Raw genomic sequence first — 137,541 nt, forward strand, 5'->3', positions numbered from 1 at the left:
GCAACCAGTCGGTGCTGCTGCGGAAGTCAGGGCTGCACTATGGTGAAGGCGGCACGTCACACAGCTCCTTCTGGAACACGGGGCGCCAGGTAGGAAGCAAGTCTCCTGCCAACGCTACATCTAGGCCCACGTCCATGCCCACGTCCACACGGGGGCCACCGGTCAGGGAAGTGGGGCGCCAAGGATGGAGGGAGCTGGGCTCAGGCGTGGCTGCAGCGGCCACCCAGGGCTGGGAGCCCACAAGGGAAGCCACAGTGGGCAGCCCTGGGGGTGGAGCGAGCGGCCCTGCGCTCGAGGGCTGTGTGGTGAGCGCACGCACAGAGACAGAGACCACATGACTGGGGCTCTCCCGGGGGCGGCCTTCTGTGCGGGCCCCGGATCTGCAGAGAGGGCCACTCGGTCCCTGGAAAAGGCTCTTCCGAGAGGAGAAGGCTGGAGGCCGGGAGCAGAGCCGCCCTGGGTGTGCGTGGGCAGGTGGTGGGACCACAGATGGCCCTTCTCCACCTCAGTACCTTCAGAAAGGCCAAGGATGACTCCTCACCCCCAGGGCCACCGACCATGACCACTCCCACTGTCCCGATTTCAGGCTGCGGGGCTGACTCCACGCCCATCAGAACCAAGTGAAATGGGCTGCATGTCGGGCCACGTGGGCCCAGCCCTGCAGCAGGAGCCTGGACAGAACTGGGGTCGTGATGAAGACGGAAGGGGCTCGGAAGCTCACGAGACGGGAAGCCTAGGCACTGTCCGGTGGGACATGTGCCACGTAAAGTCTGGGGCAAGCTCAAGGTGGCACGAGGCCCCTGGGTAGCAGAGGCCTGTCCTGTGCTGAGCCCACCTGCTGTCCCCACATGTGAGAGGTGGTGGGCGCCCCACACACTCTGACCGCACAGAAAACACCTGCTGGCGGGCAGCCCAGGGGCGAGGACCCCTCATACAGGGGAAGGGGTTAGCGCCTGGGCCACACCCTCAGAGGCACATTGAAGTGACAGACCCCAGGTCTGCCCCATGTCAACGACACTGCCCGGTGAAAGGGGCCCCACCTCGCCACCACCGAGACCCTCAGCTGGGCGAAAGCGCACGGGCCGTTGTGTTGCACAGAGCAACGGGGTTCGGGCTGACTCGTTTTCATTACCCAACACGGTCACGCCCATGGGCACGCCAGCGGCCCTACAGTGGGCATGAAACTGCAGAGCAGTGACGGCCATGGCCACACAGCCTAGAACGCCCCCACACTTAGCGCCCCGGGGCGCCCAACACCAGCACAGAAGGCGCTCGTAGTCCTGGGTGCAGCAGACTCCTGGCCCGGGACGGCGTCCTCGTCTGCTGGCCAGACAATAAGCCAAAGTGGGCAAGGAAAGGCCAGCACGGCCACCCAGGGACACTCGGGTGAGGCTCATCCTTCAATAAACGAGGGCCCAAGGAGGGCCATGCTGGGGCGGAGGACCTCCCCCACCCCTGACACCAGGGGCCGGGGGTGGGGGCCAGGGGCCACGCTAGCCAGGCCATCACTGCTGAGAAAAGCCTTGGGGTCCAGTTAAAAGGGCCAGGCCGTGGCACTCCCGGTCCCACAAGGAGACACCAGTGACTCCGGTGTGACCCCAGGTGGCAGGCCCACACAGTCCTGGGCTGGGGCTCAGGCTGGGTGGCGGGGCCTTGGGGGTGGCTCGGCTGGGGGCAGGAACACCGCCTGTTGTTCCCGTCTCCCTGACAGCGGGCCCAGCGCTGGGCCATAATGCACAAAACATCCCTAACAACAGGGGCGTTTACTCAGAACCAAGGAAACGGCCCAGCCAGGCACACACCGAATGCCGCGGATGGCTCCCCAGTTAGCGCTGAGGGCGGCACGTGCTGGGCCCGTGTTCAGGTGGCGGGGGCTGAGGCGGGGCCAGGGCCAGCCCGCTGCTTCCTGGCCGCAGGCCTGCGACAGCGTTCCAGCCTCTGAGGGTCAGGTTTCTCACACACCAGAGGGACAGCAGTACCACTCCCCTCAGTCGGTTGTCAGAGAGCCCAACCAGCCAGAGAGAAAGTTCCAGCATGGCCCCTCCGAGGCTCCCTGCAGCTCGGGGTGGGGCACACGCGCTCCTTTTCAAACCATGGAAACTGAGGCTCCAGAAGTCGAGCGACCACACACGCAATCTCCTGAGCGGGAAACCGGGTCTCATCCACACCCGTCGGGTGCTCGCAGGTCCTCCTGGCTATTTTGAAAAATAAGAACCTGTCCTGATTGGCTCTGCACCCCGTGGGCACCTGGCGCACATCTGCTGCCAGGCTGCAAGGGGACAGAGATCGGAGGGCACTGGGGCTGCTGGTGACAACACTCTGCGCCCCCTGGGTGGGTCCGAGGCCAAGGAGCATGCCCCCCGAGCCCAGAGGGAAACGCAGACCGGCCCAGAGTGAGAACCACCACCGAGGGCGCGGACCGTGGGGCGGAGCAGCCCCAGGACCGATGGGCCGTGCGAACACAGCCTGGGGACCAGGACGTTAAACGGACCAGACGTTCAAATCATCATAAATTCTTTGTCTTTAGAAACATTTCCTCGATGGAAACTTCCAGTTCTATCCAAGAAAGTAATAAACCTGATTTTCTTTTCTGTAAAAATCTGAAACAATGCCACTCAGGTGGCCCACAGCGCCCAACAGGACAGCTCTGGGAGAACGGATGCCGTGGTGAAGTCACACAGGTAGAGTCAGACGGCCGCACCAGCACTGGGCAAGGCCAGAATCGCTCAGCACCCCCCGCGACTGCTGGCCAGAAGCCCCGAGTCCCATCCGTGTGCGGAAACAGAAAGCGCCAGGTTCTGGCTGTCGAGCACGGACGCTCCCTCCGGAAGGCAGCTTCGAGCAGCCTTTCTGCGCACACAGCGGAGCACCCTGAACCCCGGGGCTGCCTGGCCGCCAGCCGGTTAGGTGGCGTGCGTGCAGAGATGAGCTCCTGACAGGAAAGCTGGCAGCTGCGAGGATCTGCGGAACTGGAATTTGAGGTTCGTGTCCTCACTGGCTTCACCAGACTGAGCGGAATGTGGGCCGGGCGGCTACAGCTGCGACCTCAGCCTCCCCAGGACAGGCTTGCGGGTGAACTCCGGCCACCACGAGGCCCGCTCCAGCACGTCGCTCCCCTGAAGGACGGCGGCCCAGAGGTTTTTGCAGAGCTGCGGAAGATAGCACAGCCCAGTAACAGGCACGGCGCTTTCAACGGCCAAGGGCACACGGGCAGAGCCCCTTACGAGCTTTTGTTACAACACGGGGAATTCTCTCCTGCCACTTTCTATAAAATGTTAAGGTGACTGACATTTAACTGACATAAACCACTGACATAAACCTTCCCTTTTTTCCCAGTAGACAACAGGGACAATGCAATGATAAAGTACCGTAAAGTACGTTTAGGAAGAAAACACCCCACATGTCCTTTTCGGTGGAGACGCTGCGTCCTAGTCATGTGTGGCCGTGACAGGGTTCGGGGGGTGCTGAAGTCTGTCCCCTGGCACCCATGGCTGGCAAAACAGAAGTGCAGCCGAGCCGTTGGTCTGGCCTTGCTGGGTGCCCACCGTCCCCCCACCTGCACTGGCCACCGCCTCCAGGACTTGCGGTTCAGCCGTCATGAGTTCCAGGCAGCTGGCGGCGGCTAAGCCCCCCGGCTCCCAGTGCAGCGAGCGCCCAGGCCATGGGCCCGGGGGGCAGATGAGCCCCCACCATCCAGGGCAGAGGGAAGGGGCCTACTCAGTACCTGGCTGGTGCCAACCCATTTTACTTTGAAGAAGCCAGTCTCCCTGCACCTGCTGAACGTGCTTAGTGAAGCCCGCTGCTACTCGCGGCTCCCGGAGAGGCCCCGACTCGGGCTTCTCCCACGTGCTGGAGCCCGGAGCCACGAGCCACGGTTTCCAGTGAGGGGGGCGCTGTGTTTCAGTTACCGATGGCCCCCAACCACCTCCCACAGCTGGTTTGCTCTTTTCAAATGAGCGTCTCACACAGCAGCACCTGGTTAAACCAGCCGTCCTTAAAATGGGGAGAGAGGCACGCAGTACAAGCTGTCCTGTCGGGCGAGGCCCCCACCGTGGGGACGACCCTCCGCCGCCCACCTGTGTCTGCTCAGCGGCCAGGTGTAGGCCGCAGTGCTCAGCTGCTCCGGGCCCCCCTCCTGGGCAGACACTCCCGTGGGCTCAGAGCCCCTCAGAAGACACCATTCCTAGGCCCTTCCGGACAGGTCACTGCTGCCTCTTCCAAGCTGGTAGCCTGCTAAGCCCCCTTGCCCGAGGCCATCCCCTCTAGCCCAGCCTCCTCTGCAGCCCTGGCCACACCAGGGGACCAAGGGCCGCTCTCCGGCCTCTTCTCTGGACAGCTCTCCACCCAGACCCTGGCTCTGCTGTTCACTGGCTGGGCTTCCCCCCACCTCAGCATTGGCGTGGAACGTGCACCAATTCAAGGGGGACTCTTCTGTCCTTCCCACACAGCCCCCAGCACTCACATCTCAGCCCCAAGTGTGGCCTGGGGCATGCAGAGGTCAGGGCACCCACCCTGCCCCGGGCATGGCTGTCACGGCTGCTCAAGTGACCATTAAAGGACGTGTCAGGGCCCCTGGGGGCGGGCAGAGGGGCCTTCCCCCCAGTCACCCCCATGCAGCGCCTGGGCTGGCACAGGTGTCTCAGCAGAGAGGGCATGGCCTTGGGGGTCGGGATGGAGGGGGTCACTCCTGCCCCACCGCTGGCAGCTGCAAGGCCTCAGGTGTGTCCCCTGAGGGAAATTGGGGATGACCCCTGCAGGCAATGCCGTGATGGAAGGTGCCAAGTGGACCCACCAGCATTGGCATCTCCAGGTGGCAGAGAAAGTCAGTAGGGATATGAGGGCTCAGCAACGAGCACTTCGAGGGTCCCACAGCAAGGCAGAGGGGGTGCGAGCCTGAGGCACGTCCCTGGAGGCCAGAGAAGACCCCCTCAGAGAGGCAGCCTTTGCCTGGAACTGAATGAACGCAGGTGCTCCCAGAAGCAGTGGCGGGGGCGGGGGGGGGGGGGAGGGGAGGGCAGCAGGTGCAAAGGTCTGTGGGTGGAGGCCGGAGGGCAGAGGAGCACCGTGACCCTGGAGAGCCGGCGCACAGGCTGGGGCAGTTTCAGGTCCAGGGGACACTAGTAGAGGGCTTGGTCACAGGACTGGCCTGATGCCATCTGCTTAGTAAGAAATCACTCTTGAGGGCGGGCAAGAGAAGGGATCAAGGGGCCACACGGGGGCCACCAGGGAGTGTAGGCTCGAGGGCAGGGTGAGTGGCCGGCAGACAAGGGGCAGGAGCCAGCCTGGTGTGGCAGCCAGAAGACCAGGCTGGGAAGGGCCATGGGTGGGTGCGCAGGGAGTGGCAGGCCATGGGCCCGGGCTCTGCATCACAGCCACAGCACCCCCACTTCTCAGAGGAAGGCTCTGGGGGTGGAGGCCACCCCGACATCTCCTGCCACCCCCTCCACTGCTGCCTCAGGAGGTGACTTCCCTGAAGGCCACCCCTCAGGCTCTGCAATAACCAACCAACCTCGAGAGGCCCCGCTGGGCAATGGGGTGGGGGGAGCCTTTACCTCGCCGTCGGCTCTGCCTATCGGGGAGTCCAGGATGAAGTCAGGAGGTGCAATCACGTCCACCAGGGCCACTGCATCATCTTTCAGCTGTCGGAAAACAAAGCCCACACGCTTAGCAATGCCCCACATCTCCACGGCGACCACAGAGCCGCAGAGCCCTGGAGTTCATTGCTCCACCCACTAGCAACGGGAACCCTGGCCCGAGGCTGGATGCCCAGGGCAGTGTCCCCGCACGGCCTGGCTCTCGGGCCCTCGGCGCGCCTGAGTGGTTTCACCACATTGCTACCCACTCGAGACTCCCACCGTTTGCTCTTGTCAACAAGGTGGGGGCTGCCGGTAGAGTGGCACCCCGCACGCAGCGCGGTAGCTGGCCAGGGCCTGGCGCTGACTCACGCGCAGGGGCTGTTCCGGCGCAGGACAGCGAGCCCAGAGAGTCACGCAGACGGCGCCTGCGGGCACCCGGAGGGGTCCTGGTGGCATGCCCCCACCCACGGCTGTGTGTTACCCTTCCCATCCGCTGGGCAAGTGAGTCTTCAGTACAGAATCTATGAAGACTCCCAAGAACTTTCTTGAAATGCAGAAACTTTTTTTTCTTACAATATTCGTGAAACGCCATGGCTAAGCTGAGCGGAGCGCTGGGACAGGGGCGACTTCAGTGATGGGGACGGAGAGCAAGCGGTCAGCACAGAGCAACAGAACCCACAACAAACAGGGCCAGCACATCCCACGGCCCAGACGCTCACTTGTCCCACCGTCCACCCTCTCCCCCACCCCTGCCAGTCGCCGATGAACCTGGGCCGGCCTGGGGCGAGCTGTGCCATTGTACCTGCGACCACATGCTGGCCTCTGCCAGGGCAGGTGTGGCATGCTGCAGAGCCTGGGGATGGCTGCTGTGACCCAGAACAGCAGCTCACCGCCCTGGCCACAAGGGAAGATGCCGCTGTCACTGGCTCGACGGGGGGAGGGCAAGGTGGCTGCTCGAGCAGCATCCTCACCAAGAGCGGGGACACAGCGCTGGTTCTTACACCGGCCAAGGGGTCCCCGAGCTCACCAACCCCGAGAGAACTGATGGGGGACCTGAGACGCAGGGCCCCACCCTGGGCTGGCATGGCGAGGACTCGGCTCCGCCAGCTGCGCAGCCCACGTGGCGGCCACAGCACGGGTGGCTCGCTCGCTTAAAAGTCACTAAAATGAGAGAAAATCAAGCTCCGCGGCCTCCTGGCTACACGGCTGCTGCCAGCACCCCCGTCAGTGGTGGCCGGCGGCCTAGAATGTGCCCATCCCTGTGGAACATGCTACTGGACACGGGGCCACTAGGATGCTGTGGGGGCTGGGCCACTAGAGTTCTCAGGGGGACAAAGGTGAAAAAAGTAAGTTAAAAGTGAAGAACCGTGGAATGAAGCTCCCGCAGAGGCTGAGCGACTTGGAATGCTCGGGGGAAGAGTGGCCGGCGAGTTGTGAATGGGCACTGGAGACGGACGGGCACGGACTCCGGGGCGTCCCCAGGGCTGCCCTGGTCCTGAGGTCTCTGGCCCCGGCGTGTCTCCATGGGCCTTGTCTGCTGTGCTAACGGCGTGTGCACAGGACAGCCGTGGCGCGGCTCGGGGAGGACGGCCCACCTGCGCACACAGCTCCAGGACGGCGCTCTCCAGCAGCTTGCCGGCTCGCTCCCCAGAACAGTAGCCGCCTGCAAGCACAGTGTCGGTCACCCCAGGCTCTGTCACCCCAAGTCCGAACCCTCCCACGGGTACCAATCACCCCGAAGCCGCTCTTCAAATCAGCCGCCCACGCCCAACTGAGCTGCGACCCCACGGCAGGAACACGGGGCTCTGCTGAGCGAACAAGGAGGCCACGGTTGGGGGTTGGAGCCACGGGAGGCAGGTGATCTGCATGGCCCAAGGCAGAGGGGCTCAGGGGAGGCCAGTGGGCTGGGTTCCTTCCGGAGGAGGCGTGGGTAGTGTTGGGACATCCAGATGGGTGTGAGGGGAGCAAGGGGCTGGGGGTAGGAGGGGCCACTGGGAGCCAGCAGCAGACAGCAAGTGCACCCACCTCAGCCACCCCACCCCACCTCCCGGAGACCGCATGAGCTGCAGGAGCTGCTCTGCTCTGACTTTTGCTATAAAAACCTGGGTGTGGTCACTTGAGCCGGCATTTCTCAGAAAGCAGAGTGCTCTGCCCTACACCCTCAGCCTCTGTGGGGCCACAGCGAGGGCTCTTGGCGAGGGGGCGAGGGGGAGGGGCAAAGCCGCCCTGTTCACCAGCCCAGGCACACACACAGGACGAGAGCAGGTACGCAGGCTATAGGCACCATTAACGTACTGGGGGCGGTCAGAGAGAAATGTCTGAAATGACTCTGCAGGGGGACGATAACAGGAAAGAGCTGAGAAACTCAGGCCCACCCCATTCCTACTGGACTCCCCAGGCATCACCTCCTCCAGGAAGCCCTCCCGGTCCCCATGTATTCATGGGGCGCCTTCCCTGCCACCTGGGCTCCAATCTGAGCCTTGTGGGCGCCATCCTGATGCTGCTCTGCCCTCTTGCCCCCTCACTATGGCACCTGGGCCCTCGTCTGCCACAGCCCCCGGCGCAGGACAAGTCATGCCATGCCAGGGACACTAGCCTCTGGGGCCAGGTGGGGGTGGCAGGTGCCCGCGGCAGGGGCCTCACCTCGGTAGAGCAGGGCCGTGTGCTGGCTCAGGGACCACAGGCCGTAGAGGGCGCTGAGCCGCCGGAGTGGGGCCCGGAGCGAGGGCGGCACGCTGGGCTGGTGAGTGTGCTCATGGAACCTGCGCACCACGGTGAGCTCCAGGAACACCAGGGCCAAGGAGCGGCAGCAGTAGACCTGGGGACACACAATGGGGACACACAGTGGGGACACATGATGGGGCCACCGCCCCGCCAGTGAACGGCTGCTGGGGACTTCCGGATGTGCCAGCTACGCTGGCACTTCACAGCAGCCCCCTTGGAGCTGGTATATAGAGGGAGCATGCACCCACAGTGAGGGCCCCACCCACGTCTAAAGTGGGGGGAACCCGGTCCCCTGCCAGCTCCCCCCACTCGTGAAGCCCCGCCCACAAAGGCATCCAGCCTCAGGAAGACAGGTGATGACCTCGCAGGACCCAGGTGTTCATTTCTGCTGCACCCTGACTTCCGAGGGGATTTTCCCAAGGGAGGGACACCTGAAGCAATAAATTCCGAATGTCCAAGTTCAGGGGTCAGCTGCACAGTGCGGGGAAAAGGGCCCAGATCCGTGGGTTCGGGGTCCCTTTCGGGGTCCCTGAAGTGCCCTCAGGTGAGCGGGGGACCTGGGGCACTTCTCTTGGCCCGGGTCTCCTTGCCCACCAGAGACGATAGTGTCACGTGGATGCAGGGTGGGCCGGCGCTGGGCAGGAGTGGTGAGGCTGGAATTCAAGGTGGGGACATCCCACTGCCCCCTTTTCCTGTTTCTCACTTTGAACATGTGACCCAGCCAAAAATGCTATGGACGCACTCTCTGTAAAGAGCCTGGGCGCGTCTGGCTCGCCTGCTGCTAGACGGTCCATCGACCTGCACAGCCCTGGCCAGGGCCCACGGTCAGACACCGTGGCTACGCCCTCGGGGCGGGCACAGGCCGTCTCCCCGCAGGGGACACTCTGTGGCTTCCACGGTGAGCGTGCACGCCCGTCCACGGTCTGCCCTGTTCACAGTGCCCGGTGGGCGTCTGTGCAGTCAGGGATGACCGTTCTGATCTTTCACAGCTCCCGAGTCTCTGGTCTTCCTCCCGAAGGCTCGCCCCATGCAGAGGTCACACAAACACCGTGGGTGGCGTTCCCTCTGTGGGCCGCTCCTGCTCGGCCACCGAGTAGGAAGGGACTCCATCTCAGGATCCTCAACACCCCGCCCAGGGCTCCCAGCGGCCTGGGCCACCAGAAACGACCCAGTGCACACTCTTAGAATGCTCCACGGTCACATCAGGTGTGCAGTCCTCACCTCCCCTTCCAGGCCTCACATCCCCACCCACAACCCTGGCTGCTCCGTGGGGCAGCACCTCCCCTTGTGCGGGCTGGTTGGCTCCGCAGCCTCTGCAGGCCCCTCTGTCCTCTGCCACGTGCCCCACTGGAACGCTGCCACAACGTTCCCTAACGCAGGTCTAAAGGCGGCCGCAGCTCAAAGGCAGAGTCTGGGTTCTGTCACCAGGATGAGTGTGCCAGGTGCCGCACAACCTCCCAGGCCCTCTCCGGGATACGGTGTGGGGGACGCCCTGCACCTTCCATCTGCGTGGTGTTCTGGTTTGGAACCCAGGGTCTTCGTTTCAAGAAAGACGAGCTGACAGAGAAAGGAATGACGTGGGACAAGCTAACCCACAGCCATCGGTGTCCAAGTGACGAAGCCCATGGTGACCCTGGCCCATGCCAGGAGGACCGTCTCTTGCCTCTTGTCTCGGCCCCCATGGCACTGACCTGGAGCATCACGGAGCCTGGCCACCGCTGAGCTCACTCCTTCTAAGCCACAGGTTCGACCTCAGTTTAGCTGCCCTTGGCCAGGCCCTTCTAGTCAAGACCCCGTCCTGACATCCCATCTCTTCCCCCACCCAAGGCAGGTGTGCCCAGCAGGTCCCTACAGATGCCACCAGCTCTTCAGCAGCCCAAGGATGAGGCTGTCCTTCACTGCGCAGGGGGAGGGGCCAGGAGTAGACAGCAGGGCCTCACTAAGTGACACCAAGGAGAGAGAATGACACCATCAGTGCAGACATGTGGGGCGCATGGGTCACAGAGGACCAGACCCGGTGCCACGGGCCAGGTGGGCTGGGGCCGAGGCGGGCATGCCTGCCCCTCTGTGTGTCTAAGGTTCCTGCAGCCAAGGGCCCACCCCCATAACTCCAGCTCAGGCCAGTGGGCGGGGTTCTGCTGGGCACTTTAAATATGGTGCCCATAATCTCTTCCACAGCAGGGGCAGGGGTGCTGCTGTCCCCACAGCAAACCAAGGCACAGAGGTCAGGCAATGGTCCGAGGTCACAGGGGTGGGAAGGCTGGGGCCACCTCTGTCCAGACGGGCAGTGCAGTAATTAGGGACAAATAACACAGAGCAATTCTGAAAAGAAAGGCACACCTGAGAGTTGTTTCTTGCTTCAAAGTCGCTGCTTCCTGATTTCTTTTCCTGGTTTAGTTTTTGGTGACTCTCTCGGAGCAGGTAACAAACCAACCACTCATACGCTGCCAGAGGGACTGCAGGTGGGAAACAGAGGAGAAAGTGACAATAGAGAATCCTAAGGTGCAGAGCACTTGAGTAACAGAGAGAGCACCCAGCCGGTGCCGAGCACTGGAGTGACATGGAGCACCCGACGGGTGCCGAGCGCTGGAGTACTTGCTCGGGACAGATGGCACTGTGAGCAGCAGTGTGTGTGGACGGGTGTGTGAGGTGGGTCCAGTTTACAGACAGGGAAACTGAGGCACAGGGCGGGGCTGCACCAGGGCCCCACCAAGCACAGGCTGGGCGGGGCCGGGCACCAGTGAGGGTGTTTCCTGGCTCTGCTGAGAGGCCCCACACTGTTCTGGCAACCAGAGGCCGCGGGGTTGCGACACCACTTTCTGTGTGACCACCTCCCTTAGGACGGCGCGCTCTGGCTGGTGCTCACGAGCTGAGCGTGGACGGAAAGGGGTGCGTCCCCTCAGCTTTGCCGAGGACTGGCATGGACATCAGGAGAACTTCCCAGCAGGTGATGGCGAGAGAAAGGGGCCCCACCCCATCTGCATGGCAGCCCAGCCCTGGACCTTGGTGCTGCAGGGTGCAGCCCAAGGCCTCACCCCACGCGTGTTCCCCAAACCAGCCTTTGGGGGGAGCAAAGGGGGATGCATGGTGACAGGGTGCAGACAGGCAAGGACAGGCCGGAGGCAGACCCAGGGGAGAGACTGGGGGCGAGGAGAGACTGCTGGGGGGAGGCAGGCGGGGGTGGGGGCGGGATCCCCTGTGGGTCCTGCTCCCTGTCCCGTCTCAGCTAGGTTGGACAGTCAGCACGGCGCTGCCTACAAACTGGGTGTGTCCCAGAACCTGGGGACCCTCAGAGCACCTGCCCACTCACACTGCCACTGCCCCTTCCGGTGAGGCCCTGGAACAGCGAGGCCCCAGGCACTGGAGGGCAAGCGGGCGTGGGGGGGTCTGATGGGCCCCGGAGCTCCGAGCCTTTGCAGTTAAGGGGAGGCTCTCGAGATGAGGACCCCCGGACTGGAGCAGGCCCTGGAGCCCATGAGGGTGCCCTTCCACAGGTGACGGGGACACGGGCACAGGGAGGTAGTCAGGGGACTACGGAGGGACTGGACAGAGGCTGCCCAAGCCCGGGGACGCCAGCAGCTGCCAGGAGAGACAAGGAGGGCCCCGCCCCATGTGCTGAGGGCATACAGCCAGCCCCCACCTTGACTCTGGACTCGTTTTCCGCACCTGGTCTCCGGGGCTGGGTCCCGGCCGCCCAGGACACAGACACCCTGGGGCCCAGTGCACTCCCGAGCCTCCAGCGCTGCCTAAACGGTGCACACCGGACACCTGTGCTGACGTGACAGCGCCTGAGGGGCACACGCCTGCTCTGGGGTCTCACAGACCATGCCGAGTAGGCTGCCACCAGCAGCAGCCCCATTTCCATGGCTTATTGACCCAGCAGCCAGGCCGAGGGCCTCGCCACCACCAGGGCCAGAAACCGCCAGCACTGGTGCCATAACCAGGCCTGAGGGGCGGCACAGCACCCAGCTGTGGGCACACCGACGTGCCCACCGTGCCCGAGGTCAGTGGCCAGTGTGGAGTTTGTGGTGCGAATGTCAGGCGAGCTTGATCACAAGCTGCTGGAACAGGCGTTTCCTGGAACTCCACTTCCCGCTGTCAGTCTTCAGGGGCCAGTACAGCACGTGGCGTCGCCCCGCCCTGTCCGTGTGGAAGGGAGGGGCCCCGGCGAGCTCGGCACAGCACGAGAGTCCCTGCAGCTCTTTGGAAGTGAGGAGCCACCACTGAAGAAACCGGGTGGGGAGATGGCCCTGCCCACAGCGAGGCTCTTGCCTGGGGGCGCTTGTCACTGGCCGCAAATGGCCGCCTCAGGGACCCCCATGTCCACTCTGCACCCTTCAACTGCTCCTCACCATGCTGGCCCCACCCACGTGTGGCCACTTCCTCCCACGCATACTCTACCCCTACCCGCGCACCCCCCCCCCCCCGCCCCCCGGCCTGCTGTGCAGGGGCTCCTGAACACACCCACCGGGCAACTCAACTCAAAGTGTGGCACAATTCCCAGCATTACCACCAGGGGGCATCACCCTCATGGGCCACTCCCAGCCACGCCGTCCACCCTGGGCCCTGGCCCCTGCCATCCCCACCTGCTCCCTGTGCTTCAGTTTCCTGGCGGACCTCCCAAGTCAGGCTTGCCCTGAGCACACCTCCTAAAGCGGGGCCCTGACCCAGAGGCACCTCCAACAGCGCAGCTGGGACGCCTGGCCTCGGCTCCTTGGTGGACACGCAGGTCTGGGTGTCACCTGCTCCCCTGTCCGCGCCCACACGCCCGGCGCCACGCTGTGTGTCTGCTACCCAAACGCGCTCCTCTGACCCTCCGGGACCAGTGCGTGGGCCGGCTCCCTGAGGATGGCGGGTTCACTGCCAAGCTCACACTGCCCCAGGGAGCCCTCCGAAATGTGCCCCCCTACGGCAGCCCCCCACGGAGAGCCCCCCTCTGGCGTGGGGTAGTGCAGCAGGGGCCAGGTCCACAAGGGACACTGAGGCACAGAGAAGTACCCAGGCCACGCGTGTCTCACCGCGGGGCAGCACGGAGCTCCCAGCCCTGCAGCTCTTTGCCGTGTCCACAGAGGAGCTGGCTACGGAAGTGGGCCCTCGGGCCACAGGGCCATTGAGGAAGCCCGTCCTCTGTGCACACGTGTGTGCACAGACCACACGTGTGTACCTGGATGGAGCCCCTCCCCCTCCAAAGAACGGTTTCGTGTCCTGGAGGAAAAATCTCCAGCCCCACCAAACAGGCTTCGCTCGACACTGGAACAGTCCTGTGGCTCTGGTCCTTCCACGCTCGAGGGTCATAAATCTCTTACGCAATTGTTACCAAGATCCAGCTGAGTCGAAGGCCAGCCCGGAGATGTGGGGCTGGACGATCCGATGCCCCGGGGACCGAGGTGGGTGGGGGTGCGGGGGACACTGGCTGTGGGCTGTGCTCCCTTCTCTGTGCTCCAAGGAGAAGGCAGGCCGGGGTGTGGTGCCAAGCCACTTTCGCCAAGTAAACTTTAGCTGCATTTTTTTCCCTTCCAGAAAATGTTTTCACTTTGTTGGATCTTGCAAAAATTAGGGCACACAGAGGAAAAACAGATGACGCCGCCCTGGCGCTCTTCCTGAGACTGGTCCACAGAGATGGCCTCTGGCGTGGGGTGGTGCGGACGGGCACGAGCGGGCCTGGCGGACACACTGACAGGCCGGCGGCCCCTGTTCACTTTTCGTTTTACGAAGGGTGGTGGTTTTAGGTAGAACACTCAGGCTTCTCGTGCACCGCCCCCCGCCTTTTCTCCACGGCAGCACTTTAACTCGAGTCGTCACCGCGGACAACAAAAACCCTCACCAGCTAACTGCTCTCTACCCAGACCCACCTCGCTGTTCCCACCCCCCAGAAGGACACCTGTCCCTTGGGTCCCCCACCACTTGCCTGGTCTTTCCACTGAGACCTTGGCTGCAAGGCCACTTCCTCAGGAGCCTGTCCCGGCCAGCCCAGCACATGTGGGGCCGCAGCCTTGCAGACCAGGCCCGTGACATGCTTGTGTGTGGCTGTTCCCAAGCCAGGGAGATGCCGGATGAATGCAGAGGGGGCGTGGTTACCTGCGGAGTCTAGGCAGTCCTGGAGGCTGGCAACCTCAAACCTCTGGTGGAGGATGGAGGGATAGGCTTCCAGAAAGTTCACACTCTTCAGCGGGCTCTCGAAGCAAGTGCCACCTAGGAGCACACCAGTCACTCTGGGGAAAGCCAGGGGACTCTAAGCACTGGGCGGGTCCGGGGAACGGGGGGTAGGGGAGGAGAGGGGACCATACCCTCACCCTCCCACTCCCTCAGCAATGACTGGGGAAATCGGTCGGTCACTATGTAATAACACCTCCCTTCCCACAATCAGTGTCCACCTTGAGAGCTGGGCTAACCCTGGGGGTCTGAGAACCCATGCCCTGTGTGAGCTCAGGGGCCGCCCAGAGTTCAGTGGAGTCTTGCCTGGGTCCTGTCACCAGCAGGCCCAGCAGGGGGTTCTCACCTGGGTCCCCGCGTGCCAGCAGGCCCAGCAGGGGGTTCTCACCTGGGCCCCCACGTGCCAGCAGGCCCAGCAGGGGGTTCTCACCTGGGTCCCCGCGTGCCAGCAGGCCCAGCAGGGGGTTCTCACCTGGGCCCCCGCGTGCCAGCAGGCCGAGCATGTAGTTGCTGGTCTGCTGTAGCAGAACGTTGTTGTCCCCTTCATACGTGCAGTTGGGGTCGTTGTCATCTCTGAGGTCACCCAGACGGTTCACTGCAACGAAGCCACAAAGTTTCATCATTACAGGAGCCCAAGGAGGATGACCGTCACTACCTGCAAACGTCAGTCCTGGGCCCAGTGTGGCCGGAGACAGAGTGCTTCCCACCCTGCTCCACCTCCCACCTGCCCTCCTGCCGAGCTGGGGGCCCCTCACCACAAGGCTCTCCCGGGACCACCCAGGGAGGGTGTCAGCAGGGACACGGCAGGTGTGTCCCCAAGACACTCCACGCAGCTGGTCAGCAGGGAGCGCTCAGAAGCGCGTGGTCTCAGCACCCCGACCTGGCGAGGTCACCTGGAAGACCTGCCTGCAGCGTGGGCATCGGGGACAGACGCTCCGGGGAGCTGGCTACCCCCTTCTGTAACTGAACCAGGCCTTTCCTTTGCACAGGAAAGGCCGCCGTCTGGGGAACCTCTCACTTCCCTCTGCCCTCTCTTCTGCCCGTTAAGTCCCGCAGTTCCTTTGCGGGTTGTATAAGGTGCGCCTTCCAGACCTCCCTCTGGTGGGGGTGCTCTCGAGCGGGAGGCTGGGAGGGAGGGGCTGGCAGGGAAGGGGCACTCGAGGGCCTCCGGCTCACACTGCGACACCCTGGTGGGTTTCCTGGCTCCCTGCGCCCTGCCAGAGTTAGACCGCCAAGCGCGAGGCGCTGGGAGTGCCGTTACAGAAACAACACAAGGCTGACACTGAGCCCAGGTAAAGGGCCTGGCGCTCCTCCCTGAGGGGGGCCCCCTGGTGTGGGCCTGGCGGTTGTACACTGTACACGTAGGGACAGTGGACCGGGGGCTCTGCTGTCTGCAGGGCGGCAGGATTCAGTCTCCTCATTCCAGACTACTTACAGCGTCTCCGTGAGCTTTAACGACAAACGAATGAGAGAGAGCCCTCGGTGGAGGACAAAGCTCGGAGCCGTGGTTACCCACACGTCAGCAAGTGACGGGGGAGGCAGAGCGTGGGGGAGCCGAGGGCTGCCCTGCCGGCCACCCTGCTCAAGAAGTAGCCAGGACGGACCCTCCCTGGAAGGAGGCGACTGTCCACAGGCCATCGCCGAGACACTCGAACTCGGCAAGGGCCGGCCATGCTCCTGGGCGCAGAGCCTGCCGGGGAGGGTTCTGCCAGCTCTGGCATTTGGCGTGTGCATGGCCTTCTGAGAGTAGCCAATGTTTTACCTATCGGTTACTGAAGGTCAGGACTCAGGACGTCTAGGAGGTAAGCTGCGAATAGTAACGACAACGCCAATAATAACTCAAGTAACAGCAGCAAATAAAAGCAGCAGAGCACGTCCCACGTGCCCAGCACTGTGCTCGGGGCTCCCTGTGCATTCACTGCCCTCCTCACTGCGAGGACCCGTGTGGGCCGCTGTCCCCTGCATCGTACAGGTAAGAACACCAAGGCTCGGCGGGGCCAGGGGGCAGAGCCAGCTGCCCCAAAACAGCCAATGCCTCTAAAACTGAAGCTCTTTTTCCTATCGAGAATGTATCAAAACAAAACTTGGTGCCAGTAAACTGCCGAGTCATTAGCCAGTAAGTTACAACTCAAGTGAAGGGCTACTCTCTCTCCGCCCTGGCTTTCGTGGCCCCTCGGATCCTCCACGCTCAGCTCTGTCCCGATCGATCCCCATGTTTCCAGGGACACCAGGCATGGGAAGGGGGCCTGGCCGGGGCAGGGGGCGGCAGACGTGTTGCGGGAAGGGCCAGGCCGAAACTACTGACCCTACAGACGCAGTGTGAGCAAGCGGACATGGCTTCGTCCCAGTGAAATTTTGTCCCTGAGAACCGGTGGCAGCTGCTGTGCCCGCCGGCATTCATTTGCTGACCCCTGCTCTGGGGTCAAGTGGCGGGGTAAGGATAGAAAACCGTCACACACGTCTCCAAAACCTACTGGCCAGGTAGCCGTGTCCTCCGCAGGCCTCCCGGCATTCCTGAATCCCCCGCTGGGCGGTCCACGAGGCCAGGGGCTTCCCGGCGGACGCCAAGGCGTGGATCTCGCGTCCGAGCTCTGCCTGGGGACAGGAAAGCCGAGGAGAAAGGTGAAAAGAGGCCCCGGGTGCAGAGGGAGAGGCCAGTCCCACACCCACAGCAAAGGCACACGTGCCCTGAAGTCTGACCCCACACAGCCGGCGACTCCAGGAGAAAGCAAGGGGTCCAACTAAGAACGGGCCCGCTGCGGCCCACGCAGGCCACTCCACAGACGCGAGGGTGCAGGGGCCATGCTCTGCCCAGCAGACGGGTCCCAGGGGGGAAGGCGGGTGGCAGAAGCTACCTGCGGAGACTTGATGACTCACTCATAGGGGGTGTACAAACGTGACGCGGGGACACGCTGGTGAAAAGCGGGGGTCAGTCAGACACACCGCCTACACCCCGCTCCCCAGAGGAGGGGGGCCGGGCCTGATGTGGCCGAGGCGGTGGCCCTCTGTCAGCTCTGCAGGGGACCCCAGCCAGCGCCCTGGGCCTTCCACGTCCTATAAAGATCCTTTGCTTCTACGGGGTGTTTAATAAAAACAATTCGGAGAAAGAGAGGCACATAGCCCTGCTAAGTAAGTGTTTTCCACTTCAAACACAGGCAACGTCGAGGTCCCGCGGAGCTGGGTTAAACCAGTTTCAGAAGGAATAAAGTGTGATTACACTTTATAACATTATTAACAGTTCCTGTGTCAGCTGGCAGGAGCTGCGGTGACTCATGCTAAGGGAAAAACACGCTTAACCCCTGCCTTCTGGGGGGGGGGGGGGCCTTGCAGACCTGGGCTTGGCCTGGCCGCGCCCCCTGCTGGCCAACTGGCACCATCACGGCCTGGGAACAGCAGGTTTGTGCAGGGCATCCCGGCAAGGTCTCTCTGGGTGTTGCCCAGATCGCGGCATTCCTGATCCGTCTGCACACACGCTGTTTGTGGTTCACCTTTTACACCTGCCCGGGAGGCAGTGGGGTGGCCACGGAGTCACTTCGTACCATCTGTGCCGGAATTGGGGAGGCTGATCTGGGCGGGTGAGCACACCCATGTCCGGCCCAGGCCCCGGGGCTGCCAGCTCCAGGCGCGTCAGCTGGATTCGGACCCGGCGGGGCTGTCTGCGAGAGGGCCAGAGCCATGAAATCTGCTGCGGGGCTGGTCACGGGGCTGCAAAACCGCCGTGCTCTTCGAGGACCACAGCAGCGGCGCTCGGCCCTCGGGGAATGGAGGTGTGTGCGCACACCGCCGCGCAGGCAGACGCCGCTCCAGGGGTGGACACGCGGCCGGCACGCGTGGGAGCCTTTGCCCGTTGGTTTAAATAGCCACAGACATTCGGAGACAATGGGCGTGTCCTCACCTGCCTGGCACTGCGGTCGTCCCCCAGGAGGCCTTGCTGCAGCTGCATCAGGTCCAGGAAAAGCGACTTGGAGAAATGGTCCAGGGCGTAGGCGGCGGCCAGGTACGGCAGCAGGCGCCATTGCTGAAGTGAACAGGACACCCGCATAAATACTCCACCAAGCTCGCGGGGGGGCCCACCGCTGCATGTGGGCCTCAGCACTGGGAGGGGACGCACGCAGGGCACGAACCTGGGTCAGGTGCGACGGGACATCACCGCCCACAGCCCCACTTAGCGTGGGAGGTCCTCCCAGGGCATCCCTGACACTTGGCCAGTCCCTCTCCCATCCCTGCCAACCCCACTCAAGGCACGGCTACGGGCAGCCCGCACGCCCGGCTCTCGCTGCTGCTTCCCCAAAGTGAAGACTGGCAGTGAGAGCCAGTCCACCTGGGAACTAGGAAAACCAGCTGCTGTGCTGCCTGGGGATGCTTGCTGCTTCCTGAGCTGAGAAGGGAAATGGGGAAATGGGGAAACGGGAAGCGGAGGGTCATGGAGAGCAGTGAGCAGGTTCGCTCAGCTCCCAGGAGCCAGAGGGCAGCTGCCTGGGGGGAAGCGAGCCTGTGTGCGCATTGGGAAAATGGAATCCCGCCAGGGAGCCTGACCTGTAGCTGGTACTCGAGGACGGGAATCTCCTCCCCATCGGTGGGTCCAAACTGGCGCCGGGTGGCAGAGAAGCGAAGGGCTATGCACACAGCCAGCTTCAGGGTAGTGACGGACATGCTCACGATGGAGACCCGGCCAGCAGACAAGCTGCCCAGGGACGCTCCAAAGCGCTGCCTGTCATCCTTCAGGGAAAGCAGTGAGGAGTATCAGGGGACCTCCACTGCCACCGAGGCCATGTCAGGGGGAGAGGGACGAAGATGGGGCACTTGTCCACCATTTCAGCACAGGCCCTGCCCCCAGGGGCCCCGACACAGACCTCCAGGTACAGGAGGGCCTGGCGGCAGGGGTACAGGTGCTGTGAGTGAGCCATCGTGAGACAGGTGGGTGGCACTGGGGGACACTGAGCTCTACAAGGGGGCCCCAGGCAGAGGGAGGGCTGCCCACCAGGGTCCGGGCCACTGGTGCCAACCTGCCTGAGGCCAGATGCACCTGTGGGTGGGGGCGCCCCAGATGGACAGCCCACTGCGAGTTCATATGACGTCTCCCTTTGACCCCTGCCCCCCTGGATCCCTCTCCCCAAATGACACCGTTTTAAGGGGTGTGACACTCACCCGTGTCCTGTCTGTTCTTTTGAAGCAGATAATTGCCTTGTGGGCACCCGGTTTTAACCCTCGCCTACAAGCTCGGAGCACTAGCGGCGTGTCCCTAAGTGGCCGTGGGCACGCCTCGCCCAGACCCTCCCCGCAGATCCAGTCGCCCGCCCTCCCCTGGGCTCACTTCCTTCTTATTGGGCTTTTCTTTCAAAACTGTGGCACCTGCGGTGTTTGTGTGGCAACCTATGTGAACTCGGCCAGCTGGCAAACACTGAGTTCTCGCACACAGAGGATGGCCCAGTTGGATTTGAAAATGTGCATTGAAACGGTGCTTCCCCAAGTTCTTGCCCTCAGTGTCCAGCTGTGGAGTCTCGCCCCCTCAACCCCGCTGGGGGTTCCAGGACTCTTGGAAGTGCTTACGTCTGTCCGTCTGCCCCCCCACATCAGTCGGGTGCAGGTACGCACCCCCAACTGCTCCCCTTCATGGATCCCTTTAGCCGGTCGCCCTCTTTTCCCGAGTTTAGACATTCACTGTCCCTGGTTCCCCAAACTTTCTCTTCTCTACTTCCTGCCGTCCCCTCCGGCTGCCTCTGGCTTTCCCAGCCTCCAACACATTCCCCACTCCATCCCCCACTCGGTTTCGATGGATTATCTCTCTGAGAACATGCAACCGATTAACCTCTAACCTCCAGCTGGCTGTCTCTGTTCTCGGACTCCCCGCCTCACGTTGCCATTTCTCATTTCTCTCATCTCTGGCATCCGGGGCCAGAGCGAGGCCTGCAGTCTGCACGGGGTCCCAGAGGGGTGGGTGCTGCGCCGCACTATCTGTGCCCTGTGTCCGTAGAGGGCCCGAGGCCACACTGCTGTGTGTCTGCCACTCCATGTGCTTGGGGGCACTGGACTACTCTGTCACCCTCATCTGTGGACCAACCAACCTTTCACCTTTGGGGGGCTCCCTAACTAACCCTGAGGGCTGGTGGGTGTGGTGCAGGAGGAGAGCAGAAGCCGGCAGGCAGCTGTCAGCAAGCGTCAGTGGGCACACTGGGGGCCACAATGGGGACCCTGGAAGCGTGGCTGACCCAAGCACCCACTTCCTTGGTGCTAGCGCCGGAACCCAGACCTAGTGAGGCCTGCCACCAGCAGCCCATCTGCAGGCTCAGGGGGCTTCCCCACCTGGAGACACCTTACCTTAAAGCGGGTGACGTAGGTGCCCTCAGGGGTGACGTCTCCGGTCCGGTTCAGGAGGTTCTGGCGGGGAATCCTGACCTTGTGGAACATGGCAAACCTGTGGGGACACGCAGGTTCTTGGGTCAAACAGCGCCCGCCCGGCTCCCCGCCGCCCCTCCTGACAGCACATCAAAGGACGTGAAGGACAGCTGGCAAGGTGACAGAAGCCCCAAAGGCAGAGGAGACAGGTGAGAGAACACCAGGAGACAAGAAGTTTCAACACACTTTTCTGTCCTAAACAGCAGGTTAAAAGACCGGTGGGGCAGTGTGTGGCAGGTCCCCGTCTGAAACAGAACGGCTGTACTGTTTCGGGCGGAGCAGAACACTCATGCGCTGGCGTTTACGGGGCCTGGTCTTGGGGTCACTGAGTGAGCCCCTGCAACAGAGCCCACTGCGCAGGGGCCAAGGCCACTCCCCAGGGAGACAGGCCGCCCAGCGGGCTCCTGCAGCAGCAGCTGTTCAACAGAGAAGGGGCTGTGCTCTTGAAGACGGGAGTCTCCGCTCTCCCCCTCGAGGCTCCGCCAGAACCCACACCAGGAGGCCAAGTCAGCAGAGCGCGCTCTGAACCCTGGCCGGACCCGAGCGGTCGGCCTCCTGGGCAGTGAATAGCTGTCAGGCCAGGAGGTGCGGCCCCACAAGTCTAGGGACACGGCAGGCCAGTCACTGCCGTTCCCTGAGCGCTGCAGAGAAACCTGCCCCACCCCGACGACACCCAGAGTGCCCGCTGTCCCCCGGCTGGCACAAGGAGCACCTCCCTCACAGGGACTGTCCCTTCAACCCACGGATGGAACTCTGAGCGCCAGCAGCCCCTCCCCTGCATCTGCTCTGCCAGACCCCTCCTCACCTCCACCCCACCGAGGGCCCCGGCGGGAGCGCAGTGTCCCCTTGGGTCTCTGCAGACCCTGGCCCCCCGGCCTGTCCTGTGCACAGGGACCTTGCCAAACTGCCCACCAGGATGTCCTGCCCTGCAGGAGACCTTCGAGCCTACAACCCGGGACTCCAACCCCCACAAAACAAGCTGTGGGCCCTCGGAGGGCCCCAGCCCACTGCCGCCCCACAGTAGGCCGCGTCTGCGTGAGACCGAGACCGGCCAGGCGCCCTCCTGCAGGCCTGCGGTGGGCCGGTAGGCTCCACACCACTGGGCTGCTCCCGTTCCGTGGGGGCAGCCCACCGTCCTTGGTCCTTGCTGAGCCACCACTTCCTGTTGGAAGTTTCTAGGGTCTTAATGGGGACACGGTGCCTGGAACCTGCCGGACTTATGAAGTGTCATGGGATGAACCAACCAATTGGGGCGGAGACACAAGATCTGGGTCTGGGGACGGCCCCGGGGGCGAGATGCACTGCTCCTTCCAGCACCCCCAGGGAAGAGCTGAGACCCGGGCTGGCACAGGGTGGGCTGCAGGAGCCCCCGCCCCAATTCCTCAGGAAGCGACAAGGGACTGCAGGTGGGGAACTCCGGGGGCTGCCAGGTGCCTGCTGGGGTCCAGGCGAGGGGCCCACCTCTGCAGGCCGCCAACCACCCCCAAGGGAGACATGAAGGTCCTCGGCAGACCCAGCCGACACATCGGGGCCCTGTCTGGGGGCGAGCCGTGGCATCAGGGCCTTTGTGGGGTACTCTGACTGGCTGCGTGGAGGCTGCTGGGAGGCCCCCCGGGTCACAGAACACCCAGACGCGGTGCCAGCTTCCACGGCGCTTCCAGTACGACTGTGTACATGTCAAGTGCCCCAGGTTAGGGGAGGAAACCTGTCCCCTTTCTAGCCACACAGCGACGGGACGAGACTGGATGTGCCCACACGTGCAAAAGTACTCGTGCGAGCACTCGTGTGAGCGTTCTGAAGGCAGCTTCACACCTTCCCTTTGCACACTGGACACCACGGACTCTGTCCTCGAGGCAGTCAGCGGGGGCCAGCCCGGGGGCCCCAGCCCCGTGTCCCCGGGGCACAGGGGATGTGGGTGTGACATGGGGGATGTGACATGGGGGATGTGACATGGGGGTGGCACGAGGAGGGTGTCTGTGCTGGGAGCTCAAGGGGTGGCAGTCCTGCTCCCAGGCACTGACACCTCCCCTCCCCTGGGAGCCAGCACACCCAGCCCCTGGGGACCCCCTCCGGCCACTTTCTGGAGGGAGTCCCCAGGCCTAGGCCCCGCCTCCCCTCAGAGCCCTGGGCACAAGCGTCCGCAGCCTCCGCAGGGTCACGGGCCAGAGTCTCACTTGAGAGCGACTTTCTTTCACTTTTAGAGCCACTGGCCTAAGTGTGTCCACAAAACTCACGCTTGCCTCTGATTTCTACAGTCAGCCCACACCCTCGGAACCACGCCCTCGGGATTGTTGTGAAATGACAGAATCTCCCGTGTACTTTCAAGACAAGTGACCTCAGACAAAAGGAAAAGAGAAAAACCTACTCGGCTGTAACACTGATGGTAGAGAAGAAGACAGCAGGCCCCACCCCCCACCAGGTCCCTGTCCTTACAGCAAAGGCGCCCTCTGCTGGGCGTGGCGCCCACAGGAGGGAGGAGGGAGTGAGCCAGGGACCCTGGAGTCACTGAACCTTCAAAGGTTCAGGGACCTGGCCCAGCCACTTCCACTGTCTCATCAGCCTGACACTGAACAGCTCCATGGGCTTGATGTCACTGTGGTTTGGTGGCCCTGCCCTCAAAGCCCCCGGGGTGGTCACTGTGTGGCCCTCAGCGGGGCCAGTCTCAGGTGTGATGCAGCGTGCTCCCTGAGGGCGCCCTGGGGCACCCACCGCCTCCGGAGAGATGGTCCTCAGTCTCTAGAAATATAGGTCTACTGGCGGAAACCAAGAGCAGGGTTTTCCAGTGAACGGGGACGCGTCCCACGGGATGCGACCGCCCGTTCCTGTGCAGCTGGAGGGGAAGGCGCCGCCAGAGGAGCCTGAGGCCACCACTGACCCAGCCTTACTTGTACTCGCAGACCCTCCCAACAACAGGGGTCCTGGCACACGGGAGCTGAGGAAGGGTTCTGCTTCTCAAAGTCCAGGACAAGGCGGTGCTGCCACCCCCACTTCCTGCACGGTCCCCCTGACGCCTCCTGCCCACGACCAGAGCGACCTCCTCAGTCACACCGAGCTGCACCACCACCTGGCTGAGAGCTGAGAGCGAAGGCCCACAGCCCTGGCCGTGCCAGGCCGCCCCCACAAAGCGGCGGTCTAAGGGAACCACCGGCCAACCAGGCTCCAACATCAACCGACAGGCTCTTTGCACGGGCCGGCCGGAGAGGCGCGGGAGGCCAAGTGAGCACGAACCAGACGCATTCTGTGCTTGCTCTTCAAACTAGCTAGTGAAGTCAGGGGCTCCCAGCCCTCTTGGCACAACCTGGGGGTCCAAGCAGAGACCCGAGACGCACCCCTGCGCCCAGCACCCCTACCCCATGGGAAGGATAGGGGAAAGGAGGTTCCTCCGTGCTCAGCATCCGTGGGAACCGCCCAGTCTGGCTTCTCTCTCCGGAGCTGGCCTGCCTCCTGCTTTATGCTCAAAATGACCGTGGTTGGGACAATGAGTGGGGCCAAACCACCTACAGCAGGCTTCCTCTACCCTCTGCTCAGCTCCCGAGCAGCAGGTGAACGAACACTCTCAACACGCTTGGCCGAGGGACACCCCGGCTTTACTCCCCGTCAGTCACAGACCAGCTCACAGGCCCAGAGGGGCAAGCCCCTCAGCCAGGCTTTCGGGGAGACAGTGTGCAGCGCCCACACGCCCGTGGGGAAAGCTGGCACACAGCAGCCAGCCAGAAACATCACCACGTGCGTGCAGGGCCAACAGGGGTGTGGTACGGGGACTGCCACTATGCCCACGTCACCCATGAGGAAACAGGCCAAGGAAGAGCTTGAGGTGGGCCCAAGATTTGAACCCAGATTCTTCTAGTCCCAAAGTTCATCCTGGGTGCTAACATCAGCTCAGGAAGGTGTCCAGGCCCTCAGGACAGGCTCTCCCACACGTGTATCACCTGCTGGGCCTCTCACCCTCCCCAACCCCGGAGTCTACACCGCCCCGCCCCCGCCATCAGTATGGGCGCCTGCTGGATGCTGCACCTCCAGGAGGTTGCTGACGGGGACCTCATGGCGGGGTTGGGGGCTTGGGGGAGCGGCAGCAGTGATACAGGCCCCGGTTAACTCCCCGCCAAGCCACAGCTGTCTGGCCAGGGCCCAAGGACAAGCTCACATGTTCATACTCAGGCCCCTCATACCTCCTGGCGTTGGGCAGACGCAGGAGGTGGCCCTTTATGCCATGGCTCTCAGGTGTGGAGAGGACTGTGGCCCCTCCATGTGTCTCCAGCCCCACAGGAGGCCCCACAGGAGCGTAGGAAGGCGTGGGGACAGCACCAGGCACCCCTGTGAGGTCACAGGAGCGAGGGGCTGTGTGGCCTTGGGCCTGGGATGAAGCTGAGCCTGAGCCCATGGCCCGAGGTCTGAGCGAGCCCGCGAAGGGGGGCGCTTACCCATTGTCCAGGCCGTTCTGCCCAAGCTTCCTCCCCATGTCGCCCACCATCACCCCGGGCATGGGGAGGAGGGTCTTTGGGTCCCGGATCTGCACAGAGCACAGCACACGGAGACCTTGCTGAGCACACAGAGGTCCAGACAGATTTGTTCAAACCCCGAGGGCCATCAGCCCCAGGTGCCGCCCCCTGGGGCAGTACCCTTCCTGTTTGTGACCCAGGAGTGGGCTCCTTCTCTGCCCCCCAGCCGGACTCCACGTCAGAGCCCCAGGAATAGCCCCAGACCTGGCCGGGCGGTCCAGACCTGTGCTGAATGTCTGAGACGATGCCCATGTGGCTGCTAGGATGGAGAGTCCTCCCTCCGCCCAGTGACCCTGGGCCCAGGGCTCAGGGCTTCCCAACAGTGGCACCCAATACCAGGGCGGACAGTCCTTTCCTGGGTCGGTGGGGCTGCCCTGGGTGCCGTGGGGTGTTTAGCTGTATCCCTGTCTACTCACTAGATGCCGGAAGTACCCCCCACCCCTGGGGGATGGCCATGCCTCCGCACACGGTCCCCAGGGACACAGCCCACCTGCACGACAAAGGAGTGTAGGCCATGGCACTGGCCCCCCGGCGTGTACAGCTGCGCGAACACCACCGCGTGGGTTGCGGTCTTGCCCATGTTGCCGACCCAAAATTTGGCAGCTTCAAAATCGGGGGAATGGAGGACGAATTCCTGCACAAGGAGAGAAGCTCTGATCAGCAGCTCACACCCATGGAAGCCTCCTTTTCCTCTGGTGGGCTCTCTGCTCCAACCCCTCAGGTGAGGGGGGAAGCCCCCTTTTCCTCTGGTGGGCTCTGTGCTCCAACCTGTCAGGTGAGGGTGGGGACCGACTGAGGGTTTCCCTCCCAGAGGCATCATAGCCCTGCCTGTACCCGGAGCGTGTTCCTGGGCCGTGGGACTGGAAAAGAACCTTCCCATGGAAACAGTGCCCAGTGTGTCAGACAATAACAATATACGCAAAACCTCGGGGTGGGGAGCCAAGCCCCACGTCGTGCATGTTCTCGGTGAGACCTTCCCGCCCACCTTCCTCACAGCCGCGGGACCGCTTGCTGACCGCCAATCCACGCGGTTTCCAGGCGGGGCAGGTGCAGATCGCTACAGATCTCGTGCGCCCCGTGCAGGCTCACGTGTGTGCTGACACATCTCGGGTCTGATGACTTTTTCACTGGCGACCGCATGTGGTTTGTGGGCTCAAAGCCCAGGCAGCACAGGGACAGGGACACCTACCTCGGTGGCGGGGTCGTAGTGAGCGGTCGTGCGGATGGCCTTGGTGTTACTCCCGTGACTGACTTCGGTGAGAGCCAGGCAGCCGAAGATCTAACGTGGAAGCAAACTCGGAGTCGGGCAGCAGAGGCCCTTTCCGCGGTCCTGGAAGGCCCCCACCCCTGCCTTTCCTTTGAGGTCCAAGCGCCCTTTAGCCACACCCCAAAGCCCCGTTTCCTATCTAACCGACTAGTGGTCTCGCAGCGTCCGCCCAGCTGTGCGGGACACCACACTGCCCACGGCCCCGCTAGGCTGGCCCGGCGGCCAGAGCGGCTCCTGGGCAGTAGAAGGGAACGGGCGCTTTTGCTTTGATGAGGAAAAGCCACATCTAGTCAGTGCTGGGACTCGGCAGTCCCTTGTCTGTTAAAGCGTGGTGTGAACTACCTGGGGGCAGCGTGCGAACACTGTTCCATACGGTGAGACCCCTGGGCTCCCCACCTGCAGCTGCCCTTCCCACAAACCTCAAGAGGACAGTGAGAGATTGCAGGCTCACGGCCTGCCACCGACTGAAACTCACCTCCATGCTGAAGACCTTTGGGATATATTTGAAATGTCTTTCCAAACCAGAGTTGTAAATCGCTGACGTGAAGACCTGAAAAACGTAATGTCATCCCATAAATGGGTGGAAGTTAATAGGGCTGCCGTGCTGCGATGTCACTAGTGACAGCCTGAGAACCCCGCCAACCCCTCCGCGGACCCCCACGGCCACACAGGGCCAGACACCCTGAGAGGCTAGACACAGGCACGAGAGGCTGCCGGGGCTGGGAGGCCTGGGTCCCCTCCCAAGTAGTTTAAGCAAATCCAGCAGAATCACCCAGCACACCCTGAGGCTCTGTGAGGAACTAGGGACAGGACGGGCGGGAAGGGGGGCACATGAGGGCCAGGGGCCCACTTTCCGTCAGACAAGTGGGCAGACCATGTGCTTTGCCATAGGTTTTTGTTTTCAGGGTTTGGGGTTTTTTTGGGGGGGGTCAGAGGAGTAAAGCAAAAAAGTCCCAAAGCTCCTCCTTACAGGGCTGACTTCCGTAGCACTGTTTTCTCAAGGACCAGTGTGCGCAGGTTCACATACATAGGTGAAAACGTTGGACTTCTCACTAAAACCCCCAAGACCTACCTACACATGAAAATCTCTGCTCGTTTCCTACGTTATTCTTATTTTTTAGAGATTTTATTTATTTATTTTTAGAGAGAGGAGAAAGGAAGAAGAGGGAGAGAAACATCAGTGTGTGGTTGCCTCTCGCACACCCCTAACTGGGGACCTGGCCTGCAACCCAGGCATGTGCCCTGACCGGGAATTGAACCCACGACCTTTTCAGTTCACAGGCCAGTGCCCAATCCACTGAGCCACACCTGCCAGGGCTCCTACGTTGTTATTATTAGAAATCTCTTTAAACAAGCATTTCCCCAAACACACAAATCCCCAGAAAACGTTAAAAGCAAGTAAACACGAACCACCCCCAAACCACGGAGGCAAGGGTCTAAATCCCACAGGCTGTGTGTATTTTCTGCACACAAGTTCCTGCAGCAGCGATGGCAGCCTGGACTGTCCTCTCCTGACTCCTACTCACAAACGCGTGCAGGATGACCTTGGTGGCCAGGGACCAGTCGTACATGCCCAGACAGTTCACCAGTGCCAGGAGTTTGAGTGCGCTCTGCAGCAGGTCACTGGGGAGGAGGAAGTCGTACTCGAAGAGCCGCTTGCAGCGCCGGAAGGTCAGCTCACGGTACTGCTCCAGGGAGAGATCGCGCCCCCTGGGATGGGCGAAGAGGGGGTCGTTCTCCAACGCGGAGAAGATGGTTTTCTGGAAATGCAGGAAACAGGAGAATGGCAGTTTGGAGGCAAAGGATGGACTCTCACCACGCCCTTACTTATCCACATTTTCTCGAGGCTGCTGGCTACATGGCACACACAGTCCAACCCAGAAACACTGGGAAGGAGATGACAGTACTTCCCGGCTGAGGCTTAGGAAGCTCCACCAGGCTGGGCACCTGGATGATTCCCTGAGGCTCCACCATCCCGGGGTGCAAAGAGGGGCCCGGCCTGCGCTGCGCCCAGGAACAGCCGCACCTTACAGAGGTGGGCCCGAGGCCCAGGGAAGCCGCATCTTTGCCAGTGAACTGAGGCGCCTACCAGACCCTCTGTGGGCCAGCACGGCCTCACCTTAAAGCGCAGAACGTCCTCGCCTTCCAAGAACAGCGCCATCTCCTTCCAGCTGAAGGACGCGCGTACGCGGTAGGCGTGCAGGGGCCCCTTGGGGAAATCGGGGAGCAGAGCGTCCTTGCTTCCTTCTGGAGTGGGTGCCATCGCTTAACGTCAACCTGGGTAAAATATACAGCCTGAGTCGGGGTGCTCCAGTCATTCTGTTCACACCATCCACGACCAACTGTGTTAAGTGTCATGTGTTACAAAAGAAAAACTAACTCGAAGGGGGCAGCAAAAGAGAATGACCACATTTGGAGCTAACGTTCATTTTCCCCAAACCAAAAGGGAGGGGAGAGCTCCTTGTTTTCACTTCAGAACAAAGGTGACAAGGAGACCCACGGATGAAAGCAAAGGGCAGCGCCAAGGTAAACCAGCTGGTTGTGGTCTCCCTGGGTCAGCTCACGGTACTGCTCCAGGGAGAGATCGCGCCCCAGAACTGCGCGCTCATTTGGCAGAGGGTGCCCCCGGGCCTTTGCACGTGCCGCCTTCCCCTCGCCCCCGGGCAGACATGGGCTGGACCTTCGGATCTCACCAGTCACTCCTGGTCGCCGGGTCAGCACCGCTCGGCGCACACAGCAGACGCTCAATAGGCGTCCTTGGGGCGCTGTGGCCCTGCTAGCGAGAGCCGACCGCGCTCAGCTGCGGACGTCCGCCCCGCCCCTCGGCCACCGTTCGACCCTGACGTCATCGCTCCGCGCCGCCCGCCCTCGTCGCCCAGGAGTCGCAGAATGCGTTCCGAGCGTACTGTCCGCTGGAAGGCCGCGAGAGTGCGCGGGGCGGAGAACCTAGCCGGACGCTCCCGGTCGCGCTTCCCCTGCGCAGAATCCCTGGGACGTTTGTCTAACTTGTGAATTCCAGAGCTACGGAATCAGAACCCCTCGGCTGGGCATTCTCAAATTAGTACGCACGCCCAAGTGCTCGCAACGTCAGAGAACCATGGAGGGTGCTCCCCAGGCCGTGAGAGCGTCCCCAGTGGAACCGAGCCCCGCTGCCCACAGCAGTAACCAACTCGATAGCCCATCTTTCCCTAGTGCTTCCTTCTTCCTCTGTCACACTTCCCACCTCATTCCCGAGTTTGGGGTCGGCTCCATATATAAAACGCATGCACCCAAAGCCTTGCCTCAGTCTCTGCTTGGAAGTAAGTTAAGACAGGCACATCCAAGATAGAATCAGCTGGACCCGGCAATTTGCCATATAAAGAAGGAGGGGCGGGCAAAAGATTTCCATTTAAGGGGACCGGAAGACGGGCAGTGCAGTCATGGGGAAGCGAAAGATAAGTTCAAGTTTAGAGACCGTCAAGTTGCAGATGTTCGTGGGACATCCGGATGGAGAGGTTCAGCTGATATTTAAAAGTTTTCTACTGCTATTCTACTTTGAAATACGTTCTCTTTCATTACATGACAACGTTTTTCTTCGCAGTTGCGACTCTTACTCCAAACAGACTTCTTATTACGGGTATCAGCCGGGCTTCCTGTTGCAAAGCAGAAGCGACAGGTGGACGAACTAGGACGCTGCCTGCGCGCTCCTGAGCTGTGAGAACTGATCCTCCATCTAGGTGGGTTTTCCGGCCCGCGGTCCTTCTCACACAAAGGTGACCAGCCCCAGCGACGTCTGCACTTCCTGGCTGAGAGGGGGTGTTGAATGGTGTGCCGTGAAGGGGCACGTGCAAGGTCGTGGCCGCTTAATTTGGAGGTTCGGATTCATAAACAATAAAAACCCCAAGTCAGAGGTGAATATCTAAGCACTTTATTAAGCGAGAGCAAAGAGAAAGCAAGAATCGAGGGCATGCATCACCGGACGGAGTTCACCAACACCGAACACAGACGCTGCGGAACCCTGGAGGCAGCAGCATTCGGGGTTCATCTGGGAAAAGTTCCGAGTGAAACGTCCTTCCCTCGGGTGAGATTCCCAAGTCTCACTGTGGGGGCCATGGTTAAATGTGTTTTAGACAAACGTGGCTATGGTGCGTCACAGCCATGACACAGGGAGGCCTCCCAGCCCGGAAAAGGCCTAGAGCATAGGAGCGCAGAGCCCAAGAAACCAGATGTTTGAGGAGAAATTAGAGCGGACACCTTGCCTTGCTGCTGATTTGGTTAGGGACGTTACATGCCAAGCCAAATGAAAAAACAAAAGCATTTTGCATCCTGAGATCCACTAACACGGGCAAGAATGCCTGGTTTCATGCCAGTGTCCTGAACCGATGAGCCTTTCCTATGAGTTGCTAACTCCCTGTTGAAACGCCCCTCTTGGCTGTGCTTACCACAGCCGAGAGATTAGCCAAAGAGCAAACTGGGGTGGCCACAAAGTCTGTAAAATGAGAGACACATTTTTCATGTTCGCCAACAATGGTATCGACTTGGATATTTCGAGTACGTCAGCTCTCTCCCGCGTGGTATGACATTGAGTGTTCTCAATGAATGTCTCGATTTGATCGCCATCAGCTTCAGTGGTCTACCCGATGGTGGAGCACCCTCCAGTGAGAAATCTCCAGCACGAAACTTTGCAAACCACTTTTGACACGTTCGACCACTCACAGTGCCTTCCCCACACGTTGCACAAATCTTTTTTTGCATTTCAATTGTGTTTTTACCTCTTGGAATAATAAAGTATAATATGCCGAAAATGTGTATTTTCTTCCATCTTCCGAATTAAGATGGCTACCCGAAAATTCACCAATTTTGATGTTTTTTAAATGCATGCTGATAGGACAGCTGTCACAATAGTCTAGCAAAGTTGTTTCAAATGGAGTTAAAGACAACCAAGTGCTACTAGAGCCGTTGTATGGAAAAAAACAAGTGAATTTTTTGGCCGTCCCAAATGTATGCATAGCCCATGGGCACAGACAGCAGCCAGCAAGATGGGTAAATAACTATTAACCCTTTCAGCCGCCCAACTAGATTAAACCTATTTGGACAGCACAGGGGGTTGAATCATGCCCCTGACCCCCAGCAAGATATGTCAAAGTCCTCACGCACTGTACTTAGGACCGTGTCTGGAAGTAGGGTTTTTGCAGAAGAGACAAACTGGAGGAAAAGGCCACGTGACCACAGGGCAGCGATTGGAGGTGTGGGGCCACAAGCCAAGGAAAGCTACTGATTGATGGCCAGCCCCAGAAGCTGAGAGGCAGGGAGTAGATTCTCCCTCAGAGCCTGCAGAACTATAAGAGAATAGCTTCCTGTTGTTTCAAGCCACCAGTTTGTGGTAACTTATGCCCGCCCTAGAAAACTCAGGGACAGCGGAACAGTCCACCGCGTGATCAAGGGCTGAAAGGGACAGAGTGAGCAGGTGTCTCTGAGGCTCTGTCACTCATTTATCATCAATTCCAGACATTCGGCCCGCTCTTCTCTTTGATAAATCGCATGATTTGAGTTCGTTTTGACGTATCTGGTTCTCACAGATACCTTCTAGGGAACGAAAAACCCCAACTGAGGGACCAATGTACAAAAAGGGTGACGAGTCTCTGATGTTTGTGTTTCATCACTAGCTTCCGCAGACTGTGCCTGTGAAGTTGGCTTCAACCAGCCACTCTTCCCTGTCGCAGGTGGCAGCTGACGTAAGACCCAGCCAGCGTTGTGCTGGGGCGCAGGAGCGCACGCTGTGGCTCTCCCAAATAAGAATGAGGGGACCGAGCTTCCATAAGAGGTGTCATCTTGAACTTTCACAAACTCGGGCTCCTTGATCTTGAGTCATCAATACTGGAGACAATCTGACGTCGGATGCCGGGTTGATCCTTAGGATTTCATAAATGCATCCGCTCCGGACTCCCCAAAGCTCAGCTCTGATCCTGTTTCTGTGAGGCACCAACACTCCTGGAATGGATCCATGGCCGCAGGAGGAAGCAAAGGTTAAATTCCTCAGCCGAGAATTTCACAGTGCAATCCAGCCAGGGAATCAAAGCAGCGGATTGCTTGGGTTTGGGCCCCGCCCCTGTCACGGCCTGCAACGGCGCCCCGCCCCTATGACGCCACGCGCCGCGCCGTCTTCCGTCATCGCGGCGCGCCGCTGCCTGTCCTCTTGGCGCAGCTTGACCATGGCGGAGGTGGGCCGCGCCGCGGTGCGCGACCCCGGTACGCTGCTCCCGGGAGGCTTCTGGGCGGCGGTGGCCGTGTGGCTGGAGAGGCCGCAGGTGGCCAACCGGCGGCTGTGTGGCGTCCGCCTGGAGGCCCGGCGGAACGCTACCCTACCCCGGACCAAGGAGGAGGCGCGGGCTGCGGCGGGCTGCGGGTCCGAGAGATCGGGACTCGGTCCGTGTTCCCTCAAGGACGGCCCGGGCCCCAGGTCGAGCGCGGACCCTGAGGAGTCCCAGGGCCGGTACCACCAAAGCGAGGACAGGAGGGAAGCAGCCGCAGCGCCTCTGCTCGCAGGGGCCCCGGGACAGCCCAACGAGGCTGGAGGCGGGGAGAGCGACTTCTCCGCCTCGGAGCTGGATTCTCTCTGGGACGATTTTTCCCGAGGCCTCGTCGGCAACCATCGGGAGCTGCTGGCCTTCCTCACGGGCTCAGGGGCAGGACTGCGGCCAGAGGCTCAGCGCGAACTCCACGTGGTTCTCAGAACCGTCATCCCGAAAAGGAGCCCGCATTGCCCCCTGGCTGCTCCGAGAAGGGAAATCGTCGTGCAAGGTATGGGTATTTCTGATACCCGGAGATGTGCAGATAAGCAAAACCGGACGGAAGTTAACGCGGCAAGGATAGAGTGTAAAATACATTTGCAACAGGAAGACGAGTCCAGATCGCTCCAAACGCTTGGACTTGTGTGACCAGGCGTTTTAAAGGAAGAATGAGCGGATGGAGGTTGATGCACGCGAAACCCACCTGGGTTTGTTAACTGGTGCGTCTAGAAACCAGGTTTACCCTCCCACAGAGGGGAGGAGATGGGCCTCAACTTCAGGTGTGGGCTGGAAGAGTCCTTTCTTTTGTCTTGAATTTTTTCTGGAAGGCATTTAAGGAGGGCCTCGGGTCATCCTAGGGATGCAGCTTTCAGCTGTTTAAGTGTTTAATGAGCCAACGTTGAGGCTGAATGGAGAAAGGGCCCAGAGGAGCCCGGCTCGAGTTTGGTCACGGGAATCTTTGTGATAGGACGCAGTTGCGTTAAAAAGTGTTCGTGGAACCTCAAGTCAGTGAGAAGGCACAGAAGGGACCCTGTGCCTGTTCCTTTGCGATGTCCTAGGGACGTTGTAGCTTTTTCGCTGTTTCAGGGGCACATAGTAATGTATTTCCATACACAGAGGATGGTCATTGGTTGGGGTGATGCCTGGAAGGCTGGGGGGACACGGGGAACAGCAGACAGGAGTCTGGCAGGTAAAGAGGTGAGTGAAAAGGCCCTTCCTGGGGGATCCCACAGCAGGGCCTTCTGGCTCTCAGGCTAGCTCCCTGCATCGCAGAGCTGTCTGGTGTCGACCCTTCTCACGCTTGGAGCCTCTCCGACTTCCCCTTCTGCACCACTTCTGCCTCCACCTGCAGGAGGTTCTCAGCGTCCAGGGCTCCCGTGACTTGATGGGGCCCACCTGCACGCTCCCTCTCCTGAGGTCTGTAACGTGAACCACAGCTGCAAAGTGTCTTTCTGCCATGTGAGGAGGTAGTCACAGTTTCTGGGTGTTGGGGTGGAGACACCTGCAGGAGGCTGTGCTGTGCACCCCATTAGCAATGCTACATCCTGGTAGGCGCGTACCTCCCCCTCTCAGCACCGTCTGTGTCAGTGGACCTGTAAGACTCTTCCAGGTGTCCCCTGCCCCAGGGGGCCCTCTCCGACCCCTTGCCCAGGCTAGTTCAGGAGGCCTTCCGCTTTCACCAACTGCGCTCTCACATTGGCTCCCCTGAGAAGAGGCAAAGCTAAACCTTCTCTTAGTGAGTGGACCCTAAGGAAGAAGATACTCACCAAGAAGGGCTCCTACAGGCTAAATGGGCTCAAATTAAACAAACAAAACACCAGAGCCTGGCACCCACTTGTGCCCAGGGGCCCCTCACCCAAGCTGCATGTCAGGAGCCGCCTGCACCGGCTCCTGCCACATGCACAGCCCTGATATAGGAGCCCCTGTGATCCTATTTCGGGGGTAGGATGAGGCTTTCCCCAATCATATGCTGTTCTGACCAATTAGAGTGGATGTATTCTGACCATTCAGGACAGTGCACAGTGCTTTGTGGACCAATCAAACTATGGAGATTTGGAGTCCATATTTGCATGAGGACAGACCAATCAGGTTCCAGGGGTGGGGACTTCTACCCATATAAGCCAGCTCCCCTGCCTGTGAGCGCGCTTTTTCTTCCAGAGAAGGTGAGGCTCTTGTGTTTCCTGGCCAAGCTGAAGCCCCAGAGCTGTCTTGCCGGAGGGGCAGACGAGCGGATGCAGCCTATTGGCAGGCCGCAGAGCAGAGCCGTCTCATCCCAGCCACGCTGTTTTCACAGCTGCGCTGCATCACACTGGCGCTTCTTTGCACTGAGTGAAGTTTTCTTTACTTCATTACACACTGGAGGTTCCCGTGGTGACGAATTGGCGGCCGTGGACTGCCATGGAGTTAGTGCCCGCTGACCGAGAGTGCCGTTTTTAGGGCCGCTGCTGCTGAGCATGGCTGCTGCATGCCCGGCGTGGTGTAAGCTCAGGGCCGCAGGGAGTAGGGGCCTGTCTGTCCCGGCCCCTGTTGTAAGCAGGGTGGGGAAGCGCTGGGAGGCTGAAGGTACGGTACACCATCGGTTCGCTACTGTTCTTAGTACTTTTAAGGTGCTCCTGTTAAGACACTGAACTAAGCTTCAATCTGTCATCTGTCTTTTTCCCCTCAGATGTCCTCAGTGGGACTGTAACGTTTTTACCTCTGGAAGAAGATGATGAAGGGAAGCTAAAGGTTAAGATGAGCAACGCGTATCAGATTCAGCTCAGCCGCAGCGAAGAAGAATGGTAAGAGCAGGGTAATCGGTTCCTCTCGGTGGTTCAGTTACTTTTCAGGGAGCGGCCGGGTTCTGGGCCATTGAGGAGCTCGAGGGTCGGCCCCTTAGGCAGTTAGGTTTGTGGGAACGTGTCTCCTAGCTGTTTCCGCTGGTGCCTGGCCTGCGTGGTGTGGTCACTGCCCGGTGGGGGTCTTCAGTCTCCATGCTGTCCGTGGTGCTTCGTTTTAGTAACGAATTTGAGTAAAACTCAAATCCTTCGCTTTGCTACTTACAACTTGGTCGTAGGGACTGTGAGCTTTTCCATTTCCTGCGAGGCCCCGTGATTTTTAGATGCAGTGGGTGTTTGAAAACAATTTAACAGGCTCCCTCAGTTCTGTGTGGTAGTCGGGCCTTTTCAGAAAGTTGAAACGTGGTTTACTTCCACTTGGTATCTTCTAAGTGAAAAAGTCAGAGAAAGGGTAAACTCGTTGGTTGCTTATGGTTTCCTGAGAGCCACAGCCAGTCTGTACTTTCTAGAACATTCTTGGGGAACTTGTCTGTTTACCAGAAAATGCGTTGCACCTGGTTCTGTAGGAAGCAGAGGTGCACTGGGAGGAGTTTGGTCTGGGGTCAGATTGACTTGGTTTTCCCCATTGGCAGTATGACCTTGGGGACATAGCAGCCTCGGTGGCCCTCAGTCTTCCCACTCAGGAGTGGGTTTCATAACGAAGTCGCTAAGGAGGGCCTGAACTTCATGTTGCAAGCTGAGGTGTTTGAAGGGAATACTTGTGGGCTGCCCAGGGGACCTTGTCCTGTGGCCCTTTTTCTCCGCATGCTCGTGTGGGCGAGCGGGCAGTGCTGGGCCCTGGGCGATAGGGGACGGGGTGAGCAAGGCTCCATAACCAGCTAGTGCTGAGGACTGTAAAGAGGAACAAGGGATGCAGCGGGTCTCTGCTCCCATGTTCCCTCATTAGCAAGGGTGGTGCTGTGCCTGTGTGTGGAGGGAGGGTGCAGAAGGCCCCTGAGGCACGGACCCCCAAAGGGAGGCCTGAGTGGACGAGGGAGCAGTGTTGGGACCTCAGGGGGCCCCTGGGGAAAGCATGAGGCCCAGCGAGGTGCACCAGCCGGAGCAGGAGAGCTCTTGAGGTGAAGGGACGGGAGAGCTGAGCATCCGGCGTCCTCGTCCTTTCCGTCAGGACCCTCCTGCATTGTGGACACCCGGAGTGTGTCTTAGTGGGGACTCTACCTCTTGTGGGAGTGAGTTGTGTTCCTCTGATGCACATGGTGACAGGAAGCCTGATGGTCATCACTCTTGCCAGACCGACCAGCTAGTTGTCCCTATGCCCGCCTCCAGCTCTGCCCCTTTTCTCCAGCCACATGGGCTTCTGCCAGACCCAAGGGCCCCGTGGGACGCCTCAGCCTCTGGGGAAGCCCAGCAGACTTCACGCCCGCTCTCCGCTCCGGCCTGCCCAAGTTGCAGCCTCGAGAGAGTGGTGGTCTGGCCTACTGATTGTGGGCACCTGCCGTGGATCAGGTGTTCCATGAGCTGGGGCGGAGCAGTGGCAGCCCCGGTGGGAGCCACAGCTGCACCTTGTTCTCGTGCCAGCGAAAGGGACCTGGGTACTGCAGGGGGGACGGCGTGTCCCCAGCTCTGCGGCTGGGCTCTTGGCTTTCTGGCCAGCAGATACTGGGTGAGCCGATAAGCTCACATCTGTTGGGCGTGTGAGAGTGAATGAAGAACAGAAGTGTCGGGAAGACCTGTGGGTGTTCAGAAGCGGGTCAGTGAGTGGGCGGAGCAGAAGGTGAGGGTCTGGGTGGTTTGTGGTCTGTCCACCTGGCGAGCCCGCAGGGCGCGCGATGCACTTGAACAGTGTCCACAGGAGGAGGTGTCTCTCTGCCTCTGAGACGTTTTTCTCCGAGGTAGAAACTGGCACGCTTCAGTCTTAAGTGTTGGGTAAAATAACTACAGCTGTCTTCTCTCTCCTTTTGGTAGATAAATGTGTAATTTAAAAACAGAAATTGAGACCAGCTCTGCTTACTCATGTTTCTCTTATTTTTAAAGGTTCATATCTGTTTTGATTTTCTGTCCAGAAAGATGGCATTCAGACGGAATTGTTTACCCCAAACCCAGCTGGCTGGGGCGCGAGCTGCTGGCCAGGCTGGCCCGCTGGTCTGTGGAGAGCAAGGGGAGCGGGTTTAAGAGCACCCTGTCCCTCATCCCTGTCCTGGAGTACAGCCAGGCTTACCAGGTGCTCAAGGACAAGTATAAGGACATGGTCAAGGTAAGTCTGGGATGCTGTCTGTCAATCCTCTTGCTTAAATGAGGCGCAGGTGGGTCTGCTGTCTCGTGCACCTGCAGCTCCCACAGGTGCAGGCATTGAGTCAGCACAGCCATCCCTCGTGCAGCCACGCCCCAACGTGCTGAGGGGTACAGGCCACGGCATGTCCTCACCTGTGTGTGGGGAAGAGTTTATCTGCACATCACTAAAATTTTCCCTGAAGGGGGAACAAAAGGGAAAACATTAAATTAGTTAGTAAATTACTATAACTTTGGTATGAACTTCAAGGTGTTTTGAGAAAAATACATGAACGGTTAAAACACACAAGTATGTACTTACAAAAAGGTAAACAATAATACATCCTTCATGTCCAAGACGTAGACGTAACTTAATGTCTCAGATGTAGAAAGTGACCCTAGTTCACACCCCCCGCCTTCTCCTAGCAGCAGCTGCGATTCCTCCCTGCCATGCATTCTACCTGTCACCTGTTGCTGTGTGACAAGGCGCCCCAGAGTCAAAGGTTTGGGATGAGAGCGCTCCTTCTTGCTAAAACCTCCGCAGGTGCTGGGCTCAGCCGACCTGGGCTCTGCTCTCCCCCGGGCCCTAGCCAGGTAGTCCTTTACGAGCTCAGTAACTGCCCAGGGCCTTCCAATGGGGACTTGCACATTTGTCCAGCTTTTACAGTCGCCCTGAGTGAGGTGGCCATCTGAGCTGTCCAATCCACTCCAACTGGAGCGGACAGGAACACTCGGGATCGCCATGGCTCGCCCATGCTGCCACATACCCGCTCTGCGTGGTGTTGGTGTTGACGGTGAGACCCCTGCTTGTACACCTGAAGGTCATCTTGGTTGCCAGTCCAGGCTTTATCCTGCTTTGCAGACAGGGAGATGGGGACAGACAGCTCGGGGATACCCTGGGGAGTGACAGCCAGTCACCAAAGTCCGGGGGGCCGGCGCAGGGGCCTCTGCACCCTGTTGCCCTGCTCCCTGTCTGCCCTCATTTCTTCTGTGTCACCATCCCCCCACCCCGGTGGGTGAGCAGGCCGTGTAGCTGGGTGTCCTGTGATGACCAGTCACGTCGTCTCTGTGCCGCACGCGCTGTCCTGGCCACAGGGTCTGGCCTCGGGCACCGTTGCTCAGGACGAGTGCTGCCACACACGGATGAGGCCAGAGTTCCGTGTGTCTGCAGGTGGCCTGTTGAAGGAGGCTGACTGCGGACTTCTGTCTCTGGAACGAGTGGGTCTTTTTAAACTGAATTCTAGTGATCCGGTCTGACTTGCGCCTTATGGCGGTACTCACGTGTTCGGAGGTGGGAGAAAAACAACGCGTGCTCTTGAAAATTCCCTAGGTGTGGCCTGAAGTGACGGATCCTGAGAAGTTTGTGTATGAAGATGTGGCGATTGCCACCTACCTGCTGGTAAGAACGTTTTTCATCCAAGCTCACGTGGAGGTGGCGGGGGTGGGGGGGGGCATGGCTGCTGGCAGATGCCCCAGAGTGAGCAGCGCCTGTCACACCCACAGCTCAGGGCGCCCAGTTTGCTTCTGGGCGCCCAGGCTGGCTGCACACGTCGTCGTCTCAACCTCGCATGGGTGCGAACAGGCAGCCTGACTAGGCATCGAAGGCCAACCAGTGCTGCCATTGTTAACAGTTGGCGTAGGGGTGCGGGCTGGCGTGGGCGGGGAGGGGGGCCTGCTGGGAGCAGCCTGCTGGGGCCACGCTTTCCCAGCACTCTGGGGAGGGGGGGGCATAGGGAGCTGGCGCTCCTGCTGTGTTTGGACACGCCCTTAACTCGCTAGTCTTGACTTTCCTATCAGATGTTTAGATCGGGCGTTTTCCAATCTCCTTTCGAATGCAGTTCTTAGTCGCTTTAGAAATAGTGTGATTTTGTCTTGATCGTTAACGTGTATGAGACGTGAAGGGTACAACGAACGAATGCACGAAGCAGCTAATCGTCTCTAAAGCTGTCACCAAGAGGTGACCCCCTTGACGCAGCCCCCCTCCCCCCGCAGTGTCCCCATCCCATCTGCACGTCACCTGTGCAGAAGCCCAGGGCCTCAGAGCGGCCTCCCCGCCCGTCCTGAGCACGAGGTACAGCCTCCGTGGGGCTCGTGTCTGAGTCGCGCTAGGGGGGCGAGGGGTCCACGCTGACTCTCTTCTGCTTCGTCCTACCAGGTCCTGTGGGGAGAGGAGAGAGCCGCGCGGGGAGACACGGAGAAGCAGTCCTTCGTGGACTTGGGCTGCGGCAACGGGCTCCTGGTGCACATCCTGAGCAGTGAGGGGGTGAGGCCTGGCTTGGGGCCCTTTCCAGAATTTTCTCTCGAGGGTCTTTGCATCAGCGTGAGGGCCGCAGAGTTCTCTGTGGGAGCGAGCGGGGCTCGGACTCCGTCAGAGTGGCGGCTGCGGCAGCTTCTGCTGCTGCGTGGCAGGCGGCCGCCACCCAGGGCCGGGGGGGGGGCAGCGTGTCGTTGGCCTAGGATGGGTGGTCTCAGCAACGTGCGTGGGCGCCTCAGGAACGATGGGCCTCAGTGGCCCCCGCGGCCCCCGCGTTTGTTGTTGGGTGTTTCCTTTGGCAATCGCACCGTTTCAGGGCATGGGCAGGGAAGAACAGGAAGGCGGCGGGCTCTGCCCTGGACGAGCTTCAGTTCTAGGTCAGAGTTCAGCCAAGTGCCCACACATGGCCGTGGGCAGTGACCATTAGCTGGTCAGGGGCGGGAAGGCAGGGAGTTCTCAGAGCAGTGCTGGGCGTGGTTACCGGAACACCTGGTGCAGCCAACGGGGACTCAGCGGCTTCTGACTCGAGGGGGGATGGCTGGGATTTGAAGCCCAGTGGTGACCCCAAAGCTGATTTCCCCCCCCCCCCCCCCGACTGCAGCCTCTGCCCTGGTGGTCAGACACGTTGGCCCTCACTGTGGGGACGTGTGAGGCTGTCCGTGGGTGTGAGCTCGTTAGGCAGTGACTCAGGTGGGGAGGTATGCACGACAGGGAGGGGCTGGGGTCGGGAAATAAACACAGTCGCCCTGGGAGGGCTCGAGTGTGGTCCCGTGGGCTGGGTGGGACACCCCCCAGGAGAACGTGGCTCAGCTGCCGAGCAGGAAGGGGGGGCTGGCTCCCTTTGCGGGCTGTGTCCTGGGGCTCCGGCCCACAGACGTCCGTCTACTTGCCTGCGTCCTCGTGGTGAGAACTCATGGCGGTGAGCAGAGTGCGGGGTTCCGCCCGGGCCCGGCTGGCAAGTCCGGGGTGCGCGGCGGAGAGGCAGAGCTGTCGCACCCGGGGCTGCTGCTCACTGGGGGCGGTGCCTGCGACTTCAGTTTGCCCTCGCTGGTTTAGTGGGATACGTCGAATGTAACCTCTGTTCTCTGGAATTGTTCCAGCATCCGGGCAGAGGGATTGACGTCCGGAGAAGGAAGATCTGGGACATGTACGGGCCACAGACTCACTTAGAGGTACTGGCTCTGCTCACTTGCTTTTTCCTCACCGTTTTTCCCTTGTGGTAGCCGTTTTACTGTGTGTGTGTGTGTGTGTGTGTGTGGTGTACACACACGCACAGGTAGGCCAGTGAGCTGCTCACCAGAACTCTTTCCGTCAGTCTGAGTAGTCTGAAGTTTAGGAAGGGGATGAACTGCTGGACTCCCAGAGCCTCTCATTAGATTGGAGAGAGCGTGCTGGCCCCCAGGACGGGCAGCAGTCTTCCCCAGCGGGCCGGCTGCGGGTGCTGCCCGGGAGGAGTCAGGTGCGGGAGGGCGAGGTGCATCTGGACTGGGACACCATGTGCTCTGAGCCTTCTGGCAGCCTGGTCTCAGCCTGTGACCGTGGGCTCAGGTGTCCCCAGGTCTACTGGTGAAAAGCAAAACCGTGTCTTTGGGCAAGAGGGTCAGACCGCTGTTGAACGGGCCCTTTGTTTGCATCATGGCCCCAGAGAGGGAGCAGCGTGTGTGTGTCCCGAGTCCCCAGCAGCCCGCCTCAGCCATCTCTGTGGCCGGAGGCCCTCCCCGGCGCCTGGCCGGGGCCTGCTAGGCATTCTGCACTGTAGGCGGGTGTTTTTCCTCTCACGCCTGGACTTCTGTCCTGGTTGCCGGGTGAGTCCTGCGTGTTAAGTGTGGAGAGTAGAAGCCGTGTGCATTCCTGTGGCGCCTTGTGCTCTGGAAGACCGCTCCCGGAAGCAAGTGCTGCTGTTGGTGCGAGCCCAGGGCTCGGTGGCGCCCAGCAGGTGGGGCCCTTCTGGGGCAGGCACAGTCCGGGTGTGTCCACAGGCCAAGCTGGGATGCAGCTTCGCTTAGTCTTGCCAGACCTCACTGATTATAAGTGAGAAGCTGAAGAGAGCACACCTGTTTTAGCAGCAGCACCATGAGGGTCGGTCTCGGTCAGGGAAGCCAAGTGTGAAGCAGGCGCAGGGCAGCCCGCTGCACTCACGCCAGTGCGACTTTGTAACGCAGGTGGGCCTCGTTGTCGAGCGCGCTGTGGGCCAGATAGCTGTTTGTTAGGTGATTGCTGATTGTAAATGATCTTATCGCAGGCTGTTTAGAGACAGATTAGGCAAATTTAAATATAGAAGGAAGAAAAAAGAAGAAAATAATTAGCATATATGAAAACATGGTAAATGACAGCAAAGGTTTGTTTATCCTGCTTTTGAACTACATGCTGTATCTTGCCGTGTATAATGCACACTGTCTCCCAAATTTCTGAGGGAAAATAAGGGTGCGCCTGTGCGTGAGAATCAGCCCTAAAACACGGGTGCATGCTGTACACGGCTCAATACGGGCGAGCAGGCTGGGCGGCGCTGTCCCCGCGTTTGGGTGCCCGTGAGAGTAGAAACTCTGGCAGCGGGGCTTTGCTTGTGTCTGGGGCTCCTGCCGGGAGCGGCCCGGCCCTGAGAGCCAGCGAGTATCGTCACGTGTCCCCTTGCCGGCTCCCGCCAGGGACCTGCTTCGCTGCTCGCTTCTCTGGGTTCATTCTTCAGCCTCAAAATTAGGGACTTTCAAGTAGTTATGTAGCGTCTTTTTGTCTTCAGTTTTGAAGGACAGGTTCACGTTTGAGACAGTTGATTTTAGTAATTAATGACGGTTTGTTCTTCAGTTAGGCCAGCGTTTGAAGTCTTTAAATCATAAAAGCACACTTGGAAGCTTAACTTCAGAAGTGATCAGCCTGGGGGACCTGCCTGTGCGTTGCGCGTCACAGGAGACAATGGGGTCGCAGCCGACAGGTGGGGCACGTGCATCGCACACTTAGGTCAGCTTGGCCTCCTGCGCTGCACTCCCCCTCACAGCCGTTTCTGCCAAAGCAGCCCGTCCCGTGGCCCCGCTCTCCTTCGTGCCTTTTTCTACTCTTGTAAAGCAGCTCATCTGTAACTACCAGCAGGCGATTAGCTCTTACGGAAGTGTTGTTCGATTCTTTAGTGATGGCGCCAGGAGTAGCCGGTACTCTGTGCCCGCCTCCCACACGGATGGAGCCCATTTCCCCTTCCTCCTGGGACCCTCCCTGTTTCTTTACGAAAGCTCTGTTTCGTCCTTGGTGTCTTGCTTTTAGGAAGCTGCGATCACACCAAGTGATGAGACCCTCTTCCCTGACGTTGACTGGGTCATCGGGAACCATTCGGATGAACTCACTCCCTGGATACCTGTCATCGCGGCCAGGTGAGTGGGGGCGGTGGCGGCAGGGCGAGCAGCGGGCGTGTGTGGGTGCCTCCACCTGGCTGTGCAGAACAGTGGCCACTGGTGGTGTGTGGCGACGGAGCCCTGGAAATGCAGCCCGGAGCGACAGTGTGTTGACTCCTGGGTTACATTTGAAATCCCACCCGTTTTACAAGTTAAATTACGGGCACGGGGAAATCCGAGTCACGTACACGGTCACGTTACGTCTCTGCCGGACAGTGCCCGTCGGAAACAGCTCGCTCCTGGGGTATTTACAGCCGGTGATGAAGGACGCGTCGTTTTGGTTGGAAGGGGTTTCTTTTTTTTCTTTCTTTTAAAGAGGAGGGTTTGTCCTCAAAGGAAAACCCTGTCACGGTGAAGGCACTTGGGGCGGGGTGCGTTCTCAGACAGCTTCATGCCCCTGTGTCAGGGCCACCGCGCTGAGGTGCTTGTCGCGTGGCCGCCCTGAGTCGTTTTCCTGCCGAGCCTCCTCTCCACAGGCCCCTTGTGACCAGCTCCAGCTCCGGAGGAGCCACGTGGGCCGGGGAGCGGATCTGATCTCCTCTGCGCCCGCCTCAGGTTCGGCCCCCAGCCGGGAGTCGGCAGGAGTGAACTGTGATGGGAAAGGGTTTCACATGGGAGTCGTTGGCTGCCTGTTCAGTTGGAAACACGGACTGTGCTCTGTTGTTTCTAGGCCTGGAGAGGGGGGAGGCTGGGATTCACTTCATTTGTATGTTCTTCAGATCCGCCATCACTGCATGGCTGGCTGCTGAGTTTTCTGTAAAGGGACCTGCTTTCTGACTCTGGCCTCTGCGCTCATTGGTATTTTCAAAGGTCTTCCTACCGCTGCCGCTTCTTTGTCCTTCCCTGCTGCTTCTTTGACTTCGCTGGGAGGTACCGCCGGAGGCAGAGCACACAGACTCAGTACCGCGGTTACCTGGATTTCATCCGGGAGGTGGGGGCGACCTGCGGCTTCCACGTGGAGGAGGACTGCCTCAGGATCCCATCCACCAAGAGGGTGCGTCCTAACCCCTGGCGTTCTCCTGGGCGGCGTGCTGGCGTTGGGTGCAAAGCTCAGGGCCGGGTCACAGAAGCAGGAATGATACTGAGGAGGGAGAGCGTGCGTCCCGAAGGCATCTGTGCCGGTTTCACTGTCTCAGTCATTGCTGGGGTCCGGGCGCTTCTTGCCGTGCAGTCCCCTCCTTAGGGGACCGTTCTGGCGCTTTCTTCTCCAGGCAGCTCCTCAGGAACCCTCCCCAAGCCCTCATTCATTCCCTCTCCAGAATCTGAGGCTGAGCATGCTAAATCCCAACTCCCCCGGTTCAGGAATAATTGGCTGAAGTTAAAGGCTGTTTGGAAGTTCAGAACAATTTTAAGTTTCCCATTGAAAGCCTGACTAATCCAGACTTCCCTGAAATGTAATTGGCTGTGGCCCCTCCCTGTGACCACCAGGCCTCCTGGTGCCGGGAGGGGCCCACAGTCGGCTTCGGGTACCTCACTGCTGAGGGTGCCTGCACTGTGCTCAGGGCCACGTGGAGGTTTCCTGTAGGGCTTGGAGTCTGAGGGAGGGGATGTCCGCACACAGCGGACCGATCGCGGGGAACTAGTGTGCCTGGTGCGCACACAGTGAAGTCAACTGCGGACATCATGCGGTGTAGTGCAGGGACGGAGCTGGGGCATCCTGAGGGGCGGCCCTGACATAGTCATATTCTTCCCTGGCCTTGTAGTTAGTGCGTGAGGAGGAAGTGCAGAGACGCTGCTCGGGCCATGCACCTGGACTCTGGACAGCCGAGGCTCCAGGGCCTCCTGCAAGGTGGCCTTCCGGGAGGGAAGGGTGTGTGGATTCAGTGTCCACGTGGTACCTAGCTCTCTGTGGGAATCGCACACCGTCCCTTGTTCTGGCAAGGCTGGGGGAGAGAGGGCTCGTTCTGTCTCCGTCTCTCCCCCCACCCTCCCATGGTGACCATCAGGGTCTACATGGGGTGGAGGGGGCAGAGGCCGGGCACGTGCAGGCTGACCTGAGCCAAGTGGCTGGAACCAGGCGGCTGCAGGATCAGTGACACAGACGTCGTTAGGGCACGTTTGTTAGACCTCGGCACAGGTCACGCCATTTACTGTTGTTGCACCATCAGTGCGGGTGTCAAGTTTTTAAAGTTTGGGTTTCTTTCGTGACCGTAGCCGAGGCTTTTCTGGAACCCGTGCTCCAGAGCAGAATTCCACGGAAAACGCTGGACACTTGCTATAGGGGTCTGACTGCGCTTTCAAATGCAGGTCTGTCTCATCGGGAAGTCCAGAACATACCCGCCCACCGCTGAAGTTGCCATGGACGCGCAGAGAACCCAGTATATCAACAGCCGGCGGGGCTGCCCCGCAAACCCACCTGTGGGGGGGCCTCTCCCTGCCCCACCCCCAGCTGCTGCCAGCAGTGTGGGCCCTGGTGGTCGTCCGGTTGGCTATGGAGCCCTGGACGCCGGCGCAGAAGGCTGCTGGCTGCCTGGGTTTCACCCTAGAGAGAAAGCTGAGCGTGTGCGGAACTGTGCCTCCCTCCCTCGTGAGTTTATTGACCAGGTGGTTTTGCAAGTGGCGAACCTGCTGTTGGGCAGAAAGCAGCCAAACCCGGGGGACCCTCGCCGCGAGAGTGGGGACACCTGGCGCAGAGGAGGTAACCAGCCATAAGGCCCTGGGTGCTTGTGGGCTTCCATGTGCCTGAGAGCCGATTCAGATGCGGGAGGGGGCATTCTCAGCTGAACGCGTGGTGAAGAGGTGGTGATAACGAGTGTGCCGCCAACTAGTGCGGACGCGCCCTGCACAGGCTCCCCCCTAGGTTCCCTGGAGTTCCTGTGGGCCAGCGGAGCTCGGGCTCCCTCCCAGCGGGGACAAGGGCAGGGGGGTAACACTCGGGTCCACCGCGAACATGAATTGAACAGGCGGTGGGCTCTCCGGGTCTGCAGCGGCTCGTTTTCAAGTCTGTAGAACTCACCCAAGTGAACGCAGGTACTGGGCATCGGAAGGGTGCCCCTCCCCCCACAGCACGTGGTGAGATCTCATAACTCTCCAAAGGGCCTCCAGAGGTCAGATGTGAGAAGAGGGAGGACAGTGCCCCTGCTTGTTCTCATTGGGGTTGGGGGGCAGGCGCTGTGCTGAAATGTGGCATCCAAGAGCACAGAGTCCCAATGCTCTTTCTGAAGCTGTTCCCAGGTGGGACTGGGTCCCTCCTGCGGCTCCTCTGCCTGCAGGGACCTCAGCCAGCCACCAGGTGGCGCTGTGGGACCACTGGTCCTGGCCTAGCTGGAGCCCTGCCTTTGAGGTTTGGGGTCACTGGTTGAAATCCAAGACCCATCCCTCTGTGCTTGGCTGGCCCTGTGGGTGGGACGGGCCAGTGAGGAGGGAGCGCTGGGCCCTTCTCTGCCCAAGCCTGGTCTTCCTCAGCCACGATTGTTCTGCTCAAGTATTGTCTCCATTCCCTCCCATCTCGTGTCCTTGTGAGGTGGCAGTGCCATCCAGCGTGTCCCTTTCTCCAGGAATCACTTGGCCCTCAGAGTCTGGTAGGGACCTTCCAGGGACCCCATAGCAGCCCTGGCCAGCAAGGCCCTGGCCCAGGGGCTGGCCCCCTGTAATTGCAGGCAGCCCTAGGTACCACAGGGTGTTCTGTGGGCTGACACCCCACCTCCTACATGAACCCCACTGAGGCGGGGCCAGAGTTAGGAAGGCAGACTGGGTGGTGGCTCCTTGTGGGCCCAGAGTCCAGACCTCCTGGTGCATCTGGAAACACAGGGACTGGCCTTCCGCCCCCAGGAGGCCCTCTCCCCGGCTGGACCCCTTGGGATGTCAGCCGGAGGCGGAATGCCCTCCTTGTGAGCAAAGGTGGGCTCTTTTCCAGGCGCCAGGGGTAGGAGAGCGGGGGCTCTGGGTATCATTTCTTGTCCCCCACCCATGGCAGACATCTGAGAGCTGGGGTGGTTTCCCTCGTTCAGTCTGGGGCTGGTCGGAGGCTTCCAGCTGCCCCACCGGTGGGGGGAGCATGCCCTGGAGAGGCGCAGGTGTGTCCTTGATCTCTTGGCCTCTGGTTCCAACCCACAGGTGGTCTTCTCCTGTTCGGATGTGGGAATGAGGGACCGTTTCCTCTGCTGTGGCCCTAGGCATGGGGGCCCTTCGTGGTTCTGAGCCCCACATGACATAAGAGTGGGTCTGTCCCTAGGCCTGGGGTCTCCCCTCGGCACGGCATGGCTGAGGGGCATGCAGGGCGGGAGCTGTGTCCCCTGCTGACAGTTGGGTAAAGACAAGTGAAAGGGCGTGTAGCTGAGGTGGTGGTGTGGGATGGTGGTGTGGGGTGGCAGGGCGGGCCCGCGGGGGCAGCGTTCCATTCCGCCCTTAGACTTCTGTGTCCTCACAGACCAGCTTTGGGGCAGCTGAGCAGTGGGCCCTGAGGTCGGCCAGGTTGAATTGCATCAGCTGCTGGCCCTTTGTGTCTGGAGGCGTGGTGGTCCCTGCTCAGCTTCAACGTGGGGGCCGGCCTGGGCAAGGCCATGCCCGCCTGGCTGGCAGCCAGCTCCCGTCAGCTCGGGTGGGGCCTGCACGCAGCTCGGCTGTGCGGTGCAGACTGAAGCACGTTCGGTTTCAGTGTCTGTGCCCCTGCCACTGGCTGACGTACGGGAGGGACTCGGTCTCACAGAACTGGGAGGGTTTCGTGTCTGTGTGACTGGTTTGTGACGGTCTCTGCTTGGGGGAAACCCGGTTTCAACAGACAGCCTTCCCTTGGTAGAGGTGGCCCACGAGCTGGACGCGGCCACCCTGCACAGGCTGAAGCGGGAGTGCGGCGGTCTGCAGACGCTGCTCAGGAACAGCCATCAGGTGTTCGAAGGTGAGCGGGCTTGCCCTTAAAACACACCTGCTCCTCAAGCAGGTGAAAACCACCCTGCCCCGCCCCGCCTGCCTCCCCCCTCAGCTCCTTGAGCGTGGCGAGTGGCCTGCCGAGCGGCCTGTTGCCTGTCCCCTCTCCATCGCTGTCATGTCCCCCAGGACACCTCCCTGCCTACCCCATGCCCTGGCCTCGCCAATGGTAGCCCCACTGTGTCTCTTTCACGAAAGCACCCGTCCTACACAGCTCTCCATCCCATCACCCGGTCCCGCAGGTGCTCCTGTCCCGTGTCCTCCTGCCCCTATCAGTCCCCACCCCACCAGACTGTGAGCCCCGGGTGGGCGGGGCTGGGGTGCAGGCAGGAGGGACACTAGTGAGACTCGGAGGGAGGTGCCGTCTGTGGGTAGGGCTCTCGCCATGTGTGCTCTGTGCTGAGGGACACATGCCAAGGTGACGGCCTCTGTCCCTGTTCTCAGGATATGGCCAGGGACACTACACACCACGTGGTAGGGTCCTACACTGCTGGATAGGTGCCTCGGTCGGGCTCCATGTGGGGAAGGAGGTGGCTGAGGGCCTTTCTGGAGGTGGCGGAGCCAGTCTGGAAAGACACAGAGTTGAAGTTTGCCCTGAGGATGCTGGCTCGTGCCAGGGCAGCCCCAGGCGGTGTGCCCTTGCTGGGCCCAAAGGTCTGCTCGAGGGTGTGAGCAGTTGCCCAAGCCCCCACACTTGGGCTGGTCCCCACCCTCTCACCCCAACCTTCCTGCTCCTCCTCAGCAGGCTGGTGTGGAAGGAGACCTGGCCAGTGGAGGCGAGTTTGTCCGCCCCTCGGTCTGAACATTCCCCAAGGGAGTTGTGTCCTGCCTGTGTGTGTGCACGCCAGCACTCCCCCCGTCCCCCGTGTGCACGTGAGATCGGGGTGTGCAGGCCTGCAGGGCCTGTCGGTGGCCCCGTGGCGCTGAACGTGGTGCTCGTTTCACCTTGACGTCAGTGAGATAAATGCTGCTGTTAACTGTGGCAACAAGCCTTAGTCTCCACCTTTGGGGTGCTTGCAGGCAGGGTCCCCCCTGGCGTGGAGAGGCTGGAAGGAGGGCGGCCCTGCCGCACTGCACTGGCCTGGCTGCCCGGGAGCTTGTAACGAGCCTGCGTCCACGGAGACTCCCTGCTGCAGGGGCCTGCTCCTGTTTTTCCCGCCGCCTTTTCCTGTTTGGCTCTGAGAACGGGTGTGTTTTCCATTGCAAACACACATGCATCTGACTGTTCTTCTGTGCGGTTCACATGGGGCGGGGGGGGAAGGGCACGTTCATTATCAGAAATGCGTCCAGGAGACGGGGGATGCAGCTCTAAGCAAGCTGCCCGCTTGGTCACGCGGAAGCGACGCACTGAGCCTGGCTCATCTGCACAAGCGGGCTGCTTCTAAAGCACCGTGTCGGCCCCAAGCACTCAGACCTGGGTGACGAAGGGCACTCGGGTGCCTGGCACCGCCGGGCTGCGACCCAGAGGCCTGCAGTGAGTGGTATGAGGGCAGCGCCTGCCCCACCCCAGGCGGCAGTGGTGCGTAGTGCCTTTCCCGGAGGGTCAGCTAGCTCTCCGCACGCGCTCAGGGGAAGGTGATGTCTGGTCAGAAACGGGGAGACGGCGTGGCAGGTTCCGTGGTCTCCCCAGGCCTGGGCACCGTGGGGTGGGCGTGAGCTCTGTAGTGTGCTCGCTGTTCCTGTGACCCAACTTGAAGTCAGGGCCTGGTCTGCGCACGGGGACAGCGTGTGGTCTGACTCAAGAACTGGCTTGGGGGGTGCCAGGCACATGCTGGCCCAGGAATGGGCAGGGTGTTAAGAGGGGGTGGCAGAGCGCAAGCCTGTGCTAAGGGTGTGGGTGGCGTGTCAGTGTCCCACTGGCATCAGTGTCTGTCCCCAGGCCTCAGGGGTCCTGGCCGGGCCCTCTCCCCAGACTCCGCAGGTGCTGCTGCGGAGCTGGCTGGGTTTCATCCTAACTGCTGTGCCAGCCTGATCTCTGGAGAGCAGGGTCCACGCTCAGCTTCGGTCCTTGGGACCCCCTGCTCATATTTCTTGCGTGCCTGTCCGGGCTGTTAGGGGCTCCTTGTCTTTTTGAGGTGCACACCCCTGGAATTGGTGGGAGTCTTGCCTTCCACACACTGTTGAGGGGGGTCTGGGCTCCCCATGAGCCCGCCCAGAGGGGCCCGGGGGAGAGCAGGGCAGCAGTAGGCTCGGTGGGCCAGGGCCCTGTCGGGCGGGTGTCTGCATGCCACACCTCCCTCTGTGGCCCCTTGCTCTGGTTCCAGGGGACAGGATTTCATAAACGTCAGCCAGCAGGGACAAGCTGAGAGCAGAGTCAGCTCTCATTCTCACGCCAGTGCTCAGGCCGGGGAGCCAGGTTTGTTCAATAAGCCCCCTTCACTACTCCGCGCCATCTGGGCTCCAGGCGGTTTTACAGCTTCCAGGGAAAACCGGGACACACTTGGTTGCTTTGGCCTCGTTTCATGTGGTGGTGTTGGCTCTCGGGAGGAAACGGCCAAGTGCACAGCTCACGGGGCGTCTCAGCTCTGAGGGGTCCTGGTCCACTGCTGGGGCCACAGCTGTTCTCCCTCCACTTCCCCTCCACCTGGGGCCCTCCGGCTGCCCAGCTCTGAGGTCACACAGGCCAGGCCACCCAGGTCCGTCCCACCGCCGCCCTCACCCCTATTGGCAGGCTGAGATCCTCACTCTTGTTCACCTTTGGGGGCTCTGGCCATGCGGCCCCCACAGCCAGCCCTTCCTTTGCCTACCTTGCTTGTTTTCTCTCATGTGGAGATGTGGTGGAAGGACCAGGACCTCTCTGCAGGGGGGGTCCGGCCGTCTGTTCCCATCAGGGCCACGTTGGTACTGGGCCTCCCACGTCCTTGTGCGGGCCCGGGCACTGGGCCTTCACGTTCCCCCTCCCATCACTGCGGGCCAGCTCAGCCCCTCACGCTGGGCTGGTGCCTCCTCCCCTCCCCCGGTGCTGACAAATTCAGGCCACGCAGGCTAACTCCCTGCTGTCTTGCTCTGTTCCGAACCGCAGTTGTGAACGGCACAGTTCGTCTCCGCGACTGGAGGGAGGAGACGCGGCGAGAGGAGAGGCAGCCGGAAGCCAAGCGCAGACTGTTCTCCGAGGCTTTCAAAACCCGCCTCTGCTGGTTCTTCACGCACCACCCCGATGGCTGTGCTCTGCTGTCAGCCTGCTGCCCCTTCGCCCATGGGCCGGGGGAGCTGCGGCCACCCCCCACCACCAAGAAGAAGAAGCAGGTTCTGTGAGCCGCAGGGAAACCTGTCCCGGCTCCGGAGCTCTCGGCTTCCATGCTACCTGTGCCCCAGCTGTTTCCTCCTGCCCCCCTTCAGCACTTCCGGGGCAGAACATGTTCCCTGGGACCACGAGTTCCCCAGCCAGGAGGAGCCCGAGGGGCGGAAGTCCCTCACGCCCCCCCCCCCCCCCCAAACCCAGGTCGGGGTGCAGCCTCTTGCAGAGAACACAAGGCTCTCGGGTCCTGTGGCTCAGGAGATGTGGGGACATGCTGGCTGGGTCGTGTGTGCAGAGGCTGGGGCCGAGCCTGTGTCCCCCGTCCCACAAGCACCGCTCTTCTTTAGATTCTGGGGAAAATGTCCTGATGTGTTTTCACTTGAGTATTTTTACAGCTTTACACACAAGTACCACCGGTAAACACTGTCGTGCCCCATTCTCCGGGGAATGCGGCCTGGCGGCCCCTCTGTGGTGCGGGTGTCGTGGGCGGGGCATGGCTTGCTCTCGAGTAAGGAGGGTCCGCTCTTCACGCTGCGAGGTCTCGGCTCAGGGCCGGCTGTCCCAGCCCCTAAGCCACCCATCCCAGGCTTCTCCCTCACAGCAGCAGCGCACCTCATGTGCAGTGGTTCCGCCATACGTGGCTGCTGCCCTCCTGCCTCCGCTGTCCCCGGGGCTCGCCGGGCGCAGCTCGTGGGGGCCCCATGAGCCCCTGGCAGGCAGCTGTGTGGAGCTGAGAGCCCGGCAGACTTTCCGTTCTGAAGTTCCCGGTCCTCTGCCTTCTGCCTCCGCTGGTTCTGTTGAGAAGGCGATCTCGGTTTTGTCCTCGTGCCCTCTGGAGCGCTTGCTTTTCTCTGGCCGGGTCTAACCGGTTGCTCCCATGGTCACGTTCGGCAGCCTTGTGTGACGCACGTGAACTCGCTTGGGGTTTGCTGCTGAACCTTGCAAATCCCTGGGTTACTGTTTTCCATCCAATTTAGAAAAATAGCCAGGATTCTGTAAATACTATTTTCTGCTCCATTTTCTCTCCTCTACAACCCCAGTTACACGAGTGTCAGGTCACTCGGCCCCGTCCCACTGGTCATCAGCTGTGTGTGTCTCCCCTCGTTTCCCTGTGGACCTCGGTTTAGGTGGTTTCTGTCTTGACTTGCCTGTGAGGTCATCGGTCCTTCTATTGCATCTAATCCGTTACTCAACGTTTTTCTTACTTGTAGATTTTGTAGTTTTCATTTCTACGGTTTCCAGTTGGTTTTTAGTGTTACTTTTACAAATAACTTCTGGGGAGTTTTCTATCTGTCCAGCCGTCACCCGTCAGGTTTGATGTCCTTTTGTGCCGGGCCCAGCGTTTGGGCCGTCTTGGGGCCTGTTTTCTCCCGACTGGGAGCCCCCTCTGGCTGGCCCTTCACCTGCCCAGGTGGTGTGGTTGCTGCAGACTGGTGACGGTGGGTGCTGGGAGTTGTGGGCGGTGCACGGAGACTTAAGTCCTCTGTGTCCCTGTGGGGAGAGCCACATGTCACTTCCTCCTCGCTCGCGTGCTTGTCAGTGAATCGCTGTGTGTGGTGGGGGCTTGGCGTGAGGCACTGAGGAGGCAGGTCTGTTTCTGTTTTCCCTGGTTCTGAGTCCTCGTCCCATGCCCCTGCAGCCCTGGGACAGGTCCTCCTGAGGTGGGCCTTTCTGGGGCTCATGGGAGACAGGTTCTGCCCAGCCCCCTGCCATGCTGGGACACGAGCTCTGAACTCTGTCTGCCCAGCCGACCCTGCCCGTCTGCACTCTGAACCCGGTCCTGGGCCCTTGGGCTCCGCCTCCCGGTGCACTTCAGGTGTCCAGATTCTGGAGGGTCCCCCAGACCCTCCAGAATCTGCACGTAAACTCCGCAGATCCTCAGCTGCCATCGTCCCAGGTCCAAGCTGGACACTAGCCACTTGAAATGGGGCTGTTGCCACTGAGGATCTGTTTTTTTTTTTTCTTTCCCTTTCTGTTGTAATTTAAGCAGCCACACGTGGCTGGTGGCTGACACACTGGACAGAGCGCTGCGGACCTTTGCTGCCCAGAACGCAGCCTGCCGGGCCACCCCGGAGGACCACTCACCGTCCCTGGGCAGAGTCAGCAGGCTGGGCTTCACCAACCCCGAGCTCAGCAGGTGGTGGGTGTGGATGCTGACCTTGAGCGCAGCCTGCTCCCACGCCCTTCGCAGCCCCAGCCTTTTTAGAGGCTGCTTCCTCTCTGGAAAACCCTTCTCCCTCTTTGCTTCCTGTACTTCAAAGCCCACACAAACCCAGCTCTGGGAAGCCTCTTGCCCCACGCACCTTGGCTGAGCCTTTAGGATAGCCTGACACCAGGCCCAAGGGTCTGACCCTAGGGAGCCAGGCCGAAGCAGCAGACTCACTCAAGGTTGAACCCAGGCAGGAGTTGAGGGGGTTACGGAGGTCCTATGTGGAGAGGCGGTGCCAGGGCCATGTGCCCACCTGAAGGGGTGGGGGGAGCAGGAAGCTCAGCTGCAGCCATGCCCACCTCATCCTCAGCTCTTGGATGCCAGGGTCCTGTCACTCCAGGCATGTGAGGTCCGAAGGTGGACAGAGGTGGAAGCTCATGCCCCAGGCCACACAGTGGAGGGGAGCCCCAGAGCTGGAACCAGGGCTGTGTGGCTCAGGTGTGCTCTCCCTGTGAGGTCACGTGCTTTACAAGGAGACCTGAGGGAGCAGGTGACCTCAGGGGTCTCAGAAACCTGGGGCTGCAGGGCTACCCCCTGCTGGACACTGGAGAGGACCCAGGTTGCAGAAATGTTTCCAGGGGTCAGGAGGAAGCAAAAGGAATTTCCCCGAAGCCCTCAGTGCCCCAGAAAAAGACACTGACGGAGCTTCTCAGCCCTTAGGCAGTCTGGGGTCATTGGGCTGACGCTGCCGGAGCTGAGCCCTGCCCCGCGAGTGGGAGCCAGGACTGCAGAGCCAGCGGCGTCTCAGCCAGGGCAGTGCTCCACACCCCTTCGGCACGTGGCGCCAGCTTCGCCTGACTTCACCCCTGGTCCTAGCTTGTGCGCAGTAATGGGGTTCCTTTGTCAACCTGGGGGTACCCCCTGCCCAGGGCTGTGTGCACCTTCCAGAGCCACCACCTGCTGGGCTCCTGAGCCCTGGAGCAGGTTCTTGGCAGGAGCAAAACCACAGCTCAGCTCCCTCTTTTCCAAGGGAGAGCGCTGCTGGTCTGCCATGCTTGCGGAGGGCCCGCTGCAGCGGTCCGGGATCTGTCAGCCTCTGTCGGACTGGCTGGTGGGGCTGCGTTCTCAGAGCCCACCTGGCACACAGCTTGCGGGACTGGGAGGCCTCCTTCTCCCTGCCCACCCCCAGCACTGAGCCCTGCCTCCCGTGAGGCCTGTGTGGAGCCTGCTTTCCCACAGCACCGCCAGCAGGGAACAGCACAGGTCTCCCCGCCCCCACCCACATGGCCGCAGCAGACAGTCCTGCTGGTGTGCTGTGGGCCACTGACCTGGGCCGGGCCGCACAGCTCACCTCGGGAGCTTGTGCTCTGAAAGGCACATCTCTGCTAGGGCTGGGCTGGTCATGGTCCCCAGGTCATGAGGCAGCAATTGGCTCTGTGTGCAGCACCCTCCAGAGAACGGGACACCGACGGGGTGGGGGGGTGCTGTCTGGTTCTGGGAGGATCTGAGCTCCTGACATGTGGCTGTGGGCTCCGCCCCCGCCCCCCCCCCCCGCCCCGCCCTCTCTGCTTCTGTGACTTGTGTCCAAACACGGCTCTATTCTCAGGGCATGTTGGGCCCTGCCTACTCGTCCTGCACCCTGGAGCCTGGGCTCCGAGAGCCGGGACTGATTCCTGAGCCAAGTATCCACAGGGTGCAGTCTTCTTCCCCCACCCCCACAGGGATGCCCTAGAAATGCCCCCACCCCAGTGCCCTTTGGGGGCTGGAGGTGTGGACTCGAACCCGGTCTCTAGCTCCAGATCTGCTGTGTTTTCGTGGGACTGAGCAGCCCCTGGGGCTCAGAGGGGAGGGGTGGGTTGGGGGTGACTTTCCAGCTGTGCCGCTGTCAGCCCATGGCCTGGGGCTGCTGGGTAGGCAGGGTCTTAGGCCCTGCCTAGCTGTGGGTGGCTGTGGGGTGGGGGTAGGGGGGCCCCTCCCAAGGGCCTCTGAATGCAGAGTGAGGTCTCTGATGAACCTGAAGGCCAGTCAGTGACCTGGGGTGGGCTGGCACTTGGAGCCCCGGTGGGAATGGGGAAAGGGAAGCCTGGCAGTCGCTGGGTCTTGCCATTGTGGGGCATGACTGACTGGGGCCCTGGGGGTGAGGACAGCAGCTGTGACATGCCCACAGCACAGCCCCAGGAGGTCCTCGCACTCAGCTCTGTCTGGCACAGGGCTGGTGCCTTCCCCTCACGAGCCTGTTTGCTCACCTGTGAAGTGGGACAACAGTCCCCTTCCAGGCCACTGACTTTCCTGACTCCATGAGCTGATAGTCTCTGTTGGCATCTGGCTGCTAGAGGGACCCAGCAGACCACCCCTGAGCAAGTGACAGAGCAGTTGGGGTTTCCATGGAAACTAGAAAACCACACAGATCAAACAGACCTTGTCATCAAAACTTGAAATAAATCTGCCCTGGCCGGTGCAGCACAGTGGATTGGGCACCAGCCTGCGAGTCACAGGGTGGGCGGTTTGATTCCCAGTCAGGACACTTGCCTGGGTTGTGGGCCAAGGTCCCAGTACGGGGTGTGTGTGAAGCAACCACACGTTGTTTCTCTTCCTGTCTCCCTCCCATCCCCTCTCCCTACAAATAAAGATCTTTAAAACAAACCCTGAAGTAAATCCAATTCCAGTCCTTAGCACTTAGGTTTCCCCCTCCCCAGTCCTCAGAAGCACCCTGCCAGTGGAGCTGGGGAAGGTGGGGGGCGCTGCCTGGTGCCCCAGGCATCTCTGCAGACAGGACAGCTGAGGGGCTGGGCTGCCCCGGACAAGGGACACCCTGGCAGTGTCAGTTATTTTCTGCCCCCAGCCTATACAAGGCAGGCGGTCTAGCCCTCCCTGTGAGCAGGGCCTGAGATGGGGGTTCCAGCCACGTGATTTCCTGAAGCTGAGTGGACATATGCTGCCAGGTGGGCTGTTCGTGCTTCGCTGGGCTCTGGTTAGGGCCTGAGCACCCCCACTGGGCAGCATGACTGAGGGCAGTTTTTCTCTGTGGAGTTGGCCTGTGCCCAGTGGCTGGGGAAGGGTGTGCTGGCCACCGGGGTTAGCCTGGGCAGCACACCAGGAGTTTCCTGTTAGCAGCGGATCTGACCCTTCAGACGAAGACACCGAGGCTCAGCGGTCCGGGGGCCAGCAGAGGCCCGAGAGCCTGTGTGATGGGGTGGGGGCAGAGCCAGGTCTGCGTTGCTAGGCGAGCACCCACCACCCCCACGATTCAAGTTTGGATGCTGTTTGGGGGCCCTGACCCTCATTCCCACCCACGGACCTTGCAGGCCCGGTTGGGGGCTTTGGGCAACTGGAATTGCTCATCCCCATGGAACTTGGTGTGGTGCCATTAGCTGCAGCTCCGTCGTGGGGACTGGCTCTCCTCAGCGGGGCGTTCTTTGGCCTGTGTGATGCCTGCGGGTGGTGGAACACCAGGTCTTTCCGAAGACGACTTACAGCATCATCTTCCTGACTTCGGGTGGCTCCACTGGGGCGCGCAAGCTCGAGTCCTGGAGGGTGATGCTGTAAATCAGATGGCTGCAGAAGTGAGTGTCCATAAAAAGCCACCGCTAAGGGAACGAGCCAGCAGGTCACAGAGACGTTGGCAGTGCGTGTGGCTGGCTCCCTGCACCGGGAACAGCTCTTGCCTGGAGTGGGTTTGTGGGTAAATACTGGGAACCATTGAGTGACCAGATGCATCTGTGGTCCCAGCAGGGGTCCCTCGTGACATCTGCAGCAGCGTCGTCGTGATGGTCGACGGCACTCTCGACAGCTGTGTCTTGGGAAGTCTTGCATCCCTCCTAGCTGATGCGCAATGCTGAGCGAGGGGTGGGACCCCTTGCTGAGCTCGTCACCCCTGCCGGGAGGAGGCACCCAGCTGCGTAGGTGCGGGCGCTGGGTGCCTGGTGGCCACAGGGACTAGGCAGCCCTCCTTGCACCTCCGGCTGGCAGCCAGCTTGGCCTGGGGTGAGGGCAGGCACTGCGGTTTTGCCTGACGGGCTGCGAGCCGGGGAGTAGCTCACCAGTGTCAAAAAAGGAGACGGGGACAGGCCTCCAGCAGACCAGGCTGTTGGCCGGGTTTCCTGGTGCAGTGGGTCATCCATCTCACTAAATAAATGAAGTTTACTGACAAATTCACTCACAGCCCTGCCTGCACAGGTGGGTGCTGGGGCAGCACCTCCGGGCTTTGCAGGGAAGGATGAGGAGTGTGGTGGGACTGCTAGGGGGCCCCGAGGTGGAGGCCCTGCACGGCCAGTGTACCCCTGCAGACAGATGGCTGTGAAGGGCAGCCCCTGCCCAGGGGGTCCTCTCTGTTCCATCTAGAGAGAGCCCCCAAATTCACGCTTGCTGGAGGCAGTCCTTCTGACAACCCAGCACCCTTGGCTTGTTCCCTGCACAGATCCCTAAGAAGGCCCCACGCCCCCCATGGCAGCCCAAGCCCAAGGCCACATCAGCAGCAGGCCTTTGGCTGGGAGGCAGCCTGGTCCTTCCAGCTTCCACGAGGCACACACTTCTGGCCAGATGGGAGGGAGGGTGGAGGCCTAGGGAGTTGCTCTCTTCTTTTTGGGCAGAGAAGGGAAAGTGACTTCCAAGAACTGAGTTGGATTCAGGAATCTTCCTGCCTTGAAAATGCCTTCTGGACACTGCCCACAGGAGCCGCTGGTTCTGCCCGTGGCTTCAGCCAGGAGGGGCCATGGGGGCAGAAAGCCCTCCTGCCTGCCCAGGGCTGCCCTGTCTGCCTGAGGGAGTGAGCGGGTCTGCTTGGGCCTCTGTTCCGCTTCCCGCTGTATGCAGCCCACTCTGCTTTCCCAGGGGACTGGGGTGCGGGGAAGGGGCGGGAGGAGGAAAGGTTAGGGGTTCCAGGGAGGACGTGAAGTCCCTGCTGGAAAGGCCGGCCCAGCACGTGTGGTTGGAGGGTTTGACTTTCTTAAGAGACCCTGGTGGGCACAGCCTGCCGGCGTCGCCCGCATCAGGAGTGGGGAACGTCGCTGCCGAGTCCACAATGTTAAGGGACACGGGGGATAGTGTGGGCAGCTTCATGCCAACGAAGCCGTAACTTTGCCATCACATCACGGGCGGATTCCTGGAGTGACAGGGCCAGCTGGAGAGGAGGAGGGACCTGAACAGCCCCGTATCTGTCAGGGAGATGGAAACGGTGACTGGAAACCTCCCCGTGAAGGAAATTCAGGCCCCGTGGTTTCCCTGGAAAATTTTACCAAAAACGCTACCAATTGTACCCAAACTCTAGTGGGAAGTAGAAGAAGGAGAAGAATTTCTCAACCCATTCTAGAAGGCAGCATCACCCTACTGGAATTGGACAACGGCGTGGCGAGAAAGCGAACCCCAGACAAGTCCCTCGCCGGAACGTAAGCCCAAGACGTTCAGCACGGCGTCGGCTCACCGGTCCAGTGGTGGAGAAAAGTGGCGATGCGTCATGTCCGAGGCGGGTTCATCCCGGGGGGCAAGGCCGGCTTCACATTTAAGGAGCAACCGGTGTAATTTGCCACATTAAGAAGCTAAAAATGACAAGAACCACGCGATCATCTCAGAAGACGCAGCAGCAACAACAACAACAAAAGCTTTGTTAAAACCCAGTGTCCATTTTTGATAAAACTCACAGCACAGCACTGGGGGTTGGGGGGGGGGGGTTGCTTCTCCAGTGGACAAAGAACAACTACCTACCAGCCCGCTGTCACTTCGGACTCGGTGGACAGAGACGAGTGCGCAAAGAGCCGGGCTGGGCCGGGGCAGGGGCCCAGCCTCGTGCCAGGGCAGCAGCTGGCGGTGACCGGGCGGAGTTGTGCTTGCTCACACCCTGCAGGGCGGGCGCTGCCACGAGCCGGCGGGGCACGTGCACTGGTGCTACGTAGCTCAGCCCTGTTTGGCGGAACAAGGCAGGATGTGCCTTCTCCCTCACCTCTGTCCTCAGAGAGGGGGTCTCCCTACCCCTCCCCGGGCCGGCCTCACACCTCCAGGGGCCCCTGCACAGCGGCCTCCTTCCCTGCGGGGGGCGTGCCCCCTGCCCTGGGTCCGTGGCGGGTGCGCGGCATGGTCAGCTTCTCCCTGGGAGGAGGCCTTCCGGGGCCGTGGTGGCCCGTGCCTGGGTGGTGGCCTGACCCGGTGCAGCCTCAGGAAACCATTACTGCCGCGCGTCTGAGCCACGCCCCTTCTGAGTGCAGCCTGTCCCCTAGTTCTAAGTGATAAAGCAGAGATTTTGTTCCTCTGCCCTGTGCCCGATCCGTTGGCTGGCTCCAGTGTCGGGCAGGCCGAGAATGTGGTGGACGGAGGGAGACTTCCTCCCAGGGTCCCTGTGGGTGGGCCCCGCTGTGACCCTCACTCCGCAGGCAAGGAAGTTGGGGGACAGACGTGAGCAAATGAAGGAATGGAGGGGTGGATGGAAGGGCCTTCAACCACCAGGTCCTGGGCCCTGGCCCACCTGTGACGTGAACAGCGGGGTTGGCCCACAGGGCGGCGCTCGGGGCAGCGCCTGGCCGCGTCCTGGGTGTGCTGCAGGGGGAGGACAGACCCTCTTAGTGATGGGGACTTGGGTGGCACCTCCGTGTGGAGGGCAGGGGCCAGGCGTCTGTCCCCTCCCGCCCTACTCCCACCCCAGGGCTGGGCACAGAAAGGCGAGGAAGTCTCGCTGAAGGTTCTGGTGGGCTGGGAGCACTTCAGCTTTCCCGTTTTGACCGGTAGTCAGGCGAGGAAGTCGGGGATCTGGAGCCGTGTCCTGAACCTGTCCCCCGTGTCCTTGGGGCGTGAGAGGCCTCTCGCCCCCAGTCCCCCACACCGCACAGTCCCCACCCCTGGCTGGCTTGGGCTAGAGAGCAGTCCCAGCAGAGTGCAGCTGAGGGGCTGTGGGCCATCTGGAGAAGCGCTCTGCAGAGCTGGCCAGCGCTGGCGCCTCGGTGGGGAGGCGGCCAGGGCTGACTTTCCACTGCGAGGAGAAGCGCTCTGGAAGGGCTGGGCGGCCACGTCCAGGCTTCTGGGCTCTTCCGTGTCACGTTATCCTCCCCTGCACCCAGGCCAGGGGCATGTGCTCTGACTGCCCCAGCTGTGAGGCTCCATTCCGCTCAGCAGGCGCACCGCCCACCACGGGGCAGTGTTTTCTGCCCCAGGGGGTGCTAAGCCCATGGGGAGCAGACAGGAAAGAGGGGTCGTAACAACCTGCGCTGGGGGATCCTATGACCACTCGCGGGTCCTTCTGAGCCGTAGGAAGCTCACACGGGTCACCCTCATTAACCCTGGTTTTACAGACGAGGAAACTGAACCCGGAGAAGGCAAGGAAATGGCCCGAGGGTGAGAGAGGAGCAGGACCCTGACCTGGGATGACCGACCCCAATGCAGTGGCATTCACGTCCACGTGTTTCCACGGTGACGGGAGCCTGGAGGAGCCACCCCTCCAGGGCCCGGCGTCAGAGCAGCCTGTCCGGGAACCGTGAGCACACAGCCGGGTGTCGAGGGATGAACAGGAGTTGGCCGTGGGACGTCCCACGTCAGACAGCTGGCCCGGGCTCCCCCGTGTCACTCAGTGAGGCAAGGGCGGGAGCTCTGGCAGTGGGGCTGGACCGCGTGCCGGTCTGCACAGCGGGGGAGGACGCCAGAGCCCTACATTACACCACACACAAACCCAAACCCTGGGTGGGTTAGAGACCTGAGCAGGACGAACAGCCCTCCAGCGCAGCGGTCCTTCTGCTCTTGGTTCGAGAGTGGCTCCCCGACCGGGACACAGGGTGTCCGAGCCATATAGGAAAACGCTTACCACACCCTGGGGCACCTGGGGCCGCAAGCACGCTCGGGGGGAGGCTTGCAGCTGGCACCCGGCACCCAGAGGGAGGACCAGCGCCCGGGACACACCAGCGCCTCCAGGGCTCCATGAGCAGGACGTCCTGCTCTCGGCCGGCCACTCGCTCGCTTGCCTGGCTACTTACCTTTTGCTCCTTTGTTTTATCCACTCTGACCTTGGGGCCTCTTGTGGGGTGCCAGGACACAGGCTGCCCCCGGACTCAGCTGCCCCCAGGCCCAGCTAAAGGCTCCTGCGGGGCCCTGGGTGCTCCAGAGCGGAGATGCCCACATCGGGGCTATTCGGTGCCATTTATACCTTAAGGGGCTGTCCTTGAAATGTCAGTCACAGGCCCACGGCAAGCACAGAAATCAAGAGCAAGTGTTTGGAGAGTTTTATAGTGTCTCCCAAGCACCTAGACACACCAGCTCACATGGTGAATCCCACGTGATGCAGGCCACACACCGTCACCCACAGTAGGACCACTTTTTGGCCTGGGGTGGAGGGTTCTTCCCCACAGTTTGACAAGTGCTGACCGAAGTAACCCTGTGCCAGGGAGCAGGGGTAGTCAGGAGGGCTTCCTGGGGGAGGTGTCCCCCAAGGTGCCGTGAGTTTCAGACCCATCCTCTTGAGGCCCTGGGATGGAGGGAGCCTGTCACTGTAGCCTCCGCGGGCCCGCCTGTGAGCCAGAGCAATTGCCAGGCCCCTGGAGAGGCCAAGGGCAGCGGAGACAGCAGCACGGAAGGGAGGTGCGTTTCCAGGCAGGCTCAAGAATGTGCTGATTAGGACACAGTTCTGGGAGAGTTCAGCGGGGCATCTTGTGGAATCTCAAGTATGGCCCGTATGAGGGGAAGGAAGGTTCGAGTTCCCACCCGCAAGGCCTGGGAGGCCTGAGGTCAGCCTGTCCAGGCTAGGATTCCACAGGCCTGGAGGCACTGGCTCCAGGGCGGGAGGGAGGTCGGCAGTAGAGGGGGTGGGCTCAGGCGGGGGCGGGAGGCGCAGGAGGCACAGGAGGCGGGGTGCACCCAGGCTCCCAGCAGGACACGGGACATCCCGGCTCTCCCCTCACTCCTAGGGTGGGGCTGCAGTGGTGACCCCGGTGACCCCCCCAGTTGGCCTGCAGGAGCCTGGGGCCCGGATGCGGGGTCCACAGCCCATGGCCTCTAAGCGGCTCCTCAAGACACCTGGTCCTTTACCTACCAGGAGGGGCACAGGGTCGCGCCTGCATCTCAGTGCCATACTGCGTCCTGAGACATGTCCCCACCGAGAAGCTCTGCTCCTGCGTGCTTGGCAACAGGCAGGCTTCCCGGAGCACGGGGGGTGGGGGGGTGGTGGGGGGTGGGGTAGGTTCCGGTTCGTGCACCCGGTCCAGTGGGGACCGGCGCAGAGTGTGACCATCCCATTCCTGGGCCGGGATCCTGGCACCTCCTGTGTCCTTGTCTTCGAATTTGTTTCTGGTTGTGACACCAAGGAAACCGAGGCACGGGGAGGGCCTGCGGCTTGTGCGGGACAGCCGGGGCTGACCCTCCCACGCGCCCTGAGCTCCCTCCTGGTGCCTCCGTCCTACCTGGGCTCAGGTCAGGGCAGCCATCCCCGCAGACGAGCCGAGCCTGGGAGGGTGGGGGGGGGCAGCGTGGGCTCTGTCCGCTCACCTGCCACGTGGAGGGAATACGTATTGTTGCTTCAGTTATCCTACAGGCCGGCTGCCTTTCCGGCGTCTCCTGTTTGTGGGTGCTCACAGGTGGGTGGGTCTGTGTAAGGGCCTCACACTCGGTGCAGAGCAGCCCGGCCACCTTGACCCTGACCCCGACCCAGACCCCAACCACCAGCAACCTGCTCTCTATCCACAAGGTCTGTCTTTTCCAGACCACCATGGAAACGGAGTGACACATCAGTGTGGCTGCCAGAGACCTGGCCGGAACGGCTGGAAAGGTGGCCAGGAAGGGCGGGCTCTGGCGAAGGGCTTCCCTCCTCAGTGCCGGCCATCAGCCACCACCCCTCCTCGTCCCTGGGGGGCAGACATTCTGCTGCGTGGTCACAGGGGTGGAGCCCCGTCTGTCCCTGTATCTGTTTGCCCCACAGAGCACGTTTGGGTCTTTTCACGTTTCTGTCTTCCGCCAAACTCAGGGAGTGTTCAGCCATTATTTCTTCAGATTTTCTTCCCTGCACCACCCTCTTCCGCCTCGCCTCCTGGGAACTGGTACAACCATTAACCCCGGTATGGTTTCCTCGCTGGTCTGTGAAACATGGTCCACTTGTCATTATTCCCTAAGTTGCACTTTTGAGATGCAATTCGCAGAACATACAGTTACCATTAAACCTACAACTCCGTGGTTTTTAGTATATTCGGTGTCGCGCAGCCGCCGCGGTGTTGCGATTCCAGGGCACTCCTGTCACCCCGAAAAGCCACCCCACCCCTGCTAGCAGTCACCCCCACCATGCCGCAGCCCACCAAACCGCCCAGAGCCACCCGTCTGCTCCGGCCTCTATCGACCTCCTGTCGTGACAGTTCTCGTAAGTGAGGTCACAGAGCGCGCTCCTTAGTGACCCGCTCCCTTCACTCAGCTTCGTGTGCTCGGGGCTCATCCAGGGGGCGGCGGGCCTTCGGTGGCCGTGCCCCACTTAGAAGGACCCCTACACTCATTGGTGGATATCAGGGTTGATTCCACTTTGTCTTTATTAACGCTGCTGTGGACACTGCGCACAAGTTTTTGTGCGGCTGTGCGCTTTCAAGTCTCTTCAACTAGACAATGTGCCTAGGAGTGAAATTTCTGGGTCCCAGAGTTTTCAAGGGGCCGCCACGCTGTTTCCCACGGGGCTGCATGGGTCAGCACTCCCACCAGTAGTGCCCCAGGGCACCCTGTTCCCGCAGCCTGGCCAGCACCTGGGGTTTGGGTTCTGACCACAGCTCCCCGGGGGCAGGGGGGGAGGACTGGTGTCGCGCGTGGTTTCGGTGTGCGTCTCCCTGATGGTGAGTGACCTTGAGCATCTCTGCCTGTGCCTGTGGACCTTCTTTGGAGAAGTGTCTGTTCAGACCCTCTGCGCATTTTTGATTACATTATTTATATTTTTACTGTTCTATTCTGGACACTGTACCCTCGCCACCTGTGACTTGCAAATATTCCGTGTCTGTTGTCTCTTCACTTTCTTGGGTGTGTTCGCTGCAGCCAAGGCGTTTACTTTGGAAGAAGCCCCATTTATCTATTTTTTCTTCGATTGTGCATGCTTTGGCTTTCGTATCTAGGAAACTGTCGCCACCTCTGAGTTCACAGAATCTTACACCCTCGTTCCCTTCTCAGAGTGTTATGGCTTTGGCGCTCACATTGAGGTAGGTGTTTGAGTTCATGTTGGCGTTGATGGTTGCATATGGTGTGAGGTAGGGGTCCAGATGAATTGCTGTCTTGCCCGTGGACAGCCGAGCGTTCCTGCGCCATCTGTTAGAGACTATTCTGTCCCTGTGCACGGCCTTGGTCCTCGTTGAAAGTCAATTGGCCACAATCACGTGGGCTTTTTCTGGGTTCTCAGTCCTTCTCTTCAGACCGCACCATCCTCGGGGCTCTAGCTTCGTAGTAAGTTTAAAATCAGGAAGTGTTCGTCCTCCGACTTTGTTCTCCTTTCTCAAGGCTGTTTCTGCTCTCTGCGCTCCCTTTCAGCTTCCCGTGAATTTTAGGATCAGGGCGTCCGTTTCTGCCAAACAGGCCACTGGGACGTCCTTCGGGACTGTGCTGGCGCCGCAGACCGGTCAGGGAAGTGTGACCGTCCCGACAACACGCCGAGTCTCACAATCTGTGAACATAAGATGTCTTTTCCTTCATTTAGGTCTTCAGTTTCTTCCAACACCGTTGTGTAGTTTTTGATGCACAAGTCTTGCATCTCTTTGGTTAAATGTATTCTTCAGCATTTGTTTTTGTTTTAACATTACTGAGGAATATGCTTAATTCCACCTTGGGATCGTCCGTGGCTAGTGTGGGAGATCATGTTTGTATGTGGATTATGTAACCTACAACTTTACTCAGCTGCGTATCAGCTCTAGTAGGATTCGGGGGGATTCTTTCTTTTTAGATTTTGTTTATTTATTTTATAGAGAGAGGGGAAGGGAGGGAGAAAGAGAGGAAGAGAAACATCAATGTGTGGTTGCCTCTTGCACGCCCCCTACTGGGGACCCGGCCCACAACCTGGGCATGTGTCCTGACTGGGAATCAACTGGCAACTTTTTGTTTCGTAGGCCGGTGCTCAATTCACTGAGCCACACCAGCCAGGGTTTGGGGGGATCTCTAGGGCCTTCTGTATATAGATCACGTCATATGACAATTGAGGTCACTTTGTGTCTCTCTTTCCCACTGGTCTTTTCTTTCTTTTTTGCCTGGCTGAACCAGCTAGACCCTCCAGGAGAGGAAGGCGGGGGAACCTGTGGGCCCCCGCTGCCCTGCCGTTAGCGCCACGTCCCCTGCGGTCTGAGGCATGCTGGGAACACATGGCACCCAGGCATCCTGGCTCCATCCCCTGGTACAGCTCCCACCTTGTCCCTTAGCCATCCTCAGTCAGGTGCCCACCTGGAAAGCTGCTCCCTTCCCTGCTGAGCGCGCCCCCTGTGTGTGGGCCCTGCCTTGCTCACCAGGCAGCCGGAGGATGCGTCTGCACCACTGCAGGGCCTGTGCGGCTGCCTCTTTCCAGAGGGAGAGATCCCCGCGCCCCCACTCCTTCCCTCCTCCTTCCTCTCCTGCTCCCACTCCCTCTGCTCCCCGCCCTCCCCCAGTCACGTCTGAGTGCACCCTGCATGCACAGCCTGGCGTTTCTTCGTGCCTGTCTCCTCTTAGAGCTGGAGATCCTGAAGGGGAGAAGCCTCAGAAAACCAAGGCTCAGAGAGGCTGAGGAAGTTGCCCACAATTGCACAGCGCACCCCGGCCAGTCTGTCTGAGTCTGCGCACCTTGCTCGCTGGACCACAGGTGGCTGGCGCAGCCACTGCCTTCCCCGCATGCCACCCTCCGCCTCCCTCCTGTTGGGCCAGGCAGCCTTCCCTCCCTCCCTCCCTTCCTCCCTCAGCGTTTCTGTCTGCCCCTCCTCCCTGCTTACCTGCTTCTCCTTGTGGGATGTGATGTGGAGCCTCTGGGCACCCTCGTCACGGTGAAACGCCTGTCATCAGACCTTCGAGGTCCTCAGTGGCCCCCGTAGCCCTGTGCCCTTCGGTGCCATTTGCTTTGTGTGGGGTGCGCCCCTGCCATGTTCTCACCCTGCAGAGTCCCAATCACCCCTCCATGGAGAGGCACCCCAGCCCCCAGCCCCCAGCCCAGGCTGAGCCTTGAAGGTCTCCAGCCATGTGGGCTGAATTATGAATTTGTAATCAGTTCCTCACGCACCCATGGCCCACACTTCCTCTCCCCATCTCATCAGCGGGCACAGCCATGCAGAATCTGCCAGTGACACCTCTCCCCACTTCCATCCCCAGGGCTTGGGGAGGGAGGGGCACCCACACTTAGTAAGCACCTGCTGTACGCTTGGTGTTGACTGTTTCCAATTTGCTTTACGTCATGTTCCCTCCCAACAACCCTGAGACGATGGTGGATAAGGAAACTGGGGCTCACCGAGCACGGTGCAGGGGCCAGGTGTCCGAGCCCCGCCCCGCCCCACGCTGGCAGTGAACACTGAGGCCGTGCCTCCCACCGGCGGCCCCTGCACCGTGCAAAGGACTCTGCGGGGTCTAATGGCCGTGGGATTGCAAGATGACCACGGTGGCCCAGGAGGTGGGGGCTCCTGGGAGGGGAGGCTCCGGGCTGTAGAACAGAACCTCGGAACCTCGGCGCTGCCTCCAGGACCTCCTGAGACCCTCTGGCCCCCGGCCCCCTTCCCCATCCTGGGCTGCAGCCCTGCACAGAGCTGGCCTTATCTGCTCAGGGCTCTTAGCAGTAGAAGCCCACACTGCCCAGAGGAGCCCCCGCAGGCCCCCAGGTCTTCCAGACGGGCCCCACGCAGAGCCCTGCCAGGCCCTGCCAGAGCCCTCCGACACTCAGAAGTTTATAAAGTCAAAACGTTGCAGTAAGCTAAGCTGCTCTGTGACGTTCACGCAATAACAGAATCGCCTAAGAACACGTTTCTCAGGACGTATTCCCACCCTTCCGTGACGAGTGACTGTACTTTAAAAAACAAAGGTGTGCCCCTCACCGGGCCACCTAGCTCCCTCCCGCTCAGGCTCGTGTCTCAATCACAAAGCTCAGCGCTGGCTCCCGGCATCCCCGCCCCTGCCCAGGAATATTCAGTGGTTACACGCTGCCTGGAAAATTCCTTCAAGTCCCCCAGAGGCCCCAGATCTGCTGGCTCTTGTTGCTGCTGTGGTCCCCTGTCGGGTCACACCTCTGAGGCCCACGATCTGACTTCAGTGTGAGGTCAGACCTGGGATGCCCCGCGCCCACTCTCCCCACAAGCCTCTCCCATCCGTAGTCTGCCAGCAGAGGCAGCTCCGGTTTCCCGGAACCAGGGCTCTCCCGGGTGCCTTTTCTTCACCCTTGTCCTGCCAGCTGAAGATCCCGCAGGGTGGCTGGGTTCAGAAGCCCAGCCGGGTCAGCGGAGGAGAGAGAGATCCTCCGCCTGCCCTGCCCCTCCGACTGGGTGCGGGGCTGGGAGGGGGAAGGCTCCCAGCCCGCGCGCTTTCTCTCTCTAGCCCCTCCTTGTCGCTCCCTCTGCCCTCCTTGCATGGCTCCCCTCCCACCCCCCTGCACCCTCTGGAGTCACTGCAGTTTGGTGCTAGCTAGTGCGGAAGAGGGACAGGCGCAAGGTGAGGGACGACGACCCCGAGTGGCAGACCGGTTCGATGGCGTCCCGACCGCTCCTGAGTCACCGCCGGACGCCCCAGCGGAGGTGTGACCATCGCAAGCACCGACCTGGTTCGGAGCGGTCCAGCCTGGATTCAGCCAAGGGGCAGCTCGGCGGCGGGCGCGGGCACGGCGAGCGCGTTCAGCACTCCGGACAGCGCCGCGGGCGGTGAGGTAGTGCGGCCGCCCGGGGCCGCTCCCAGCGCCGCAGCGCAGAGCGCTGGGCCAGGGCACCGGGGCCCCGCGCTTGGCTCCGCTCCGGACCCTGCCCGCCAGCGCTGCCTCTCCGAGACTCTGTGGGCGCTTCCCCGGCCCGCTCCCGGAGCCCAGCCACGAGCGCGGGGCCCCGGCTGCCGCTGGCCCGCAGGGCGCCTGGTGCGCCGCTAGCGCCACGGGCCCGGGCGAGGCGCTGCTGGCGTGGGCGCTCGCCGTGTCGCTGCTGTCCAACGCGCTGGTGCTGCTCTGCTGCGCGGACAGCGCCGAGCGGCGCGCGCGCGTTTTGGGCGTCTTCCTGATGAATCTGTCGCAAGGCCACCTGCTCTTGGCGGCGCTCGACACGCTCCTCAGGCTGCTCCGCGTGGGGCGCAGGAGGCGGCTTCCAGGGCCCCTTCTTGGCATCCTACGCAAGGCCGAGCCAGTGGTGGATTTCCCATTACGATACGCCCAGTCCCTGTGACTGCGCGACATCCGCCTGCTGCTGGCCTACGCGTGGGGACAGTCGCTGGCCTTCACGTTTGTCGCCCTTGCCTGCTCAAGTCTCAGCGACAACGCGCCTTCGCGGCCTGCTCGCTGCGCTTGCGGCGCGCCTGCATTTTGCTGCCTTCCCTACAGCTCCCCACACGGGCTCAGTTTCACGTGGTTCAAGGCGCTGCGGGTGGTGTCCTGCCACTGCTGGCGCATCCACGACGTCTCCTTGCAGGCGCTGGTGCCGCTCGAGGACCCACACCCCAGGTCCCGCCCCACAGCCCCACCCAGCGCCAGGGCCGCACTGACCAGAGCTCCAGTGGGCACCGCTGCCTGCCCAGGTGTGGGCAGGCTTGTGGGGCTCCCCCTGCGTGCTGCTCGCAGGGTTCCACAGTGGCCTGTCTGTGTGCTCCGTGGGCCTGCCATCTGGAGGGCGTTTGCCGTGTGGGTTAAGTGCCCACAGCAGGCAGGGAGGCTTTGCCCAGCTGTGCAGGTGGGCAGCCCCTCCTCTCCTGGGGCAGGTGGGCGTGGATCTAAGCTCCTTGCCATTTCTGCCCTGCTGACTGGGTGCCCTTGCCTGACCCTGGGTCTCAAGTCTTGGAGAGGGGGTGTCTCAGGTTCTGTCTGCTCACTGTTTGGTGGGCCTTTGCCCACTGAGTCTCCAGCTGGTGTCATTGGTCTCTGTGGGAGAGGCTTACAGAGGGGAAAGGCAAAGAACTGCCCCCTCTTTCTTGCCCCCATGCCTCATTATTCCACTTTTGCAAAAGAACTCCCCCTCCCCTCCCCGCGTTGTTCTTTCTCTCTTGTCCTGTCCCTACATAGCTCTCGGGCTCTCCAGCCTGGATCCCCCAGCCTGGACCCTGCCTGGTCCAGCTCTGTGTTCTGGACTCGGGCTCTGGCCCCTGTCCCCTGAGGCCCCTGCCTGCTGCCCTGTCCCCTCTCTCGCTGTCCCAAGGGCCTTGGGGGAGTGGGCTCCGCCTCAGTCGGGCAGGCCTCCGAGGTCTCCTGGTTCCAGGTGGGCCCCGCCCCATGGGCTCCTGGATCTGACAGCAGAAGACGCAGGCCTTGGAGGACAGTCTCCGTGGAGGGAGCATCGAGGGGCCGAGTGGGGGCAGCACCGGACTCTGCATCCCTCACCCCTCCCTTTCCCAGACTGCCTACTCGTGGAGGCAAACGCTGTGTCCCAGCCCCTGGTCTGCCTGCCCCACACCCTGGGCCTCAGTCCACACCGTTGGCTGAGTAAATGAAACCCAAGAGTGAGAGGCAGGAAACAGGGAGAAGTCACCGGCCCCCAGCCCCTTGCCCTTCGTCACGCACGCCAGGGGCTCGAGGTGGCTTTGCGATACTTCTACCCAGGACGAGTGTGCCTTCACCATGTCTGCGGGAGGGTCTAAGGACACGCCACATCCCAGGTCTGGAATGGTTTCCGGGAGAAGACCCCTGAAATATCTAGCAAAGCTGCGCACAGCCTTCTGGGGGCGGGGACCTTTGAGAGGCACAGCTTGTCCTGGGTGTGTGGGTGCGGGGGGCTAATCGGCAGCCGCTCAGAACCTCATCCACACGTGTGGCCGTGAGGGTCCCATACGGTCCACACTCACGGTGTGGGAGGCGGCTCCTCCCGAGCCCGGACCAGCTGTGCTGCCCAGATGGGACCCCGCAGTGCCCCTCACTGGACCTGAGGCCCAGAGAAGCTACACAGAGCCGCTCCGCCAGGAAGAGCCAAGGCTGCCATATGCACTTGTCTGTGGTTCTAGAACCTTCCAGACCTCTAGGGCACGGATGTGTGTATGTCGGGGGGTCACTGCCACTGAGCCCTTGCTCAACTCCCCTGCAGGCTGGTGGGGCTTGTGCCCTTTGTCACTGTCAAAGCCACTGGGACGTCCTGAGCAAGGGCAGAGCTATGGCAAGGTGGCGGCCGGCCCGCACGTCCAATTCCTGCTCGATGGCAGTTCCACCAGGTCCCGGCCGGGACCGACCCGCTGCTGAGGCTGCACACGCACCAGCATCCTCCACGGCAGCTCTCAGGACTCGGAGTGTGACTTCTGCCGGCGGCAACACGCTGAGGGCCTCGCTGGGCCCCGCTGGAGCCCAGAGCACTCCCTGGGCCGTGGTGCGGCCACAGAGGTGTCACCTGGGCCCCCATGTGCCAGCGTGGGTGTGGGCAGAGGTAGGGGCCGCTGGGGCGGAGGAGGTGGCAGCTTGGTTTGGTGCCGGGTTCAGCTGCGTGGCTGCTGGGTGGCCCTAGGACGGTGTCTTTCCGTCTCTGAGCCTGTTTCCCCACTTCCTTTCTGCGGGTAAGGTGACCTTGTTTGCTCCAGGTCTGCTGGGGTGACCCAGGCTGTTCCAGCCCCATTCCTGGCCATGACCTCCCCCCTCCAGCATCGCGAGGTGCCGCTGGACTGGGAGTCTCTGGGAAGTGTGTCTCCGAGAAGCCTGGCTGTCGCTCCCTCTGCTCCATGGCCGGTCCTCATGGCACGTGGGCTGGGTGCTGGGGCCGCCTGCATCCCGTCGGCCTCATGGCGGTTCACTAAGAAGGACCAGAAAGAGAGGATGGACCCTGTTGCCCTCCCCCACGGCCACGCTGGGACTCTTGACCGTCCTGGGAAGACGAAGACAGTCACAGGTGCAGGCTGAGCCAGGTGTCCCAAGACAGCAGCCGGGAGGCTGGGGGCCGCCCTCCCCAACTCAGCCGCTCTGCTCCCCGTTTGGGTCACAGCACCGTCCTCGGTCTAGTGGTCGAGGGGGCCGCTACCATTGTTGCTACATGGGCCCCGGGGACAGGGTCTGCGGGGGGCACATATGTCGTGCCCCACAGTTCAAGGAGAGAGGGGTGTCAGCAGTCACAGGCCCTCCTATGGGCGAGCCGAGGGAGCTGGTGAGCAGAGGCATGACCGCTCACCCCTCAGCCCTGTTCACTACTGACATCCTCCACTGCAGCCCCGGCCGCCCCTCAGAGCAGGGAGGGCTGTGTGGTCGGGGCCCCTCGGGGTCCTGCAGGCACCCCCACACCGGCCCCTACCCAGGGTCCGGGGAGCGACAGCCCCCACACACGGCAGCCAGCATCTTCGGTGGCCAAGGCTTCAGTGACGGTTTATAGCCTGGGGAAGCCAGCCTGGCAAATCCTTTCCCACCAACGGGGTGCTGTCTGGCTGCTGTGGGCTGATTCTTCATAACTATTTTTTACTTATTTACTGTTTTAGAGAGGGGGGAGGGAGGAAGAGAGAGAGAGAAACATCAATGTGCAAGAGATGCATTGATTGGGTGCCTCTCACACGCCCCCTACTGGGGAGCCAGCCCGAAACCCAAGCATGTGTCCTGACTGGGAATAGAACCGGCAACCCTTTGGTTCACAGGCCAGTGCTCCATCCAGGGAGCCACCCAGCCAGGGCCAGGCTGATTCTTTAATGCCTCCCCTGGCAGGACATGGTGGAAGTGCTTCTAAGTCATAAGGTGCAATTCAAATAAAATAATTCCTTGTTGGGAATAACAACACGCGTGTGGTGGGGAACAATTTTTAGGAAGGCGAAACAAACCACCCAGGCAGGTCAGCGAGAGCGTGGTCCTGGCCCTGGGCCTGGGGCGCAGGTGTGAGGCTGGATGACGTGGACCTAGAGTTCCTGAGGCCTCCCCGCCCGCGGGCGCCCCAGTCCGCACAGGAGAGTGGGCCGCCCTTGTGCGGAAGCCAGAGCCAGGCTGCGGACCCTTCTCCGGGCTGGGAGAAGCAGCGGCCGAGTGGGCCCAGCCTCACCCCGTGGAAATCTGTTCTCACAGCCTCAATCCATCCGAGGGAGCTGTGTGCCCGCCGTTGGAGGTGGTGCCTGTTCCTCTCCCATCTGCCTTCTCTGAAACCCCCATGGAATTTTCTAGAAGACCACTCGGGCACAGCTGCCCCGGGGGAGTGCTGTCTGTTGTGCCTGTGCTGGGCATTCTAGAACACTCTCTGCCAGCGGATTGGCTCACTCACTGGGCTCTCTCCCTCCAGCCTGTGGTCTTTTTTTTTTTTTTTTTTTTTGCCTGTGGTCTTTTTAGTTTAAAAGATGCTTTTCATGTGAACTGAACTGAGCGTATTGCAAAACAGTCTGTGTCCCAAGGGCTTCGTGAACCAACACACATCTCACTCAGAGGGGACTCCGTTTCTCTGCGGGGCGGAAAATGCTGACTTCGCATCAGCCCGGAGCCGACCGTGGCGCTGCCAGGAAGGCGAGTCCCCTGCTCAGCTTCCAAGATGACCCAGACTAGACCTGCCGCCCCCACACCGCCCCTCCATGGGCAGGGAGGGCCCCCAGCTCACCCCCGCAAGCCTCCCACTCCCTCTGACCTGCCAGCACCACCCAGCACCGCCCCCTCTGAGTCTCGGAGGACCTGAGACCCCGAAGGGCAGGGAGCACTGGCCACCGTGGCTTCCTTGTCGGCCACTCCGGGCCAGGCTGCATTCCCACAAAACCTCTTCAGTGCCCAGCAGGGGCAGCGCCAGCCTGTGGTTGCAGGGCCCTTCGGAGGAATTAAATGTGGCTCTTGCCTCCCACAGCCAGCCCTCGTGGACTCAGGTTCCAACCCCTCTGCTGGGTCACCCGCTGCACCCTGACCTCGAAGCTGGCTTTGGGCTGCCCCGCCCCTTTTGCCCCATTACTCGGTGGGCTGGCTGGAGAGGGAAGGGATTCGGTGGGACAGGGAGGACCCACACACCTCTCGCCCTCAGGGAGGGAGGGCTACCCTCCTGGGCTGGCCCCTGACAAACCGTGGGTGTGTTGGCCCCCCGGGGAAGCAGCCCTGGGTGGGAGGCTGCTCCTCCCCACTCCCCCAGGAGGAAACAGGCCGGTCCTAGAGGGGGCCACCAAACTCTTCTCCCTGCGTCTTTCAAACCAACAGCGGCCAGCGCTGACCCCTTTTCATCAAATCTAAACCCACTAGCTTACAGTAGTGTCATTACTGTACACGCCACTGGGAAAGACAGACGGACCCGAAGAGGGGCTGTCACTGGGGGCGGACGGCCGGGCGGAAGGGCGGCAGGCTCAGAGCTGGACCCGTCTGGGGGAGGGGACGCGCCTGTCCCCACCGTGGCACACAGCCTCCCGGCGTGGGCCTGAAGCCTCGGACGGGGCAGTCACGGGCGCCGCCCAGAGAGACGGGCTGGCTGGAGCCCCGGGGCCCCCTGGGGGACGGGGCTGCCGTCCAGGTGGACAGAGGGCAGCGAGGAGCCGTGGGCGCCAGGCTCCTGAGGTGCTGAGGTGGCAGCTGGAGGCAATGAGGCGGGGCCGCTGAGGGATCGAAGCCTGTCCCTGTGTTGCCTGCATGGCACGGTGGTCACCGTCACCCCAGCCTCTGGGCTAAGTGGCTCGTCCAGAGTCCCCGGGCCGAGTGCCATCTGGCTCCGGGGTCCTGCCTCCCGCTGCCTGGAACAGCTGGTGAGGGAAGCCCATGAAGGCACGTGGCTCCTAGAGGCTGTGGGGCCGCTGTGACGCCCTGGGCCATGGGCCGTGGTGCCTGGCCAGTGCTGTCCCCAGGGCCCAGGGCTCAGGGCGTGAGCTTGCAGATGCGGAGCTGTGAGAGGTGGCCGGCAGGCAGATGTGTGCACATCTGGATGGCAGTCGTCACCTGTCCAGCTCCATGGAGGGGGCGTCACAGGCTTCGGCTGAACCCCAGAGTGGCCCTGGGAGGAGGGAGGGGGCTCTGGGCAGACAGGCTGGGGTCCCCCTTTCCCTTACCACGGGGCCAAGTGTTCTGGGCCTCCCTCCGGTGGCTCTGGTGACGCAGGTATGGGCACGGGGGAGGGGAGGCGCGTGAGAAGGGGCCCTCCCCCTCCCCCAGGAGTGGGCAGGTCACTGTGGAGGCAGGGGTGTCTGTGTGGGCTCTCTGGGCCCCTCCACATTGCCTCCCCTAGTCTGGGGGGAGGACGGCGGGAGAAAGGGAGACTCACTCCAGTGAGCCCCCTACCCCCGCTGGGCCAGCCATTGTCCCCTTAGTGCCCTGAGCCCTGGCCGGCCGGCACATTTCTCTGAGGACGTGGGGCCCAGCCCACGAAGGGCCCTGCTGGGGCCACACCAGGAGGGGCTGCTCCCGAGGGTGCACACTGAGGCCAGGTCCAGAGGGGCAAGTCGCCTACAGGGGAGCCACCCACCCTTCTAGGGCCCTAATGTCCCCACAAGCCCTTCTGGCTCTGGACAGGGTGGGGAGATGGGGCGCTCCCTCGACCCTCTCACGGGACAAGGACCAGAGCTGGGTGGCTTGGCCTGGCTCACAGTCAGCCGGGGTCGCTGGCCCCAGTCCTGGCTGGGAACGAGGATTTTTAGTCAGGCTCAGACGGGGATTTGGAGGTCAGCTCCCAGTGCCCTCAGGTGGGAGACGGAAATGGCCCCAGGGGAGTGCCTACCCCTGGGGGCGGAACAATCCTCGGAGAGGCTGCTCTGATCGGTCCTCCGCCCCCTCCTCCCTGCTTGGATCTGGCGCCTCGCTGTAACCCGACTCCGCTCCTGGGGGGCGGGAGCCGAGTGCGCTTAGCCCCGGTCAGGCTCCAGTGCCACATCACGGAGCTGCCGCCCGCCGCCCACCATGCTGCTGCGGCTGCCGCTGCTGCTCCGAGCCGCGCTGGCCGCTGCCGCCGCTGCCTGGCCCGGATGCAAGCCCACTGGGGACCCTGCGGGTAAGGTGGTCTGGACCGCAGGCCCTGGGGAGAACGGGGGCGCCCGGGATGGGAACACCCTCTCCCCCGCGTGGCCCACGGCCCCGGATAACATCCCCAAGTGGCGCCCCGTGGTGTTGGACTGGTGGCCTGCCCGGCACGGGGCACCGGCTCTCTGAGCACCTCCAGGCTGGGATCCCAGGGCGGAGCGCACAAGCAGCTGGGGCAGTGAGGGACGCCGGGTCCAGATGTGGGGTCCTTCTCCGGTCAGGGCACAGCGGCGGTGGGGCTCCCTGCAGGGGGGGCCCAGGAGCAGGGAGCCGGGATCTTGCAGGGGCAGGCCGTCCGAGGTCTGTGCTCCCAGGAAGGGGCGGCCTCTGAGAACAGCAAACTCTGGACCCCTCCCTCCGAACTCGGCCGTGATGTGGCCGACAACAACGTCTCAGGAAGTGGGCTCGGAGGGCTGGGAGGGGGCGCTGTCCCCTGGCAAGGAGTGCTGGGAAGGGGTGGGGGCTTCTGGAAGGCAGGGACCCAGGGACCCTCCAAGTTGTGCGTCTGCCTGCCTGGTCTCACCTGAAAGTGTGGGCCGTGCGGGAGTTTGGGGTCCTGGCCACACCTCCCTCCCTGCAGCAGGCCCTCAGTTTCCCTCAAGTTAAAAGGTGAGGTTGCATGGAGCCCTCTGCCTCAGGGTCTTTATCAGCAGCAGACATCTTTGCCCCCAGAGGGCGGAGTGCCCTGGCGTCAGGGTCCCAGGGTGTCAGGTTCAGAACCTCCCCAGGGCCAGGGGTGGTGGGTACCTGAGAACTTGCTGCACCTGCCAGCGTTCCCCCACAGGTGTGCAAGTGCGTGTGTGGTGGCCTTGTCCCTCGCCCTCCTTTCTGCAGAGAGGCCCAGGCCAGGCACACGCACACGCAGGTGTGCACGCGGGATGCAGACAGAACTCGCACCGGGTCGTGGGCGGACCCTCCCTGGGACCTCTGAAACCCCAGGAAACGTCTAGAATCCCAGGCTGTCGGGGTCCTCCTCCTCTGGGAAGCTCTCTGTCCTGCCTTCCCAGGGGGCAGTGCCCCCTCCCTGGACGCGGGCAGCGCCAGCCACCCCTCCTCACGCTCCTCTTTGGCATCGGTGTCTCTTTCCAGAACAAACCCTCCCCAGACCCATCTTCCCTCTAAGTGTGGACTGCGGAAGCTGACCATCTCCTCCCTCCAAGCTGCAGACGGGCAGGGCTGAGGCTGCGCAGCTCGCACCCGGGTGGCTCTGTCCAAGGACTGTCTCTTTTCCCCACCTCCTATGCCCCGGGGCTCGGAGCCAGCTAGACCCTCCCCTCCCCTCCCTTCCTCTGTGTCCCTCCAGGTCTTCACGGGGAGCCTGGGGGCTGAGGACACTTTCATGCCCCTAGGGGCAGGTCTGGGTTCAAATTCTGACTCCGCCACTGTGCTGTGTGGCCTTGGGTAGATGGCATGCCCTCTCTGACCTCACTCAGGCTTCTGTGTGAGAGGAGGCTCTGGACAGGCCAGCCCGAACAGGCTCCATCCCTCGGCTGGAGAAACGCTGACACCTTGTGGGCAAGAGATGTAACAGCGACCGGCGCCTCTGAGACGCTGGCCTGGCCCCACCACAGACGGGATTTTGCATTTTCTCAGAGCTGCACCCCTAACGCCGCTGTCTCTTTGCAGGTGGCTGCCACCGGCCATCGGCCGCAGACAGTGGTACGTAGTGTGACAAATAACTCGTGGCTCAGTAATCGAGTCCAAACTGCTTCTTCAGCAACTGGAAGTGAGACAAGACCACAAGTGTGGGCCATGGAGGCCGGCCACCAGGCCCAGCTCCTGCGCAACCGTCCCTTCCCCGTCCCCCTGCTCCTCCGCCCCCTCGCTGCCCTCTGAGCTGGGCTGCACACAATGGGTCCAGCCTTGAAGTGCCGACCCTGAGACTCGCCGGCCGTCCCACTCTGTGTCCTGGGCTCAGCCCCCCCACCGCCAGCTGAGCCGGGGAAGGGGGTAGCACCGCCCCCTCGGTCAATTCCGTCCTCAGTAAACCGGGGAAGGGGGTGCTGACCTCACGGGTGGGTCAGAAGGTCACGTGGCTCAGAAGCAGACATGTCTTCAAGGCTCCTGTGGCCAGATCGGGCATCTGCTGTCTTCCCAGTGGAAGGACCAGGCTTGTTTTTTTAAAGCAGGAAAATGTTTTCCCGATAGAGAAGTCAAGGACATGCCCTAAAGTGGCAATCCCCCCACCCTGGCGAGACTGGCTCCCTGCTCCCATTTCACAGACACCGAGGCCGAGACCCTGAGCGGCTGGCAGGCCCACCCACCAGGGAGCCGCTGAGCCCAGTCCGAGCGGAGCCTTCTCCGCTCCTCCCTCCGTCCCACTTCCTCTGAAGCAGCCCTTGTCCCAGTCCCTCCCTGGCCAGACTGCAGTGGTGGTGGTGCACCTCTCCCTGTGGGCCCCGGCCCTGGGTGGGTCTGCTTGGGCACAGTGACCCCTCAGGGAGCCTCTGACAGACAACCCTGTGGGTCCTCTGGGGTCCCTGTGGGAGGGCCTGACCCGGTGCCCCCCCCCCCCCCCCCCGGCCAGCCACCTGTGTGGACCTGCAGCTCAGCACCTGCCGGGATGCGGCCTACAGCCAGACGGCCTTCCCCACCCTGCTGGAGCACCGGACCCGGGAGGCGGTGGAGTCCAGCTCCGAGTACATCCTGCTGAGCGTCCTGCACCACCTGCTGGAGGGCCAGTGCAACCCGGACCTGCGGCTGCTGGGCTGCGCCGTGCTGGCGCCAAGGTGCGAGGGCGGCTGGGCGCGCAGGCCCTGCCGGCGTGTCTGCCAGGCCCTGCGGGAGGCCTGCCAGCCTGCCTTCGACGCCATCGACATGGCCTGGCCCTACTTCCTGGACTGCAGCCGCTACTTCGCGGGCGAGGAGGAAGGCTGCCACGACCCGCTGGAGAAGCTGAGAGGTACACGGGGCGGCGGGCGCCCTGGGGCCGTGGTGCTGTCCAGGCAGCCCAGGAGGACCGCCGAGTCAGAGCGGGCCAAGTGCTCCAGCCCGGCGGGTGCAGAGGCCGAGAGCAAGCGCTAGCGGGAGCGCAGGTGCGGAAAGAGCACAGCTGTCTAGGCGGCCAGCGGCCTTGACCGCAGCCCCCTGCAGAGTGCTGCGTTTCCCCAGCTGGCCCTGGGCTGGCGCAGGCAGGGCACCTGAAAGTTCGCAGGTAAGATACCGCCCAGCAGCCAGACCCACAGAACAGGGGTCTGCGGGGCCCAGTGGGCTCCAAGCAGCTGCGAGAGGGACTGCAGAGCGATGGGCTCCGGTTCCTCGTGTGGACAAACCAGCAGAGGTGGAGTGGGCATCCCTGGGCAGTGGTAAAGAAGTCCTGGAGGGCTTCTCAGCAGTGGTGCTCGGGGGGGGGGGTGGCAAAGCCCTGCATGGAGCTGGGCCAAAAGCCTCCCCAACCCTTTAACCACAGGCCTGCTGGGCCCCCTGCTGGGCCTCCCAGAGCAGGTCAGGAGAGGGTCCGTGGGTGCCCACCCTCCCAGCACAGAGCCATCCCTGGTGGTCGGCTCACAGGTTCCTGCCCTGGTGACCATCCTTTTTGTGCTGTCCCAGGCAGATGCCACTGGTCACACGTAGCCCTGAGCTTGGAATGTGGCTAGTGTGACCGAGGGTCTGACTTTTTATTTGATTTGATTTGATTCTAATAAATTTAAGCTTAAGTATAAACAGGCACGTACAGCCAGTGTGTGACGCTGGATGGTGCAGGAGGACGTCAGCCTCTGGCCTCTTGTGCACTCACGTCACCAGGCAAACGGCAAGGTTACGCGACCTGGGGCCGAGTGCCACACATGGGGTCTCATTTGCACCCCACAGCAGCCCTGAGTGTCCGCCACACCCCGCTGTGCAGACAGCAGAGGGGCGCTGGGTGGGCAGACGGCGGGGCGGGGCAGAGGGGGGTGACCAGGCTATGAGATGGAGTGAGCCGTCCAGGCCCCAAACGCCGCCAAGCAGCTGCTTCAAGCAGTCTCGTGCTGGGATGTCAAGGATGGCAGGGGGCACAGCTGAGTCTCAGCTGGCCTCCAGAGAGCCCGGATTCCCGTTCCGCCACTCCCTGGCTGTGTGGGGCCCCATGTTCTCCAGGGGCCTCTGCACAGAGGCAGTGGGTCTGGCCCCAGGGCAGCACTTTGCATGTGCAGAGGCTGGAGATGGGCAGGAGGCGGTGGGGTGGGGTGGGGACCCGAGCGAGGAAGCCAGGCTCTTTGTGGGCCAGGCCGGCCCGCCCTGGGAAAGCCCACAGACTTGGACTGGAAGAGATTATTTTGGGCAACTACGCCACCAAATTGCCAGTTCCGTCTGCTTTCTTCCTCCTCGAGACCGTTTTGCGTACACGTAAAACCACAGGGCAAGTGGGACACTGGGGGAAAATTAACTGTTAGCGCTCCCCAGGGACCAGCCTGCAGGGGCCTTTGAGGGTCAGGCAGAGATTCCCGGGACAGGGCCGAGGCGGGCAGGGTGCCAGGGCCGCCCGCTGGGTGTGAGCTCCAGTGTGAGGTGGGAAAGCCAGCTGGCTGTGGTTCCCCGGCCTGGGAGCCCAGGAATTTCTCCTAAGGGAACTTGTAGAAGTGTAGTATGTGGAAAGAGACCCTTCTTCCCCCCACCCCCTTGCCTGCCCTGCCCTGTGGCCTGGCAGCAAACACCTGCCATCCTCAGGTAGTGGAGTGTGCGCTGGACGGAGCCTTTCAGAGCTGTTGCCACTGACCCAGGGCGTTGACACTTGCCCACCTGGACGCTGAGTAAATGGGGCAGATAGGGAACTGCCCCCCAACTGGGTCACAGCAGGTGTCCCGGGAAACACAGTCAGGAGACCACACGCCAAACAGCAGTTTTCTTTGGGTGGAGGGTCCCGCAGGTCCGTCTCTTCCTCCACGTGCTGCTGTTCTGCATTTAAAAATTTCCCAAGTAGCTGCGCACTGTTCCCATTCACAAGAACGGTGGGAACCCTGCTGCTTCAGACACCTGTTGGGTGCTGCTGTTAGCTGTGGGCATCGAGTGTCATAGAGGGGTTTTTAGTTTAGAACACGACCGCTGGACAGAGCACGTTGGGGGTTGGGGTGTGAGGGTGCTGCCGCGGTCAGGGCCCTGGAGGTGCTGGGCGGGGAGCAGCCGACGTAGGGGAGTGGGCCGCAGGCACCCCAGGCTGACCCCGGCACCCCGCCCCTCCCGCAGGAGGCCTGGACGTGGAGGACGCGCCACCCCCCTCGGGCCTGCCCTCGACCTTCATTGACTTCACCCACCATTCCTACGCCCAGATGGTGCGCGTCCTCAAGCGGACGGCGGCCCGCTGCTCCCACGTGGCCAGAACCTACAGCATCGGGCGCAGCTTCGACGGCAAGGACCTGCTGGTCATAGAGCTCTCCGCACGCCCCGGCCAGCACGAGCTGAGTAAGCTGCTGTGGCAGTCGGGCGCCCAGGAGGGCCCCAGGCACCAGCCCTCTCTGGGAAAGGAGGCCGAGCCTGCTTGGCCTCGGGGTGCACCAGCTGGGGGCGAGGACTCTAATCAAAGCCCCCGATGTTTGGGGTACAGGGCGGGGGCCGAGGCTCCAGGGCTCTGCTCGGTGTGTGCTGTTGCACAGCCACATCCCAACGGCCACGTGGCCCCACTGGGCGACATCCCTGGGAGTCAAGGGGCCGTGGGAAGGAGGGCACAGCCCCGGAATGGGGACTGCGGGCCAGGGAGCAGCGGAGTCAGGGGTGCACAGCGCAGCGGGCCCTGGGCCCTGGATCTTCTCCTGGGAAAGCGTGCCGTCTCTGGGTGCAGTGCCCGGCGCCCGGGCCCGGGCAGGTGTGGGTGGCGCCCAGCCCGGCCCCTTTAGGCTGCACGGTGAACGTGGTATCCTGTGATGCGTGATGTGTGAAGAGAGCCCTTGTTCCATTTAAAAACCACATCCGTTGTAATGCATGTCAGGCTTCACGGTCCTGGTTTGGGGTGAGGAGAAGCCGCACGGGAACCCCCACTTTACTGTCCCCGTAGAGCGTCCTTCTTCCAGGGCAAAGTCAGACCTCACTGCGGTCACAGCTCACTGCCTGTTGTGATCGAGGAAGGGCCGCTCAGGCCAGGGGTGCTGGGGAAAATGGCACGGGATTTCAGGGGCAGGCTGAGGACAAGGCAGGGCCCGGAGTCAGGGCTGGGGTCTGGCTCAAGAATGCAGGACGTTCCCACAAAGACTCCGCCCCCAGGCAGCCTGCCTCGTGTAGAGGTGGCAACGAACCCCCTCCCGGGCATTGAGAGCGTCCGGGCACGGCCCTAGTCCAGGCCTCTTTAGGGGATGGTGAGTGAGGACCCTGGTCCTCTCCCGGCCTTACCCCTCAGCGCGTCTGTCCCCGTGACCTTGTGAGTCCACCAGGATCCCTAGAAGCCGACTGTCTTCAACCCCGGGTCCTTATGAGCTGCTGGAAAATACACTCTTCCCAGTGAAGCAGCCCCGTCCCCTTTGCTGGGCTGGACACCCTCAGTCCGGTCCCCATCCTCCTGGCTTGGGCAGCACGGGCAGGGGTCAGAGGTCATGCAGCCCCTCAGCCTCCAAGTCCTGCCCCGCCTCCTGCTCCTCCACCTGTGGACGCTCCTGGCGGCAGACAGGCTCTGCCACGTTCGGATGGGGGGCAGTTCTGGAGCATGTGGCCGAGGGACACTCCCTGTGCAGAGCGCCCAGGACTGTGGCTGCTGTGGAAGACCCAGGGTCCTTCACATCCGCCGAATCTGGGGGGTGAGGGTTTGCCCCCACAGCTGCAAGTTCTTGGGCCACACACAGTCAGGAAGGGAGACACCTTCTTTCAGATGAGTAATGTGAGGATCAGACAGGAGAAGGGACTTGTCTGAGGTTCCACACACAGCTAGTGAGGCTGCCAGGCTCTTGGTCTACTTTCTCCCAGAATTCATCCGTCCCCCCCACCCACCCATCACCCACCACCCACCCACCCACCCACCCATCCTCCCATCCATCCACCCATCTATCCACCCACCTACCCACCACCCATCCACTCACCCACCCACCACCCATCCACCCACCCATCCATCCATTCACCCACCCACCCACCCACCACCCATCCATCCACCCATCCACTCATCCACCCACTATCCACCCATCCATCCACCCACCTACCACCCTCATTCTCCCTCCTTCCCTCCCTCTCCCTTCCTTCTTTCTTTGCTTGCTTCCTTGCTTCCTTCCTGTCTTCCTTTGTCCGATCTTCCCATTCATTTATTCGTTCGTTGGCCGTCTGCCTCTCCGTCTAAGCAGTAGTGTATACCTTCTCACATACACTGAAGCGTGGCCGTCAGCGATACCATACATCACTAATTAATATCCCTGATCCGTCGTGCTGCTCTTTAGGGCTAAATGTAACGAATGAGCTCAGCCAAAGCAGCGACCTCAATGACACCTCATTAGCCACGGAGATACTGGGGCCAACACAAATGACTAGGTCCCAGAACATCGGGCGGCCCGCCAAGGGGGCCCTCAGGCTGAGAAGAGCCTGGGGATCTGAGACCACCCCCAGGTCACTGTGTCTCCCCCCCAGTGGAGCCCGAGGTGAAGCTCATTGGCAACATCCATGGCAACGAGGTGGCGGGCCGGGAGATGCTCCTGTACCTGGCCCAGTACCTGTGCTCCGAGTACCTGCTGGGCAGTCCCCGCATCCAGCGCCTGCTCAACACCACCCGCATCCACCTGCTGCCCTCCATGAACCCCGACGGCTATGAGGTGGCGGCTGCCGAGGTGAGCGCCCCCAGGCAGCCTGGTGAGGGCTGCGCCTCCAACACCCACTCACTCACTCGTTCACTAGCAGCCAGGGAGGGCCCTGGTGCGCCCCCTCCTGGGGGACGGGAGTCCTGCTTGGGCAGAGGGGGGCAGGGGCAGGTGCTTCTGCGGTGTGTCACAGAGGCAGTGCACACTTAGGGAAGACGGAGGGTGAGAAGGAGGTCGAGAGAGGGCGAGTGCGCTGGCTGGAGGTTGGAAGCTCCTGCCCCGCAGGGGGCGGGGAACAGTGTGTGACAGTTGGGGGTCACTCCGGTCAGGGCCAGGCCCGGAGGTTGGAGGGCCAGCAAGGAAGCCAGGCGGGAGGGGCCGGAGAGATGGCAGAGGAGGCGAAGGAGGGACATGCTCCCAAGTTCATCATGGACAGCCAGAGAGAAACCACGCCCCGGCTGGCTCTCAGGCCCGCTCTCCAGCCGCCCTCTGGAAGGACCAGCGCCCGCGTGCTGACCCCAGCTGGGCGTGGCCCGTGTTTCAGGGTGCCGGCTACAATGGGTGGACGAGCGGAAGGCAAAACGCGCAGAACCTGGACCTGAACCGCAATTTCCCCGACCTGACCTCTGAGTTCTACCGCCTGGCCTCGTCCCGCGGCACGCGCACTGACCACATTGCCATCCCTCAGCATTACTGGTGGGGTAAGGTAGGAGCCGCCCCCGCCCAGCTACACACCCACCCGAGGGTCTCACTCGTTCGGGTACCCTCAGGTGTGGTCCCTCCCCAGGACACCAGAGCCTGGTGGTTTAAGCCTCACCCTCAGAGGACAGCCCCTCACTGAGTGTTGGTGGCTTTCAGGGAGCATGTATTGAAAGCACCCAGAGCCTGGCAGGTGCTCAGGGTCAGGTGCCCAGGAGGGCTGCCTGGAGGAGGTGACATCCCTAAGAGGTAGGAGGACTGGCGGGCAGGAGGACCAGCATGGACGAGAGCCCTTTAGTACCTGAACCCAGGCCTACAGGTTGGGCAGTGGCCTGGGGTGGCCAGTGGTGGCGCCCTGTCCTGAGGACGGCCTGCTCCGCCCTGGCAGGTGGCCCCAGAGACGAAGGCCATAATGAAGTGGATGCGGGCTGTCCCCTTCGTGCTCTCGGCCAGCCTGCACGGGGGAGACCTGGTGGTGTCCTACCCCTTCGACTTCTCCCAGCACCCCCACGAGGAGAAGATGTTCTCCCCCACGCCTGACGAGAAGGTGAGAAGTGGGTGCGCGGCCGGGCGGGCGTGCGGTGGGTGCAGGGGATGGTGTGATGGTGCCTTGGAGTTGGCCTTGCGTGGATCCTGCTCTGGCCCAGAGTCACTGAACCATTAGGAGGCTTCCAGGCCCCCCCGGCCCCCGCCTTCAGGAAGCCTTCCAGCCCAAGTGGGAGCAGCCCCTCTCTCCTCTGGCTGCACCCCACCTTGCATGAATGTCCCTGTCTGGGGGCGTCAGGTGAGGACTGGCCACCTGCCCTCCCACCAGGCCACCTAGTGTCTCCTGGCCAAGGGGAGGGCGATTCTGGGAGACACCAGCAGAGGGCAGTGCTGCAGCGCGCGTGACAGCCTCCAGGCCAGGGCCCTGGGAGCAGCTGCAGAGGGGCCTGGCAGGAATCCCCGAGGCAAGGCCCTTCTCTCCAGGCTTCACTGTCCCTCCCTGGACCTGCCTGCGGTGACCACAGGGCCCTCCCGAGCCCACTCTCCATTGAAGCTGCCTGAGCCCTGGCCCCTGGCCTCTAGCTCCTCTGGGTCCCTCCCGGGCCTGGGACAGCAGCTCGGGCGGACTGGTCGGGACGGGTGGGAGTGGATCCCTGTGTGCTATTCTGTGGGTGGAAACCTGAGGTGAGTGGGGCGAGGTGATGGGGCGGCCGCCTGCCTTCACTCCCTGACCCACCTGTGTGCCTGCTGGCTCAGCCCCTCTCTCCCATGCTCCTCACTCCTCGACCTCAGGCCTCGGGCCAGCAGGGCTACCAGGTTCTAGGTTCTGTGCTCGGTAAGTGCCCCCGGGTGGTTGCGTGGTCTCCCCGTGGCTGTCGGAGTGCCGGGTCTGCAGCTGGGTGAGGCCTGTGTCCCCCGGGGCGGCGGGAGCCCCTGGCTCCGGGCTCAGCATCTCTGAATCTCAGGGGCACGTACGCGAAGATGTTCCCGGGGGGGTGTTCACCTCGAAGAGTCCCCACAGAGTCAGAAAACCGGTGTCTTCCTCACCAGCCATCAGTCGGCAATCGATTCTCCCGAGCCCTGTAGCCTGTGATGGTCTCTGTGGAAACCGGGGTCCCGGCAGAGGCGCCGGGGGGCAGGGCCGCTGATGCGGGGCTGGCCAGCATGTCCCAAGTCACCCCAAACTCCCATGGCACCCAGTGGGTGAGGGCCAGCACCTCAGGGCAGCATTCAAGGGCGCCAGGCTGGCTGTGGCCCCCCGCCCCTGATCCCCACCGTCTGTCCCGCACACCTGCCTGCTCGGCAGGAAATTCCACTCCTGAGCTGGGCTCCAGCTCCGTGCTGCCCCCAAACCTCCGACACCTAGCCCACAGCCCAGTGGGAAGGAGCTCAGTTTGTCCCGGGTCTCAGGGGGGCAGGAGCCGGGCAGGCTGGTCTTCTCCAAGGTCTGGGTCCCAGTTTTTCCTACCTTGCCCACCCCCTCCCGGCTCCGAGGTACACCCACGTGTCTACCCCAGGTGCTCTGAGCTTGGCCCCCCCACTGCCGGGCCTCTGCACCTGTTGTACCCATGCGTGGGTGCTGTTCCTCTCCATTACCTGTGTTGCAGGTGTCCACTGAGGAGGCCCCTCCACTGCACCCAGCTCAGAGGGCAGAGTGCAGGGCACCCCACCTTCCGGTCTCCTTTCCAGATGTTCAGGTTGCTGGCCAGAGCCTACGCTGATGTCCACCCCATGATGATGGACAGGTCGGAGAACCGGTGTGGGGGCAACTTCCTGAAGAGCGGCAGCATCATCAACGGTGCCGACTGGTACAGCTTCACCGGAGGTGAGGCAGGCCCTGGGGGGTTAGGGGAGGATGGGGCCTGGCAGGGGGAGGGGCCTGGCAGAGGAAATGGTGGGGGAGCTGGCGCTTCCTGTAGCAGCTTTTTCTGGGAGCTGCAGAGATACACCAGGGCTGGGAGACACGCTCACGGCAGGGGAGGTTGGAGGTGGGGACATCGGTGGGCTTTAGTCCTTGTTGCTGGTGACAGACAGGACCTGGGACTCCCTGCTTCCGGTTCTGGTTAGTGACCACTGCATTTCGGGACTCCACTCCGTCCAGTTCTGTTTTGCCCCTGAGGGTTCCCGAGGGCTGCCCCATGGAATCCAGGATCCCCAGTTAAACTCGAACTTTCGAGAAATGCTGATGACTTTTGCAGTGTTGGATAAGTGTGTCCCCAATGCTGCTGGGGACATATTTCTACTCAAACGTTATTCATTGTTTCTCCAAAATTCAACTTGAACGGCACGCCTGATTTTTGTTTGCTGAAGCTGCTCTGGGTGCTGGGTGAGGACCAGCCCAGAGCCCTGCGTGACCTGGGGCTCCCCTGGGCTGGGCCCCCGCTTCTGCCTCAGCACTCTGCCTGCCGGCCGGCATGCCCACAAAACAGTCCCTGTTCGTGCTGTTTGGCAGATGCGGAAATGAGCTCAGGGCACAGCACTGGCTCGGGGCCACCGCACAGGCGGCAGGGCTGGGGTTCACAGCGAGCCTGTCCTCCCCCGCTCCTGTGTGGGCAGAGGGGCCGGCCCCTGTTCTGAAGCCAGGTCGCCCCTGCTCAGTGACTCTCCCATGCTGCCCTCCCTGGGGGCAGAGCGGCGTCCCCTTCCCCTTCCCCTGAACGCAGCCCCCGGCTTCTCTGACACCCAGCCTCGATCTTGACCCTGTTGCCAGGTCTCCCAGGGAAAGCATGGGCCCGGGCCGGAGTGCTGGGTGTGTGGCTGCACTGTGGGCTGAATGCTAAGTCAGTAACAGCAGCCCTGGGCCCCGCACTCCGAGGTGGCCCTGACTTACTAAGGGGGGTCCCAGATGCCCCGGGCACAAGGCTGCCCCATCGGGGCCAGAGTTGGGCCACAGCTTTGCTGACCAGAAAACCCCAAAGGCAGGTGGGCGGAAGCGGGTGGGGCAGCGGCCAGTCTGAGTTGTCGGGGAGCCTCTCTCTGCCACTTTAGTTGGCCTCTGTCCAGCCTGCGAGGCCGTGTCCCCCCTGACATGGAAGGGACAGGACCTTCCTCCCTAGGCTGCTCTCGGGGCCGTCCAGGTAAATGGACAAGATTACCTGCGGGGCCTAGGCCGGGGGAGGGCCCTCAGCTCGGCCACACACTCAGCGGCTGTGCTGGAGGGCAGCTCGGCCCCCCCCCCCCCCCGCCACGGGGCGGCTGACCTGGGGCCCACACCGCCTTGATTCGCAGTGCAGCTAGCCCCCTGCCCCCGTGGGGCCCAACCCCTGCGCCGAAGTCCGCTTACCTCTGGAGCCGGCACCCATGACATTGGGGGGCGGCGCCGCTGTGGCCACGCTCAGCTGCCCCTCCCGGTGCCGCAGGCATGTCCGACTTCAACTACCTGCACAGCAACTGCTTTGAGGTCACGGTGGAGCTGGGCTGCGTGAAGTTCCCCCCTGAGGAGGCCCTCTACACGCTCTGGCAGCACAACAAGGAGCCGCTCTTGAACTTCATGGAGATGGTGAGCCGGTGGCCTCGCTCTGGGCAGGCTGGGGCCTGGGGGCGGGGCGCTGCGTGGTGGGCTCTGTGCCCACGCGTGCAGACGTACTCCACTCCCCAGTCCAGCACCTGTTTGTTTACCACCAAAACCTCACCGGCTCCCCCCGCCACCCCCCCGTCGTGCCCTGAGGGGGTGACCACCAGGGGGCATAAGCCACAGTCTCAGAGCCTGAGGGGGCACAATTGACCAAGGAGAGAGTCAGGGGCAGGGGCCGCCCAGGGGAAACACCTGACCCAGCCCCAGAGGTCTGGGGGCTTCCTGGAGGAGGCAGTACCTGGGCTGTGTCTTGAAGGACTGAGGGAAAGGAGATGGGATGGGGAGAGATCGGGCAGGGGCCGGGGGCGAGGGTCCCGGAGGCTGGAGGATGTGGTGGGCACTGGGCAGGGTGAGGCCTGGGTGATCGCGGTGGGCAGCAGGGTGTCTGTGTGGTCCGGGCCTTGGGCACGTCTGTCCCTCGGACAGGATGCCACAGGCTGGTGGGGCAGGGGGTGGGGTGCCTGCTGAGGTCATCCAGAAATAGCTGAGTGGCAGTGAGCACGGGCCTCGCCTCAGAGAATGTCTGTAACAACCCTCTCTGGACAACCCTCGCAAGTCTTGGGTGACCGAGCAGGGGCCAGATGTGCAGCCGGCCACCTCTCCCAGCCCTGCTGCCTGCTGTGTCCCCAGCGGGGCTCTGGGTAAGGTAACCGCACGAGAGGAGCGCAGGGAGCGCAGGAGGAGCGCAGGGGCTCTGCTACGTTTTTTCCAAACATTAAAAAAAACCACACAGTGCATATCGGCACCACACCCCGGCGAGAAGCAGGCTCTGGGAGAGAAAGCAGGTCGACCAGGGCAGCAGCCAGGGGGCGGTGAGCGCACAGTGCTTTGCACTGGACGCCCCACACATACGGCATCGAACCCTGACCGCTGTCCCAGGCGGCAGGCGGTTGCCACACTTCACGGACGGAGGGGCGGGTGCCAGCCTGACTCACTGGGCCATGCTCAGCTCCAGTTCCTGGCTCTCGGCGGCTGAGTCACAGCCAGAGCCACGGACGGGGGCGGTGGGGCCTGTCTGTCCATTGTCCCCCAGCCGCTGCGCAGCACTCGAACTCGGACCTGCCCCCCCAAACCCCAGGTCTATCCACAGCCTCCCTCCTTCAGGGAAGATCAGGAACCTTCCTCCGGGCGAGAGCCAGGCCCAGCCTCCCGGTCAGCAGCTTTAGCAACAGGGGATAAGCCCAGACCGCCACCGGGCGGGCGTCATTAGTGTGCTTCCTGGCTGTGCCGGCGGCCTCTGGCCTCGCAGGCCGGCCATCACTCAATCACAGCTCGGGGCCAGACCCCGCACTCACTTCATTTTACGGCCGTCTGTGGAAAATGGGTTTTAAGGAGCCTTAAATGGAGCTGGGATTGCTCTGAGGATATTATATGTGAAGTCTTGGGATATGAAGATTTAATAGTGAGCGAGATTCTGCGGAAGGCTGGGCAGCATGCGCCGGGCGTGGCTGCCTCCGAGGCCGACCCCTCAGGAGAGCCTGGCCCGGCCTGGCGATAAGGATCGAGCCTGTCATGGCCCATTGAGGCCCTTTTCACAGTGATGCTGACCAGGCCTTGGGTGGGCGTCTCCATCCCCCCACCCCCGTAGGGGGCTGGCGCTCACCATCTCTCCTTCCCTGCCAGAGAGCTCCCTGTCCTGGTTCTGCAGGGAGACGACCCCTCCTCCCGAGAGCGAGGATGGAGTAAAATCCAGCCAGGGCACGCCGACATTAAACGAGACCCTACTACGTGTCTGACCCCTGCCCTCAGGTGGGGGGAGGAGGGCGCTCAGTGACATCACCGTGAGGTCAGGTCTGGGAGAGTGGACGACGGGACTGTGAGACCCCAGAGGAGGCCCCTGATGTGACCAGTCATCAGGGAAGGCTTCCTGGAGGAAGAGGGGTGTGAGCTGTGTGTCAAAGGGTAGAGGCATTGGCCAGGGATCAGGGTGCATTCAGCGGGTGGTGCAGCGAGCGTCCTGGGAGAAACCAGCCTCACTGTGCTGGGCCCCCTCCCACCCAGTCGCCCGGCCCCACCCGACGTGACCTGTGGACCCACGTTGTTCCCAGCCGGTGAAGCAGCGGTGGTCCAGCTTTTGCTGACTTTCTCAGCAGAGGCCTGAGCAGGCTGAGGCAGTTCTGGGAGGAGCTTCGCTTTGGGGAAGGCAAGCGCCCGTCCAGCCCCAGCAGGCTCACACTCGGCCAGGTGCAGGAGCGGGTGGCGCAGGTCCCCAGTTACTGTGCAGCTTTATTCCGCAGCAGCACCCCAGCAGGCCACGTGACCCCACTTTCCAGGTGGGGCCACCACTCTGAGGACTCGAGGTAGCCTGCGCATGGTCAGAGAGCAGGTCAGGGCCACAGCCGGGGCCAACGCCAGGGACCAAACCCCTGCCCGCGTCCTCCTGGTGGCCCGTGCTGCCTTCGGGACCTGGACTGAGAGAGGAGCCAGCTCGGCTCTGAGCCCGAAGGCGGGGATTTCGGCCCTCAGGTTGGAAGCGTCTCCTGCCCACTGCCTGCTGTCCAGGAGCTGTCGGCAGCCAGACCCTCCAGCGGGTCCGTGGGTTGTCTGCAAACCCGCAACGGGGCTGGCCGCCCCGAGACAGGCTCACAGTCACCCTCATTTCACAGATGAGGAAACTGAGGCCTAGGGAGGGGAGGGATGTACTCAAGGCAGTGAGGGGTGGGCTCGGCCACCCGGAGTCCCCAGGCTCCGCAGAGAGATGGCTGAGGACTGGCGGGGTGTCAGTGCGGGTTCTCTGCACCTCATATGCACATCCCCTCTCTGGTCCCTTCAGGTCCACCGGGGCATCAAAGGGGTGGTGATGGACAAGTTTGGCAAGCCGGTCAAAAACGCCCGCATTTCCGTCAAGGGGATCCGCCACGACATCACCACAGGTGAGGGCCTTTCTGGGCTGAGATCCAGCCCCCGGCTCCCACGAGCGCTTACAAAAGCCCCACGCCATTCGAGTGACACAGATCATCCTCCACCCGCCTGGCTGGTGAAGGTGGGCGGGAACCTGGGTCTGTGTCTCCTGCAGCTTGTGGGCCCGGGAGACCGTGCTCAGGCCCAGGGAGAGGGGATGGGGACTCCAGGTTTGTCAAGAAATACCTGTGCCAGGAGAAGCCACCTTCTCAAAAATCACAGGAGGGAGCTGCCTGCGGCCCACGAGCCCCTGTGTTCACATCCCCAAGTTTACGTCCCACAGGTAAAGGGGCCTGCCCCTTGTGGGCTCCTGGCGCCTGTGGGCATTTCACGGCTGATTCGAACATTTCAGTACATGGTGATATGCGTTGCCTGGTCCAGGCAGGGCGGGGCAGCCAACTGTGTGGGCTGGGGATGGAGGTGGGGAATGGCCTGGGAAGGCTTCAGAGAGGAGGTGGTGCCTAAGCAGGGCTTTGAGGGATGAGTAGGAGTTTAATAGAGGGAGGAGCTAGGAAGGACGTTCCAGGTCATGACAGAGGCCAGTGTAAGTTTGGGGCCTGTCTGTCCTGCAGGCCAGTGGCTCGTCACCCATCGCTCCAGGCTGGCTCTGGGCCCAGGGCTAGGAGTCACTTAACTCTACTTGTCAGCAGCCCCAGACGGCGACTACTGGAGACTGCTGCCCCCAGGGTCCCACATCGTCATCGCGCAAGCTCCTGGCTACTCCAAGGTCATCAAGAAAGTCACCATCCCCACCCGGATGAAGAGGGCCGGCCGCGTGGACTTTATTCTGCAGCCTCTGGGGACCGGACCCAAGAAATTCCTTCAGGGCCCTCGGAGAAGCGGGCCCGGGTTCCGAGAAACGCCAGCAGGTGCCAGCCCACACGGGGAGCCGGAGGAGCTGGGCAGGGAGCCCCTTGGGGCACGGAGGCAGCCCGGCACTGGCGGGAGCAAGCCCTGGTGGTGGTCCTACTTCACGTCGCTGAGCTCGGACAAGCCGCGCTGGCTGCTCAAGTACTAGGGGCCTCCGGCCACGTGCAACATGGAGACCCTGCTGCCTCTGGCCCGGGCTCCTGGCTCTTGATTTCGTCTCCACAGACAACCCATAAGCCGTTCCCTTTCTATTAAAGTGTTTTTATTCACCTCCTATCGTGATGGGAGGCTGTGTGGGGGGCACTTGCAGGGGGTGGAGTGGGACCCTGGTGGCCAGTCATGGGGCTGCCACTCAAAATCCCGGGTGCGTGTGTGGCCCCCAAAACAAGGGGGTCCTCTGCGTCACAGATGGGAGATGGAGGCTCGCCCAGGGTCACCCATGGAGAGGGGGTGCAGGGCCGAGCAGGAGCCGAGCCTCTGGGTCCTGTTGCTGAAGGCTGCATGTCTGGGAGCATGTGGATGTGGGATGCAAAGGTGAAAGGTCAGGTGCCTGGCTGGGAGGAGCGGCAGTGGGCAGCAGGTGACCCCCTCGGGGTCAAGGCCTTGAGGGCCTGAGAGCTAGCAGGGACTTCAAGCCCCGTACCTTCACCCGAGGGTCATGCTTAGAGGCGCCAGGCTCCCGAGCTCCTGAGTCCAAGGGGACGGGCCTCCCAGCCCCTGGGAGGCGAGGTGCATCTCCGTTCCTGGAGCGGGGGCGGGGGGCAACCCTGCCAGTGGACTAGAAGCAGGTTTTCTTGTGAGGGGGGGATGCAGGTAAGTCCACGGTGATGGTTCTGATTCAAATCCGGAATCACATCCACCCCTTTCCTGCCCTGAGAACGCGGTTTTCAGCGACGCCGGGAAGGGCAGAATTACTGTTTCTCATAACTGCTTCTCTGCGTGATTGATGACACACACACATTTCGGGGGGACGGTGGGTGCCAGCAGCGGCATCCACAGGGTGATGGCCGAGAACTGGTCAAGATTTTTCTTCTGTTTCTTTTTCCTGGGATACAACCCATTAAGGATATAAAGTCAAATGATTCACTTTTGCTAATCCGGGCAGCCGAGCACACCCAGCTTCGAGGGCAGCAAAGCACCCCCGCCAGGCCCACAGGCAGGGGCTGCAGCTGGGGAGGGCCATGGGCGGGACAGAGGGGGCTGCTGAGGCCACAGGCCTGCTGGGGACGGGCCAGCGCTGGAAAGACACGACGAGAAGACACCGAGATTCGAGGAGGCGTGAAAAACATTTGAACTGAACACCAGGATTCGTAAACCGAAACCCGTGTCGGCTGAGTCGGAGCCCATGGGCTCTGATGTGGTGTCGCTGGGGAGACGCAGCGAGGGAGTCCGGTGCCTGGGCCCAGGGACCGCAGAGAGGATGCCGTGCAGACAGACACAGCAGCCCCCTGCGCGCAGATTCAGGGGAAGAGGAACACGGAGCAGGAAAGAGGCGTTTGTGAGCTGTTGAGAGGCAAGCCTGCCTGCTGACCGGAAGGGCTCACGGGGACCCAGACAAGGTATCGGCACCGGAAGGAAAAAGCAGGCACCCTGTGAGCGTCAGAGACCTTGTCATTTGTTACGGTGAGGGCCAGAGGTGGCGAAGCCCACACGGCGCCCGGAGCAGAGGGCCCTGCCGGCCGCCCGCACCCGCTGACCACTAACGACAGCTACAAGCGCGTGGCGGTGCCCAGGCGCCGCTCACCGTGCCGCCACACACAAGCTTAATCGGTCCCCTCTCCCTGCCGACGGGGCGTTAGCACGGCCCCCGTCTGAGAGGCACGGAGGAGTTAAGCTGCTGACCACAGGCACAGCCAGGGCTGGGGCCTGGAGTCCAGCTTCAGGGTGGGTCTGTGCCCTTCGCCCCTCTTCACATAAAATTCACAGGTCATGGAGACAGAAAGAGTTTTCTGAATTCACAAGGATCATGGGAACACGTGGCCCAGAAGCTCCTCTGGGCAAAGGGCCACTGACATTGGACAGAACTGCCATGGAAGGGGCTGGGAGCAGGGGCCTGCCCACAGGGCTGGAGGAGGTGGCCACGTGCTGGGGACCCGGAGCCAGGAGACTCAAGAGTTATGCCAGCGCTGACTCGGGAGCTGGTTTGAGCTGTCCTCCAGGGGGGCCAGGCACGGCAGGATGAGGGGTCCCCGAGGGAGCCTGCCTATCCCGGGGGTCACAGAGTGGGGACCCATGTGATCTGGAGGTAGGACAAGGGACGGTGGCCCCTGGTTGGGGAGAGAGCCTGGGACCACTCACAGATGTCACCTGGAGAGAGAGGAGGTGACCAGCACCCAGAGCAGCAGCAGCAGCAGGAAGGCAGAGGAGCGCACGTCAGAGACAAAATAACGAGCACAGAAGAGCAGGGAAGGAGAGAACGCACGCAGGCCGCAGGGAGCAGGCGCGGGCCCGTCGGCCCTGAAAATGCAGCGACCGCGGATTGGGGGTAAGATACAGACAGGAGGTGTTTTAAAGCAGCGTCATGTTAAAGGCAAGTGGTCCAGGACCCTGGGGAATAAAGGCGTGTCGGGGAGACTTGGAAAAACGCAGACGGAGGGACAGTGAGGCCTCTCTCTAGCACAGGGAAGGCGGCACCGGAGATCCCAGCCTCGCATGGGAAGGAGAGGCACTCGGAGAATTAAAAGATCCTTATGAATCAATAAAACAATGGGTCTGTATTACACACGAATCAACTTAGCAGCCAACTTCACAAGGCCAAGTTATTAACATGGGAGAAGAATGTAATAGGAGCAGGGTTCCGATAGGAGCTGCAATTTTCAGAATCAGATGATGAATGAATACGTCAGGTTTTAGAAAATGGAATCGCATAATCCGCAAACTCAACCTAATAGTTGTATGCAAAATGTTCCCTGTCTCGGAGATGGTACATTCTTTCCATGACCCCTTTGGCATTTCTGGAAATGGATGGTGCACTTATTTTCAAAAAAACAAACAAAATAAAACAAAACAAGAAAAATTTAAAAGGTTGAAGTTTTCCCTGGCCATGTTCTAGAACAATTAAAAACAATATATAAAGACTTAATACCCCCTCCATTGAAAAAACCCCTTACTATGTGGAAAGTAAGAAACACTCTGAAATCAGGCTTTGTCTTAGAGAACAGTTAGCCGCGTGGCAGAGGACCAACGGGATGGCGCACTAACCATGAAGCTCGTTTCTAACGTCGAAATCTGGGCCGGGCGGCTCAGGCAGCCCAGCAGGCTCCAGGGTCCCACTGCCTCACAGTCCCAGCTGCCCTCATCCACCCGGTCCCCGACCTCCCCCTCATCACTCCCACTCACGTCCCATTGGCCAGAACCCAGTCACAAGGTCATGCCTCGGTCAGGGATGCAGGGAACTGTAGTTTTCATCCCCGGTGGGACTGTGCCCGCTGACACCGGAGGTCTCTGTGACAGTAGGAAAAAAGGAGAATGGGGTTTGGAGGTCACTTGGACTCAGTGCCACCTCCTTGGGATGGAGAGGAAGTGACAGCTGACATCAGAATCTTTCCCCAGAGCCCTGGAAAGGGAGGGGCCCCCACGGGACACCGGAGAAGCTGGCATGCCCAGCAGCGTAGGGCCTCTGGTGCCGTCACGATGGAAGAGGAAAGTCTGAACGTCGAGGAATCAATTCATCACCTTAAGAAAGTGGTTTTTATTATTTATTTATTTATAAAGATTTTCTTTTCTTTTCGGGATAGGGGAAGGGAAGGAGAAAGAGAGGGAGAGAAGCATCAGCGGGAGGTTGCCGATGAGAAGGACGTGGTAGAGGAAGAAGACACCAGACAACCAACGCACCCAAACCGTATGAAGTTTCGGTAAGCCCCAGGGCTGGGTCTTTGAAAAGACCAGCCGGCCCGACAAGTCTCTACAAACACGGGGAAGACACACAGGGAGGAAGAGGGACGTGACTGAAAACGAGACCAGGCACAGCCGGAGCGTGGACGCCGTTGGGGGAGCGTCACAGGACTGCGGGTCACGCTGAGGGCCTGGAAAAAAGAGGAGGCTTCCGGGGAAACGACACATTAAATGTATAAAGCCGGTAAAGATAAATCACAAAACTTAACCTCGGAAGAAGTAGGTAACTGGAAGAGGTCCCGCTCCGTAGAACAGGCGGACGGTGGTGGGGACGGTGGGGGAGGGAGAGGGGAGTGGGGGGTCACAGGGGCGGGGTTAGGGATGGATTGTTCTGGAATTACGCAGCGGTGATGGTTGTGCCCTCTGTGAAATGCTAAAACCCAGTGAACTGTGAGCTTTAAAATGGTTAAAACAGTGAGTTTTATCTCAAAATTTAAAAAAGGCAGAGAGAAAACTCTTTGGAAGGAGCGTGCAGAGATGCCGTGACAGGTGACACCAGGTAAGAGGGCTGCTGGGCCCCCAGGGCTGAGGGAAGCTCCGTGTGTGGGGGGAGGGGGGTGTCTAGGGCACACCCAGAGCTGTGGGGACTTCGTGTGCGCCTCACCGGGCTCCCCACCGGGCTCCCCACCACGCCTGGCTCCGTGTGGACTTGGAAGCTCCACGGGGGAGGGGCCAGGGTCAGACCCCAGGCCCTCTGGGGAGGCTTGAGGGTTGCCGGTGCCCCTCGAGGCTTGAGGGTTGCCGGTGCCCCTCGAACAAAGGAAGACAAAGGAATGAACGGATGAGTGAATAAACAGGAAATTTATTTACTCATTGGCTGGGAGTGTTCTGGGCAGTGTGGAAGTCACATGGACTCATCAAGGACGTGCCTGGGTGTGGCAGCTGAGGGCACCCTGGGGTGCTGGCCTGCTCTCTTGCCCCCCTGGGGAGCAGTGTGAGGGCCCTGCCCTGGGTGGGGGGAGGGAAGTGAGGTCGGGGGGGTGCTTGTCGCAGGACGGGGATGATTCTGGACCTAGGATCCCGTGCTCTCCTGGTCTTTGGTCCCTGCACCAGACCCTGGGCCAGGGAAGGACAGTGGTGAGGCTGGGGGGCAGGGCTGTCAGGGCTGGTGGGGCTGGCAGGGACTGTCAGGGCCCTCAGCTGCTGCTGAGCTGCAGGAGGTGGCCTCCAGCCTGGGGGATGGCTGGAAAGAAGGTAAAAATGGGTGTCAGGGCCCAGGCATGGGCAGTGAGCACCAGAGGGAGACACTTGTCACCTCCCAGTCTCTGCTTGTCTGGTGAGAGGGAGGGGAGGTGGAGGGTGAGGGCAGGGGGAGTCACTCCCAGATATGGGCGGGAGTGGGGGTGCAGGACAAGGCCAGGGTCTCGGGGGCTGCGGGGGGCTCACGTCCCGCGTGATCCCATGGCCCCAGCTTGTGGCACTCCCTAACACCCTAGCCTCTTGACTGGCAGCGACCTTAAGGGTCTTGTGGCCGAGCAGGCTCCTCTGTAGAGTCTCTGGTCTTCCCGCTTCACCTTCATGCCTTCAGGTGGGAAGGTCAGCCCCTCGCAAGGAGCGCACTGTGTCTTGTCGGGAGAAGCGCTTCCTTAATGGGACCCGTCTCTTCCTACACTGTCCCTCTGAGGCTGCACCGGCCAGACCCTCACCCTCTTCCCCATGACAACTGTTCCACCGCCCCAGGTCACTCCGGGGACTTACAGCTCTCTTCTCTGCCAACTGTCCCAACCTCTCTCCCCAGGTGGGCCACACGCAGGGAGCTGGGGAGGCAGGGGAGCGTCTCCACGAACCACCAGGCATTAAACCGTAAACCACTCAAGTGATTTTATGCAGTCGTTTTTCCCCTTCCATTTTCGTGTACAAATCTAATCTTTGGAGACCCGACTCCCTTCTAACTCACATATGATGGGCTTTCATCAATAATAATATACGATCAATTACTCAAATATAATTGATTAGTCGAGAGAATCGTATTTCCCCGCCCCTCCTCGCTGGTGTCTGATTGGGCAGAAGGCACAGCAGTTGCCACGGGGGGCGGGGGGTGGCCTTGCCCTTGGCTGTGGACTATCTTTACCTTTTAGCTGAGATTGAATTTATACACAATTTTCCAATGTTAGCCTAAGAAAAATAGAAAAGGGCACTCTGCAGCCCAGCCCCCCGATGACACCATCCCCGGCGCGATAAGCAGCCCACGAGGCGGATTAACGGCCACGTTGCCCCTGGAGTCGGCCCTGAGCTCCGTGCATCTTTATTTGGCCACACAGATAATTTTTTGTCATCAGAAAGTTGAGTTCCACAAATCCAATATCGCCCAATTCAATAAAGGGAATCGGAGCCGGTTTCAGCCGGTCTGCACCTCTCTCGGCTGAAAGAAGTCCATGACGTTTTTCCAAGATGGCAGCGCGTCCAGCCCGGCCGGGCACGCCGACGGCCTCCGTGTGCCGGGAGAGCCCGGGGGCCCTCGCCAGCCCGGGCTCCGCCTGCCTCCCCGGCCTCGCTGCTCCCCACCAGCAGAGCGGCTCCTGGGAGCTGGGACGCCTTGGCCACGGGACCAGCTGGTGGGGGGCAGAACCGTGGCACCAAGGGTCGGCTGGGGCTCCCACAGCCTCTTCTTTCAGTGGGAGGGCCTGTGACCACGGCGGACGGCAGGCCACAGGTGTGGGTGCTCAGGCGGTGTCCGTGGGCCACCACGCCTGCCACCTGCAGAGCAGTGACCAGGTGAGGGGTCCTAGGGAAACCCTGCCCCACCCCTCCAGGCCCAGTGCAGCTCCACCCCCTCCACGCAGCCCTCGCTGTCACCCGCGTCAGAATCAGTCCCCTTCCCCCACTCCCCGGTTCTGCAGGATGGAGCTGACACCATGGTCTTTGGTCTCTGTGGGTGGTTCTGTTTTGGCCTCTCTGCACCCACAGTCAGAGGCCCGGGCCTACCTGTGGCTTCCTGCCCTCCCCGCCCATCCTCCTTGGGGGGGGGGGGGGTTGCCGTTTTCTAAGCTGGCGGGCTAGCCAGGTCCTGTTTCAGGTGGCACTGTGTCCCCCTGAAAGCTCCGTTGACCTCCTAACCCCCGGCACCTGTGACTGTGACCTTACAGGTCTCGGCAGGTGCCATGTTAAGACAAACCCTGCTGGAGTGGGTGGGCCCTGGCCCAGGACCCCGTGTCCTTCCAAGAACAGGACAAGCCGTGGGAGCGTAGGGCAGGCCAGCTGGCGGCAGAGGCAGGGACTGGCGCGTGCATCTCTGAGCTCTGGGAGCCCCAGGCGTCAGGCAGCAGCCCCGTGGGCGGTGGTGGGGTGGGGGGAGTGTGTGTTGTGGGGGACCCTTCCCGGAGCTTGCAGACAGGGCGTGGCCCTGCCCCGTGCTGAGGTCACACTCCTTGCCGCAGACAGTTCGAGGGGAGACGGATCTCAGGACCTAAGGAGGGTCGGTCACCCTGGGAGAGGAGTGGAGGAAGGAAATCCGCCCACGCCCAGCCCAGCCGCGTGCCTGGGGCGCAGTGGGACGCGCATAATTTGTTTGCTTTGCGATTCTCTCCCTTCAGTGGAGACAAATTGCTTTGTACATGGAAATGGGCTGTCACGGGAGGCGGCAGCCTTGTCAGAGGGCCAGATCGCTGGGGTTAAGGGAGCACGGCTGGGGGGTGAGGATGTGCCATAGCAACCCCCCCTGCAGCCCAACAACCTGCAGAGGCCTTGCCCCAGAGCTGCCTCGGCCTCCAGCCTCTGGGCCGTGCCCTGGAGAGGCCCTTGCCGGGCACCCGTGTGCTGGGCATCTCCACAGGGACCAGACACAACGCTGGCCTGACCTGTCGGTGGCCCCTGGGAGGCAGACACTGGGGAGGGGTTCAAAGGGGCAGCCACGGCTGTTTCCACAGGGGAGGGTCAGGGCCTGGTTCAGCAAAGAAAAGATGGTTAAAAAAACCCTCCAAACTCAAATTCCTACAAGAGGGGACAAGGGGTCACTGCAGCGTGACCGTCTCTGCTCTCTTGTCACCGAGCACGGCCTGCCAAGCGTCCAGCGAGCTCCTCCCCCGGACGGCCTCCGTGCGGCAGTGAGGGGCACGTGCATGAAGTCCCCGGTGCGAGGGAGGTGGGTTCCCGGGCAGACAACGGAGCACGAGTAAGCCCCGGGAAAAGCACGGGCAGGGCGTGGGATCCACGCCCAGGAGGCTCTGGGCCTGTGTCTGAGGGGCATCGGATGTGACGCTCATTTTGTGCGTCTCTACTGCCCGCGTGTTTCGAAGTCTCTGTGGTGGACATTTATTCCGGTTCCAGTCGGGACAAATGACTGACTGAGTTCCTAGCCAGGGACCCGGGCTGGAGCCCTGCGGGGGGGCGCTGAGCAAGGGGCTCGCCTCCCTCCGGCTGGCTCCGTTGTCCCACAGGTGACGTCGGAGCTGGGGGGAGGGTGGCTGAGAGCCAACTGGCCCTCCAGTGTCTGTCCCCGGCGGGGCTGGAGACCCACGCCTGGCCTCAGGCTTTCTCGGCGACGGCTTAATGTGGGAAGGGGTGCAGACAGGGTGAGACTTTGGGGCACATCCCGCCCCTCCTGCCTGGGTTCATCTGGAGAAGGTGCTGGCTTTTTCTGGATCTCAGGTTCTTCACCCATCAGATTGGCTTTGTATCCATTCAGGCAAATGGCACTCACACAGTAGGTCCTCAAAAACGGGCAATGGCTGTTGGCCATCACCGTGCTGGCGGCCCGGGAGCATTACCGGCAACGAGGGGCAGGTGCTGCCTCCGGCCGCGTGCAGCCCGGAAACAGCTCACCGCACCTGGGCAGGCCTGGTTGGCCTTGGGTCTCCCTTTAACACAAGTTCGTGGCTGAGGCCCAGGTGCCCAGTGAGAATTCACTCGGACATGTAGAAACAACATCCTGTCCCATATCCCACAGCAGCTGAGAGAGTGAGGGAGGCACGGCCATAAAGCGGGACAGAGTAGCCCCCGCAGAGGTCTGGGCGGGGAAGCACGAACAGAAGGTCAGGGTGAAGCCGGGGCGAGGAAGCCACTCAGAGGCCGGCCAGGAGCCCCAGACACAGCTCGGGGGGCGCCGGCATCCGGATGGAAGTGGGCTGGTCGAGTTACCTGCCGCGACCGCAGGACAATGACGCTGACGCACCCACCACCTGGAGGAAGGACGGTGCGTGTGCCTGCTGGGGCCTGAGGGAAGGTGGTGGAAGGGACAGCGGGTGACTAATGACTGCACCTGGCAAAAGCTCACCGAGAACCTACTGTGCGAGGGTGTTGGGATCCTGGGCGGAGCGCTGGGATGTGGTCTGGGGGGAGGGGTCTTGTGAGCCAGGTCAGGAGTTCTAGCCTGACCAGCCATCCTGCCTGGGGCCCCCCGCCCCCGGCCGCTGCCCCCGCTGACCCTGGCATCTGTGCAGCTGCCGCCAGGCTCGCCACACAGCCTGTCCTGGCAGGCTCCCGGACGCCCGATGGAGAACCTCGGGCAGGGAGGATGGGCTGCTGGGTACTGCCTGTCTGCTGGTCCGGTGAGGCCGTCCCGGTGACCCAGCAGGCACCTTTACCCCGGAATCAGGGGTCAGCCCACGTTGCCAGAATTAACACCTAAGGTAAACAGACCCCGGGGTGCTGGGCAAACTCTCAGGCCAGGGTCAGAGGGCCGCTCCTCAGGTGTGGGGAAGGCCAAGGGAGCAGCAGGGTCATAGGCGTGCTGCAGGCAGTGACCACGGGCCAGCCTGGCTGCACCGGGGGGATGGGGGCAGGCGGGCTGGACTCATTACTTGGAAAGGCCGAGGAGCGGTCTGCAGCTGCTCTCGGCTGCCCGAGCACATTAGCATCAGCCCGCGCCGGGCCCCAGGGCAGGGAGGGCCAGCTGCTGGCGGGTGGAGGGGCTGGTGGGGGGGCCGGAGGGGTCCGAGGTGCCTCGTCCCCAACAGGCAGCCCCACCCCTGTGACGGTGAGCTCGCTGCTGTGCAGGGCATGTTGGAGGACGCGGACGCTCCGGGACCACTCGCCCCTTTGAGAAGCCCGTTCCTGCGTGCTCTCAGAGCCTCAGGCCTGGCCTGGGACCTGACCTTGGTCAAGCCACTTAGCCTTGGGGTCCTGCTTCCTGATCCACGACAGGAGCTCCTGGGCGGGTGGCAGGAAGGCCTCCCCGCCTTGCTGGGGGCCATGTTCCCAGCTGGGAGGCCCTGCACAGCACCTGCCCAACACCAGGCCAAGGACCAGCCAGCATCTCTGCCTCCCCACCCCCTCCTCGTGCCCTTCCACACGGACTACTGAGCACCCACTGGGGCCGGGCTGCTCTACAGCCAGCGTCACAGCAGCGCCCATGCGGTGTGGGAGCAAAACCGCGGGTGCCGGTCAGAAAAGGCCAGTGGGCAGCCCAGCTCCCAGAGGGACACGGCTGCACAGGGACACAGGGTCGTGTGCTGGAATTTGACTGCTTGGCTTAGAAAGAAGGGGCACCCAAGGCCCAGAGGGGAGGGGAGGGGGAGAGGAGCCTGCCCAGCCAGAAAGAGGCAGGGCAGGGCTAGCAGCCCCGTCTCCAGGACTTGGTGCCTTTGTGCTGGCTCCGTGGTGATTTCAGCCCCTTTGGGCCCACTTCAGACTGAGATCTCCGGACTGCAGGGTAGTGCCTGGGGGTGTTGGTTTAAGACAGTGCATCTGCGGTGGCTGGGTGCACCGGCCAGGGACCAGTGCAAGACACCATACGTTCTCCTGCCGCTCCTCACGTGGCTTCTGTCCCTAGGACAGACAGCCTTCTGTTAGTGAGCTCCGACGCATCCTCCAAAGCCCCGCCTAAACATCGCCACCTCTGGCCCGGCTTGCTGTGTCCAGCTGACCGCTGTTTTTCCTGGTTGTGCTCTCCTCGTGGGCAGCATGCTTCCTGGTCCGTGGCCACTTTTGCGAGCATGCCGTATCCTCTCCATACTCCGCACGCGCAGGGGTAGAAGGTAGAAGACACTTGGGTCTTCCCGCCTCCCCGGGATGGGCCTGCTGCTCTGTGAGTGCTGCACAACCTCGGCTGGACGGGTCCAAGGAACCCGACCACCCCCTGCCCTGCGGAGACGCCCGAGGGGGTCTGCTCTGGGTTATGAGCAATTCCTTGGGACAGGTTTACGGGGGCTTGGGGAAGATGTATTGATGATTCAGTGATCAGCACAGACTCGTGTCTGCTGCGTAACCACGGCGCTGGGAAATGCAGGGCCTCTCCAGGGAAGGTCTGGCTGCGGGTGGGAGGGGATGGGAGCCTGGGGGGCAGAGGGGCGCAGAAGTGCCTGGAGGAGGCTGGTCTGACTGCAGGGCCCAGGGCCCTCTTTGTAGACTCGGTCCCTCTCCCTACATGGGGAGGTGGGTCCAGAGGGTCCCCGATGTCCCCAGGATGCTATGACTCTAATGTGATGACAAGTCCTTTGCAAGAGGCTGAGAATGCCACCCCAGCAGCTGCCCTTCCACTAGGGGGTGACTTTGTGCACCTGGGGAGGGGGCTTTGCATGTCCGGCCTTCAGACTGGGGATGTGCCAATCAAATCCATGCGCAGCCCCACACATGCCCCGCCCACCACCCACGCAGAAGCCACAGAAGGGCCTCAGCAAATGAGGCTGGCCAGCGGAAGGCCCATGAGTCCAGCCAGGGGAGAGCCCCTGCAGGCTCACGCCCAGATCCCGGCTTCACTTACCCAGCGGCAGGGCGACCAGGGGCAGACCCTCAGCCGCTCTGGCCTTGCTCCTTCCCTCACTATTCATTCACTATTTATCACAGGTGCGTGTCTGTGTGTGTCAGACATTGTGTTCGGTCCCGGGCCTGGAAACAAGCCATGCTGGGCCAGCTCCGGTCCTTTTGCCTCACTCTGCACCCACAGAACCTTCTCCCCAAAATGCTGATGTAACTCACATACCGTAAAATTCTCCCATTTGAAGCGTGTGACTCACCAGCTGTTAGTGCAGGAAGATCCAACCGCCATCATCAACTTTGAGGCCCTTCGGTCGCCTTCCCAGAAGAAACCCCACCCCACCAGCGGCCACTCGGCACCCCCCCCAGCCCCCGCCCCCTGCCCTGCCGTCTACTCTCCGTCCCTGCGGACTTGCCCGTTCCGGACGGTTCCGGGAAATGGAACCTGTGGCCTTTGTGTCTGGCTTCTCTCACTTGGCCCCGCGTGGTCACGGCGTGTCAGCGTTTCCTTCCTTCTCACGGCTGAGCAACGGTCCCTCGTGCGGAGGGGCTGCACCGTGTCCCTCCCTCACCTGCCGGTGGGCCTGTGGCTCGTGTCCACTTCCTGGCTGCTGTGCACGATGTTGCTCTGGACACTCGCACGCAGCTTTCTGTTTCCCGTCTTCTGCGGGGAGGGATGTCTGGGGGCGGGGTTTGAGCTGCCGGGGCGCAATATGTTCTGGTAGCCAGTGGACAGTCCCGCCCCGCCGCGTAGTTTATGCGAGTCTTGGCTGTTGGATGTCCACGTTTCCATAACATTGAGAATCAGCTGGTCGAGTGTCGCACACACGTGTGCCCACGGGCACACACCCGCACACACGTGCACAGTGTGGCTGGAGCGTCCCCGGGGTTCAGGCGGTCAGAGTGTCCGTTAGTGGCGCTCCTCCGCAGAGTCCCTCCTACCCACTCCTGGTTTGCTGCTGGACGCTTTACTGAGCTGCCGGGTTCCCTCTCCCCTCGCTCCTGACTGACGTATTGAGACGTGCTCAGCACCCCCTGCCCCCATCTGCCCGGAACAGGCAGGTACTCGGCACTGGCTGAGAGGTGTCTCTTCTACCCTGCGCGCTACGCTGGTTTTTAGATGCTGGAAGGGCGCTTGTCGTTGTTTGCAGCGCCGCCCGAGTGGCGGGCATCATTCTCCGCACTTTCTCAGTGAGGCGTGGAGAGGGACCTGCCCGAGGTCACGCCCGCGGCTGGGGGTGGCAGGGCTCCGTCGGTGACCTCTGCACCACTCTGGCTTCCCACAGCCAGGATCCAACTACTGGAAGTCACAGGCAGCAGGAACCTCAGCAAAGCCCAAAACGTGGTTCTCGGAAACATGAACGAAGCGGTCACCACCGAGATGGCGGAAGGGAACAGCAACGAGTGTACAGACCGAGGGGCAGGGAGCGAAGGGACAGGGTGCCCCACCTCCAAACACCACAGGGCCGAGAATGACAACATGGGATGGTGAGTGGCACTATAGGAATATATTTGAAAAAGTTAGAAGGAATAGGGTTTTTTCAGAAAAATGTGTTTTCAAATTATATTTAAGGGAAACAGAAAACCTACAACCGTGAAAAACTTTGAGTAGCCCCTTTGAGTAGCACCCTTTTAAAAGTGTGTTTTCGAGCATCTTCAAATTGCAGACGGTGTCTGCGACATCCACACAGATGCCCCCCGCCCCCACTGGGAGGGGCTGGTCCCTCCCGACAGAAACAGCTCGTCCAAGGGCTGATGCAGGGGGCCAAGTTCATTCACACGTATGTAACTCTTACAAGAAGAATTGGCAAAGTCAGTCCCGCAGATTATTAGATAAACCCATCAAGGACAAGCAAGGTTATGTTAGAAATTGAGTTCGTTTCAGCAAAAGTCAGACCCATGCCTCCCATAAAAGTTTGAGGTCAAGCAAACATTTTCTCGTGGAGAACAAACTTCTTGGAAGAAAATATTGAAGGCCAGCCCAGGCCTCGGGCAGGAACACTCTGGGGCAGGGACACTCTGGAGCAGGACACAAGACGTTGAAGTAGGACAGGTGGGTGGACGACGCCCACCCCAGAACTGACCGCAGGGCAGGGGGCACCAGAGCGAGACCAAAGTCAGGCCGCAGACGGAGCCTGCGGTAGCGCGTAGCCAGAGAGAAGACAGACGTCTGGGGCATGTACACCACCGTCGCGACTCAGTGAGGGGAAAGGCCACCAGCCCAATAAAAAGGGGACAGAGAAATAAAGAGAAGAGGAGATCTCTGTCTGTTTTCTGGACACTGAGATGTCCAGGTGTCTGCTAGGTCGGTTCCTCCAGCAATGATGTCCCAGCACCTGCTGTCTGGAAATTGCCTAGAGAGGCTGAGACACGCACCTGGGGACAGGGGCACACGCAGGGGCCGGTGGCAGAAAGCTGGGACAGCCGACATGCCCTCCATGTGAATGGATAGGTGACAGGGAGGGCTAGTCACCCGAGGAACTGCTACGGCGCGGCCGGAACACACCGTCAGCGCTTCACCTGCCTGCTCCAGCGGGTCCGGGCCTCCGCTGCTCCCAGATGCCCAAGACGCACAGAGGAAAGGCGAGCGCCGGAGACTCGACATTCAGAACAGGTGTGGCCTTGGGGGCAGAGGGCGAGTGTGGTTTCCTCTCCTTTATTTCAATAAAGGTAAATAAACATAAAGTGGGAGCATTCGTGGATTCTGGGAGCTGGGAACAGGGGTGGAAATTCCCCTCTGTGCTTTTCTGTGTGTTAGAAATTTTGGGGGGCTATGGGGGGACAAAGGACCTGCGGGCCACCCACGGAGAGCTGACGTGGGGAGGGAGGAAGGGGCGCGAGCGAGGCCACTGGCGGAGGCGCCGGGGCTTCCCTCGCCCTCCTGGAGCCAGGACTCACCCAGCCGCTGGCTGGTGGCTTTGTGTGGTTCCTGGTATTGATTGGAGAGTCACTCTCTGGCCACAAGTCCCTGGGGGGCCTGCAGCGGTAGCCGCGATCAGGAGAGCCGCCAGGCCTGGTGGCGGCGGGCAGGGTGCGCGGGGGAGACGGGGAAAGGCCAGGCCGGGAGCTGGAGGGCGCACGCGGCCCAGCTGCCCCTCAGAGCACTGGCAACATGAGGCAGGTCGCGTGACCTTTGTCACCCACACGCTGCCAAGGAGGCTCTGGCTGGCCTCTAAGGACAATTCTGAGGGCCCTGGGTGTCCACATCACCCCATCAGGCAGGCCTCACTGGGAAGGCAAGGAAGGCCTGCTGAGGAGCACCTGCTTGGGGTCTTGAGAGGTGAGTAGGAGTTTACACGCTGGAGGAAAGAAGGGCACGCTGGTTGGGGGAACAGCATAGACAAGACACAGAGGCATGAAAGGGCCAGGCAAGCCCAGGAGGTTGCCAGCAGCCAAATTGGCTTCAGCCCGCCCCCTCCCTCAGGGGCTCAACACCATCCCACCTGTGACTCTGGCACCTGTGACCTCCAGCGAGAACAAAACTGCCGGGAAACCCCGCTCGCAGCTGCGCCTCCCAAAATGTGGAGAGACACTGGGCTTGGCTTCAGGTTCTGACGCGAGAAAATACAAAGCCGTCCACTTCGCGGAGATATATGGCCGCGGCCAACGACAGCAAGCCAGCGCTGCCTCCCACCTCCATTACCGCCCTGGACCCGATCGATATCGGAGCAACCGGAGTCTAGACGCATCAACGTCAGAGTATTTAACAAGAAGCAGTCAGTGCAGAAAACACACTTAAATGGCAATTGAGGGGTCTGATGCGCCTTGAAGTAGCTGGCGAGGATTTATGGAGGATGAAAGCAGGTTAACTAAGCCTGCGCGCAGCCCCGGCGGCCGGCTCAGGGACAGCGGGCTTTCTCTGCCCCAGCCGGGCAGCCTTGTCCAGGGCCAGAGAAATCTTTTTCTGGCTCATTTCTGCCTCATCCGGGCCGCAGGTTGCACTTGTGTTAATAATATTCTAATGCGATGCATCATCACCAAAGTTGACTTCAGTCCTGTAACCACAGCTGTACCCCACAAGCTGTCACACCGCCCCCCCCCATTGCCTGTTTAAGCAGAGCAGCAGCTACAGGTGTGGAGGGACAGCCACGTTCCGGGCCCTATGTGACCTCATGTGATCTTCCCAATGACCCGTCACAGGGGGCTCACCTTTGTGCGGATGGGGAGGTCATGGCCAGGTTGGCCCGGAGCCCTCTCCCCTCTCCCCACAGCCTGTGCTCTGCCCGCCAGTCAGGCTGCCACACCCAGCTGAAGTCCAGTGTCGACTGGTACTGCTGGTCCATACGGGGAGGTCTGGCTGTTCCCAGAGAGGGAGGGCAGTGACCTCCCAGGAGGACCCACCTCAAGTGCCCTCCAACTGGCCATTGCTGTTCAGTGGGATCAATGACGATTCTTAATTGCCAACGATGACTCAGGCTGTCCAATCACAGCTGCACCTCTGGAGGGCTGTAAATCCCCTGCAGCATTCACACAGCCACAGGGAGTCGGGCTGGGATTCAAAAAGGACTCAGACTTCCAGGAGTGCACAGCGACCCCCCTCCATCAGGCCCCATGGCCGATCTGTGCTTTCCTATGGGGAGAGCTTGCCGTGAGCAAGACACAGCTTCCAGGAGCTGCCAGTAGATTCCACGGCTGGGCCCAGAGCTAAGGCAGAGGCTGGCAGGGCTCCACGCGGCTCTGGGCCTCTTACGCACCCAGCTCAGCTATGACACACTTCTCATGGCTCCATGGCCTCAAGTTCAAGTGCTAGCTACAGCCCGATGACACCGGCCACCACTGTGAGTTTGTCCGGGCTCTGCCTGTCCTTTGCTGGGTCAGGGAGCCCTTGGGGCAGACGCAGCACCAGCCACACGGCCTGGCATACAGCGTGTGCTCAGCAAATGCTTCCTGTCCTGGGAATAAGTGGGTCTTTCTTTCTCAGAGGTTGAAGGACGCTCTTGGGGCCACGTAACAATCTAGATGCCTGGAGAAAGCAGCCCAATTCAGAGCAACTTAAAATGCCGGATGAGATAAGTGTGTACTGTATATGCCCTTTATGTGTTTTCTGTAAAACTTTTAAGGTGCATGTGTCAGCGAGCAGACAGAAAGAGGAACCCTTGACGGCTAGAGATGGGGAGAACCAGGAATCCAGGGCGGAGAAACAGCACAAGGCACGGTGTCCCTGGGAGACTGCCGCCCATCACAGGTGTCTTAGGGACGAGCTTGGAGGGGCCCGTGCAACCGGGGTGGGGGTAAGACACAAGGGCCCGAGCAGGGTCATGGGTTGGGACAGAGCTGCCTCATAAGCCAGCACTTCTGAGGTGGGACAAGAAAGACCACGAGTCTCCAAAGCCACACTGTGAGGCACCCCCCCACCGACAGCCAGGAGGGGTGTCAGGGTTACAGGTCCTAGGGTGCTGGCGACGCCGGGTGTCAGGCAGAGGGGAAAGCAAATCTGTACAGGGGACGCTCAAAGCCAGGCCCCAGAAATAGTGAGGTATAATTAATGTGAAATTGCAATGAAAAGTTAAGGCCCGAGGAAAAGTCACAGCTCAAAGGCCTGCGGAGCTGGGTGCAGGAAGGCCCTGGACGCACCAGGGAAAGAAGGAGGTAGTTGCCTTCTTAAAGACCTTGGGGTGGCGGTGAAGCTTTGACCAAGGAGAGGCAATTACCGACGCTGACCGAGCTGACTCTAGATCGGCAAACGACACTCCAGAAAGAAGTGGCAAAGAAGGTGATGACGGAGATTAGAAAACGTGCACACCAGGAGGGCCGGCGCAGCTGAAGAGGGGTGTGTGAAAGGCAGGGACGCGAAGGAAGCACCCAGAATGCAACACAAGGAGACAGTGACGTGGAAAATACGGGAGCGAGGACATAAGAGTAACAGCATCTAACAGACCTCGGGGCTCCAGGGGGCAGGCCTGAGAGAACGAGGGGGCGGAGACAACAGAATGGCGGGGTGAGGCTGGACTGTCCATTTGCAGGACCCAGAGGAGGCGGGGTTTTCAAAATCCGCGTGCTGTTCACGGAAGACACACTTCGAGGGACCGAGAAGGAAAGTAACGGAGTCCCCAGGGAACTGTTCATCCAGAGAGCTGGGGTGGCTCCAATGCCGTCAGCCAAGTGGGCTTAAAGGAAAACACTTTCTGCAGGTCAGCGGAGTCACTGAATTTAGATACAAACTTCAGTTTGACTGTAAGTGTAAACTTGTTTCCTCACCCAGCTTCAAACTACACAAAGCAAACTGGTCAAACTGCACACGGAAGAAGGAACAAATCCCTTCCTACCGGCCTGTTTAGGGCACTTTTTGCAGTAACCGACAGAGAAAGCAGACACGAAAGTCACACCGGCTTAGCGCATTTTAACGACACAATTAGTGAGCTTAAATCTAATAAACCTACAGAGAAAACTGCACCCGGCAGCCGGAATATTCACAGTTTTCAAAGGCCGTGGAACATGGACTTAAAAACGAGGCCGTGAATAGAGCGATCCCCGGCCAGTTTCAAAGAAGATGTCTCAGAGGGCCCAGGTTCTGCGCCCACGGTGTGATTACGCTAACCTCGATAATGCACCACACAGGTGGAAAGTTAACAATGCACGTGTAATTAGCTCTTACCTCAGACAGTGCGACACCGTGAAAGCGAGGAACTGCTACAAAAGAAACTGCTACAAAAGAAACTGCTACAAAAGAATAACAGCAGTGACACCGCATGCCAGCCCTGGAGGGTGCAAGGCAGCCTCCTCGCACAGTTACGGGGCTGAAGTCTCTCATCATGAAGGAATCCAGGTTGCAGTGAGTGACCTGAGTGCCGGACTTAACACAAGGGCTACCAAGTAAACCCGAGAAAGTTAATCACAAAGATGAGAGCACAACAGTAACAAAAGGATGCTGTGGGCTACCTGGTAGCACGGAATAGGAAAGTGTAGGCGAGCTGGCCAGATCTCTAGAAAGATGTAAAATGCCAACCCTGACTCAAGAAGCTACGGAAAACAGAAACAGTAAGGAAGCTGGGGGGGTGGGGGTGGGGGGCACTTTCCCTCACGGAGAGGGAGTGAGCCAGGCAGGCTGCTGGGGAAGAGAGTTCCCAGCGGAGCAGGCAGCCCGAGCAAAGGCCCTGGGGCGAGCCCTTATGGCTGTCCAGGGGCCCCCGGAGGTCAGAGTGGCTGGCTCTGAGTGAGCAGCGGGGAGGTGACAGGGCCGGGGGGGTGGGGATAACCTTTCAGGTTCCTGGTCTCCCCCTCTGCCATGCCCTACTCCCCAGGGAGGTGGGGAATCTTGGGGCCTTGGAGGCCAGAGTCGGAAAGGGCATCAGCCATCCTGCAGTCCGTGCCCTGCCAGACGGGTGGCCTAAACGGGCTCCCCCGAGTCCCTCGCCCATGGTCTTGCCACCAAATGCCGGGAGCCGGTGTGCTGTGTGGGGGGCAGGGCAGAGACCTGCTGTCAGAGGGAGGGGGGCGGCGACCTTGTTCCAGGAACAACCTCTCAGCCATTGATCTTGAGGGCCACGTGGAGGACTTAGCGGCTCCCCGTGCGGCCCCCACCTGGGCCATTCCCGCCCTGCCCGCAGCTCTTCCGGTCACCTGCACCTCGGGGAGAGGATGGTTGCCTAAATTTAGAAGCTGTTCTGGGAAGGGAGGATGAGGTGTGACAGCCAGAGGGTGATGAGGGGAACACACTGCAGCCCCACCGGGCCATCTGCGGCTGTTTTCTCTGCCGGGCTCCTCCGCAGTGGGGGCCCATGCGGTGAAGCTGGGAGCCCGCGGGCTCTGTGCCCTTCACAGTGACGAGGCGAGGCAGGTGAGGTTGTGCCCATTCTCCCAGATTCACCAGGGGCGCTCTGCCTCCACAGACACAGGGTCGGGGCTGAAGACTGAGCCTCCTGTCCCACCCCTCCCCCACACATTCTTCTCGGGGTGCAGGAGCCCCTGCCTGGGGCTGGGGTGGGTCTTGCTTTCCTGGTCCTCAGTGGCAAGGGACTAAAATGCCCTTCCCAGCCATTCCTGCCTCATGTTCCATTTCCCCACCCCACCAGCCGGAGCTGGGTGGCGCCTGCAAGGTGACCCCACACATCTGCGGGAAGGGTGCGCAGGGTCTGATACCTCCCTGGACCCCGGGAGACTGTGACTCGGCAGGAACAGGACGGGCCTTCCCCACCTGGAGGCCGGAAGTGTCCCCGTGAAGGGTGCGATGGAGTCCTGGGCAGGGTGTGGGCGCTGTCCGTGGTGCTGACTGCAGGCGGCCTCTCGGCCAGCCGGGTCCCCGTCCCCAAAGGTCACCCTAATCTCTGCCTGCCCAGCTCTCCAGCCTCACCCAACTCCCACTGACATCTGTCACTTGCTGTCCTCTGCTCACTCACCAGCACTCACTGTGGCCAGTGCAATGTCATCCAGTGCGGAAACCAAAGAAATAGAATAAACTTGTTCTGCTTGCAAGGGGCTCACAGGTGTGTGAGGAGATGTTGGATGAGACAGAAGCGTTCAGGACCCGGGGGGAGGGGGGCAAAGGAAGTGGAATAACCCCTGGCCATTTGTTCACTAAAACGCTGCCAGGCCCCTGCTGCCCCCGCCCCCCCCCCCAGGCTAGTGCCGCCACGGAGGTGGCTGAAAAGCCAGAGGTTGTTTTAATAGTTGTCACTGGTATGTGTGAAAAAATTGAATTTCAGTCTCTACTCTCAGGCCGAAGGCCCGTTTCCACCCCCGGCTGCACGGGTGATGGGGAGCCTCAGTGTCCCTGTCTTGACCTCCCCACCCTGCCTCTAAAAATTCAGGTCTCCTAATTCCACATAAAAAAAAGTGTTGGAGGGTAATAATAAATGTTATATGGTTATTATAAGAAAGGAGTCTGAAGACAGAATAACATCTCCACATACAATGGAAGCAAAAAATCCCTCAAGATAAGAAGACCTAATATTTCCCAGCCGGCTGAGAGAAATGAGGAGCGTGACAGAAGAGATGGGAGAACAACAGAAATCGCCTCAGAGCACGTGGCCATTGAGGGCCACTCTCTTCACTTACAATTGTCACCCCGTCATAGGCGCCATTGGCACACAAAATTAGAATCGCCCAGGCGCTAGGACCCAGGAGGTCAGACTGCACTAGAAGGCAGCTGAGAGCAAGTCAAAACACCAGAGGCTGCCTTAAAACCCAAGGGGAGAATTTTAGGAATCAAAGTCGTGAAGAAAGATGAAAAGGACTTTAGAGAAAGGAACAGTTGTAGGGTGCGTGCAAATGAAATCCAACGCTCATTGGATGCGGTTTCCAAAGAAGAAACCACAGCAAAGGAAAGGAACACCAAAAACCTAATTCAATAAAACTACTGAAATTGAGAAAAATGACTTGAAGTTCCACCGAAAGGATAGGCCACGGTCCCTGGAAAGCTGAACCAGAGTGGCCCGCCCCGAGACACGCTTGCCTGTGGACTTGGAAGACGCACGCTTGGACACCCAGGCAAAAATAGCAAGTCGCTCGCGAGAAGAAAAAAGTCGTATCGTTGTGGCACTTTTCAGCAGTGGTACTTTGTGTTGGCAGATGGTGAGGTCACATCGCGAAGATTTCCAAGGGAAGAACATGGGACCCAAGGGCTTCGTTGCCCGTTAACCGACCTCCAAGTACAAAGGTTGCAAACGGTTCTTGCCAGCCCGCAGGGACTCGGGGGTCTGGCTCCCACCACTGTCTCAGGAACCGCGTGGAGAGAGTGGCCATCGAAGTGACCAGAGAGATCAGTGGAAGGGCTGGTGGCGGCATTAGTGTGCCAACGGCGCCTATGACGGGGTGACAATTGTAAGTGAAGAGAGTGGCCCTCAATGGCCACGTGCTCTAAGGGGACGGCACCCAGCCACGGGAGGCAGAGGCCTGGGCAAGCAGACGGGCCTGCCACTGGCTTTGTGCTCACTCACGGGGAATACAAGGGTGTCATCAGACTGGATTCTGGGGGACAGTACCTCTCCTCCCCCCCCAGAAAAGGGGGAGGGCTGCCGTGTGGTTTCAGTATAGATCTTCAGAGGGCCCCCAGGTCAGAGGGCAGAGGCAGGGTCTAAGGGACGTAGGTCACAGTGGGACCATGAGGACGCGAAGCAACAACCGCGGGACCACAGAAGGGCCACGGGGCGTGAGAGAAAAGATAGACTAGAGTGCGTGGTGAGCTTACGTGTGTACGAACCGAGGTCACATAGACATAATGCCTCACGTGGGGCGGGACCGGGCTCCCAACACAGGGTGACTTCGGGCACACGTTTAAAGTGAAAACCAGCACCGCGGGGAAAGCGGGCTGGTTGCTGCCGTTGGCCTAAGAGGGAGAAGGGCGAACAGGCAGACACTCGCTGCGTGTGCTTATCGTGCACGCGTGTGCCGGGCCTGCTTGTATAAAAAAATAAACCAGGGCGACGTCACGCCAGGCAATTGAACCAAAGGATCATCGCCAGGGCTGGGAGGGAGTGGAGTCGGGGGGTCAGGGGTTGAATGCGGGCTTACAGACGTAAGCATTGGTCAGCTCACACACGAACGACAACTACCCTTCCAGAGACATCCCCAAATGAGAATAAAAGGGGACAGATGAAGCTGAACGCCAGTCTGGCTGGCAGCAGGAAGTGGGGAAGTGGCCCACAGGGAGGAAGGGGCCCAGGCGACTTCAGAGCCCAGTCATCTCACGGGCACCTGGGGTGGGGGCGGCGGGGACACTCGTTACCTTAGCCTGGCCAGCCGCTCCAGCCGGACGCCGCAGACCAGACTGGGGGCTTTTCAACGACAGAAACCCCCCTCTCGGATTCCGAAGGCTGCGAGTCCACGGTCAGGTCTCCGGCAGATCTGGTGCCTGGTGAGGACGCTCTCTGGTTCCCGCGTGGCCATCGGCTCACTCTCCTTACCTGGTGGCCGGGAGGAGGGCGCCGCCTGGGGTCTCCTTTATCAGGGCACTAGTCCCACTCACCAGGGCTCCTCCCTCGTGGCCTCGTCCCCTTCTGGAAGCCCCACCTCCGGCTACCACCCCGTGGAGGGTTAGGGCCCCAGCCGGTGGGTTGGGGGAAGGGACCGCAGTCTACGGCAAACCCTAAGCACAGAAACCCTGCAAAACAGTCTCCAGCCATTTTGAGTAATCTTGTCGTCGATCGTGTTTGCCGTTGTTCCGAGACTATTGTGTGATTTCCGCCGTCCGACCGTCCCCTGGGGGGTGACAGTCAGCCTCCTCAGCGCGGGCGAAGGAGGCCCAGGCGGAAGGCAGACAAAAGCCTTCCAGCCGTGGTGTTGACGTGGAAGCGTCAGCAGGACGTCCTGAGGTACTTCACGCGACGAAACACGTTCCTGACCTCTGTCCCTGGCAGGCCTGGCGGTGGCTGCGGCGAGGTGGGGGCGATGAGCACGTCTGAGTCCCGGTGCCCGCAAGGCCGGGGACCGGAAGTTCCCTTCCCGTCGGAGAGACCAGGGCCCCTAGGGGCCGGCGCGGACTCCAGGTCTGGGGCGGGAACCGCGAGGCGTGAGTCTGGAGCATCCTGTCCAACAACTTGCTGGCGAGGAAGCCGTCAGGACGACGGCGCCCATGTCAGAAAGGCCCAGGGCCCCTCACAGCCACTGGGACGGATGGGTGTTACATTCTGACCGTTTCTACGCCTACAGTTCAGGGGCATCGAACACTTGCCTGTCGGTGTGAGGCCGTCACCACATCCCTCCCCGGAGCTCTCTCCATCCTGTGGAGCGGACACCCTGTCCCCGGGAAACACCGGCCCCCTCCCCTGCCATCCCCGGCCCTGACACCCACAGCCCTACTTTCCGTCGCTAGGACTGAGTGCCTCCCGTAAGCGCAGTTACCCCGGGAGCCAGTCCGGTTCCGCGTGTGACCGGGAAGAAGCGCAAGCAGGGCCTCTGTTCGCAGCAGCGTCACCCACGACAGCCGAACGGTGGATGCACAGGCCGTGGTCCACCCACATGACCGAATACTACCGGCCTGAAGAGGGAGGCAGTTTCCGACACATGCCACACCATGGATGAGCCCCGAGGAGAGCGTGCCGAGTGAAGGGGGTCGGCGACCAAGGACACATACTGTGTGATCCCACTTCCATGAGGCCCTTAGAGGGGTCAGAGTCACGGGGCCAGAAGGGAGAACAGTGGGCGCCTGGGGCTGGGGAGGGATGGGGGGGGCGAGGGTTTAGTGGGGACAGTTTCAGTTTGGACAAGGTGACGAAAAAGCCCCGGAGACGATGGTGGTGACGGCTGCACGGCACTGTGAGCACACCTAATGCCGCCAGACCGCGCCCTTGAAAATGGGGAAGGTGGCAACTCTTGTGTTTTGTGTATTTTACCACAATTTTAAAAATAAAAACATTGAAAAAAGGAAGATTCAGAAGCCAACAAGACAAGGTCTCCACTGGCCACGTGTGGAAAATGTGAGCTTCTCTAAAGGTAATAGGGATATTAACGGCTGCCGTGTGAGATGCGCTAAATGTGTTTAAATTCATGGGCTCGTAGTGATTTAAAAAAATAAACCCCAACCGGCCACCACTGGGGGACAGGGCTCTGACCACTCGTGCCCAAGTGTTTGTGTGGACAAATGGTTTCGCGTCTCATGTGTAAATGACAGGGGCGGAACCCCTGGATCCCAGGGTAAATATCTGTGCAACTTCATGAGAAGCCACAAACTGGTTTCAAAGAGGCCTCAGGATGTAAGTTCCAGCAGGACATGGGTTCTAGCTGCTCCACATCCTCGCCAACACTTGGTATTATCAGCCTTCTAGATTTCAGCCCTTCCCGGGGGAGGATAACAGCATCTCACTGTGCTTTAATTTGCCCTCTCCTAAAGATGAATGATGTTGGACTTCTTTTCACGCGCTTCTTGGCCAGAAATGTATCTTTTTTAGGTAATTGTTCAAATCTGTTGCCTATTTTTAAGGATAGTTATCTTATTGAATTGTCCGTTGTTTTTTAAAAATATATATGTATTCTGGATGCAAGTTCTTCACCAGATACATGTTTTGCAAATCTTTTCTCCCAGTCTGTGGCTTGTCCTTTTCATTTTCGTAAAAAGCTTCCTTTGTAAAAGTTCCAGGGAGCCCGCTGCACTGACTTTGTCTTTGATAGTTCGTGCTGCTGCGTCCTGTTAAGGATTCGCTTACTCCGTTTGTTTAGAAGTTGTACCATTTCGGCCCTTACGTTTAGCTCTGTGTCCTTATGAGTTAAATGCGTGGGAGCACAGGGGTGGGGGTGGGGAGACTGGGAGGAGGCCCAGTCTCAGGCCCATCACTGGCAATCATGGATGGCACCGGTAACTTCCACGGGCAGCATCCGACCACCCACCAGTCATTTCCTCCTGTGACCCGCACGACATCCTGGCCGGACTTCTCTGCTCTGCTGTACAGGAAAAAGGCTGAAGCACAGAGAAGCTCAGCCACCTTCCCAAGGTCACACAGCAGGCAGAGGCGGAGCTGGGATTTCAACCCAGGACAGCTTGGAAGCAGCCCCATTCACGCGCTCCTTTCAGTGTTCACTGAGCGAACCCCGGGGCCCATCAGCCGGCTGTCAGGGGGACTGAAGGAATGGTGGGTGCAGAGCACCTGGTGGTTGGGGATCGCAGCTGGTCCTCACTGAGGCTTGCCGGTCTGTGTCTCGGTCTCTCTCCAGGCGGCGGCGGCTGAGCCAGGTGCCCAGGGATGGCCTCTCCAGGGCTCCCTGTCACCTCTCTAACACAGCATGACTGAGGGACATGTGCCATCAAGGAGCCGCCACAATCCAATGACACTCTGAACACAGGATTGCAGGGGGCCCTTATAAAAGAGGGACCAGAGGACCAGGGTCAGCGGCAGCTGAGCTGTTACCACTTCTGTGCTGATGGGACCGGGAAGGACCCATCGTCACAGCACCAGAGGTGGGGGGCGCAGAGGGGAGAGGCGAGCACAAGAGGTTCAGCCTTGGGCCGAAGGGCCCCGGGGCTCAGGCCACCTGGAGCTGACCTAGCTGTGCTCCCTCCTCCGATCCCCGCGGGGCCCCCTGTTGGCCAAGTGCAACTGGGAGGCACCAGTCAGAGCTGTCCCATGGATGTGGCCCTATGGGCCAGCGTCTGGGGGAGGAGAGGATGAGGAGCAAAGGGACGCTCTCAGAGGCCGTGACAAAAGTCCACGTGGAGAGGCCCTCGGGCCGGCGACCTGTGTGCCACTCCGTGGTGACCAGACGTGCAGACAAACACACAGGAGAGAGAGGAGTCTGGGAGCAGGAAGCAGCTGGCTGCAGGAGTGAGGAGAAGCTGGAGGGCGGCCGGGCCGGGAGAGCCTGGGCTGTGGGTGCTGGACCCCCGACCCCCCGGCCAGCCCCCGTCCCCTCCTCCCGGGAAGGGCTGCACTGCGCACCAGCAGTGACGTGCCAAAGGCTGTTCATTCTGACGTCGGTCTCGGCGACTCTGGGCCTGGATCGGAAAACCCGGGCAGGGGCTCCGCGGAGGCATGTATGTGGCCGAAGCCACCTGGGACCTGAGAGACCCCCTTCACCTCCACTGGGGAGTGCCCTCCAGGAGACACGTTTGAGGGTTCCGGCTGGACGTTCGAAAAACATTCTGAGACATCTAAAGAGCTGGGAGGACACGTGGCTTTGCTTAGGGCCTGGCCGAGCTGTCTTTCTTGTGGGATTCGGCCGCTCTCTCTCGCGGAGCGCAAGCAGCCGGGAGGGGCAAATGAAAAACAAAGTTTAAAGAATCCTCGCAGCTTCTTCCCTTCCTTGCGCCTCCTTCCCTTTCAAGTCGGTGGAGGAGGCTCCGCCCCTCCCAGATTCCTGGCGAATGTGCAGCGGAGCGTTCTCGCAGGCCCGGGACCCACATTTGATTCTGATTTGCGCCAGGGGTGTGATGACAAGCGGCCCCGGCCGATAATGGACGAGGCCGGGCTCCGCGAGGGGGCGGCCCCCGGCCCGGCCATCAGTCTTGCTGCCGCAGCTATCAGTCAGCCGCCGGGGGTCTGGCGCGCCCCAGCCAGGGGCGGGGCGTGGGGGACGTGCGGGGGTGCGCCGACAGTGGCCAGCCGCTGCACCTTGTGCCGACAGGGGCGCTGAGGGAAGGTGATCAACCATGCAACGAGATCAGGGGTCACTGCAAAGGTCAGGGGCCACGGGGCTCGGACACTGGTGTGGATGAATGTCGAGAAGAGTCGGAGGCAAGCTGGGGGCAGAAGCATCGCGGGCAGGCAAGGTGGGCGGGGCTGGGCAGGGGCCCAGACGCTGCCAGTGTCTGCCAGCCCCTGCAAGGTCAAGGGTCTCACGTCCATGCTTTGAAAACGGAGGTAGAAGGTCTCCCTTTACAATGGCCTGTGGGCGACCTTAATTTCTAGGGGAATATGTAACAAACTTTTATAGTGAGAAACTATGAACATCACTGGATACACAAACACATACATCTACAGACAACAGAATGGCGATGAAGCGTCTGCAAGGACAAGTTTGAGAACCGACCCCCAGGACCCCCAGACACAGGACCGAGCTCTGCCGTGGGGACCAAGCGCTATCAGCCTGAACACTGAAAACACCCCCGTGACTGGCAGCTTGCCAACCACGGGCCCGATTCCGCTCCTCCCCCCAGGCCTTGGCCATGGAACGCAGGTGTACTTCCTATTTTATTTTATTCTTATTTACTGATTTGAGAGAGAGGAAGGGAGAGAGAAAGAAGCAACAATTTGTCGCACTCATTGGTTGATTCTTGTACGTGCCCTGACGGGGCATTGAACCTGCAGCCCTGGTGTATCGGGACGACGCTCTGACCCACTGACCTACAGGGCCAGGGCCCTCAGCTGCACTTCCCACGGTGGCTCTGGTCAGCTTTGTGACTTTCTTTTGACAACAGGACGGGGCGGAAATGACATTGTCAGTCCCGAGTCTCCGCCTTCAGAGCCACGAATCACCCCTCTGGCTCTGCTGGCCTCCCTTGTGCTGGAGGACCAGAGACATGTGGGGCACAGGGGGCCCCCAGCGGTCCCCACTAAGGCTGACCAGCATGGCACAGTTCCCCAGACTGCCTCAGGAGGCAAAAGTCTGGGCTGGTTTGTTACCCGGCTGAGGCCCACCACCCAGAGAGCAGCCGGGGCGGGGGTGCACCAGGAGTCCCGCCTGCTCCCTCTCGCTGGCCCGGCGAGACTGTGGGTCCCTTTGGGTACCATTCCCCACAGGCGCCCTTCTCCCTCAAGGACACCCTGGCTCTAGCCCACCCCGGCCGCCACAGGACGTGCAGCCACATCCAGACACAGCATCGTGTGTCCCCAAACGGTACTGGCTTTGAAGGCCCGTGTCCCAGCTCTGCCAGCTGCGAGCCGCGGCAACGGGGGCCGGGGGCTTCGTTTCCCGACGGGGGAGGGTGGACGCTACCTGCTCTCCAGAGCCACGGACGCACGTGCTGTGTACGAAGGGCTGGGCACACGGCGGGCATTTCAAGAACGGGGCCTCGCAGCGGAACATCGGCCTGGGGTGTCCTCCAGGCTCGGCCGGATCTCCCTCCCTCCAGGAGAGTGAGCAGAGAGACACTGCCAAGTGCAAATTTGATAACCAGACGCCGTGCTGGGGCTCGTGGACAGCTGAACCCGCTTTGATCCTGGGCTGTCTGGGCCGGTGCTCCCTGGCTGCCCGGGGTCTGGTTTCCATTTTGGGTTCAGCTGCACCCTCCTTTGTGGAAGATCGGTTTTCAGGCCCTGGCTGACTGAGCAATGGGTGTGAAGGAAAGGCGTGCCCCCCGCCCCCTCTCTGTGGGGGACCCCCCCAGAGCTGAGATGGGGTCCCGGGCGTCACGTGAAAGAAGGAACATGTGCTTTGGGAAGGAGACATAGGTGCTGGAGGAGGAAGGGGTTCCCAGGGTGGCTGTGCGGGACCTCAGCCCCGTCCCGCTCAGCGGTATGGGGAGGGGCCCGGGGCCCCATCTCTATTAGGCCGCTGCGGGGGCTGGCAGAACAGCAGATGGGATTCTAAGGGTGGGCACCAACTGGATGAAGAAAGGCAAGGATCTTGACCTTGAAGGTTGTCCAGGGGAAGTTTGTTGAACAAATCCATGGATGGATGGTGGATAGGTAAGTGGATGGATAGGTGAACAGGTGGGTGATGGGCGAGTGGATGGATGGCTCCCACCTTGTAAAGGGTGGGGCCGAGCTGTCTTCATCTCCCATAGCAAGCACCCTTGTCCTGCTCTTCCACGGTCAGACAGAGAAATGACCTGACAGTCACTTGGGATGACAATGTAGTGTCATGAGAGGGAGCGGGAACTTGGAATCAGACTTGGGATTTGGCCACGCTGCTTTCTCTCTGGAGGAAGTTCCCAGGATGACGGTTCCGTGGGTCTGGGCCCTCGTCTCCCTCGCTGGCCTCTGCATTCAGCATCTCACTGCTGTGGATGGAGGGTCTGTGTACCCCCCAAATTCAGATGTGAAAGCTGAACCCAACTCCCAGCCCTGCGCCACCTGCCTTCCAGATGGAAGAGCGGAGGTGAAGAGGTTCATTCCCGGGAAGGGCATTGTGGTTGCCCTATTCCTCACGATGCCGGACTGCTTAGCCGTGCTCAGCCTGCCCCTGACTGGGCCCCCAGCTGTGGTGTCGACCCCGTTCCTGTGCTAGGAACAGGAGCTAGGCCCCAGTGGAAAGGGCCCCTGGCCTCACTGCTGTCCCCCGAGGTGTGAGGGCGGGAGAGGGGCTGGCGGCGGTGCCCCACACGCCTGTGCCAACAGATGCCCCCTGCCCCCGCCCCTCCAGCCCCGCCCCTGCTCCCTTGGCCTCTGCGCCTCCCCCACGCACGCACACAGGGAGGCCGCAGCATCGGGAGCAATACAGCAAACAGTAGGAGGTTCTGGGGGACACTTCTTCTGTCTGTTTTTCGGTATTTTCAAAGTCCTCTGCCCGAGAGCCCATGTAGAGTTTTTGTCCCCCCACCCTCCACCCCACTGCCTCCCTGGCCTCTGGCCTGCATTCCTCCACGTGAACACTAAGGGGCGCACTTTCCACCGAGCGCCCTGATCCACTGGCCATGTCTGACCTGCTGTGTAAGGAGAGGTGGTCAGGTTCACCCACAGCCAACTTCCTTTCTCATAAAACCTTCCCAGGCTTTACCTTCAACATGTTCTGTAATTTTAAACTTAAAAACACCTGAACGATGGGGCAATTCCCGGAGTTACCAGGTTGAATTCGTTTTCCCATTCCAATAATCATGCTGACATTTTCCTGAGTGAGCCCCGCTGGGAGAGGGGGGCTTTTGCTCAGTAAGGCACTGGACTGGGCTCCTGACCAGCTGGGGACCCCGAGGACCCCTCTCCCCACCCTGGTTCCTCAAGTGTGCTCCCAGACAGCGGGCGGGGGCCCTTCTCCCAGGCCCGTCCCAGCCCAGCCTCTGGGTCACCCCGAAAGGCTCCCCGAAATGCACAAACCAGTGTTCTTGGCCACAGGCTGAGGTTCGAGGGTGCAGGCTTCCACCTCACACCCGGAACAACGACAAAAGCGAGCGGACACAGCGGACGGGCGCCGTCCTTGGAAAGGGAAGGCGGTCCAGCCACACTCTCAGAAGGAAACACTCACCACCAAGCGTGCAGCTTATTGCACGCGTGTCTGTGTGCACACGTGTGTGTCCATGTGAAGGGCATAGGGTAAGAGGCAGGTGGGGGCTCACCTAGCCCGTGAGTAGTGCGGGAGTAAAACAGCGTGTTAATGTCCAGGGCGTTTGCTAGAACCTTCTATGAGCCTGGGCAGGGGCAGAGCTGGGGTCACAGGTGACCGGGGCTGGATTGTTTAAGGCCTCAGAACCAAAGTGTGACCTTCAGCTTAATCTCCAGGAGAAGCAGAGACATAGCAGGACCCTGGGCCACGTGTGGGGTCAACGGGGAAGGATACAAGCTCCATCCACAGGGCCAGCGCTCGGGTCCCCGTGACGCCCTGCCTCGGGGTGACCGGTGGGCGGGCTGGGGGTTCAGGGAAGGGGTGGAGGACTGGGTCTAATCCTGAGACTCGCGTTGGGACTCACGGATTAGAGTGGCTCAGGGGAGATCTGGGGGCTTTATGAAGACGTGGGACTGGGCCGTGTTGGTTCTGGGCCAGTAACTGTGTGCTATGGGACAGCATCGCCAATGTCGGGAACCGCCCAGGTGCACGAGAAGCGATGGGATTCTTTGTCAGGTGCAGGGCTGTGTCAATGAGTCGTTTGGTGAGCGGTCACCAGCTGGTCCTTGCCCTGCCAGGGCTGTGTCCCAGGCGCCCACCGGGACGGCAGCTGGCCGCACACACCGTTGGGGCGGTGCGTTCCTGCTCACGGCATGTTGAAGTGTGTTATTATGCCCACAAATGGCTCTGGACTCCTGGCGGAAGGACCTTTTCATCGTTACCGTCTGTCTTTAGTCCGGAATCTCGACCTAGAGACCGTCCTGCCCGATACAGACGCGCCTCGTTCTGCTGCTGTTCTCAGACCCCGCGTTTTGGGCAAGTCGGGAGTCGGTAGTGACACTGTGGCAGCTGGTGCGCGACCTTCAGCCATGAAGTATTTTTAATGTAACGTATGTACATGGAGTCTCTAGATAGCTCGCTGTCCCCATGTAATACACCCAAACACCGTCCACTTGGGGGAGGCAAAAACACCCATGCGCCCCGCTTCACTGCGGTGGCCAGGAACCAAACCCACGCTCTCTCGAGTCTGCCTGCCCACATTTCTTCCATGCTTTCGCCCTTCCTGCACCGTCTACGTCAGCCGTGTCTTCTCTACGCAGCAGATATGTTTGCCTGCGGTCGGCCAGCCTTTTCTTCGGCGTTTCGGTCAGTTCACACCTCAGGTGACTATTGTGGTGTTGGCGCTATTCTGGCATCTTCCTGGGTGTTTCCTGCCTGTCCCACCTGTTTTATGTTCTTTTCTCCTTTTTTTTTCTGCTTTATTGCCTTGTTTTAGGTTGATCCTGAATTTTAGGTCCATTTTCTCCCTCTCCTGGCTGGGTAGCTCTCTGATCGCTGGTCACCCTGGAAATCAACGACATTCTTGCTGTAATAAAGTCAAACACAGGCCAGTGTGTCCGCCAGTCCCCAGTCAAGGCTGGGACGCGCTCGGAGAATGTGTGGCCGCCTCGCGTGCCCTCCGTCTCAACTCTATGAGTCCATGAAAGCGACTGTCGTTTCTGTAGGCTACACTCACTCAGGTGGGCGTTTCATCCACTGCTGTGTTTCTGTGGTGCTGTGTCCTGTCTGACAGCCGCCCTCCAGCATTCCCTTCTGGGCAGGTGGGCGAATGGCGGATCCCCTCAAGCCCAGTTTATTAGGAAAGGAGCCCGTCACCCCGCTTGGGGAGGACACGCTGCTGAGGGCAGACTTCGGAGTTTGAAGATCCGGCCTCATCGCTCTGAGGATGGCGTCCTTTCACCGAGACGTCACCTGCTTGTCTTTATGTCGCCCCTGGGGATGTGCCGGGTACCACGTGTTTCTCCAGCTGCATCCAGCATTGTCTGTTTCAGCTTACTGGCAGCGATGCCACGTGGGCCTTTCTTTGTGTTCCTCCTCCGTGGGTCTCAATCAGTCATTGATTTCAGCCGACATTTCTAAATCAGTCGTTGGTCCTTTTTTTTTCCATTTTGGAGAATTCCCAGCCATTATTTCTTCCAGTCTTCCTCCTCTCCTCCCTCTTGCTCCCCTTGGAGTCTGAGTACATTCACTTACGTTTGCCCTGTGCGTCCTGCCTCGTGCGGTTTTTACCTCTTGTCTGTGACTCCATCCGTCCTGCTCTCCTTGTCTCAGCCTGGAGGTCTTATGCTTCCCCAGCTTAGGATTCACTGGCCCTTTCTGCCGCTCTGCCCACTGGGCTGATGAGTCCATCAGCTGAGTCCCTTATTTAGGGGTGAGGCTTTCGGTTCTTCAGATCCCACTGGACACTCTTTACAGGGCCCTTCGTCTGCTGAAAGTCTCCGCCCCCAGTGACGTCAGACTCGGAGTCCGTGACCGCACGCCCAGGTCACCTGCGAGTCTGTTTCTGCTGTCTGTCTGCGCTCTTGGCTCTGCCTCTCGTTTTGCCTGGTAACTTTTAAACAAATGGGAGGCACGTGAATAACACATTGCGGAGGCTCTGGGTGGCGTTACATTCCTCCAAAAAGGGTTTGCTTCACCCTCTGAGAGGTGAGCAGAGGGGAGGCAAAGGACGTGAACCCAGCCTGGGAACGAGCCCGCTGGGGGCTGGGTTTCCGTCTTTGTAATAAGCCCTGCTTTCCCCTCAGGTTCCCCCCTGCTTCCAGGCTGTGTTCTTCCAGGGGCCCCAACGGGGAACCCGAGGTGTTTTCTGGGACCCTGACTCCTCCGTGGACCTTGAAAGCCACATTTTTCCTCTTTATGGCTGTGATGCGGAAACTCCACGCTGATTGCCAGCCACCGTCTTCTTGGTCTGTTTTCCTTCGAGGAGCTTTACGATTCGGCAAACGTCTCAAAGGGAAAACTGCCCACTGGTAGATTGTCTTTGCGTCTCTCTTGTCATCTCAGGTCCCCGTGGCCTGGGAGACGCCGACGCCTCCAACCACGTTTTAAAAATTCTTTTTCTAGTGGTTCTTGTGGTGCTGGCTTGTTGCAAACTCCTCCCTCATGGTCGGGGCCGGACGGGGTCGGGAGGAGCAGGGAGGGGCTGCTGCGGGGGCCGGGGGCATCAGGAGTTGGGGCGGATGACAGACCAAGAGGTATGGAATGGGGGTGGGGCCACAGGGCTGCTTGCAGATTACAGAGGTGGCCGGTGTTCAGGGAGGGCGTGGGAGGGGACCTGTGGGGCTGGTGACGCCGTCCAGGAGGCCTGGAGCCGCGGCAGGATGGGGGGCTGGGGAGGAGAGGTGGTGACTTCTGTTTCAGACCCGAATTTGCAGGGCCGATGGGCCGTCCTGGTCGGAGTGTCTGGGAGACAGCTGGGGTTCGCAGGGACGTCCAGATGAGAGGGGACCAGATGGTCCCACATGATCAGGGAGAGGACAGAAGTGGGATTGGGAAGGAGCCCTGAGGAACTGCCCTGTGTAGAGGACAGAGGAGGTGGGGTGACGGGAGCTGGCAGAGACGGGGGTGGGGTGGGAGACCAGGATGGAGTGGTATTTCAGGACAGGAAGAGGGGAGAACATTTCCAAATGGAGGGAGGGTCCACAGGGCAAAGTCCTGGGATGGGGGCTGACATGTCCCACTGGTGACCCCGCTGCAGACAGGTGGGGACAGGGTCCAGGCTAGCGAGGTGCTGAAGTGGGCATTGGAGGGCAGCCTGGAACTGCCCGTGGTCAGCTCCCAGCCCAACTCACCTGCAAGGTCCCGAGAAGGCTGCCCGTGACGTCATGGAGCAAGGGCAGCTGGTTGGCACTGACTCTGGTCTCGAGGTCCCAGGAAGCCCCCGGGACACGCAGGCTGTTTCCTGAAGGCAGGAGGAAGCAGACCAGCAGCAGGACCCCGGGAGGGCCCAGCAGACGTGGGCCAAGCCTTGTCAGGTCCCAAGGGCGGATTCAAAGGGGCTGTGGGGCTTGGGGGCCCACAGGCCAGGGATGTGGGGGAGTGTGGGGGTGGGGGAAGACCCCTCCCAAGGGAGCTGCTTTGGCCTGTGGTTTGAGGTGGTTCAAGGTCAAGGGGAAGCTCCCACCCTTGTGTGGATGAGAGTCTGGGATGGGGACAGACCAGGCACCAGACACCTGGCCCACCTGTCACCTGCCCCTGTGGGACATAAGGGTGACCTGCCCTCCCCAGGCCCTGGATTTCCTCATACATTTGCCCAGGGGGGTGGCCCAGGCTCTCGGGGCTGCCAGGTGTCGACATTCCACCTCTGCCCGGCCGCTGCACGCCGCAGTGTGTGAGCCTTGAGGAAACCGAGGACAGGGTTCCCGGGGAGGAGCAAAGGGCTGCACGTGTTCAGGGGCCTTCTCTCGGTCTCACACACACGGGCACACAGAATACACACACTGCATGCATGTGCACACGCATGCATGCATGTGTCGGGACATGTGGCCAAGGACCAGGCGAGCCTCCCCCCTGTCAAAGCAAACACTCAGTGAAGGAAGGAAACATGTTTGTAAACCATTCAAAACCCAGTTTAAGAAAACTCCATGGCTAACGGAATCCACTGCTCCCCTGCAGTGGGGGAGGGGCAGAGGGGCCCTCAGGCTTGGTCTCCATGCCTCCCTGTAGGGCGGGGAGGGATTGTCCCCCTGGCCAGCTGCAGAGGCCAGCGGCCAGTGACCTTCCCAGAGTCAGACGCCTTCTGCGCTGCTTCTGCTGGGGGGTGACTTGGACTGCCCACCACCTGCTTCCCCAGGGAGCACGGGTCAAGCGCCTCCTCACCTAGGAGGGCCTCTTGGACTGCCGCTTTGGAGTCGCCTCCCTGGCATCCCTGACCAAACTCTTCTTTCATCCCCTGATGGCCACACACCCCGTTTCCCGGCACGGTGCTGGGGGTCCTGCCCCCGACCTAGGACAGTGCTGCCCCGCCAGCTCCACTTCCTCTCGCCTGGGGGCAACCCCAGCTGCGCCCCAGCAGCCTTGCGGCTCCAGCAGGTCGGTGTCACCTGTCCAAGCCTCCACTAACTCACCTAGGAGATGGGACTGAAAACAATGTCTTTGATTAAAAAGTGACAACTTGGTGGTTGTAGTGCACTCACAAATACGTGCCCCCATCACTAGCCAGCGTGACAGCATCTCATCGCCTCAAAAAGGGCCTGTCACCCCCCGCCAACCCCCATTCCTAGTAGCCGCTGACCTGCACTCGGGCTCTGTGGGCCCTCTGGGCATTTCCTCTGCACGAACCGCGCAACATGTGGCCCTTTGTGGACGGCCTCTCTCTCGGAGTGTCAGGTCCTCGAGGTTTGCCGGGCTGTGGCAGATGTCCGGGCCCCACCCCTGTCGAGGCCACATGCTGGCCCGCTGTGTGGACACGTCACCGTCTGCTTACTTGCTGGGTGGTGGCCCTTTGGGCTTCTTCTCCTTGGCTGTTGTGATCAAAGCCACCATCATGGGAGCTTCTGTGCAGACACGTTTGGTTTCTCCTGAGTGTAGCCTAGGAGCGAATTGTTCTTCGTTTCCCACAGCAGACGCCTGCCCTTCGCTTCACACCGAGGGTGTCGCAGGCACTGAAGCAGCAGAGCGGAACGTGCAGCCCTGCTCCAGGCTCATGGCAGGTGAGTCCCTTGCTCAGGTGCTCCCTGGTTCTCTCTGTCGCTGCTCCGTGCGTGCCTGGGGCCTCCTCGCCAGGGGCCCACATTCGGCCCCCTCCACAGACGCTCACCCGCCTAGCAGGAGTGGGCCTGCACATTTTTACAGGGTCTCCACCCCAGACTGGAGGGTCTCGGACATCACCCGCCATTGCCCTGGGACCCCAGGAGTGAGAAACGACTTGTCCAGGCCATGTTACTGCTGGGGCCAGGACGCAGAGCTGCACCCCAGCCTTTCCCGGCACATTCAGACCTTTTCTGCATCCTGCATTTTCTGCTGGTGTCTCCCCTCATGTCCAGCAGGACCCTGGCACATAGTAGGTGTTCACTTAATATGTTGGGACCTTCTAGCGGCTGGCGCAACCCTGTGGGGGCCTTTCTGCCGGTCACCGTGTAGCTGCCTTGTCTGGGAGAAACGGGTGTCCACCTGCTGCTCAGACGCTTGTCCCTGGCCTTGTTTGGCACCGGGCCTGGCAGAGAGCAGGGCAGGGGCTGGGGAGAAGCAGGAGGCGGCAGGGACGAAGAGGTTCCTGGGCTGCGTGCGTCTCTGTCAAGGGGGTGGCTGGGAGAGCCAGAGGGGAAGCTCTGGGGGCAGGGAAAAGCCCCGTGTGCTGCAGGCCCTCTCTGGGCTGGGCACGTGGGGGCCAGGGTACCTCCTGGACACCCTCTCCATGTCTGTTAGGGGGTGGTGATCATCAGTTAATTCTCTCTCTTCTGTGACTCTACAACCCCCCCCATCTGCCCCTGCCGGTCCCCCCAGCTCAGGGACACCCCTGGCCCCCGTGTGTCTGCTCTCACCCCCCCACCCCAGAAAGAGCAGGACCCTGGACCCGACTTGCAATCGCAAACGTGGCCGGTAGGAGATACTCAGAGAAAATGAGCTGTCTCCCGTCCCCACCCCCCAGGGTCCGGCCAAATTCACTGCCATGTTGGGGCCTGGAAACCCCAAGGGGCAGGAACCAGCTGAGTGTGTCCATCTGCTCCCAGCGATGTCCTGGCAGTGACTTCATGCCAGTCACTTGCAGTTGGCCTTGCAGGGTCTTTACACCACGGACATGGGCAGGTGCTGCAGGTCAAGGTTTATGCTTTTGGGGGTTTGCTTCGATTGCACCTTGGCTCACCAGCACTCGGCGGCCCGGAGAGAGAGGGAGGAAGCAGCTGAATGCAGGGGCATATGGCTGGAGATGGTGCCGTTCGAGGGGTCTGTGAACCTGCCCGAAAGGCTTTTGCACGGGGCGCCTGTTCTTTTATCCTTTGGGGTGGGGGTGGTAGATGGCTCTCATCAGATTCTCAAAGGCATCCCGACCCAGAGAAGGTGAAGGCTGCGGCCCGCTGCCCCAGTGGCGGCCCTGCGGACCAGTCGCGAGCTGCTTCTCCCCCTCGAAGGGCGTCCCCGGCTTCGGTCTTTGCTCTGTTCCTCTTGGGGCGCTGCCCCGCACGCCTGTCTCGAGAATTTTCCCACTGAACTTTGCTGGGACTGAACTCAAAGTCACTTCAAGGCATTTTCAATTTAAAAAAAAAAAAAAATTGAAGACGGAAAAGAAAGAGGAAAGAAGAAAAGGAAGGGGCGGAGAGGGGACAACCTGAGCGGGCACTGCACAATTACCCTTTGAAATTAGAATATTCGGGCAGATGTTTCTATTTTCGTCCCGTCCTGCGCTCTTTCCAGTCCAGCAAAATTAGTTCCAAAGTCATTATTCACCTAATCACACTAATAGTTTAACATCCGATCTGCCCTCTGTCCAGACGGGAGGGTGAGCAGCCGAAGCTCTGTTTGAGCACTTCCTTCCCGCTGATCCCTTAATTAAGTGGCATCTGGTCCAATACAAGTCAAATATTGCAGTTGACTTTATTTTCCTTCGCCTGCTCCTCCGGGCCCTGAGACGGGGAGATAAAGCGAAACACATTGCTGCCCGGGAAGGAGGACGGGACACGGAGCTGCCTTTCTGGAAACCCGGCCCATCAATCATAAACTGATTACAAATTCGTCACCTTGAATCAATTTCTGTTCACAAGTTCAAAAGGCACTCTGAGCTCGGGGCTATCTGGAACATTCTACATGTGGAGAGGATTAACATTTGATCGAATTCCTCCTTCTTCGGAGGAGACTGGTGTGGCTGCAGACAGGGGTGGGGGAGGCGAGGTGGGGAGCGGCTCCGGGGTCCCGGGGCACCCTCTGCGGCGGGCAGCGGGGCCCGAGACCGTCAGTGTGGACCCCCCGGGGGCGGGGAGGGGAGGGAGAGGCTAGCACGGTCTTGTCCAGTCAGCCAAACTACAGGGCAGCACCGCTTCTCATGCACCGGGTGCTCCTGTACAGCAGCGGTGCTGGGCCCTGTGTGTCTGCACGTGTCTGTGTGTGCCCGTGTGCCCGTGTGTCTGTGCATGTGTGCACGGGTGCACCCAAAGTCCCTGAGGTGCCCTCAGCCCTCGCCCCCATGCAGAGCGTCAGGAACGGGGAGTTCTGTCCAGCACATCCTGAGCTTTGGCCGAAACGTTAGTTTATCCCGAGGCGGGGCCTGGGAACCACCTTACCCTGCTGCAGGGCGCCGAGGCCGGGTGCTGCGGGGGCTGAGGGTGGGGAGGCAGGGACACTTGCACAGGGGAGGCCTGTCACTGTGACAGCACAGCAGACCTGGAGAACCTCATGCTCCGTGGGACACGTCCATCGCGGCAGGACGAGCCCTGCACACGAGGAGCCTCAGCCGCCGGGTTCGGAGCAGCAGACCGCAGGACGGTGGCGGCGGGTATGGGCACAGGGGTGAGTGAGCGGCACAGTCTGCACAACGTCATAGGGGCCACCCCCCACGCCCGGTCTGCGCTCTCCCACATTTGTCAGGGGGCAGATCTCACGTCACATGTTCTTACCACAAAAAGGAAAAACAAAACAAACCCAAACGAGGACAAAGGGACACGAGGAAACAGTTCGGAGGCGACGGACGTGCCTGTGCCCTCGATTGTGCAGACGGTCACGAGTGTGCACGACCATGTAACTCACCGGAACGCACACCCCAGTTACGAGGGGCTCGGGCCGCCGCGTGTGCCTCGGGGAGCTGGAGGAGGAAGACGAGTTTTCCTGGGGCGGGGCACAGACGCTGAGGAGCAGCAGCCGCTGCCGGGGTCAGAGGCCACTGTGGCCAGACTGAGTGGGGGACGGCGTGGGGGCCACAGTGCCGTCCTTGCGGGCCTGCTGCCTGGGATGGCACGGGGGGCCCGCTGCTGGCCGTGAGGGGCCGTGGGGTGCTCCGTTCACTTGTGCCCGGAGTAGGCCATTTGTTCGGTCATCCTCTGGGTGGGCGTGTAGAAACACGTCACAGCGTGAAGTCTTCCCAGGCCGGGGCTGTGAAGCCCCACAAGGGAGTCCTCCTGGAGTGCAGTGGCACCGGGCTCCCACTCAGGGGGGAAGGTGGGGGGCGCTCCCCCAGCCCCGGCCCTTCCCTGTCCTGAGAGCACAGATGGGGCAGACTGGCCCCGGTCAGTGTGGAGGGCTGAGGGGAGCCCTGGCAGAGCGTGGGTACAGGGCAAGTTGAGGTCAAGGGTTCTGTGTCCTTGGAGGACAGGGGTCCCCTGTAGCTGGGAGGACCGGGCTGGGGGGCTTCCTGGAGGGAGAGGCATTTGGAATTGGGCCTCAAGGAAAGCTCAGACCCTGCAAACAGAGGAGCTACCATAACTCGGGGCAGATTTGTTGCTCTGGGGCCAGGGGTCTGGGTTGTAGAACAGACTCATCATGGGGGTGAAGACAAGGGGCGGGGCTCCTCAGAGGGGCTCCTGATTGGACACCAAGCTGCGAGACTGGCCATGTGTTGTCCCCAGGGCAGGTGGGATACCTAGGAACACTCCATCCTGTGAGAGCCAGGGAACCAGCAGAGGCGGGTGGGCTCTGGTAAGAGGGGCTCCAGTACCTCAGGGGGGTCCCCAGCTGGCCCTGCTGACCCGGAGGAGGGAGTGGCGGCCAGAAAGCCCGGACTCCCTGCCTCCCTTCCCTCTGGACATTTCATGTCCTCTGAGCTCGTTTGCTCCGTTTCCCCTGATGCTTAATTCCTTTACAAGGTGACCGTGACAAACACCCCACACTATCTCCGGGGCAGCCAGGCCTGGACACTGGCTCCTCGGTGGGCAGCTGGGCGCTTAGGCCTCGCTACGGCTACAGTGTGGCCTCGGCTCCCTCACCTGCACAGAGGTCTGACACACTCACCTGAGGGCTGTCTTCAGGGCGGCACGCCGTCAGTTTGGATGCCCACGTGGCCCATCTCCGGGGAGCCGGGCCGACCAGTGGGAATGGCCACTGGGGCTGGGCCATCAGGCTGGCCCAGGAGGGGGTCCACTGGCTTCTGTCCCCTCCTGCAGCCCTGCAGGTGTGACCTCAGACTGGATTACCTTGCATGTGGCTGTAGCCCAGCCCACGGCACTGGAACGTGCCACTGCCACCCCCCTCCACAAATGGGCTTCTGCGCCCATGAATCATCATACTCTGTCACGGTCACCCAGCACACCAGGCGGTCCTCTGACCAGGCCCAGGAGAGAATGTGCTGGCTCCCTTGTGCTCCTTTGCAGAGCCAAGCCGGCCGGCTTCCCCTGCCCCAGAGACCGCTGCGTGCCCGCCCCCCCTCACTCCACGAGACTCTTTCTATACCCTCCCCACCCCGATTTGGGTGTGAGGGTCAGAAAAGGCCGAGTGGCTCCTGCATGTGGCTGTGGGCTTCTCCTTGGGGACTACTGCCTTGGCTGCTGGGGACCGAAAAGTGTGTTTTTAGGTCCCTTCTAGCAGGGCCCTGGGCCCAGCTGGAGCTTAGCCGGGGGCTGGTTCCTCCCAGTCGTTTCCTGCCTCCGCCACCCCGGCCACGGCTCGGATCTTGTCCTGCATTGCACGGCTTTCCACGTCTGCCTGTTGGTTCTTGCCAGAGCAAGGCAGACAGGTGCTCATGGACAGATGGACATGGAGACAGACGGCGACGGGGACAGACACACCGGCCGCAGGAGTGTCAGCGGCCAGCTCACCCCCTCGTGTGCACGGCCATGAGGCCATGCCCCTCCCCTGCCTGGCACCATTCAGTACCCAGCCCGGGACCAGGCAGCACAGAGGGGGTTGAGGCCCAGACGCGGACCTTTCGGGGGGGGGGGGGGTCACAGTCTAGAGGGGATGGGGCGAGGGACAGGACGAGGGGGTAGAACAGGTCCTTAGAGTCCTTTTAGGGTCAAGAGCCCCTGTGTCAGGCGAGGGAGTGGCCCAGGTGGCCTTGCAGCTTCCTTCTGGGCATCCGTAGCCTTCTGAGCCCCCAGCCCCTCCCCAGGGTAGCTCCCGTGCAGGAACCCCGCCCTCCCCGCCCCCCTTACCCCCTGCCCCAGGCCTTCCCTGCATGGTCAGCAGAGACCGCCAGCTCCGCCTACTGAGCAAAGTGGGCGGGCAGGTGCTAATGCAGGCCTGTGGTCATTTCCTAGGACACAGCCCCGGCTGGCTGGCATCTCGTCCCAGCTCCGCGCCGGCATGTGTGCGCCAGGGGCACTGAGACCTGGCCGGGCTCGGCCCGCCACTCACCCCACCCTGCTTTCACGGGTGGCTGGCCGACAATGCTGGAAGGGACCCCACGGGAGACTGTCCAAGTGGCCAGCCCCAGCTCTCCTCGGAGAGTGGATGGGGACCCTGCTTGGGAGTCTCCAGGGACCCCCATCCCTGGACCCCTCTGCTTGTTATAATGTTCTCCCGGCTGAGCGTCCCCTCGTTGTCCCCTCCTCGTGCCACCCAGGCATCCCTCTGGCCCCACCCCAGCCTCTGTCGCCTCTCCCCACAGGGCACTGTGTCAACAGGGGTGCTCATCGGCAAGGTGCACCTAGCAGACCCTCGGCCAGTGCTGAGGCTTCTGGCGGCTCTGAATCAAGGCTGGGAACCAGGCAGCTTTCTGACAGATTTGCTTTGGGAAGTGCTCTGGGCTTGGGGTCAGCTGTTCCCTGTTCCGCCCAGCTCACCACCGAGGCCTCATGTGCCCTGGGGCGGCCACTTAACCCCTGGCCTGTGACACTGTAGCTCCAAGGGGTGGATGCCACCCACCTTGCACACAGCTCAAGGAGCAGTCCCTGGAGAGGGTGTCCTCATGGGCCGTGCCCGAGTCACCCACTGTTTCCACTTCAGCCCGGGGTCACAGATACGGGAAAGGAAGGGTCCTGGAGGCAGTGAAGCCCCCAGGCTGCTTCTAGGGGCTGGGGGAAGAAATAGGTCGCCCTCTGGGCCCCGCCACACTCCCCCTTTTAGAAATGAGAGGAAGCGCAGAGAGAGAAGGCGGCTTCCCCAGCAAGTTGAGGCCTGAGACCTGCACAGGTCTGAACCCTGGTCCCTGTGACGGTGACTTCACTCTAACAGTGTCCTTGCAAGGCCAAGAAGACGAGGTGGTGCTGGAGCAGGGGGGCCGAGCCAGGGACTGGGGTCCTCCGCAGAGGAGGGAGACTTGGGCACAGACAGACGGGGAGAACCGCGTGGGACCAGAGGCGGGGACTGGGGCGGTGCTGCCGTGAGCCGGGACCTCCCGCCCTGAGCTCTGGGGGCTGAGAGGATAGGTGTCTGCTGTTTCAAGCCCCGATTTGTGCCGCTTTGTTACCGCAGCCCCAGGAAGCCAACACTGTCTGATTTCCAGTCAATGCTGCCCCAGTAACCTGCTGTGTGGCCTTGGGTGACTTGCTTCGCCTCTCTGAGCTTCAGTCTCTCGGTCTGGAAAAAAGGAGAAGGCACATTTCCCTGGGTGGGGGAAGGGGGTGCATGTGAAAACAGATGCCGCCAAATGGGAAGCAGCAAGTGAGCAGACCGCTTGGGTTGTTGGAGAGCTGGCCAGCGCACAGGCGGGGCCGGGGTGCCGCTGGGTCCCTGGCGGGGGTGGGCTGGGGGCGGGAAATGGGGCATTAGAGGCTTCCTCCTCTGCTCCCTTTGAAGTGCACAACTGCGTCGGGGTGCCGTGAGGGCGCGAGAAACACTTTGAGCTGTGAGTCGGGGCAGGGAGCACTGAGAAAGGCCACCCGGGCAATTAGCTGTGGATCAGGTTTCCGCTCAGGGCTGGGCGGTCCTATAGTTGAAAGCTGGGAGAGGGGCCTCCGGTCCTCGGCCGGCGTGTCCCCGTTTCTCATGCCCACCCCTCTCCTTGGGAGTCTGCTTAGTAAATATTAATTTACCCTTGATTACTGACGACAGGTTGGGGAAGGCCTTGCCGCCGTCAGGGCCCAGGCTGCAGCCCGGGGTGGGGCCCTTCAAAGCCAGGCACCGAGCAGAGCGGTTAGGCCTAATGGTGCCTGCAGGCCAGGGGCCCAGCTCCTGGCCTTCCGCCCCCATCATGGGGGTCCAGAGGTCCACCTCTCCTCTCTGGGACAGCAAGCCAGCCATTCTGCCAAGTGTGGAGAAGGATCCGGAGCCAGCGGGGGCCGGAGCCGAGGACAGAGATGGCATAGTGGGGGTGGGGGAGTGGATTAAGGAGCGGTCAGGGGCACAGCAGACTCTGCACGTTTTTCCACCACGCCCCACCCGTCCTCCCCTCCCCCATCCTGGCCATTCCCGTGAGGAGTGGCCCTTCCCGTCCCGTGGGTCTGCCAGCTCTGCCCCACCCCCGACCCCACCAAATCACTAGGCAGCTGGGGGATGGGGTCTGGGGCCCTTCCTGAGGCCCAGCGGCCCAGCTCTCCCTTCACCCCACAGGCCCTGCCAGGACCTTCCGGTCAGTGTGTGTTTTGCTCAGTTGCTCAGTCTTGGACTTGGTTTCCGGAGTTTGCAACCCAAGAACGGGCCAGGTAGAGACAGGGGCTTCCTGCAGTGTGCGGGGCCTGCACCCAGCACTCCACGGAGGGGGGCCAGATAGAGGACTGGAGGAGAGGGTGTGGGGGTTGGGGATGAGGACCATGCGCAGGGGGAGGGGTGCAGTGGGAGCGGGAGGACACTTTGCCCTGCCCCCCTCGCCCAAGTTCCCAGCCCGCTGCCCAGCTCAGTGCCCAGCCTCGCTGCCCTGGAGAGGAGAGTTGCCATGTGGGCAGGAGCCTGGTCTGACCTCTTGACCCTCCTCACCTGCCCAGGTGCCAGAGCAATGCTGAGTGGGAGAGGAGAATCTTCGTGCCGCTAATACAGGATGACAGCTTTGAGTCACTCCGTACTCTGTGACAACTATCCCAGAGTCATTACTATGGAAAGCACAACCAGTCTCCCCAGGCTCCAGAGGTCTGTGTCCCCTGCCCCCAGCCCATGGGAGTTCAGTTCCCGCATGGGGAAAGGGGAGGAATCAAAGAGCTGGAGGCCGAGGGCACAGACGCAGAGCTGAGCATCCAGCGAGAGACTGCCCACTTCTGGGCAGCGCCCTGGCCCTGGGGCCATGGTGGCACTGAGGGCTGTGTGGTCAGAGGTGGGAGCCCAGGCCCGAGCCTGGGGCCTGCCCCACACCGATCATGCCTAGGCCAGGCTGGGGGCTCGGCGACCATTTGGCCCCCAGTGGGGAGCGAGCCACAGCATGTGAAGAGTTCAGTAAATGACAGATCCCAGAGGCAGCTCCAGGCCACCGAGGAGATGTTCCCAAGTCAAGACACAGCTGAGGGCCAGGTCAGTATGACACAGGCCACGCCCAGCCCTCCTGCCCATCACCCAGGCCCCCAGCCCCCTGCCCAGTCCCTGCTCCCTCTCCCTGTGTCCCAGCCAGCTGGCCCCTGCAGTCCACTGTCTGCTGGGCTGGCGGCAGTTTCCAAATGCTGCGTGGACACCCTGGTGGCAGTGGGAGAGGGGTTGAGGACTTGGGCTTCCCTTCCAGTCAGCCCTGTGATCAACCACAAACACGGAAAATGGTCAAGTTCAGCGTGTGGGCAGTCACCTCGTGGGCGCCAGTGCCGGCTGCACGTCTCCACCGCAGCGACTGCAGGGAGCACAGACCTGGCGTCAGAGCCCGTCCCGACCACCCCTCTGCCAGGCAGAAGCCGCGTCGGGGGCGGGGAGGCTGACGCAGTCCTGAGCCTGTCCATCCATTAGGGTGGGCGTCCCAGAGACCGCTGAGGAAGACCCCTTGAGGGTAAGGGCCTCAGTGTCTCAAGAGACACAGGCGGGTCTCCAGGATGTACTGTATTTTAATTGGCTCGTGTGGATTTTGGGGAAATGGCCCAAAACAAATGAACCAGAGCAAAAGGCAAAGGTATTGAAACAATCAGAGAGAGGACAAGGAGAGGACCGAATGGTCCCACGGAGGCAGCTGGTGACCCAGAGCAGTGGGTTGCCAAAGTGGAACTGATTTTAGACATGAGAAATCGTTACCTAATAAGATGGCACGGGAGAAGATTTGCTCGAAATGAAGGAAAGATTAGTTTGCAAACTGAGTGGCTGAAAATTTTCCAGGAAGATGGAGAACGGGCCTCTCGGCCACAAATTCTGGTCAAATCGGAGAATTTCTGAGATGAGAGACGTCTGCAGGCACCAGCCAGCCGGCCAGCTCGCCCACGACGGCGCAGAACACGACTCTGGGGCAGGAGCCTGTGGAGGAAAAGACACGGGTTTTTTGGAAAGAGCAGAGAAATTGCTCAAGGATAAGGCAACCGGCTGACGCTCTCACACAGGAGAGAGTTCAGGGCATGGGTCAGCGGTAAGTCCACCTCGGAAAGAAATCCTTCACAGTCAAGTCCAGCATCCAAAGTTAAAAGGAGGAGTCCCGACAAAGGCGGCCCTGAAATGCAGAAGAGAGCGGCCGGCCGGCGGCTGCAGAGGAGAGGGGAGCGGAGCCCAAGGTGCACAGGCAGCCAGGATGGCCTCTGGGGGCAAAGCCAAAATATCGGCAGTGTCAAATAGGCAAGAACTCAGAAAATACGGCATCCGTGACGCTTCTTGTGGGAAACATGCCTTTTTAAAAAAATCTGGTAAAAGATTCTTAAAAAATTTAAAACCCCAGGGTTGGAAAAGTTGTTGTGGGGTAAAACACGGAGGGCAAACATCGAATTAAGT

At 61.2% G+C, this 137,541-nt stretch overlaps 3 protein-coding genes across 7 annotated transcripts; 2 read left to right on the forward strand and 1 right to left on the reverse strand.

Annotated features, from left to right (window-relative positions):
* Positions 1-2,497: 2,497 nt before the first annotated feature.
* Positions 2,498-29,457, reverse strand: ACOX3 (acyl-CoA oxidase 3, pristanoyl). 4 transcript variants are annotated; one of them, XM_053922985.1, is made up of 18 exons: positions 29,309-29,457; positions 28,735-28,892; positions 28,142-28,375; positions 27,091-27,165; positions 26,538-26,627; positions 25,839-25,982; positions 25,271-25,359; positions 20,772-20,868; positions 18,990-19,085; positions 18,349-18,471; positions 16,928-17,048; positions 14,926-15,048; positions 14,379-14,492; positions 10,641-10,756; positions 8,220-8,394; positions 7,172-7,239; positions 5,553-5,639; positions 2,498-3,149 (listed from the first exon to the last, which is right to left on the reverse strand). In XM_053922985.1, the coding sequence occupies exons 2-18, from the start codon at positions 28,876-28,878 to the stop codon at positions 3,033-3,035; spliced, it is 2,013 nt and encodes a 670-aa protein (XP_053778960.1). In that variant the 5' UTR covers positions 28,879-28,892; positions 29,309-29,457; the 3' UTR covers positions 2,498-3,032. The 4 variants fall into 4 exon arrangements, 3 of the variants coding, with proteins under 3 accessions (XP_053778960.1, XP_053778959.1, XP_053778961.1); XM_053922984.1 differs by having other exon boundaries at positions 18,990-19,172; XR_008426710.1 differs by lacking the exon at positions 7,172-7,239 and having other exon boundaries at positions 3,092-3,149; positions 18,990-19,172.
* A 3,336-nt stretch (positions 29,458-32,793) lies between these two features.
* On the forward strand, positions 32,794-55,368 carry TRMT44 (tRNA methyltransferase 44 homolog). The gene is made up of 11 exons (XM_045182874.2): positions 32,794-33,395; positions 35,550-35,664; positions 37,696-37,915; positions 39,260-39,328; positions 40,085-40,192; positions 41,284-41,355; positions 43,436-43,542; positions 44,374-44,557; positions 45,811-46,201; positions 48,284-48,400; positions 51,452-55,368. Exons 1-11 carry the CDS (start codon positions 32,807-32,809, stop codon positions 51,682-51,684), a joined length of 2,205 nt encoding a protein of 734 aa, XP_045038809.2. The 5' UTR covers positions 32,794-32,806; the 3' UTR covers positions 51,685-55,368.
* A 20,262-nt stretch (positions 55,369-75,630) lies between these two features.
* On the forward strand, positions 75,631-92,253 carry CPZ (carboxypeptidase Z). Of its 2 annotated transcripts, none has more exons than XM_053922892.1 (11): positions 75,631-75,748; positions 77,404-77,436; positions 78,305-78,679; positions 80,941-81,156; positions 83,293-83,489; positions 84,004-84,165; positions 84,547-84,705; positions 86,334-86,469; positions 88,004-88,143; positions 90,992-91,091; positions 91,767-92,253. In XM_053922892.1, exons 1-11 carry the CDS (start codon positions 75,658-75,660, stop codon positions 92,135-92,137), a joined length of 1,980 nt encoding a protein of 659 aa, XP_053778867.1. In that variant the 5' UTR covers positions 75,631-75,657; the 3' UTR covers positions 92,138-92,253. The 2 variants fall into 2 exon arrangements, with proteins under 2 accessions (XP_053778867.1, XP_053778868.1); XM_053922893.1 differs by having other exon boundaries at positions 91,770-92,253.
* The last annotated feature ends 45,288 nt before the right edge of the window (positions 92,254-137,541 follow it).

This window comes from Desmodus rotundus, chromosome 4, assembly GCF_022682495.2.
Source record: "Desmodus rotundus isolate HL8 chromosome 4, HLdesRot8A.1, whole genome shotgun sequence".
NCBI lineage: Eukaryota > Metazoa > Chordata > Mammalia > Chiroptera > Phyllostomidae > Desmodus > Desmodus rotundus.

Coding starts and splice junctions, on each gene's coding strand:
- TRMT44 (XM_045182874.2), top strand. CDS start 32,807: ATGGCGGAGGTGGGCCGCGCCGCGGTGCGCGACCCCGGTACGCTGCTC. Junction 41,356..43,435: donor GGCCACAGACTCACTTAGAG/GTACTGGCTCTG, acceptor TCTTGCTTTTAG/GAAGCTGCGATCACACCAAG. Junction 46,202..48,283: donor GGACACCTGGCGCAGAGGAG/GTAACCAGCCAT, acceptor CGGTTTCAACAG/ACAGCCTTCCCTTGGTAGAG.
- ACOX3 (XM_053922984.1), bottom strand. CDS start 28,878: ATGGCACCCACTCCAGAAGGAAGCAAGGACGCTCTGCTCCCCGATTTC. Junction 14,493..14,925: donor GCTGGCACGCGGGGGCCCAG/GTGAGAACCCCC, acceptor GTGTGCTCCTAG/GTGGCACTTGCTTCGAGAGC. Junction 3,150..5,552: donor TAGGCAGAGCCGACGGCGAG/GTAAAGGCTCCC, acceptor TATCTTCCGCAG/CTCTGCAAAAACCTCTGGGC.
- CPZ (XM_053922892.1), top strand. CDS start 75,658: ATGCTGCTGCGGCTGCCGCTGCTGCTCCGAGCCGCGCTGGCCGCTGCC. Junction 81,157..83,292: donor CCCCGGCCAGCACGAGCTGA/GTAAGCTGCTGT, acceptor TCTCCCCCCCAG/TGGAGCCCGAGGTGAAGCTC. Junction 83,490..84,003: donor ATGAGGTGGCGGCTGCCGAG/GTGAGCGCCCCC, acceptor CCCGTGTTTCAG/GGTGCCGGCTACAATGGGTG.